Source organism: Emydura macquarii, unplaced genomic scaffold, assembly GCF_026122565.2.
Source record: "Emydura macquarii macquarii isolate MOO-44397 ecotype Brisbane River unplaced genomic scaffold, CSIRO-AGI_Emac_v2 contig_71, whole genome shotgun sequence".
NCBI lineage: Eukaryota > Metazoa > Chordata > Testudines > Chelidae > Emydura > Emydura macquarii.
The window spans coordinates 8437079-8581257 of record NW_027130208.1 but is presented as its reverse complement, the minus strand read 5'-3'; the positions used below and the strand labels follow the sequence as shown (position 1 = coordinate 8581257).

Below are 144179 nucleotides of genomic sequence, written 5' to 3'. Positions count from 1 at the left end.
CATGAGGCACTGAAATTCTGATACCCTTATTCTCATGGCAGAGATGGTAATGAGAACAGGAAATCGCACACCATGAATCCATTGTCTTGACAATGATTTAATGAGAATGGGAAATGGTAAAAGCATAACTAATTTGCCTTCTGATCCTAAAGTTGTCACCTTGTGGATCTGCTCAGATGCCAAAAAATGAGGGATGTTGGACATCAGTGGGAGAGCTCAGGGAAAATCATGAGTAGAATAACATTGTAATGTCTAAAAGTAGAGTGCACCACAGAAATAGACTACAAACATTAGGATTTGTCTCCTAAATTACTAACGACTGGTGCATTAAATAAAGATTGTCAAGTCTTTGCCCAGTTGGGATACTCAGACATAAGGCAAAAGTTGAAACGGCAGGATAAGAAATCAAAAAGCCTTACCACAGACGGAAAAGTGAGAATGATAGCACAAATCAAATACAGAAATTCAAGAGGAGTCCAAGCCACATGTTCACTTCCATATCCAAAGTTCAGGCCTATATCCTGAGGGGAATTGAACTGGTGAGATTGTGTTACTTATGACCAATTTTGAGATTCATATGACTTAGCTGCTTCTTTGTTGCTGTAGCTTTCATAAGCAGTAATTCTTTTGTGGCATTCAGGTGCTATTTTTTTTTAATTAATTCAGGTTTTGCATCCAGACCTAACTGAATTGGTACATTAAAAAGAAATTAATATTATTTTCATTCCTTACTGTTTAGATCAGAGTCATTGGATTAAAATAGTCAGTATGAGGAAAAACAGGCTTCATGCTAAGAACGGTACATCTTACAAAGAAGGGTAGACATTATTCACAATTAAAAACATTATACATTCACTACACTCCAAAGCCCAAACCAACTCAGTCCTCAGGCAGCCCCAGGATTGCCATGGATATGGCAAAAGGTGCCAAGATAACTTAAAACCAAGTTTGCATCAGGCCATTCTATTTTGAGCTGTGTGAAGTGCAGCTTGGATGGAACACAGGATCTGGGACACTATTTGAAAACAGTTTTTTGGCAAGGTCAGTGAGTGCAGATGCATTAATCAGACCCTACTGTATCCTCTTTTGTTCCTAAACACTTTTCAGAAGTTTACAGTCTGGTTTTTTAGGGTTAACAGCAGCTTATATCAACATCAGTAACACCTAAAGACTATCCAGCATGTACTGATGCTTTGGTATAGCTTGTCTGTGGTTGTATTGCTACTATGCAAATTCCTACCTCTCAAACTCAGATGAATAACACCAAATCTTTAGGGGAAAAAGGTCTGGCAAAGTTAGGAATGTCTAAGGGTCCTAGTTTTCATTTTGATTCGTATTTAAAATATTGATTGATAGCGACACAGTCAGTGTCAACAAGATCATCCAGAAAATGAGATCTCCAAAAGGAACAATGCAAACAGTAGATTTATTTATGTATTTGAAAATGGGGAAGGGTCGCATTTTTCATTTTCATTGTCATCCAATCAATGTATTTTATTAATCTCATTCTGCTGACTAGAACAGGCTGCATCTCTTGATGTCATTCAGTAATTTGCAATAAAACAGATCACAAAAGTATTAAAGGATTCTCAGTTAACCATCATGGGTCATTTCTAGTTAAGCATGAGGGATATTTTTCAAACATTATCCTTTTCAATACAAAAAGATGGCAGCGCAAAGTTTATTGATATCCCATCATTTTCAAAGATGAGATGGGACAAGGATTTCCTTAAATGCTGAACTATGGATATAGTAACAATAATATCTGTGATAGGGTACCAAATTGTCTACTTTACAAACAACCTTCAAATACAGTCACACATGAAAATGTGCTTCAGATAAAAGTTATAATTTTTTCCCTCTGAATGCCTTTAATATGGATTACAGAGTACCCTCATTAGTATCAACTACAAATTGACATAGTACATCACTGTGTCTACTTTAAAGAGACACTTAGTTATGTCTCCAAACCAGGGATCGACACAATACATCATGATGGCTCCAGAACTGCTGTCAGTGCTACACGTTATTAATATTTTCAGGTACCTATATTTTCGCCCATATCATGGTTCATTATGGATTGAAGCTAAGGCGCCAAGGTGCAGTTGTGAAGCAAATGGGATTTATTTGATTTGATTTGATTGTACTTTCTGTCTCGCTGGAAAACGAGATAGCGTGGTAGGTGTTCGACTCACCTTTTCCTGTGGGCTCTGAATATTAAGTGACCTCCTTTATCATCTCTTTGTTTTACCCAGGGTAGCAGATCACCCCAACAGAGTATACAGGGAAACTGCCCACCATGGGCACACAACATGCAGGAGCAGGGAAATTCTACTGGGGGTTCCTGTCTACCATGCACTAAAGAAGAGAAGCCTCATCATCTACTACATGGTAGCCACAGTAAAGATTATAGCACACTCTTCACCTGGAGATTTCCTGCAATGGAACTGGGGGAATTTTCCTGCTGCCTCTTACCTTATGATCAGGGGAGTGACTGAGGAAGTCAGTAGCCATAGCAGGCAGTAGCCATAGCAGGCAGCCCTTCAAACACCCTGCTGAAGGGAACGGGGAGATGCCAGACAGTGCACGCTGAAAAGCTGGTAGTGGAAGGATAGAGGAGTGGGCAGTTGACTGGGCCCCCACCTGAGAACAACAAAAATTAAGGAAAGACTCAGAATTCTGCTCCCAATTCCAGTAGCTTATTTCTAATGATGGGGAGAGGTGCACCAATATGAGGGAGGGTTATTTATTAAACATAGGCGCTTTTTTTATAATTGCCTGCTGCAACAACTTAGAAACAGAGGAACTATTCATTAACCCAAAGAAATCCAGTGACCTTTCTAAATAAAACATACCGTGTCCTTTTGTCAAATTATCACCACTATGGATGATGAGCCAGTCTGGATAACTTAAACATTGACCCAAAACTTGCCTAAAAGTTGAAATAAACACAAACTGATCTTTGGGGTTTGAAAACAGGTGGTTGGCATTTTGTTTTGTTTCCATTTCCCTCTGTCTAGGGGTGGGCTGGATTCGTCTTTTTTAGTTTTCCTTTGCTTGACATCCCCTGATCTTTCTCTCCCTCTTCTCAGAGCAGGCAGACTAGTATTGCTTTGCTTTTTAAAAGCTGAGAGGCTGGTCCAAAAGGCTCTCTCTGTGTGTGTGTGTGTGTGTGTGTGTGTGTGTGTGTGTGTGTGAGAGAGTGAAGGGAAGGGAAGGGAGGGTCAAATAAGTGGGCTTTGCGTTTTGACTTGAATGTGACAAGGATAACTTTCTCACTCAGACCATCAGATGGATATCTGCTGCTTTCATCCTGTCTTGGAGTTTTCACCGCCTTGGGTGCTGTAGCTGCCTCTGCTAAAAGGGTGGTGTTGGTTACATCTTCAAAATGTCTTTCTCTACCTTTTAATGGTAATCCCACCTTCCCGACTGATTTTGATCCAGGAGTTCATGTTGTTCAGTCTCTGGGATAGCATGCTTTGCATCAGAGGTGCAGGATATGTATCACTGTGTATCATTTGTGTGTCGCTGGCGTTTATGGAGAAGTCTGACAATCAAGCTGTAAATGTTGAATACGGTCAGGGGGAGAATATACTTTCATAGATCATTTTCCCTTCTTTCCAAACCTCTTAAACAATATGAGTTTGAAAGATCAACTTTAACTCTGATCATACAGCAGTAATACATAGTCAGCGAATTACGGCACCGCATTGACTAGTTGAATATTTAATATCCGTTAAAAAGATGCCTCAGAACAATGCATTGGACTCTCCCATCCTAAGCCAAATTGTCTGATGGAGCAAAGGGGCAAAATCAGTTGACATCAATAGAGTTGAGTCCATTTCCACAGCCACAGAACTGGCCCGACCGATTGGACATTATTTAAAAAAATCTATTTGTATTAGGAAAAAAAGTCTTTACAAGTATGATGGAAAATCCTTTCTAATCCAGTGACATTTTAGGAGATCTACAGTATAACCGAATGGTCTGTTTGCCTTGTTTGCAATCCTGCTGAAGATAAGTGTGAGTTTTGCTTTTTTATTCCTCTACCTACTAGAAGCTCCACATAATTCAATTATAAGTACCTCCAGGAACCTTCTAATTATATGTTAGTAGGTCAGGAATTAAATAGCCATGCTACCCTTTAGTCTGGAATAACAGATTTAAAACACTGGACAGAAAAGTTCATCTGTTCATTAAGAGGCCAAGTGTAATGTAGTTAAGAGCTGCAACCAGCTGTTCTGTTAGAGATCAGAATGTCTGGGGAACAAGCCCCTCCAAAGATGGGAAAGTTAGTGACCTTGCTTGTTACTCATTGGTTAACCAAAGAATGAGAAGCTGGTTAAACAGGTGGGAATTGTTGGTTGTTTTATTTGCTTTATCTCAGAGGGAATTCAAATGAGGAAGTTTGCAAGAGTAGAACAAAAAAGACACCGTCCCCCCCCCAGTAGAGACATCAGAATGATATTTTTTCTTAGAGGTTTCTGCACTGGTCTTAATTAAATCTTCCCCAGGCTTGCGCGGCTTTAAAAAAAAGTTACAAAACAAGAATGTGTCCATCAGGCAGGTTTTTCTAAGCTTTGACAGCTCTAAATGCAGGCAGCTGCAATACAAGCTTCTCCTCAAATCCTTGACAATGACCTTAACCTCAGGGTGAAAGATAATGTAGTTGCTATGCTCATTCTGCACAGAGTGTGTACTGATCAGAGGCTCATAGCAAGATATGTATATTTTTTTCTTATGATATAAGACCATTGTTCGCTGGTAACTCATGTGATACCACAACATTATCTCTATGACAGTTTGATTTTTTTTTATATATATATGAAGAAATGGCATGAATTCAAACAGCCTGGCCCTTCGACATCTAGACAAATGACTTTGTAATGCCTTCTGAGTTAAATCCACCACAGCCACATGTACGCACCATTTTAAAAATTATTTATGCACACAATCGTCTTTAACTTATGCCAGTGATGGGGTGGGCTAACACAGTGTTATGTAGGGGCAGGTTCCTCAGTGGGTATAAATGGTCATCCCCTAACGTCGGTGGAACTGTGACAATTTACACCAGCTGAGGGGTCTGCCCCAGGAAGTGCTATTTAGGGGCACGTAGAGGCTTGCGCTCCTAAAAAACAGACATAATTAGCTGGTAGCAGTGTAATCAAAGCTATTTATAATAATTAATTAATTTTGTTCATTAATTAAATCATTTACAACAACGGCCACTGCCTCTCGCAGAAAAAAACAACAATCCTGCATTAAAGGAACATTATTAAAGTTGCAAGGTTGAGCACTAAAAAATTAGGAAACGTCAGAATTAAGATTGCCTGTTACATCCAGAAGGATACCAACATTCTTTCATACATGGTGTCTCTGAAATCAGCCACCAACCAGGTGTACAATGTCCAAAAAGCAGCGCACCCACACCAGAAAGAGGCCTTAGGAAAATTTTGAACAAGGACACCCTGGCACAACCTCAAGTGAATCTGAAAGAGAAACTGCAGTAATACGCATGGTACCCAATTTCCTTGGAAGGATGGAGAGCTAAATTAAGCCTAATGGGCCTGAGTTTGGGTTCTCAGGGAATCTAGCTCTCCCAAACCAGATACTTAGACCATTAAGGCATCCCTCCAGGTATAGGAAATTCTGGAAATAAAACATGTACCCACTGTCATCAAGGCTCCTCCTGAATTTCTAACCATCTCCCAGGTAGCTTTAATTTCAGTTATATGTTAGGAGAACAGATCTAAACCTTTTCCAACAGGGCATATAAAAAACCCCCAAGTATTATTTAAAACAATTGATCAGGAAATTCTCACTGAGACGCCTCATTTATTTTCCAAGAGCATCCTGAACTATGAATGAGAAGCAGCACAGCCACCACATTGTGTGCTCACACCTCAATTTAACATTAACAGGACTGTAGTTATCAATAAAATATATAGATGTGCATTTAGTCATAGTCTTATAACCTTAACCATAAACAACCACATTTTCAAAGCAGTCTCCAAAACAGGCCTGCAAACGTCAGATCAGACCCATTGGTATGAACTGAACCATGCACTATACACACAGAAACACATCTCAGTATACACAGTTATCCATTTTCATGTACAAATATGAGACAGTTACACGTACAAATCTGTGAATTCACAAATATTGCATGAATAGTTTTGAGGGCTGCTTTGACAATTTGGCCCAAAGAGATCAGATCATGAAATAGCATAGAGTCCATCCAGAGAATGCTTTGAAATGTGTATAACGGAAACCATAAAGACACTTTATGCCTGTTATAAATTCTGTGGTCTCAGCAGGATTACTAACTGTAAAAGTACAGACTCTCTTTGCAACCAGAAGAGCTAAAAGGTTAGTTTGAAGATACAGTCTTAGGCCCTCTTGTCACCCAGACCTACAGACATGAATAATTTTATACATGCAAGTAATCCCTGCTTCCAGGATCAGGGCCTTAGATTCCAAAAAATTCTGTGGAAATCTGCAAGAAGACCCTGTTCTCAGAAATCTCACGTTTTTGCATCCACAGACTTCTACTGTCTCAACCATTACCGTTTCACTCTTATGCACTTTTCCAATTTTGCTAACAAAGTATTATTTGTTGGGTTCTTGGAGTGGTTTTTTTATTGGTGTGTTGAAAAGTCAACTTTCAGCATCCTACCTACATATTTTTCTCCCTACCTTGGATGTGATTCTCACTGGTTCAGTTACAAGATCTTTAGTTCTACAGCAGAGCAGCTGTATCGATGTAAATTATTTGTTCTAATTTTGTTTATCTTTTTCTATTACTTAGACTATAACTGTAGCATTAAAATCGGAAGCAAAATAGAAATCAAAATAAAAAACAATTTTCAACTAGAAAAGTGTATTGAACATGTTAACATAAGAGATTGTCAGGCAAATTCTATAAACTTCTACCAATGAACTTTGAATTACCCTGCCCCTTTCATATTTTCCAGTTAACATACATACATCAGCTCCTGCCATGTAATCAACTGATTGTTACACAAGCATTTTCAAAAGCTATGACAAACTCAGATTTATGAGGTCAAGAAGTTCAGACTTAATCCATTCAATAGCTGCAATTTATTGTCTGATGATAATTGTATACACAAACATTGTAATGATTTAGATGACATAGTGTAAAGATGAAATCCGTTTATTTTAAAAGGGTTTCTAACCTCTAAAATATGTTGCCATGAACACCTTTCTAGGTCCGCTTTTAACAACATGGTTATTATTGTTTTATTGATCAGGATTTTATTACTGATTTGACACTTATATTTCATATTAATCGAAAAAGATGTAATTTTTCTACAGGAATATGACTTTAATTAATTATATCATTATTATGTTTTCAATGCATTCCATTTAAAGAGGTCTAAAAAGAAGTGCTTAATTCATCATACATGTATTATAAGGAATATGTAAACCTCTTTTAAACAGACAGAGAGCATGATCCTTTTGGAGCTGATGGGATATGACATAGGCACTATATTTATAGATCCATGCCTCTATAGTGACCTGATTTTATAGTGCCAACTATTTTGGAATGGGATTGTAAATTAGCAATTTAGAAAGCCTGGATTGCTCACAATATTACCATCAGTTAGTCTTATAACGCTAATTACTGGTCATCCCATAATGCCTTCAATAGATCAAGAAAACAATCTGCAGGCAGGGCAAAGAATGGTGTGTCAGAATAATGCTGCAGTACATATATGACTCCTTCAACTTGCAAGTTCTGCAGATGATTAAATATTGCTGCAAACAGACTTTGGTATAGATGATAGTTGTGTTCATCTACCTTTTCTAAACATAAAGCAATGCTTGTTGTAAACTTTGTACAGATTCTAAAACATTTAGCTGAATGTGAAATTTAAATTGATCTTCAGTTTATTGCCATTGATCTTTTCACTTTTCCAAATGTAACAATGTTCACTGTTGGGAATAGAAACCTGTATGTACATCAGCAGAATTTATACTTTCAGCCAACATAAACTTCACAGGGGGAACTACTGTTCTTGCTATAAAAAAACCAAATGCTCATAAAATGAATTCTTATCGGTATTCTTATCAGCAAATTAAAAAAAGTATGTGTTGGATGAATGGACTATAAGGAGGATAGAAAGCTGGCTAGATCATCGGGCTCAATGGGTAGTGATCAACGGCTCAATATCTAGCTGGCAGCCGGTAACAAGCAGAGTGCCCAGGGGCTGGTGCTGGGGCCAGTTTTATTCAACAACTTCATTAATGATCTGGAGGATGGGGTGGATTGCACCCTCAGCAAGTTTGCAGATGACACTAAAATGGGAGTGGGAGTGGTAGATACACTGGAGGGTAGGCATAAGTTACAGAGTGACCTAGACAAATTAGCGGATTGGGCCAAAAGAAATCTGATGAAGTTCAGCAAGGACAAATGCAGAGTCCTGCACTTAGGATGGAAGAATCCCATGCACTGCTACAGACTGGGGACCGACTGACTAGGCAGCAGTTTGGCAGAAAAGGATCTGAGGGTTATAGTGGACAAGAAGCTGTGTGCCTTTATTGCCAAGATGGCTAATGGCATATTGGGCTTCGTTAGTAGGAGCACTGCCGGCAGATCGAGGGAAGTGATTATTCCCCTCTATTTGGCACTGGTGAGGCCTTATTTGGAGTATTGTGTCCTATTTTGGGCCCCTCACTACAGAAAGGATTTGGACAAATTGGAAAGAGTCTGGCGGAGGCAACAAAAATGATTAGGGGGCTGGAGCACAAGACTTATGAGGAGAGGCTGAGGGAACTAGGCTTGTTTAGTCTGCAGAAGAGAAGAATGAGGGGGGATTTGAAAGCAGCCTTTTACTACCTGAAAGGGGGTTCCAGAGATGATGGAGCTAGGCTGTTTTCAGTGGTGGCAGATAGAAGGACTAGGATCAATGGTCTCAAGTTGCGGTGGGGGAGGTATAGGTTGGATATTAGGAACAACTTTTTCACTAGGAGGGTGGTGAAGCACTGGAATGGGTTACCTAGGGAGGTGGTGGAATCTCCATCCTTAGAGGTTTTTAAGGTGCGACTTGACAAAGCCGTGGCTGGGATGGTTTAGCTGAGGTTGGTCCTGCTTTGAGCAGGGGGTTGGACTAGATGACTTCCACGTTCCCTAATCTTCTATAATTCTATGAAGGATTTTCTTGTCTTATCACAAGCTTTATATTGTGAAATATTATGTTTGTAAACTTGTCACATAAATTCAAATTCCATTAGCAATATCCCTTGCCTACAGTCAATTCAATTGCCTTACTATAGATTTGCACTAGTATTACATGGTAATGATTTTAATCCATATATCTAATTCATGTGTGCAATAAAACGCTAACAGTGCTCCTAAAAACATGCCTTTCAAATTACACCTGCATTTTATAAACACATCACCATAAATAATAACCATGTTCAAAACAGGCAGATAGTTGTATAATGCTAATATTTGTCTTCCCAGTTAAAACACATTAGGTTTACAACATTCAATTGATGTATACACTCAGGCTCTAATCCTGAAAACATTTATGCATATAACATGATTAGAGATAACCACTTGCTTAAGATTTTGCAGGATCATGGCCTGATGGTCCAATTTTGCCTCCCTTATTGATGTGGAGCAGTACCCTACCCACTGATACCATCGAAATCAGTGGTGCTCCATGTGGGCTTTGGAGTCCACTTTCATGGACTAGATTGAAGGATTGGTGTATAAGATACTACTCGGCAGAATGGGGGCCCTAAATGTTTAAAATCACCTGCTTCATGCTGACTGCTTAAATATTGTATGTTTCAACTGGGGAAAAACCGAAACATACAATCCATTATAAAGTATTAAATGAATAGATGAGCTGGTTCTGTGGTAATGATATGCAGATGCTTTGTTGCTTCATTGTTCTTAAGCAATACTCAACTGGCTCACGTTCGTTAGCCTTTAGATTGCTAATAAGCGATAATATACCTATATTTTTGACAATAAAGGATACCTGATCAGTACTGTTTGAAACAGTCAAAATAAGGAAATATTTGGCTTAACAGATGGGATAGCTTGTCCCCATATTGTAATGGAATGGAGGATGAAGGCAAGCACTTTGTTATATTTTAATATCTGCTGAATAAATTCTCAGTCATTCTGCTAGAAAGTCTGTTCTTTTGCTTGGAAAGTTGTCATTTAATGAAATTCTGAGACCCAGTTTGTTTTATAATGTTTCAACGGACACTCAGCTTGCTGAGCAGGCAAGAGAACTATGTGAAATACTCAACATTTTTTATTATTGAAATACACATAGCAGTAGGAAGTCTATGGCAGAGCAACCAGGGCCGTATATCCGTCAACGTCTGGTCATGCACAGCCTGCTCCAACTTATGGAAAGCCATGGCAGCTGATAGCTGCCTTGTAGCTTCTATGCCTTGAACTTTCATTCTGACCAATGAACCATACTTACTCTGTCTCCATCTAGTGGCTGGCCCATATATATTGGTTTATGAGTCTGTTCCTAAGAGGCTAATGGCTAGAGCTTGTTAGAAAAATTCCCAGAAACATTTTGGGCTGGAATTTGCTGATTTGTCAAAATCAAAACGTTTTGTAGAGACAGTTCAATTTCGACAAAGTTCCACTGGCAGCTTCAGGGCAGCCTGCTGTGCAGACAGAGTCAGGAGCCCCAAGGCTTCCAGGGACATGGCTCTAGAACAGCCAGCTTGGTAGACTGTCCTGGAGTCCTGGCTCCCCTCCCGTTACCAAAGAATTCCTGCAGTTTAGGTTTTTTTTTTTTTTCCTGAACTGGAGTGAACCTAACATGTCAAAATCCTGGAAAACGGAATTACATGTCTCTGCCCTGCTCTACTAATGGACTTGGTGCTTTAGCTCGAGCAGTAGAAGCTCATGCTTTTAGATCAAAAGGTCGCAGGTCATTACACACAAGACTGAGGGTCTCTAAAGCACAGGACCCAGTAGAGATCCTGGGACTTTTCTGCAGGTGGAATCAGATGAGGATCTGGTCTCTTCTATACCTGCCTACAGCCAACATTGCCAAAAATCTCTGCCACTACTCTTCTACATGCTACTGTGAAAAGGCAAAACCACAGCTTTTCTAGATGGGGATGGAGTCTGCAAACAGAAATGCAACCAAACCAAACCAAAGACGTTTGGGCTTTTTCAAGAAGAGTATGAAATAGGGAAATACAACCTAAATAGAGCTACTATAAGGTGGGTGCAATACTGGTTGGCAAACCTTTCCCAGAGCGTAATCCTCAGTGGTTCAGTCCAGTTGGAAGGGCATATTGAGTGTGGTCCCACAGGGATCAGTTCTGGGTCCAGTTCTGTTCAATATCTTCATCAATGATTTAGATAATGGCACAGAGAATACACTTCTAAAGTTTGCGGATGATACCAGCCTGGAAGGGGTTGCAAGTGCTTTGGAGGATAGGACTAAAATTCAAAACGATCTGGACAAACTGGAGAAATGGTCTGAAGTAAATAAGATGAAAGTCAAAAAGGACAAATGCAAAGTACTTCACTTAGGAAGGAACAATCAGTTGCACACATACGATATGGGAAATGACTCCTTAGGAAAGAGCACTGCAGAGAGAGACCTGGGGTTCATAGTGGATCACAAGCTAAATATAAGTCAACAGTGTAACATTGTTGCAAGAAAAACAAACATCATTCTGGGATGCATTAGCAAGTGTGTTGTAAGCAAGACACGAGAAGTAATTCTTCCGCTCTGCTCCGCGCTGATTAGGCTTCAACTGGAATATTGTGTTCAGTTTTGGGCACCACATTTCAGAGACGTTGTGGGCAAATTGGAGAAAGTCCAGGGAAGAGCAACAAAAATGATTAAAGGTCTAAAAAACATGCTTTATGAGGGAAGATTGAAAAATCTGGGTTTGTTTAGTCTGGAGAAGAGATGATGGGGGGTGGTGGAGCATGATAACAGTTTTCAGTTTCATAAAAGGTTGTTTCAAGGAGGAGGGAAACTAATTGTTCTCCTTAACCTCTGAGGACAGGACAAGAAGAAATGGGGGGGTTTAGCTTGGACCTTAGGAAAAACTTCCTCACTGTCAAGGTAGTTAAGCACTGGAATAAATTGCCTAGGGAGGTTGTGGAATCTCCATCAATGGAGATTTTTAAAGAGCCGGTTAGACAAATACCAGTCAGGGAAGGTCTAGATAATGCTTGATCCTGTCATAAGTGCAGGGGCCTGGACTAGATGACCTTGCGTGGTCCCTTCCAGTCCTATGATCCTATGAAAATGCTTTAGAATGTGTCTGTGCTGCTGCTGTTTCCTTAACATGGCCTTCTTACAGGGAAAGGGAGAACAGAGTCCAAAAAAAGAGAAACGGATTTCATGGAAATGGACTTGTGCTCTAGTAGGACTAGGAGACAGTACTGTGATTTTTGTTTCCTTGGGTGGGCAATACCAGCCTCTCCCTCCACTTCTCCCAGGAGCATGCATTACCTTCCCAAGCAAAGCACCGCCTGCGTTACATGTTAAGAAGGCCCATCTTCTTAGAGCTCTGCCTCGATCGCTGATGTGCGATTTTCAGAGGGGACAGTTGCAGTGCAATGAGACAATAAACAAGCCAGCTCTTGTTTTAGTTACTGAACTGGTGTTATCAAAAGAAACTCTGACATTAGATTCTAGCTCTTGTTTTCACACCCTCTCTCTATTACACTTTTCTAATAAGAAACCCCAGTAACAGAAATGGACGTATGAGACTGACAAGAAAACATACATATTATCCAGCGCCTCATTCTCCTCTTACTTCCATTGGAGTAGGAGTTACTCCTGATTTGCACCAGTGTGTAAGTAATTGGAGAGTCAGTTCCCACATTTTTAAGTGAACGTTGGGAACTCTGATGTGAGGATCAGCAACCACAAGAGGTTCTGGTTTGTCATCCCGAAACAACCGTACATTGTTCCTTTCAAGGTGCTCAGGTGCCCCAGAGACAAATGCAGATTAAATACCTAGAGACAGCACCCTCTCCCCTGCTCCAAAAAAAGCACAGGACTGTGGCTCACATGCTCCACTAACATAGTACAACATAGAAGGAGTATATCGGCCTGTTTGTTCAAAATCAGTGGCGTACTGTAGGAGCTTGTGACGATGGTGTCCATCGGGTGTGTGAGTGTGTATGTTAAGGATGGGCGCATAACGCAGCAATTGGATGAGATGCAGTTTGGAGCCAGAGATCCAGATGTCTGGACATTCTCAATCTGTCCCCAGCACTTTGTTCCCCCAAGGCACTGGAAGCCTCTATTACTTTTGATGTCTTTTTGACAGCGGTGGAAACGTGGGCCAGGGGCCAACAAAGATCTTCATGGCAGGGGACTGCTCCTATTTTCCCCTCCAGCTTTTCGGTCAAGTGACCATCCATTCAGAAGCTGCCTTGGAGAGATTACCTGATAAAACTGTTGTCTCCTACCCCACATCTGCAAGAGGGCTTTACAAGGAAACAACTCCCACAGGCTATGCGGTCAAAGAGAGCTCAAGAATGACCCTTGCAACAACACACTGATTTCCTGGGGCAAGGGACACTCCCGTCTCCTTCGTGGTATCCTGACTGCTCAGGATCTCTGGCAGAGCTTTATGCTGCTGCCACCAAGGGCCAAGGCCGTCTGTACAGTAGCAGGAAGAAAGCCCTTCCTTCTATTATTGCTACAGTATTAGGGTGTCCCTGCTTCCGGGCACCCCTCGACCCTGAAGGTCCTTTTCTGGATCTGAAGAGGAGGCAGCAGCCTCCCCAGAAAGATAGTTGTCTGGGGAAGTTCCACTTAACAGGGTTCTTTAGACTCCAGGCGGCAAAGGTTGGTCTCAAAGCCAGCAGAGGGGAAATGGGATCCTGGAGTTAGCAGGGAAGGAAATCTTGAGCGGGACTGCAAGAGAGGGATGCTGCATTGTTTAGAGGGTTTAGATTCTCAAATAAGGGCTGATATTTGAGCTAGACAGGAAATCTATTGATATAGATTGAATATAACTGATAACTGTACTACTGCCCTCTGCTGGTACATGGCTAAACTGCTTCTGCCAGCTGCTAGCTGAAGAACTGGAGAGGGTACTTGTTTAGGTGACTAATCAGAGAGTTTCCCATGCCGAGAATCAAGATCTGGCATCCCGTTTTCTCCTGGCGCATAAAGATAGGCACAAATCACAGCAGTTTGGTCCCCTGTTTTAATCTCCTCTTCCAAAGAGTATTGTGTGATGAAGTCAATTTGAACTGTGCTTACCTGGAACGCATGTTAGCAGAAGGGAAAATGCCAATTACTTGCATTTAAAAATAGACCCAGGGAACATGTTCTATTTTTTTCCCCTGCTGATTGCGTGGTGGTTTTATGGCACTTAGTGCTGAGAGGGAAATCAAAACACCATCACTGATTAGGCATGCAATACTTGTTTTTGTTTGGATAGCAATCTAGAAACAGAAAGAGATGCTAGCTGGTGGGGGAAGAGAAAACATGCACACTAGTCTACACTGTATGCAATGCATGCATACCTCGTTTCATACAGCAAGGCTTCTGGAACTGAAATGTTAAACTTAATAAACTTTATCATTCTACTAGGAAAAATGCTGAGAAAAGTCCTTTGCTCTGTAGCCCACAGATCTCTCAATCCCCCTAAAGGTCAGTGTATTTAATGTAAGAAATAACAATGAAATAGAATTCATGAACAATGAATACCAATGAAACAGAATTCACCCCTGCAGCTGATTATGCAACTTGCCACAATGAAGCAGCCTTGGCTTGTTTGAGAAGGAATCCAAATATTAGTTATTCACACTGCCTAAAGAATATTTTACAAACCGCTTCAGAGGGGACTGCATCTGCCGTGCTAGGTACCGACTTTGAAGGAAAGCATGGCAATGAACAAGGAGGATTTAGGAACAGCTGATGATTTATCTCAAACTTTGACTCTCACGAGAAAAGAATTCTTTATGCAGTATTGAACTTTATTCATGTGAAGTATTTAGTGTCTGCCTGAGGGAATGATTGGAACAGGGTACTTGGCTGGTATTAACTGGAGACCCTTTGGGTTCAAGTAGTTCGGATATTAGAAGTGGATGACTCAGAGACAAAAATCTGGATTCCCTTTCATTTTCCTTCAGCACATTCGAATAGTTCAGTTTCATAGTGCAGTAGTAGAGGAATAGAGGGAGACAACTGAGCTTGCTGGTCATCTCCAAGCCTTCATCTGGGTAAGGGGAATTCTAGCAAGGAATTCATAACTGGACGAGAGAGAGAGAGAGACTGATGGGCTTTGCAGCCAGTGTGTTAAGTTAGAAGCTTGTATGAATTATTCTCATGGAGATGAGTCCTCATTTTAATGTTTGAAAACTCTGGAGTTAGTGCAATAAGTAATCAAAGTGTTAACAATCTCTCTGCTTCTCAAGAAAGTGATTTATCACATGTTCCCCCCAAAACCAGCCACCCCAGACCTGAAAGATAACATCGATCATAAGTTGCGTGTCTTCGCTTTCAAAGACCCTGCACGACCTATCAGCGCACATTCATTACTGAAATGTTGACCCAGCCCTGACTAGCCCATGATGCCAGCCTCCATTGCCCTGGTTTAATTTTCAGACGAGCACCTCTGGGCTTTCTCCCATGCTGTCCCCCATGTCTGGGCGGAGTTCCCTGTAAATATCCATAAAGCTACCTCATTATCCTCCCTCAAAACCCGCTTAAAATTCTCCTTGGCTGTGATGCCTCAGTTAGGTTGCTGGTCCACTGATACCACGGTCTGTCATGCTGACCGATACTGTCTCATTATTTCCTTGTACTCCCGTCTCTCTGTCCATGTCCATCTGCTGTTTCGCGTCTCTTGTTTAGATGACTTTGGGGTAGGGACCATCTTTTTGTGCTGTGCTTATATGGTGCCTAGCACAATGGTGTCCTCTCCTTGACCAGAGCTCCTCGACATGATGGTAATAACACAAATAAAATAAGACGAGCCAGTTCTCTTTGTTTCTCAAACCTTGCGTGGGGAGTGAACCTAGAAGCTCTCCACATGCACCGCTCCTCTTGAATCCAGAGGGGAATTATTCTTCAAAGTCAGTGACTGCGCTGGTCAGGCAGGCATAAATCCTGCTCAGGATCTCTCCTGAGACCTCTGCCATGGCCACCCTGAGCATCCAGCGTGATGAAGAGTATAACAGGGAGCAGAGGATGCGTCTCGTTCCTGCTACGGACTAGCTCACTGGGGGAGCCCTAGTTTAAGATGGCTGAAGTGGCATTTTGCAGTCCACTCTGCATAAGAAGCCGTGAGCGGCCATGCTGTCCCAGGAGCAGAACTGTGACTGTGCTCTTGCCTTCCTTGCTCCATGGAGGAAGTAAGTTCTGCCAGCCCTCCTGCTGGCACAGCTCACTTCCCCTGTGCACCAGCTCAGCTGCATGGACGGGACGGAAGCAGGGCTCTTCCCATGTCTGTGAACAGCTTTAAGGTGACTCTTTACACCCCCTCACTTCCCTCTGCAGGATTTTAGCCAGCGTCATGATGTGGCCCTCAAGAACTAATGCAAAAACATCTCCAGTTTTCCCCCCATCTAGACCCCTTGTGACAGACATAACCTGAAAGTCTAGCTCAAGAACTTCTTAGTGAGGCAGCTACCCCTCTCAGCTCACAAACCCTGCAAATCATACCAAAAGAAGGAAAATTTACTCGCAGTTATTTTCCGTTCTGAGTGGTGCGTCCACCATCCCACCAATGGGAGCTCAAAAGACCCCTTGCTCATTTTTTCTACTCTTGAGGCCCACATGACATAACTACTGTCAGACAAGGAGCATTGGGTGGGCTCCAAGCCAGAACTCACGAATGGTAGTCGGAAAAAGAAATCGGTGCAGATCGGAATCTTCAGCCTCCCCTCCTAATGCAGCTGATAGTTGGGGTAGGTGAAACAACTGGGAAAAAAGATTAGTTTCATTTTTGTGCTCCTGTCCTGCTAGCTTCTGTCTGGAACTGGAGGCTGAAAGTGGAGGAAACCTCCCAAGAACACCAGAGTAATTTTATAGACCTGTGAAACTGCCGGCCGTCTTTCTGAACCAAGTTGAACCTCCACAGTGTTGGAGCATTGCACATCACCAGCTAAGCACAATGCATTTACGACTGAATCCTACAAGGTGCTGAGGGGGTCCTGACGGACTCTGGATCCCCTCAAACCCTGCTCAGGAAGACTGGCTTCCCTCTGCTCCTCACAAGATTAGGCCTCTAGCCTGTCCTTGGCAGGCATACCACACACAAAACGATCCCAGAAATCATCTAGACAATAATGCACAATTCACCTAGGGTAACTAGAAATCTTAATTTGCATCATTGTCCTCTCTGTTTAGCAGAATCCCTGAGCAAATTCAGTTGAGCATGTTGGAATATATAGCTTCTCTTATTTTTCTTGTCACAAATTCATATTAGGCAGCTGCTGGTTTCATTAATTTATGTATTTTATTAGAATATCGTATTTACATAAGTTGTTCTAATGGCAATGACATATCAGAAGCCAAATGAAATATTTGTTGGCATGACACAGAAAATTAATTGTTGCCTAGGGTCTAGCACACAGACAATAGCCATTAATATGGCTTGTTTGTAGCAACAATATTGTACCAATTAATTTGGGGCTAAGCTACTCAGCCCTGTTAAGCTACTTAGTTAATGCTTGAGGATGTGAGACTTTGCACTCTACAACACGGGGAAATAACTGGACTTCTTTTACTAATGCATGGCCTGCCATGGATTTTTAAAAACATTTCTTTAATAAACTGAATATGTACGAGTTTTCTTGTCCAATGTTGATTACTGTTGCACCCTTCTTGAACTGGAAACTGAAATTCACATAGCAATACTCCTATATTCCAATGCCTCCTATAGCAACAGCATTCTGGAAAACTATTTCTCTCTCTTACTCCAAGTAAGCCACAGGTCTGTTCTCCAAAAAACTTGACTGAATTAGAGATGGGCTCAAGTCACAGAGTTTAGCTCCAAACACCGATAATGCCAGGATGAGGGCTGGAGTCTGCTCATTATAAAGAGAGGGGCCATTTGCTAACTTTGGATCTAGACATAGTTTTGGATTCCAAACCACACCTCAGTTTGGAGCAGTACATAGCTGGGAATTTGGTTCAGGGCCATCTAAATAAAACATATAGGGTGAAATTCAGCTCTGTGCAGAGAAAACAAGACAAGAGCAGTACTGCACGTAAGTCCTACTTAAGCTCTGTTTTGGAGGGGCTAAGCAGGTCTTAAGTGGCACACAGGCCTTATGCAGGTCCTTGACTAGAGATGAATTTCATCCATCGTATAGTGATCTCCTGACGTCCAACTCCACTGAAGTTCCTTTTGACTCAGTGTACCTGGGATTTAGGAGGTAAGGCTAATGGATCCATGTCTTTACAGATCAACTGTCATGTTGAAATGTGCCCTGCATCAAAATGTGACTTTTTTTTCCGCAAAGCGTGTGCAAATTGCTGTCAACATACCTTGTGGGCATGTGTGGTGGGGAACTGACTTCTCAGTGAAGCGCCTGACCTTAACCCGCCCTTTGCCCTCAAAGTTCAGTGAATGTTTCCCTTTCCCCTGTGCGCACCGAATCAGTGCAGGGATTCTGCAATATTGTGTGAGACTGAACTGGGGTCGATGGGGGTCAACCCTCCAGAAAGCCCCTCTCATTCGGATCCCAGGCATTTTTGTCCACCATGAACCCAGACTTTGTCTAGATTCTGTTGTATGATATACAGAGTTGGCTTGAGGTCTACAGGAGGGCACATATTTTGATGCTACGGAGACCTCCATCTAAATGTGCCTCCCCCACCCCAGCTTTCATCCCTGGTCCAGCAGAGGGAACATTTTGATGGGCTCCACATGCCTGTCAAAATATGCAACCACAGATTATGCTGTTTTAAATTAAGTTGGCAGACAGGCATATTTTTGGCATGAGACCACCAAGAGCGGAAAAGTTCTTATCCCAGTCAGTGGCCTGAGGGAAGGATCCTGGACTGCGTTCCGGATGCTATGGAAAGCACTTTTGACTTTTTCAAACTACTTTTTTATTTCATGAAAATTTGCAAGTCTGGGCCCTGTGAAGTGATTTTTATGTTCTCTCAGAAAGGGTGAAAATGAGCAGAGAGCTTGCACAAGAACTATATACCACGTAGGCCTATTTTAAGCCCTCAAAATACGGTTTAAGCAGCACATAGGTCTTTGCATTGGGTTGGATTTCACCCCACAGTATGAAAAAGACATTTCATTTAGTTTGTGTTGCACGCACACAATTTCCCACATAGCTCTATTTACAGCATACTGTCGTGGCTGAGTGTAACTAGGATATCGAAGGGAAATCTTTAATAAAACATGTAACTTTTGTGTCCATCCAGGAGGAATGCATGGCTAGGAAATATCATATTTACACTATAAAAGGAGACATTTTAAATTTGTCCCAGTTAACTTTAAAGTGAGATGTATTAGAATGCTTATTAATGACAGTAATGAGATGCAGACAAGACAATGCATAAAGCATCATTGAGATATAAATTAAATTCAAATACACAGATACCTTTATGTACTGGATATGAAGGGAAATTATTAAGAGGCAATTTCATAAAAAAAAGACTAATGAGAAACAAAATTCAATACTTTTCCTAGCTTGTATCCATCAGCGTTAGAAACCTGTTTGACCACTGAGTGAGGAACTGTTCCCATTGATATTACTGTGCAAGCTATTAAATTAATTTTATGATTGTTCTCCTAGTAGATATAGTTGCTACAAATAGTTATATGCCCATTATCTTGTGACTATATATTTTAATTTGCTTGATTTGTATGCATAATTTAAAAGTAAAAATGTCTTTTCTTACTTTTAATGTAAGCTAATGTAGATAGAGACAGAAAGTTTGTTTCTCTTCTGAACCAAATCAAGATCACCTTACTCACGATGCTTAAGGTTTTATAGATCAAGATGAAGGCCCTGATCCTTTAACGAGTTTCCCAATTTGCATGACTCAATTTGTGCATTTGAGTAGTCACCACATATGGGAAAAGGTTAAATCACATGCTTGAAATTACACATGTATTTAAGTGCTTTGCTGGATTGTGGCCTAACTTTTACAGTTCTATAGACCCACATCTTCATTAGAGTCAATGGCTAAATCCATGCAACTCTGCAAATGTAGTGTGTACCTCTAAGCAAAATGCAGACTTTAAAATGCTTCTCATGATCAGTGATAACAACAAACTGATTACCATGCTGGGCTTTATAATAGCATTTCACTTTCTTTTTACTTATTAGAATTATAATAAACAGATAAATTACAGACACATGCACAAACAGCTATGTAAGCACGGCTGAAATAGTCTGAAAATCACTTTATCCAAGGAGTGATTGGATCTCAATGGATACTGGAAATTATGTACAGTAAAAGTAATAGCTCATGGCATGACTTATCGTCTTCATGAGAGGCAGGAGGCCAAAGAATAGCGCTTCAGATACCTAGGAATTGTTCATGCTATTACAGTCATACCCAGCAGTGTTATTTATTATGTCTTTAAAATATTAAATGAGTGGAAAGCACAGAAAAAATTGTTTTAAAAATATTGCTTTATTTGGAACAGCATCACACACCCATGTGTGCTTTTTATATAGCTAATGATTAGTGTATTATACCTACAATATTTTTCCTCTGTTTAATTTTATCAATTAATTTTAACTAAATGCAAGCACACGACAGCCTTGATTTCCAGTCAACAGGAACAGAAGCTGCTCAGCACCTCTGAAAATCAACCTGTAATATTATTACTCATATTATGGTAGACCCCCATTGAGATTGAGGTACCATTGTGCTAGGCACTGTACAAAGACTTACAATGGAAGGAGACAGCCGTTGAGCCAAACCACTAACAATCTAAGAAAACGATATATAAAAGGTGAGTAATGGCACAGAGCAGAAATGGCTTGCCCAAGGCAGTAGTAGAGGCAGGCTTTCAGCTGTGGTGAAGGGTCATTGGGGTGCCATCTCTAGTTATACCTATTGGCTTGAAAAAGCACTATACCTACCATTAGAGCCCACACTCACATTGCATAGGAAAGCAGAACTGGGAACAGAACCTAGGTTTTTTGTCTTACAGGGCAGGGTAGGGCAGGGCAGGACCCTAGCAATTGGGCCATGCTCGGTCTTTCTTTTAGGAGGCTAACACCTACAGAGCCTGATTTCCTTGCCAATTACAATGCTATTAAACAGGATTTAATGACACTGAAGTCAACAGAATTACACTGTTGTGAAACTGGGTGTGAGCGCGAACAGAACTAAGGCCCACTGAGTGCAAAACTAGTATGTTTCATGAAACCAGTCACTTCCACTCGACACAGGCCAGCCAAGTGGGCAGAGATTTTGAAATCAGTGGTGTTCAGGGAGTTTTGCGTCTGTTCACTGAAACTCTTATTTCAGATCAATGGCATTTTTCAAATGGCTGTAGAGTTTTCACGGTCTTCAAAACTTGGCTTGTGAGCATGAAAAGTTCTGTGTCACACCACACGCTGTTTATTTCATAGCCTCCCCTTGAGTCAACACAGAATGGAAGCAAAGTTTAGTAAAAGCCTGTCTGGTTTTTATGCTCCTAGGAAGTTAGACTATTTGTTCACCAATGCCTTAGCTTGTCCATTTTATTATGTAACATTGCACTAGTGAAATTATAAGAAAGGGATGGTTTATTGAGCTAAATATTAGGTTGGAAATACACAGGCTCCCTGGTGTGACAGGACTAAATCTCAGCATAGTCAATTAAGCTCTTTTCCCCCAAATTATATAAAGTAAGCTCCAAGCAATTTACTTTGCAGGGGTCTTTCGGCGGAGACCTTACGCCATGTCTACATTACAGCAGCTAGAGGCACAACTGTGGTGCTGCTGTAGCAGTGTAGTGTAGACCCTTTCTACATCAACGAAAAGGGTTATGCCATGAATATAGTTAATCCACTTAACTATAGAGAGGTGTGGGCTAGAATTCTTCCGTCAACCTAGCTGCCTCTACAGTGGGGGTTAGGGCGACCTAACTACATTACAGAGGGTGCACATTTTTTCACAGCCCTGAGTGAGATAGCTAGATCAATCTAATTTTGGGGTGTGGACCAGATCTTAGAAACAACTTGGTACAGATGTCAAAAATCCCCTTGCATTTTCTTTTCTTTTAAGGGCAAAAGTTTGCCCCAGCATCCTGGGTTAAAAAAGTCGCCTCAGCACACTGCTCTGCAGAATGATGTGCACTCACTCTCATCCTGGAGGATGAGCATCCTGTGACTCCTGCATAGCTATGTCTTGGGACACGTGATGATAAGAAGGCCCTGACCCTACACTGAGAATTACGTGGGCACAGAGGTCTGCCTGCATGCACTAAGTTTCCCATTTGGGGTCTTTAAAGGTAAGAGTGTTATTGGTGGGTTGGTTTGTGATTTACACCGAAGCAAAACCAGAACCCAATTTAAAGCTAGCGGTGGCATGGCCAAGAGTAGTAGCAACTTTAACTAACATGAGACATAACTCCAGGGAAGGAAAGTCTGGTGTCCTCATCTTGAATATTAAATGATCAACATGCTTTTAAATACGGATCGGAAAGAAAACACAACTCCCAGAGCATGGCTCACCTTGCTGGGCAGAGGCTGCTAGTACATACAATTCCAACAGGTTTTGTCAAAACCAATATGTAACTCTAGCTGTAATATGGACAGAGAGCTAAGCCCCCTACCTGGTGCCTTTATATAACTGTATAGCGAATAACAAGCAATCTGTTTGCACCTGACATTTTCAGTGCCAGTTGATGTGGGCTACCTGGAGTCAAAAGGTATTTTTAAAATTTTATTTTCTAATTGTTTAATCACAGCAGCTAAGTGAACCCAGGAAGAAAACAGAGCTGCTGAACAACAAAAATTAAATTAGTAACCGCGGCCCCATTGCCAAGGGCAACATACATTCGACAGAGGATATGATCATGACAGATGAATCCTCACTCCCAGCCTAAACCCTCTCTCTACAAAACAAATGCACAGTCTTCGGTATTTTCACCCACATTCCAGTCACCTTCCTTCCACAGCAGCTGCTTGGAGCTTTGTCAGTGAAAGCCAATAGAGGTACAGTTTCCTGTCATTAATATAACGGGGTCGCCTCAACTTTCAGCTGACAGCAGTGGATTTTTATGGCTTCTCATGCCTTTTCTTTCCTGTTCCTCCTTTGTCCTTTTTTTCATTTTTTTTTTTCTGGGAATTTTGCTCTCCTCCTTTCTCTCTGCTGCCCCTCTTACAGTCCCTGGTGCCCACACTTTGATTCCTACACCTTCCACACCCCTTCTCACCTTTGATAAAGTTGAACGCCTACTGCAGGCAGTAATGGCAACGACACAAAGAGAATGCAATCCCACTTGAGTATGTTCACTGTCTTTCACACTGCTCCACACCATGCCACAGTGATGACCATCACAAACACAGAGTTAAGTAACAGCAGGAGGCAACCCCAGCATAAAAAAGCTGGGGGACCTCATGCTTAAATATGAAAAGGTCTGGTGAGAGGCGTGGACCAGACTGTGACTGCAGTTGCAGTTCCTGCACTCCCAGGACAGCGACGTTGGGATATCTGCCCCTGTTGGTGGGGAACAGGCACGGCAAATCAGGCAGGGTACAGCAGGGAGATCAGGGGAGGATTGAGTCTCAAAGGTGCTGTTCTGCCCTCCCACTGGGGTCCTTCACAGCACATATGGCCCTATACTTGCACCTCGGATTTGAAATAAAATGGAGCGAAGATGAGGTGGAAAGATACGAGAAGAGTATTCTAGCTGCGGAGGAGAAGGCTGCTATGTCAAGGGTGCTGAGAGGAAGAGAGGAAGTGAGTGCTAGGTGAGCAAAGGAGTAGAAGAAGGCAGAGAAAGCATCAAGAGCAGATCATGGGCAGAGAGGGTTTAAAAAATAAAAAAGAGGCATTGGCTCCAGCAGTGGTCAGGACCAGCTGCTGTAAAGGAAGGTGCCAAAAAAAAAAAAAAAATCCTGCTGCCAGCAATTATGTTGTCACCTGTCTTGCCCACAGGTTTACATTCCCCTACCCGCCGAGGCTAGCTCACGTCCCAAAGCTGGAGGGTTCACCCCCCATTATCCCTTATGTACGTTAAGAAGCTAAATCAAACCCATCTCTAAAATAGATCTGAGATCTTCCAGTCTGGGAAGCAAAAGACCTGATGTTTTTCCTAAGCCTGGGTCTGTGCACCGTTGTTGCTATGCCACCAGCTTGGCAACAGGTACTTTATTAGAGTTACTGATAGAGGCCCAAACCCTTCTTGCTTAGTCGCAGAAGTAGTGCCAACCGAAGACATGGGCATAAATAAAGTTACTAGGATTGGCACCTTATTAATGATTATTAATGAATGAATTAATGAACCATTAATAGAAGTTTGGATCAAGCTTTTGGCTTTGTAGGATTCTCAGATGCTAATACATGATACCTAGCAGGATGTCCATGTCCGCGCACCCAATGTAGAACACATTTTTTGCTTTCAAATCCTCATTTTATGTAGAGAGAAGCTTTCTCCTTATTTTCCTTTGCCAGATAAACTCCAGGGCTGGGGAGCTTTTGTAACAAGGGGCTAGCAAACAATATAGAGCTTTGGAGTGAAACCATGTTTAGACAGGAGACATGAGTAACAATACTAGGTACGTGTCAGACAATGAAAAGGAGGGATTGCAAACTAATAATGACAGAGCTATTTTGTTATTGAATAACCAGCCTCAAATTTTAGAAACATAAGCTCTCATTTTCTATTGTTCATTTTAATTAGTATTTTCCTTAAATAGCGTCCCTCTTTCCATATGCTCTTTATACACATTCAAAGAAAATATGCAATACATGCGATCTTAGCAGAATGTCGACAAAGTGCGTTGTAAGCAATGAAAGAGTTCTACTGTGTCTGGCTTCGGGAAGGTCCCCACAATGGTTTTCGCTTTTGTAACAGGATATTCTCTCATCAAGAGTTCCTGCTCTGCTTAAAAAAACGGTTCCTGATTTTCACACGCTGGTCTATCACTGCATTCCAAAGTGCACGAAGTTGCGAGAAATATATTGAAATATATTTGTGAAAAAGGGGTAATAAATCAGTTTCAGTAAAAACAAAAAAACCCAGACGTCAGTGGCCTTTGGATCAAACTCTGAACTGGGATCAATGGCAGTTTCTACTTCAAATCTCTGCTGAAATTCACTTCTGTGGTGATGCCTACAAAACATTTGACTAGAGTTTAGAACCTGGTGTGCTGTGACTAATCCTAATTGTCTCACTTTATCCTTGTACTTCCCCTGCATGTCTGTTGTACCTGCCTGTTGTGTCTCAGCATAATTGGTCCCCGGACTGGCAGTTCCCTGTGCACAGGCACAGGAGTGCCCCCATGCAGTGAATTGCAGGAACTTTGGGGTAGGAACCATTTTTTTCATTATGTGTTTACAGTGCTCAATCAGTGACTGGAGACTCAACATGCTACTTCAGCACAAATATTAAATAATAATACATTTCCTCCTTCCCTTTCTTGCTGGGAGTCACACAGCTCCCTGTTTTGTGAGGAAAACAAATTGAAAAGTTTTCCACATACATTCATTTAAATTTGAAAGTAGATTTTGGTTTGATTATGGTTACAAGCCTTATCTGTTCACTATCTAGGAACATCCTAACATGCAGGTTTATTAACACAAATACTCACAAACAGCAAATGATCAACTTAAATATTGGCAAAAAATTGTTAAATCTGTATTGCCAACCACCACCATTTCAAAATCATGAGTCAAACCCCAAGAAATCATGAAATTAAAAAAAAAATGACATGGTGTTTTGGTGCATTTTATGAATTTTGAACTCGCCCTGCCCATTCCCCCCACTGTGTGCAATAATTTATAGTGGGTTGAGCCCTGCAAAGACCATAGCTGCCAAGTTTTGTGCAGCTTCATATATGATTTTTATGCAAATCATTTCTAGATATGAAAATTAGCTCATGACATAATTTGCATACTGACAAATAATTTGCATATGGCCATAAACTTCCGCTTAAGGTCAATATACCGATGGAATGGTTGGAATAGGATATGGAGCAGCACAAAACTTGGCAACTGTGATGGGGGGAGGGTGTTAAAGGTTGTGTGGGGAGGAGAGGGGAAGCCAGGGCAGGTGTGTTTGTGAGGTGTCTGTGTGGAATAAGGGAGTGGGTAAGGCTGCTACAGGGACTGAGTGGGCAGAGGTGACAGGAGTAAGCTGGGGGGGAGGCGGGTTTAGCTAAGGTAACCTGGGTTTGGGGGTGAGTCCAGGGGAGGAAAGATGGAGTAGAAGTCTGAAGAGGGAAGTTGAACTGGAAACAGCAGAATTTGCAGGAGTGTCCACAGAAGAATTTCGGGGGGTGGGGAGGGCGGAGTGAGGACTGGGTGGAAACTGTGGGCAGCGGGGACCTGCTCAAGAGGAGGTGCTCGGTGAATAGAAGAGAGGGTGGGCGGAAGGGCTGGTTGTTCGGTGGAGGAGCCTAGGGCCCCTCATGTTCTGTTTCTGCTGCCAGCACCACTACCATTTGCTCGTTCTTCCAGGGGATTTCAGGATCCAGCAGGGGGAGCAGTGAGACAGAGATCACTTGGGTGCCTGGCTTAGCAGGTGTCACAACAGCCTCTGGAAGTCAAAAGCCACAGGTGCAGGCCATGGCTGCAGCCCAGCTGGACATATGACCTCCAGGCTGGGCTGCGGCAATGTGCGAGGGGTGGCCTGCATGTGTGAATGTTGCATGAGATGCATGACATTTGGAAGGTATGTCAAAGACTGACACGGATGCTTAAGTTTACACACACAGTAGTTTCGCTGACTTTAATGTCTAACGTGCATGTGTCTGTCCGGGAGCAAGGCCTTCATTAATAAATCAGAGCTCAGTGAACAGAAATATTATTATGTGACAAGTAAATCATCAACCTAACAAGAATCATGAATGTTTACAATTTGCACACAACTGCACACAAATTTGCACACAATCTGCATGCCTAAACATTTGTCAGTATTTTTAAATACTGAATATTGACACGTTAACATTTTTCAAACAAGTGTTTTTGGGTCAAAATGTTGGCTTTTTGGAAAAAGAATTTTTTCAGGATAACATTTCAATTTTTAAAAAATATTATATTAAGAAAAATATTAGGCCTATTGATCATTGTCAGCTGTGGTTTGGAGGATATGTTTTCGGTTTTCATTTTGTTAGACCTTTGCATTGCCAAGTTTGACTGGTCAGCTTAGTTCTTGGGTGGATTTTTTTCAAAACTAAAAATTTCAGTTTTGAGTGTTCCAATGATTAATATAAACATTTTCATTTAAATTTTTCTCACATGAAATTCAGGAGAAATGATTACCAAAAATAATGGAACAAAAATGCTTCTGAATTTGCAGAAATCTCCAGGATTAAAAAAAAAAGTCATGATCCTTCAAACACTTACGTATGTGTCCAGTTTTAAACATACAACCAGTCCCAATGAGCTGGCCTTAACGTCTCTAACCCTAAGATAATTAAGTACCATTTTCATCACACAATTGATTAAAATTGCTTGACCCTACTCTTTCTAGAGAGTTATTGAGAGATTGAAAGAGAAGCAGTGTCTGCAAAGTAATGAACAAGTTGCCTTACAAGTTACAATATTCCAAAATAGATAAAAATAATATTTCCCACTCATATTAGTGTCTTGTCCTAGGAACTAAAAGTACTTTACAGGTGGCTGTTATCTGCATTTGGCAGATGGGTAAACCAAGGCACAGGATGTTGATAACTTACCAAATGTCACATGAGAAGTCTCTGGCAAAGCCTGATATAGTAGCCAGGAGTGAAATCCTAGCCCCAGTTTGAAGTCAATGGGAGTTTTGCTATTAACATCAGTGGGACCAAGATTTCACCCCAGGTCTTCAGATTCCCATGCCTTACTTCAACAGCTAGTGAGTGCTGTCATACTGCTTCTCAGCTTCATCATTGCAGGCCTAAAATTGATGAGCCTGTATATCTATGGGTGACACAAAGTAAGACCATGGAAAATACTTCTGTAGAAAAGTACTGAAGAGATAACAAAAATATATTGACAACAAACCAGGTATTGACTGTACCCCGAGATGAAATTGCACAACAAATTAAAGACCCATCCTTGTAACACTCCAAAGAACTTGACCAACAATGTTATCGATTATACTATAAAACAATTAAAAAAACAATGCTCAGACAAGCTTACATTCATTACACAAAGGTAATGACTAACGTAGTTTTCGTGAACTATTCCTAAATCTGTTATACAGAAGACAATGTACAATATTGCCTGCTGTACAAACAAGCATATAATCTTATTGTTTAGTTTAAAACACATTAACTAATAGGATATAACAACTCCATCTTTCACACTGCCAACTTCATAAACAATGCCTAAAGATAGAACAGCCACAAACATCCTCGGAAAGTACTCTTGGTTGGCATTAATTAATTCAGACAACTCCATTGAAGAAAATGCATCTTTTTAACTACCTGCGCAGTAAGGAACATATGCCTCATTAATCTTCAACAACTCATCTTGAAAACAAACTACTGCATTCAGAATAATAAGTCCATGATTGTCATTACAAAGATACCAACCTACTACCCATAGGAATGCAGTCACCCAGAACGCATCCCTTGGAGGCAGATACATTTTTCTTGCTTTAAGAACCAGAGATAATAGAAGGGTGAACACATGCAAATATACTAAATGAGAAGACACTTAATTCTGGAAGTAGATTTACAGGTAGGGAGAAAGAGAGACTTTCAGGTAACTCAGTATTCCTAACTTTTTTATGGTTGCAATTTTCAAATGGACCTAAAGTGGCTGGCCTGCATAGTCTTTATTTAAACACTGCAAGGAGGCATGAAAAAGAACAGAAGGACAGAACAGACCCAGAAAATGTTGTGTAGAAATCTATAATACCCATCTAACGTTGCCGATTTCACAAAAAAGAAACAATCGCCAACACATCCAGAAAGCCAGTTCACTTCTTCTTGACCATAATCAGTGGGCAATGATCTTGATTTGCACTTAAATAAAAGAAATTAGTCACCAAATTGTGAAACTGTAGAAACAAGAATTGCAAGTGAAAAGATCATTCTCACTTACTATGGGCACATTCTTGCAGGTTGAAACCCTACTTCTATGTTTACTGGTCTTGTGGATTGCAAGAGGAGCCTCAAGCTAGTCTTGAAAAGAAAATGCTGTGCAAAATGTGCACTTCAGGGGAGAAGTTGGCATTGGGTCCTTTAACTTATTTATATTGGGTTAGATCTTGAGCTGGAAAGAAGTTTAATGAGTATTATTTTTCAGTTTTATTGTTAATTCATTATTATTATTATTTTATTAGAGGGAAAAATTCAAGCTGCTGAAACCAGCTCTGGAAATTGAATTCCTCTGTTTATCCAGAAAGCATGGACAGTATGTACAATTCAGTAGATGCCGCCCTCATACTGCTTCTGTCATGTTCTGAAGATCTTTCCTCTGTAAAATTAGCAATAGCTGAAGCATCAACTTTGCTGGTCTCTGTGGCTCAAACTCCCAATGTATGCTCTGAAAACACTATTATTCCCTCCTCCTGTCCCTGCTCCAATATTGAATATTTCGGCTGGAGTAGGGCTTATAGTCCCAGATCATCACCTCCCACTGTTCGAGTAGTGAAACAAGAAACGTTACTTTATTTTTAAATTAAATGTAAGTGTAGAAGTTGGCTTGTAATAGAACTGATCAGAAAACAGAGAGAAAACAATTGGAAAATTTTGTTTTTGCTTCACATTTTTGTTTATGCCAAAATTTCCTGGCCCGCTTGACAAGAAACTGGAGTTGGGAGTAAGTTGACAGGCAGTTCATAATGAATTATTTTGTTTCTCTTTGCTACTTCTGACCTTTGCTTTGAAATAAAAATTCAAATACACCCAAAATTTCAACAGGAGATTTTAGTTGGAAATGCCGTATTTGGACTGGTTCCTGGTCACAATCAACCAAAACCTCCAAGTTTTGGTCCCTGGGATGACTACTGAGCTTTTGCAATATGTCAGCCTCATCTAGGTTATTATTTAAACTTTGCATAATATATGTATGTATGTATTTAATATCACAAATCACTACCTGGCTATTATTTGCTAGTAATTTCCTATAGACATCACAGTAGACGAGGATCTTGAAGAGGTATTTGAAGGAGAACAGCTTTATGGCTCAGTTTGGAGAGTGAGTTCCATACATCAGGCAAGAATGCCTGAAGCCTATGGAGGGAGAAGTGGAAACAAGGGTCAATGTGATAAGATATAAGAATGGATAAGGAGGGAGAGACAGAGTTGCAAAGGGATTTGAAGCGGAGGGCAAGAAGCTTGTATATGATACAGTGGAGGAGGAGGAGTCAGTGGAGGGGCTCAAACATGGTGGCTCTCATGATCAGAACAACAGCTAGGAAGATAATCATAGTAATAACATTATAGATGGACCTGAGGATGGAAAGGGGGTTTCAGGAAGGCCAGAGAGGATAAGGCCTCACCAGTCAAGATGGGAAATGATCAAGGCCTGGATGAGAGTTTTAGGAGCAGGGACTGAAAAAAAGGGCTGGATCTTGCCTTGGAGGAAAAAGCAGAAATAGTTCAACACAGCCTATATGTCTGCTGCTAGAGGGAGAGAGAGAAAAGATATTGGGAGGGAAGACAGGGAATTGAGTTGTGACCATATTAAATACTTGTCGGTAAGACATCCAACAAGATGATTTACATGAGACTTAGCTCACTGGTGTAATAGATGTGTAATCTTGCTCTGAACATGAAACATGTATGGAATAAACACCCTTGTTATATATGTAACCTGATTTTCATGGGTTCCCAAAGTGCTGATTGTTCCCAGTTTTGGGTTCTCAGTTAAAAGTGTATTGTTATGGCAGGCATCATCAGTTGGTGTCATTGCACATTGTGTCCCAAGTTATTTTTCTTAGTGTGCGAGCGAGTTTTGATTCTTCAGAAGACATGTTGTGTTGCAGTTAGTTTTGTGTTATGGAAGGTTCTGCGTAGAGGTTCCTCACTCAGCCAGGCTGCCTGGATCTCTGAGAAATACGTGGGCAGCATACGGAGTCCCTGAGGTGGAATGAGAAAGAGGAAGAGAAGAAAAAAGTTCCCTGAGTCACTGTTAATTAGTTAGCCTTTTCTTGGAGAGGCAAAGGGAGAGTTAACAAAATATGGGCCTTTGAGGGCCGCAATGAAGGGGAACATATTTTTGGTGGTGTGGGGAGGACAGAAAGGATCATAGAAGACCACACAGAGAAAGAATAAAAAGAACACAGGGCCTTTCAAAGATAGTAAAAGATGATATTCTGATATAGGGTGGAAGGTGCTAAAGCAAGCACTGATATACAAGGAAACATCAATATATGATGTATTTTTTAAAACTCTCCAATTTTTAAAGACTGTTTTTAAAAACATTTTTTTTAAATCTCTAAAATGTTTTTTTTGCAAAAGAAATGATTATTTCTATTATTTCCCATATCCATATATTATCATATCATTTAGCACAGAATAAAGACCCATCAATTTAATTATACAGCAAAAGACAGGTGGTTGTTGTTTTCTTTGATGGTGATGCACTGTAACAATAAACAGGCCTGTTATTTTGAAATTAGCATATTGGTTATTTCTTTGATGATACAACACCTGTGGTTAGAGTGAATGTTAGACTTAAGGAAATACCTTCTGGAAACATCTCTAGAGAGTTAAGATTTCAAATTTAGAACAACAAAAGCTCCACTCTAATCCCCTGTTATTAGAAGGAATAGCAATTAATTATTAAAAAAGGAACCAAAACATTGCCATCAGTCCTGCTGACAAGGGGTGCTGTTGGTTACACTGGACAGAGACAATTATGCACATATCACAGGGCTACAGACAACTTCTGAATTACAATTACTCCAAGAAACTCACTACGAATATCACACATGAATGTCACTGAAAAACGTTATCAGAATTGGCTTAAATCATATGTTGCACTAGAATTAGAGAGGAAAAGTCAGGCACCAACCTGAAAAATTATACTCATCCAAGCTCTATTTGTGTGTCACACCATTCCATCATCCTGGAAACCATGCAAACAAAAATTCCAGTCCAGCATTGGGCCATGGTACACTAAGTGAGAAAGAATCTGAGCTGATTGGAAGAATTTTTCAGGCTCTTTTGGTTCAAGAAATGCAGATTCTCTTTTCTTGAAGAGATTAATCACTAAAGGAAGTTCACATACTAATTCCATTACAGAATACTCACAGGAAGAATAAGAAAAGGTGCTAAGGAAAAAAGAAAACTGATAAGGAAAGGAGAATATAAATAAACATGAGAAGATTAGTGAGTGGATTAAACCATTATCCTTGGATCCCCACACAGAACTGAGAGGGTGTCTGGATGTAGGACTGTATCTAAGTGCAGTGTACAGCCAACTGCGTCTGGATGCTCCCTATGATAGTTTCAGACTACTTCCAAATGGAGGAAGATCAAGGACTCAAGAGTCGTCAGTAGACATTGTCCGTCAAGGGGACCTGAGAGGAAGTCGTCTGGGCCATGGTTAGCCTTAATCAAACCTTGTATAAAATGAACAAGGAGCAAAGGCGAATCTGAAAATAGAGTAGAAGGGGAGGGAGAAAGAAAAGAGGGGAATGAGATTAGAAAGAACAGGGGGAAAGAACTGTTAGAGAGAGAGAGGAAAAATTAGCTGATTTCTCCTCCCTCAACTAGTTGTCTTTCCCCTTTCCAGCATTTTACAAACATTTGATGATTAAAACTTTTCTCCTCCGCTCCCATTGACAAGAATTGGAAAGTCACATATATAAGGGAAGCAGAGTATTGGAGCAGAGGTTTTGTCAGGAGGACCTCAAATGCCCTTGGAAATTCATGGTTTCGAAGTATCTGCTCCTTCCTCTCCCCAACCAGCTGCTTGTCAAGGCCTGCAGGCCACTCAGAACCTGAGCCAGCAAAGAAGGAATCACTTAAGAACAGCAAGTTACCTATGCAGGGGAGATTGTAGCTACCATCCCGTGCTAAAATATGGTGATATTGACAACTGAAAATTGGAGAGCGATCATGCCAGTCCCAAGTTGGACCATCCATTTAGGTCACTGTTTACTAATATTTTCTGTCTGACTACTTAAATTTGCCATATATCAACCGGGTTGTTATAGTATGCTTCAACATAACAGGCTAGATTCCCAGGGGGTGAAAATTGTTATAACTCTCTCGATTTCAATGGAGCTATGCTCATTTATACCAGTTGAGGATCTGGCCCATTATTATTCACAACTCCCTCCCCCGCACACACACACTATATGTGGCAGCAAGCCCACAAACCCATAGAACTTACATTTCACTCTTTCACCAAATTGTCTAGAATAGCCAACACAAAAAAGACACCAGGAACAGCCTAAAAGTGGACATAGTATTATCTCAACATCACTTAGCATCTCTGCTATAACCTCCGCTTGCCATGGTCCCCTTCTTCCAGAAAAAAAAATCTATAATATGTAATGATTTAGAATTAATATCTTGATTCCCTAGGTCCTTTAATGAATTCAGACACACCTACGGAATCTAACCAAGACATCTGTTCATGAATAGTGAGAATTATTACCAATTCCTCCTGGAGAAGGCAAGATGCCATCTCTTCCCAGAAGCACCTCCCAACTGAGAAATCAGCTGTCTCATAGCTAAAGCTTCCTGTGTCAAGGTTTTTTAGTATTTTACGTCTTGGGGTTGCTTACTAACAAGATCCCCCTCCCTCATTTGTTACATCCCCCTGGAAGGAGGAAGAATAGCCCAGCAAATTTGATTGTCCAACTAAATGTGCACATTACCTTTATCATAGAAACCAGGGACGGCCTCAATTAACAATAATTACTGCTCTGAAGTTTCACAAATCCCTTTTAAATCATTTCTGGGCTTAAACGTTTTACCCCCAACCCTCTCTGTCTGCCAAAAATTTAACATTTTATGAGACAAATCATAACCTACTCCCAAATCTCTGAGATCCAACCCATTTGGAAATATTCTTCCTCATCAAATGTCAAGTTCTCCAAGTCAATGGAAAATAATTGTATAATATATAAGAAATAATATGTAAACATATATGTAGATATGTTTTATATTAAACACACCCACATTCCCACCCACCTCTCAACACATAGCAAAAGATGTCCAGTATGTTCACTGGTTACCATTTTATTTCACCTTCACCCTTCTCAATTCTTCTCTTTCCCCACTCCAAACACCCAGCGAAAATTAATGTCTCTCTACTGTCAGAAATGTAAACCATCAGCAGGCTGTTACATCGAAAAGGTTAAATGAAACTTCTGACAAGACTTGTGTTTAAAATCCATCTTTAGCTTATGACATGTCATCCGCTAGAAGATGTGCAATCAGGAGAGCAGACCTGAAAGTCTGAGAAGTCAGAGAATGTGAAGTTCTGCGAGAGAATTTTTTGGTTTAACAAGTTTTAAAATATATTTTCTATTTTTGGCTTAAAGTGTGACTATGGTCTGAACAGCGACTGTGTAAAAATGGCACCTTCCTACTCAAAAGATCTGCTCCCTGTGCAGATTCAGAGACATTTTTATTACTGTACTCAGAAAAACTACGGAGCAGATCCCCAGCTAGCTTAATCTGTGTATGCAGATTTACACCATTACTTATTATTTTATTTGTGTTAGCATTGAAGAACATCTACTCCTATCAGGGAGGCAGTTTAACACAGCCATGTGGTTGTTAGAACCCATCTTTTAAAAAAAGCAAAGCATTAGAATCATCTTTTCCTCTAAATGTTTTGAAATTTTTTTTACTAGTTCTCCTTTTGGAGCCAGCAGCCAGTCACACACAGAGGCACGTGTGGTTGCAAAAGAGGTAAGAGTCTTAAAAAGACTCATGTAGTCACACATAGTCAGATTCCCTCGGTGCCGTGAACTACCGTATTCTCTCTTTAGGTGCCTACCAGCATTGATGGCTCATATATCAATAGAACTTTTAGCTCAATTCCCTCTGCAGTCTTGACGTGCACGCCTCAGTTGCACCTTATGTGTACCCAGAATACACGTCAGTTGAATCAGGTGTACTGGGGGATAAAGTACAAGGGTGAAATAATCCAGCTTCAGATCTTGGGTGGAGGCCGTCTAACATGCTTGTGTAATCCATTCAGTCTGTCCCCCTCCAGAGAGGCCACAGAGATTATGGAGTGTGCTACCGCTCTGGCAAACAGTGTGTGTCTTTTAGCTCAGGCAATAGAGGCTCATGCTCTCAGAACCAGCCGTCCCAGATTCAGTGTGTACTGCTGATGGCACGCTCAGAGGTGCAGCATTACACTCACAAAATGTGTGTTCCAAACACCGAAAAAGACAGTTCCTGCTCTTAGGAGCTCACCGTTTAAGAGCTGAGACACAATACGCATGATTCCCCAAGGTGCCTTATTATCATCACTTCTCAGATAGAACTAGAATCGCACTCTGTGTTGCACAGAGATTTCAAATTCCCTCACATTCAGGTGTGCCCAAATCCCTTCCAAGTAGCATCTTTCCCTTTGAAGCACATTTTAAGGGTGTCCATATTGCTTGAAATTGTAAACTTATTTTGTTATACGTTTTTCATGCGGTAAAGACTCACTTTGGTCTCCTCCATATCACTTTTGTTTCCCATTAAAAGTATTTGATTAAAATATCTTATCAGGCATATTATTCTCCAGTTTCTGCTTATTGTTACCTGAGAAGGATTGATTAAACCAGCATGATGGCAACTGAACAGTGTTTAAGACTCTGTGTGACCGCAGCTGATTTTTATAAAGGATTTTTCTTTCTCTGGATGCCAGAGGGGTGCAACTTTATTTGGTTCAGTCATTAGTGCCTTTTCCATTAAGGAACTCTAAATCAAGAGACTAGACATGTCCCAGATTAGTTTGGTTAATCAGAAGCGCCAGATAAAATTAACACAATATTGACAGACAGAGAACTTTAGATTGCAGCCCTGCCAGTATTAGGTGATGCAAAGTAATTTTTACAGCTCTGTGGTAACTTGCAGCAAAGTTACAATAATAATACCTTAATAATAATAATACCTTACATTTATACAGCATTTTTTACCCTGAGCTACCCCCAGGTGCTTCAGTGACTATATATATACACCTCGGGGGTGGGCTGGAACAGCCTTTCTGCTTTCATCTCTGTACACCAGCTTTTAGGAGGTGGAGGGAAAAGAAAAGGAGGTTCCCCCTGTAGATTCAGGTGAAGGAGTTAAATAGACAGCAGTCCAATATCCAAGATAGGATTTAGCCAAGACATCACACCCCTTTTCTGGTCAAAATTTCTATATGGTGTTAGATGAGCATAAGTAACCAGGAATATGTTTTTTATACATAAAGATGGAATTGTGTACTCTCTGTAAAGATATTTCCATCTGCAGCAAATTCGTGTGAAGTGGGAATAGTGTCCAAAGGGCTGAATTTCACCACAAAAGCCTGTACTAGAGGTAAGCGTGTGTGTATCTTTTCCATCACGTCACGTCACACAAGGCATTCTCACACTCACACACAAAATTTTGTTCACGCACACACAATCTCCCCTCCCCCGAGGCTGACTCATTCACAGAGGTACTTCTGCTATAGTCTTTGGTAGATTTCAAGTTGGTACATGCCACATGCATTCACGCATGTCTCGACTCATGCAATTCTAAATTATCCATGTGAGTTCACAGATATTTTCATGACCTTCACACTCACACAAGAAATTGGGACTCATGTCATGTGCTTGACTGTAGCATTTATTCATTGACAGAGATAAGGAGATTTCACCTGCTTCCAAGTGCCAAGTACTCACAAAAATATTTGCTTTCTGCATGCAAACACCAGTTTTTGTGGTGTTAGAAGTAGTATTTCCTCATCTGCTCTCTCCCTTCAATCAGAGTCTTTACAGGGCTACTTGGTACTCTGGCTAGAGCACATGCCTGATAGCTGGATGCCTACAGGAGCCTGAAACTCCCTTCTCTGAACTAATATCCACCAACAGTTTAACAAGGTGTCCCCCTCCATTCCTGGTTAGCATCCAGGATGTACCTGTTGCCCCCTACTCCTGCTGGGAAAAATTCTGTCTCCAGAGGTATTTACATGGCCTCATCACCATACTGTCAGAGCCACTGATGCTTCTCTGCGTAAATGAATTCTCAAACTGTCTCAGTCTGAAGCATCCCAGGAACTTTGTGCATCAGATCATGCAAAAATTCAAGCATCAGACCTGGAAGACGGCCGATATTTTCTGGAAGTCTATCCTTGAGGGCACTGTCCTGCACAATGAGGCTAGACAGAGATGGAGACCCAAGGCAAACAGACCTTTCCCCGTGGCTCAATATACTCTATGATTTAAGTTATCTGAAATTGATGCTCTGCAATGTATGACGCTTAGGGTCCATCTCCTGGCTTTTAGGGTCCCTCTCCAACACTAAGCAAGTCGGGGAGCCAATTACAAACACAGGTAACTTTGTGTAACTGGGAGAAATAGTATGGTCCATTTGTAGGGGGTATGACTGGGACTCAGGTGACCTGGGTTCCATTCCTGGCTCTGCTTCTGTTGCAAATTGCTACAGTTTTCCGTGCCTCTGTCTCCCCATATTTAGAAGGTCTTACTGATGTAAATCAACTCTTTGGGCAGGGACTGACTTCTGCTATGCGTTTGCACAGCACCTAGCACAATGGGGTCCTGGTCTTGGTTAGAGTCTCTAGGCACCACAGTAATAAAAACAATTCAATATTAGTCAGTTAAGGAACATCACTTGGATTCTGTCTGCATTACAAATTGTGACCATGCTGCAGCTGGGTTCCCTGGCTCTAGTGTTTTGGATTGTAGACAGGCCCTAGGAAAGGCGACATGCAGCAACTATGTCTCTGACGTTCGAATCGTGTAATAAACCACTTCCTCCCCCATCCACCCCAATTGCTTGTGTAACTCCCTTCTTTTTCTGGGTTACTTGGGAGCAGGCAACACTCGCCGGTGTGCAAGGGCGCCTAAGGTTGCTGACAACAAAGGAGATCCTGAGTATCCCAGTGATGATGTAGGATAGGTGGGAATCCTCGATCCGCCCCTCTGCTGCAGTCCCTTTACTCTTAAAGGAATTTAAAATTGGCGGTGCCTCCACCTGGCTGGCCCCTGCACACGCTCAATAGTGGGCCTTGGGAGCTTCCAGGACTAAGCCTAGGATGCTAATAATAATAATAATCTGTGACCTAGGTCTAACTCAACAATTGCAGTTATGCAAACTAAACATCCAATATACTTAGAGTTAGCACACCTTTACTTAACAAATTACGGAAATGTGGCATAACAGACTGAAATTAAACAGCACTACTATTTTAAATCCACAGGGGCAGTTGAATACATCAATTAATAAATATAGTACACAGCAATAAATGAAACTTGTTCAGCTGGCATTTACACGGCCACTATTTACACCGCCCCCCCCCCCCACCTCCGGAGTGTGTACTCCCCTAGAGTTCAGAGCCCTAACCCCTTGCTTGCGTGGGCGCGCTTGGAGATCTGAAGCAGACAGCGCTCTGTGGGTGCAGTGCACCAGTTCAGCCCAGGTATCAAGCTGGAGGTTTGGAGTTGGCCCAACCAAATGTCAGCAGTCCTGGCCCTGCTTGAAGGGACTCTCTCTCTCTCTCTCTCTCTGCCTCTTCTCAGGCCCAGTCAAAGTCTCTCTGTTGTGCCCCTTCCTTCACACGCCCTGCCCCAAACAACAGAGTGTGTGTGAGGGGGACACTCCCAGCACCTTCAGTGCAGGCCCACCTCAGTCATCTCCAGGCTCAGTCCCTGCCCTGGCTTGGGCAATGCCACCAACCTCCGAAGCTCCCTGCTCGATCAAACTCCAGCAGACTCGCAGCAGCAGCTTTGGGACCCCAGCAGCGGCAGCTAGCAGCTTCCAGCCTCGGCTGCACTCCACCCCTGCACCAAAATGGAGTCCACACATGCTTTTCTCTGGCTCCATGGAAGGGGAAGAGTCTCTCTCCTTTTTCCCCAAGGCATCACGGGAGATGTAGTCTCCCAGGATCTTCCCATCTGTAAACTCCCAATTAAGTTCCAAGGCCCCAGAAGTACAGGGTGTCTACACTTGTTAAACTTTCTTTTAATATTTGGGTTTTAGCCTCTAATGCTGTCTCTGGGAGTCAGGCTCCATAAAGTAGTTTCCTCCGAGTCTCCTTAGTGTCATCCATTCTTAACTGTGGATGTCTCCAGTAATTAAATTTGTTAGTCTTTAAAGTGCTACAGGACTCTCACTGTTTTTTCCAGTAATTTAATAGATACAACTGCAAGGATTATTGTTGTTACTGACCATCACTTGCAAAAGACAGCAAGATGAACCTTCATGCCAAACTGTTCAAGAACAAGTTGTTTAACCTAAGCATTTTGGTCCAAGTTTATCCCTTGTGCAACTCCAATGAAGTAAACGGAGTTGCAGCAAGAAGGAAATTGGCCTTTTATGTTTGCATTGAAGCTGAGAATGACAAACTCAAGCCATCATTTCCCACAGTCAAGGCACATGCAATTAGATAACTTCAACATTACAACTGAGAGACAAGGTGGGTGAGATAATGTCTTTTTTATATCAATAAAGGATATTACCTCACCTACCTTGTCTCTCTAATATTCTGGGACCAATACGGCTACAACACCATTGCATACAATATTGCGGTTGATAGGAGTCTGCTTAAATTTCTGTAGTCATTATATCACGTCAGGTATAATCCCCACGTGGTTTTTATGACAATTAACCCATGAATGGTCAGAACCATAAGAAAGTATCTAACACACCCCACACAAAAATCTCACTCCAGTTAGTGATATGGCCTCACCAATAACAGTGTTTTTATATCTATCACTCAGGAGCTTTGTTCATTTTTGTGTGTCATTAAGAAAACGGTTTGGGGTAGCCACTAGACAGCAGTTGCCTGCTGCTTGTGACACAACACTACAAACGTGTGGGGGCAGCAGATGTAAATGCTTTGTAAGTAATAGGAAGGTCAGCGCTATTTCCACACTTGGCAAGGCCCCCAAGATTAACTCTTAAAGCAAAGTGGTATTGTGCTGAAAGGTAATTTTAAACTGGCACTGATTTGAGGTGCAATTTGAAATTCATGACAGCCTATGTAAATGTACTTGTGACACTGAACAGACACACAGTATAGATGATGTGTGACATCTTAAGAGCATGTAGATTTTTTTTATACAGTATTTTCCTTTTTGATATTGTGGACATATTCTGCTCTCAGGTTACACCCATGAAACTCAGAGTAACTCAGATGATTACAGGGATGTTACTCTGGATTACATCAGTGTAACTGAGTGTACTTTGGCCTCTGATTTTAGCTGTGGATTTTAATAATGTTCCCAATGTAAATGTAACAGAGGAAGGAAGTTTTAAGGGCCAAGGATGCTGATCATTCAGTTTCAGAGTGACTGTTAGACAGCTTCATCTCTTTTACTTATCAGGGGTGGGAAATATGAGAGAGAGAAAGTGGAATGAAAGGAAAAGAGGGGATGGAAACACACAGGAAAAAAGAACAAGAGTGAAGGGACATTAATGCCTGTTTATTTTTCTTATGGCCACTTTCCTAATCCTCTTCCCACTCCATTGTGTAAGATAAGAACTATCAGACACAAAGGGTGACATGATAATAATTTTGCTGCTCCTTTTTCAATGCACATTTTATTCTTTAACTACATCGAACCGTCCAAATATCAAGGGAAAATAGGATAGTCGTCATTAATAAGTTAGGTTCAGATACTGCCATCCTCCTAAAAAAGACAGTGTGCTGACACTTTTAAAAAAAAACCCCAAAGGGGTTAATCTGCAGTTAGTTATAGGAAGAGGCTTTCTCCAGAGTGGGATAAATATGACTAATGTGCATTTACCAGAGAGAGTTAAAAAAAACAAAAGTAGAAAAACATGTATCCTTTTTACACAATAGACCCGCTATTATTTCTACATATTTTAGTATCATTTGCAAATTAGGAAAATTGTGATGCTCATATTTTTTCAATCATTGTTGCAAACAAATTCTACTGTATTGAGACATCATAAACTGTCCCCTTGACTCAGCTATATCATGTTCAGTAGATAAATCGAGTCGGGAGCGTTTCCCCCACTACCACCACCTCCTTTAGCAATGGATATATCTTTTGGATGAATTAGAGCAGTCATTTCATTCAGTAAAAGGCAATGGTTTTCTGTTTGCCCATTATGTATAATTGTTGTCTTTGATCCATACAGACGCTGGCTATGTTTCGTGCTTAATTAAAGCAACATTTCACCACTGTATTTAAATGTATTTAGCTCAGTTTTAACAGCCAGTGCTTTATAACTGGCCTACTGTACATTCGTACTCTGTAATAAACTTGCCCACATGAATACCCACCTTGTCTTTTTTGAACATAGTGCATCATTCAGCAATTCCAGCAGAGGGCAGTCAAGCAAGAATAATCACTTCTGCTTGCGTTTAGGAACTATGATGTTGTTTCCCGATATTTTTCAAATCAAATGAATGTCCTAATGCTCTTTTTTTTTTTTTTTTTTTTTGACAAATGTATCTTTGGCAGGCCAGCTCACTACACACTCAGCTTACTATCTAAATCTGAATAGGAATCACCGTATTTCCAAGATAACAGAAAACACGTTCCTAAAACACTTCTATGTTAAGAACCAGAATCACACTCAGTGTTAACAACTGATGTTTGTATAACCTTCCTGTCTTCTTTATTCCCCAGTAGAATTCAAATAAAATGTCGAAACAAACTGGCCCTTCTGGCAGTTATTTCCAGATTTCAAAAAGATCTCACAGCAAAACTTTTGCAACCAGAAAGGAATTACCAATTCAATATGCTTTCTCGTGTCTGAATTTAAGTCCCCAATCCTGCAAACACGACTGTAGAGGAGTATCTTTACTCATGTGAATTGTCCTAATAGTGTTACTCACATGTGTAAGTGTCTGCAGGGATTGGGTCCCAAATAATTTTTAAAAATGCAAATAAAAGTGGATTTCAAAAAATGCAAAAAAAAGTGGATTTTTAAAAAACTATATTTTACCCATCAGTATGGGAAATGTGTATAATATTGTATAATATTTAGTTGATCTGCTATTTTAATTTTCTCTTGGGGCAGACTGATTTTGGCTAATTCAACCAATTTAGCCAAAAAGCAGAAAATTATGGTGATAAGACTGGAAGGGTCTCTTTACTGAAGCTAATGTGAATTTTAAGATTATGTGGGATAGATGCTACACTGGACATTCTGTAATAGCTCCCCACCTTCCAATCTACTTTACATTAAACAGATGTTTGTCGACATGGGTTTCTTTGTAGGAAACATTTAAGGGGCCTGATTTTTATAAAATGTTGAGCATCCACCCTCTGAATATCAGGCCTCTTTTGGAATGTCTCAACGAGCAACCAAAATCCTTAGTTACCTTTGAAAATCATGACCAACATGATTTCTACAAGCCGTGTGCTTGACTATATCTTCACCATGATTTACAATTGTTCACAAATACAACAGACCAGGTGAGGGCAGCTGGACTGTCAGTTTTGTGAGTGGTGGCAGAACATTTTTTCATATCTCTAAGGTCATGGATGCGATTCTGATCTCTCACCAGCTGACTTTGATGGAATTTACATCAGAGGTCAGAATCAGACCTGTGATGGCATCCTCATATTTAACTTTATACAGTCTGGCCCCTGCCCACCCATTCTCACGGGATTTCCACCAGTTCTGTCTTAATTTCACTGGAACGCAGGTATTGAATTTGTTCACAGCTCCCAAAGGGAATGATTTTTTTTTTTTTTTTTTTGGTGTCTGGGTTTATGGCTATCTTAGACTTTAGCAAACTGCTTTCTCCTTGAGGAAGGAGTAGCTCTTTTACACTACCAAGCAAGTTTCCCGGCTCCAAGTGAATTCTGCTTCATGGCACAAATAAGTGCCTCCTTGTTACTGCAGGAAAACCTAAGCTTAAATTCTGCTTTAGAGATCACACTTTGTAGAATAACTACATCTAATGACAGAGTTAGAAAGCTATTCTAAACCATGGGGGGACTCCCTCTAAGCCAAGCATCTTCTCTGGTGGTGAGATCCACCAACTTTATACTTTGAAGGGGACATAAGGCCCATGGTTTTGATTCTGGCCCATCCCCTCTATATTAGTTTTTTATAGAAATGTGTATACAACATACAAAAATACTGTACAAAGCATGTTTTTATAGCAGTGGTAATTATCAGTCCAAGGCTGGTTTTAAAATCCTGCTCCTGAAGTACTTGGAACATTAAACAATTATTTATGAACACGTGAAACATTAGCTGTTCCACTTGAAACCATTGGCAGGACTTTAATAACTGGCCCCGCAAACCTGTGGAAGTAACACCAAGGACTCTCCCTCTTTTGTTTTATTTTTTAAACTGCCATGGCTGTGCCTCAAAATTGAAAGGTTTCTAGCTATGATTAAAAGAAAACCCCAGCACCTGCCTGTGCGTGTTTTTCTTTTGGACCATCTGCTGGGGCTTTCTATTCACTTCTTGACTGTTCCGCTGGCCTTGGCTTTCCCCGTGGACTGCAAAACTTTTTGATAAACCAACTCTTTCTAAACTGAGCTGCTCTAGGAGGAAGCTCAGCTGAGGTTTATTATGATCTCCCCCGACCCTGGAAGCACGCAGAGAGACTACAGTCTAACTAGAAGAGACACACAGAGGGTTTGCACATCAAGGCTGGCTAATTGACACCAGGTTGCAAATGGATTTCCTAATCAGGACTGCAAATTCACTTTTTTCATACAATGTTAAATGCCTAAAAAAAGGGATTCACTGAAGCCAGTATGCTGAATGGGGATCCACCTCAGCTAACCAGTCAGAAATGACCAAGAAAGGGCTGCGGCTTAGGCCCCAAGCCTCCAAGAGAGGTAGGGCTTAACTCTGGGCTGGAGAGAATATCGATTTCAGGAGTCACAGCTGAGAGTCCTCTCCGGCAATCAAGTGCTTAAGCCTGGTCCGCTGAATCTCAAGAGGCAGAGGCAATCTCCTTCTTCCCCATAGCCCAGCAGTTAGAGCAATCACCCAGGATGGAGGACACCCAGCTTCAAATCCTTCTTCTGCCTGATTCAAAGCAGGAACCTGAAAAGCCAGGTTTCTGACTTCCCAGATTGCGCTCTCATTGGCCCAGTGACCATTTAAATATGTCAAACAAAGTGGAACAGCTTCAACAGGAGAGACTGAGAGAGACCCACCTCCTGAATAGAACCTCCCATACTGCAGGGGTTGGGGCACTCATCTAGGACGTGGGACAGCAGGTTCAGGTCCATGCTCTGAATGAAGCTGAGTGGGGATTTGACCCAAGTTTGCTCATCTCCTAGCTGAGTGCTTTAACCACTGGGCTATTTGACATAAGGGGAGCAGGAACACCATTATCACCACTATGGCTGTGTTTTGTGCAGGGCCCACTCCAGTGGGTGGCTTTGAGCAAGAGATGGGCGGGAGAATGCTTAGTCCGTGAATCCTACTGGGGGTTAGGTGCCGACCTGCTTGACGTTATTACGACTCGGGCAGCTTTGTACATGCCCGCCTGGCAGAAAATTAAGTGCCCAGAGAACTTTTGCCAGTGGAAAAGTAGTTGTCTAGGGAGTGTAGGTATCTACAGGGCAGGCAGCAGTGGTTTGGTGAATGCCAGTGGCAGCTAGATGTTGGTGCCTAAAGTGGCAGTTAAGTGCCAATATCCTGCTTGTGAATGTAGCCCTAAGTGACTTGCTTAAGGTCACATAAGTCGGTGGCAGAACTAGAAACTGAACCCAGATCTCCTGAATCCCAGTCCAGTGCCTTAACTACAAAACCTATTCCTTCTCTCCTCATTAGTTTCTATTAAAAAAATGTATTTATGGGACTGAAGGAAGATATATATAGTGTATATATAGTAGTAGCCAGTTGGTCATGTAGAAAGGATGCTGGTAAGGACCGATGGCTTTAATAAAGGGGGATTAGTACTGCAGGGGAAATGAGCTGCATTCGAATGTAAGAGTAGCCAATAAAGCTGGTTGGGAATCTTTCTCAACGCAGTGTTTTTCTTCAGAAAAGGCTCATTTGTCAAAACCGAAACTTTTCGTGGAAAAAGGTCTGTTTCAGTGAATTGCCCATTTTGAAAGAATTTTGGGCAAAAATTCTCAGTTGTCAAAAACATCCTATTGTTCTGTTGTTCCTCTTGGAACAACTTTTCATTTAGAAATGTAAGTTAATTGATAGTAAGAAATAAGTAAATAAAGAAGGAGATCAGAATCAAACGAAAATGTTTTAAAATTACTGAAAGAAAATGTTTCGATTGACCTGATCCATGGCTTTCTTTTTTCTTTTTTCTTTTCCAATTCACAGAATTTTTTGAGATTATGACTTTTGGGACAGGAAAATATTTCAATATCTTAAAAATTCTCCTGGGATGGGAAAACCATTTCTTACCTCTCTTATAGGCACTTTCCGGGGAGAAGGATATTTTGTTGTTTATGTCAGAAATGCTCTGATTATGGAGGAAAGACAGCCAAGCAACAGGCGCTTGGGGAGAGAATACTAATAAGGAATCAAGACCAGTGAAAGGTAATGTTCATCCAGGTTTGTAAAGAAAAGCAGACAGGATGGTGTTTAAAAAATTAGACAGAAAAAGCACTGAGAGTCTGAAAGACATGAATGCTTGAGAAAATGCACACTAGAGGAATCTGTGAGTAAACAGGCCTGAGAGAATGTACACATAGAATTTCACAATATTCAAATCATGCATCTTTGTGTTCTTAAAACAATTAGAAAGATTCCAAGATTTACGCATAGGGAAAGATCAAACACTCAGGGCTGCTATTTGTTCAGACAATGGCCTTGCTCTTGCAGGCTCACTCGCACAAATGGACCTCTGTGCCTGCGCCGAACTCCGTGGAAATCTGACCACTCATTTCAATGGGAACAAAGTGAAGCCAATTGTAAAAGCTTTTGAAAATCCCACCCTAAAAGTCCCATTAAAGAACCTGATAAGGCCTGCTGTTGTTTGAGACTTATACAAAGGTACACACATTAATTATCATGTACCCTGCAGCCTGTTTTAAGATGGCTGTTAACTTCGAAGAGTTACAATGGCAAAACAGTGTAACACATTTTATTATATTCAGTGATATTGCTAAGAGCAAGAGGGAAGGACACATTTGAAATTGGCCCGCAGTCATTTATATACCTCCTGCCACCATGCTAGCCATTTTTACTTGCAATAACCATGCATCAGTGGCCTTGTTGCATTACCTTATAACTCCTTTTCTCTTTTATGGTCCTTTGTGGACACATTTTAACCTGCTTAAATCTCTACATACCTACAAGGAAAAATCTGTAACAGATACACATGAGTACTTTGCACTGTAATAAATATATCAGAGACACACAAAAGTCATCACAGCCCTCAAACACAGCTTCCCTAGCTCCTTCTACAAAGACCCATGTGGCTTGTTGGAAATTCATTAGGCAGACTGAGAAAGCTTCTGGATCCAAAGCTTGTCCTTTATCCGGATTGTTACTCAGACTCTGATGACCTTATTCAAAGGATTGTCCCTCCCTTCATATGGCTCTTTTGGTGTTATGCTGGTTATTTCCTAAGGAGATGTAAAACCCACTTTGCTCCTTTGAAAATGTGAGCAAGCTTAATTTTCTCACTGCAACTCTGGAGACGAACCCTTGTTTTTAGAAAGCTGCCAACAACTGAGTTAAGCGCGTATTTGAGACTTTACCAAATGAACAAATGTGTCTCCCCAAAAGATTGTCCATTCGTCTAGCACTTGCACTGCTCGCAAAGCTACCCTCAAGCAGCTTTATCAGCAGAATGAAGGGCGCTAAGGCCACTGTGAAATTTAAGAACATAAGAATGGCCATAAGTCAGACCGATGGTGCCTCTAGCCCAGTATCCTGTCTTCTGACAGTGGCCAATGCCAGCTGCTTAGAGGGAATTAATAGGCTAGGTAATCATCAAGTAATCCATCCCCCATCGCCCATTCCCAGCCTCTGGCAAACAGCAATCCCTGCCTATCCTGGTTAATAGCCATTGATGGACCTATCCTCCATGAACTTATCTAGTTCTTTTTTGAATCCCATTATTGTCTTGGCTTTCACAACATCCTCTGGCAAGGAGTTCTACAGGTTGACTGTGCATTGTGTGAAGAAATACTTCTTTTTGTCTGTTTTACACCTGCTGCCTATTAATTTAATTTGATGACCCCTACTTTTTTGTATTATGAGGAGTAAACAACACTTCCTTTCTTACTTTCTCTACACCACTCATGATTTTATAGACCTCTGTCATGTCCCCCCTTAATCGTCTCTTTTCCATGCTGAAAAATCCCACTCTTATTTTTCCCTCTCCTCATATGGAAGCTTTTCCATACCCCCGAATCATTTTAGTTGCCCTTTTCTGAACCTTTTCCAATTCCTGTATATCTCTTTTTTCCCAATTCCTTTTTTGAAATGGGGAGACCAGATCTGAATCCAGTATTCAAGATTGGGTGTACCATGGGTTTATAAAGAGGCATATGATATTTTCTGTGTTATTATCTATCCCTTTCCTAATGATTCCCGACATCCTGTTAGCGTTTTTGACTGCCGCCGTGCATTGAGTGGGTATTCTCAGAGAACTATCCACGACTACTTAGTTGACACTCGTTGACAACAGACTGACAGAGGTCACATTGGCAAAGTGGGTCGTCGTGCAGACCCCACGTGTAGAGGTTGGCCGCACATATTCCTTGACCAGTTCGGAACCTTTTCAGCAGAGTCCAAAGGTGACGTAACAGGCAAATTCCGGCGGTCGAATGGATGGACTACTGACAAGGAAGTCATTCCAAATGTCTGTAGCCAACCGCTCACTGCACCATAGGGCTGCCGCTGACAGATTCTGAGCTGGCAGTTGAGACCACAATGGATGCCTCGATGTAAGTTGTGATCTGGGGTGACTGAAAACACCTGTGTACAGTGGGATACCTGGATTAGCCCATAGCTTTTCCACCAGTCTGGCTGTAGAATCTCAGCAACAAATGTGTGGAGGGGCTATGTTGCTCAAAACAGGTAGCAATGGGATAGGATTGGGGTGCTGGGTGCCTGTGATGATATACATGGTCAGGTTAAATTCAGTGTTGACCAATTTAGAATGAGGCTCACAGGGGCACCCCTCCATCAATGGACCACCACCTTGTTGTGGTTGGAGGGCTTGTGTGTCTCGATGACCCCTAGAGCTATGCTGGTTGGAGCTTTGTGCTCCTGGTAGGGTCTCCCATGCCAGACAGGTCGAAGGGTAGAGACACAGTATTCTGCTGAGGAATAGCACAGCACCAGCTATACAAAGACACCGAAGAGTTGTCCCTGAATCATGATTGTAGATGACAGATATCACAAGTCTCATGCCATTCACAACACCTGCACTGGTAAGCAAAATAGACTGTGAGGGTGTTGAGTGGTTCTGGTGGCCTGTGATATACAGGAGGTCAGACTAGATGATCCGGTGGTCCTGTCTGGCCTTAAATTCTGTCACTGTCTTAGGCTCTGATCCTCCAATCAGATCCCTGCAGGCAGACCCTTGCATCCATGCCAGTCCAGTGAAGGCAATGGGGATCCACATGTGTGGAAGGAGCTGCCTAAATGTATCTGGCTGTAGGATTAAGGCAATTGGTGCCAGTAGTTCCTTGTGGTCTGCTGGTTTAGCATATCCTTAAGAGCACACTTCAAGGCCTATCTATTGTTTTGGACTTTCCCCAAGCGGATGGGTTCGAAGTTGCGTGAGGGACTGTAGGGGAAATAATGATTTGTGTGGATATTATTTATTATTTGTATTACAATAATGGCAAAGGGCTCCAATCATTGTTAAAAGCTCAGTTGCGTGCTAGGCACTGTACAAACACTTATTACACAGACGGTCCCTACCTGAAAGAGCTTACAATATAGAAAAGAAGGTACAACAGAAGATGGAAAATAGGTGGATGAAATACACTTGTAGGGTAAAGAGGTGGAGGAATATTTAACAAAGTAATTCCAGATTATTTTAGGATAATGAATTGTAGTCATTGCTCACCTCCTGCCCATTCACTGATCCTACTGTTATTTTGTATGGTTTTTTAGTAAAGAAAAGAGTAAAACACCTAGATTATTTTCTAGGTGCCTTGGAGAAATCAAAATATCTACAATGTGTGGAGTAGTTCAACTTCCAGTTATGACGTGTGTATCTGAGAGCCTTGGAGTCTGAGTAAAGGTTAAAAAATCATAAATAATATTATTCCTGCAACTTTTGCAAAAAAATCTTTGAAAGATGAATTTAGCAATATGCGGCTTTTGCTGGTGTTACATTAAACAGCAGGATTTCCATATGGCGTAAATCTGCTGGATTGTATTGAAAATGGGGACTTTGTTCCAAATTTCTATGCCATTCTGTCAATATGTCAGGCACTACCCACAAGCCTTTGCTACAAATGAAGAGTACAGAATGTGCCAAGTAAAATAATCTTGAGTTTGCCTTCCAAAGGGAAAACACTGGTAGCGAGGTTCGAAATTTCCTAGCCCCGAACTCCTTGAAACATAGGGATTTGCAGCAAGTTCTTTTATCGACAAAGGGTTAAATGAAAATGTGTCATTTTCATACTAATAATGTGTTCTATATTGAAATTTGTTCTTCACATCTTTTCTTTTTAGTCTAAGTGTTGGTGTGTATCAGTGATATGAGGATAAGTTTGCTAGGGCAATTACCCATTATTGTTGAGTAGCTGAGTAGTCCCTTGAGCAAACTCATGCATAATTTGTTTGTGCATAAGATACAGCAGAGCTGAGCCTGCAATATCTTACATCCCCCAGCTTATGGGAAAATGTAAGTTTTTTCTCACTATTATACATTTCTTCTCCTATTGTTTGAACTCAGACCATTCTTCTTGCCCCCTTGAGTCTGCACCCCATCATGGAGCAGGATTTTCCTAACAAGCAGGTGAAGGTCAAAAATACATTATATAGCGGGGCGGGGAGGAATGAATTTCTCCAACAAAATACATCACAATAATTATGTCCAAAAGCATCAATAGAGCCCTTAAAAGGAATCCTATTCTAATTTATTCATGGTGTCTCAGCCTATCTGCATATCCTTGTTATCTAAGGAAAACACTGTTGTCTGCAAAGTTGAGGTTACCTTTCTCAACACAGGTGTGGAATGGTCTTGGATTAGATAGGATTGGTTTCATATATAATCACTATGTAAAATAATTACTAGCTTTTTTTTTTAAACTCTGACCTTCTGCTTTTTGACATTGCTACCCGCCCCTTACAACTCTCACACTCTTATCTAAAACTCAGCACTTGCCCTTTTTCTCCGATAGCATTCCTTTCCTCACATTCTGTAGCAGTGGTTTCTTTCTGCAGCCATAAATTCTTCTATAGATTCACCCTGAAGAAGGCCCCATGATTTAAACATTGCTTTATAAGGCCCTAATACTGCACAGACTTGTAGGCATGCTTAACTTAAATGACTGCTTCTTGGAGCAGCTAGTCCTGGAATCCACAAGAGGAGAGGCAATTCTTGATTTAGTCCTAAATGGATCACAGGATCTGGTCCAAGAGGTGAAGATAGCTGAACCACTTGGTAATAATGACCATAACATAATAAAATTTAACATCCCTGTGGGGGGCGGAGGAACACCAAATCAGGCTGCCACAGTAGCCTTGAATGTCAGAAAAGGGAACTACACAAATAGGAGGAAATTAGTTAAACAGAAATTAAAAGGTACAGTGCCAGAAGTGAAATCCTTGCAAGCTGTATGGAAACTTTTAAAAGACATCATAATAGAGGCTCAATTTAAATATATACTCCAAATTAAAAAACATAGTAAGAGGACCAAAAAAGCGTCACCGTCACTAAACAACAAAGTAAAAGAAGCAGTTAGAGGCAAAAATGCATCATTTAAAAAGGGGAAGTTAAATCCTATTGAGGAAAATAGAAATGAACAAACTCTGGCAAGAGAAGTGTAAAAATATAATTAGGAAGACCAAAAAAGAATTTGAAGAACAGATAGCCAAAGACTCAAAAAGTAACAGCAAATTTTTTTTTGAAGTACAACAGAAGCAGAAAGCCTGCTAAACAACCAGTGGGGCCACTAGACAACGGAGATGCTAATGGAGCACTCAAGGAAGAAAAGGCTATTGTAGAGAAAAACAAGGTTACTTACCAGTAACTGATGTTCTTCAAGATGTGTTGCTCATGTCCATTCCACTATAGGTATGTGCACACCTCCGTGCACGGTTCCCAGAACTTTTTCCCCTTAGCAGACCCCATAGGGCTGGCTCTAGTGCCCCCTGGAGTCCTGCGCGCATGCTGCGGTATATGAGGCACTACCAGCCCTACGCCCCCTCAGTCCCTTCTTTCTGCCAATTCCGGCAGCAGGGACGGGGGGGTGGGTGTGGAACGGACATGAGCAACACATCTCGAAGAACATCAGTTACTGGTAAGTAACCTTGTTTTCTTCTTCTAGTGCTTGCTCATGTCCGTTCCACTATAGGTGACTATACCTTGGAGGTGGGTAGGAATTACCAGTGAACTGCCCTCAGCACGGCTCTGCCGAATCCCGCATCCTCTCTCGCCTGCTGGAGGATGGCGTAGTGAGACGTGAAGGTATGCACCGACGACCAGGTGGCAGCTTTGCAGATGTCCTGAAGGGGCACTCTCTCCAGGAAGGCTGTAGACGAGGCTTGAGCTCTGCTTGAGTGCGCTGTGATGGTTCCTGGAAGCGGCACCGTTGCCTGCTCATAACAGAACTTGATGCATGATGTAATCCATGAGGAGATACACTGGGTGGAGACAGGTGAGCCTTTCATCTGGTCTGCCACTGCAACGAAGAGCTGCGTCGATTTCCGGAACGGCTTTGTGCGCTTGATGTAGAAGGCCAGGGCTCATCTCACGTCCAGCGAATGACATCTCCTTTCCTCCCCCGAACCATGCGGTTTGGGAAAAAACACGGGGAGAAAAATATCCTGGTTACAATGAAATTGGGAAACCACCTTGGGCAGGAAGGCTGGGTGCAGCCTCAACTGCATCTTATCCTTATAGAATACTGTATAAGGGGGCTCCAAGGTCAAGGCTCTAATGTCGGAGACCCTCCTGGCTGAGGTAATGGCCACCAGGAAGGCTACCTTCCATGAAAGCATGAGCAGAGGGCATGAAGCCATGGGTTCAAAGGGGGGCCCCGTGAGTCTCGAGAAGACCGGGTTGAGATCCCAGGGAGGCACCAGATTGTGGAGCTGTGGATAGAGCCTCTCCACCCCCTTGAGGAACCTGACCGACATGGGATGGGAGAACAGGGATCTCCCCTCTAGCGGCTGATGGAAGGCCAAAATGGCCGCCAAGTAAACCTTCAACGAGGCCAGCGCCAGACCCTGGAGCTTTAGCGGGAGCAGGTACTCCAGGATCGCCTGCAGAGGCAAGAGGCTGGGCGGAATGCCCCGGGACTCCGCCCAAGAGGGAAACCATTTCCATTTAGCCTGACACACGACCTGTGTAGAAGGTTTCCTGCTGCCCAGCAGGACTTGTTGGACCTGCACTGAGCAGGCTCTCTCTTCCTCCTTCAGCCACAGAGTCTCCAGGCTGTGAGGTTCAGGGAGTCCAGGTCCGGGTGCAACAGGCGACCATGGTCCTGGGAGAGAAGGTCATGCCGCCTAGGGAGCTCCATGGGCGGGGTGATCGAGAGGTCCAACAGCATGCTTAACCAGTGCTGTCTCGGCTAGGCCGGAGCGATGAGTATGATGTCCGCCCTGTCCCTCTTTATTTTCAGTAGGACCTTGGGCAGGAGCAGAATGGGCAGTAACGCGTACATGAGAGTCCCCGTCCAGTTGATAAGGAACGTGTCGGAAATCGACCCCGTCTTGCGATCCCCGGAGCGAGCAGAACCTTGGGCATTTCGCGTTCCAGGCCGACGTGAATAGGTCCAATTGGGGAACACCCCACTTTTGGAAGATCGTAGTCACTACCTCCGGGTGCAGCAACCAGTTGTGGCGGGGTAGAAATGACCTGCTGAGGCAATATGCCTCATCGTTCCTCACTCCTGGGAGGTGAGAGGCAGTCAAGTGGAAGTCATTCCTCACGGCAAAGTCCCACAGACCATCAGCTTGGAGATGCAGGCACTGGAGAAGACTTGATGGGCCATGGCTGGTGCATCTCCGCACTCAACCCTGCCCATATCGATGGTGCAGGGGAGTGTCCATGCTCTGCGCACTGTCTCTTCTTCTTCAGCACTGGGGATGTTGCACGGTGCCGAGTCGGGGCCAATGCCGGCGGTGCACTCTGCACTGAGGTGACGCTCGGTGCCGAGTGGAGTGGGATGGCTCAGACACCGGGCAGAGTGCTGCCTCCATAAGCAGGGCTTTTAACTGGATCTCTCGGTCCTTCAGAGTACGCGATTTAAAAGCAGTTTCCTTCTACATAAAGAAAGGAAATGCAATAAAAAATCTCTAACGCTAAACTGAACAACTAACTGCTAACTACCTACCTATCAACAAGTGCACTGGGCAATGCATACCAACAGTGGCATATATATACACATGGAGAAGTCCTTGAAGGAGAACCAAGTCGTTATACAATATGAGGAGACAATTTGGTTACAGTTCGTATTAAAGGGTTGATCTTGCACCATTGAAGTCAATGGAAGTTTTACTGCTGATGACAATGGGAGCTGGGTTAGGCCCTTAGAGCTTGTTAGACACATGCTAGGAACATACTCATTTAAAATACCGTATACCAGTATTTCTTTGCTAGTTGTCGTCACTAGAATATAAGAAAGCATTTGAGCATATACTTAGAAGGACGGATACCGTTAGTCTACCAGATATTTATAGAATAGAGGTTATTGTGCATTGCAAAAAGATAAGACTATTTAAAAACACAGTAAAACTGAGATATAATTGTTATTCCTTGACTCAAAATCCTTTACAGTCATTTATATTAACATTAAAGCTTTAACACCAGATTTCTGTAACCACAAGAGGTAAAAGGAGCAATGATCCCAGACACTTGCAACAAGCAACTACTATTGGACAAAATAGAATTTTGGACAAGGTGGAAGTGTTTGGGTAATGATGGGTGAGCCTATTTTGCTCCCTTATTCCTGAGAAAATCACAGGCTAAATCATATAATGGGCACATCTGAACATGGAAAACGCCTCTGCTAAAAATATCTTGTGTAAACTCATAGGTGGGTGTAAATGCAAATTAACATCTGGATTTTTCAGCCACTAGGTCTGAAAAAAATAGAAGGAGTTAGTGTTCAACTGGCCAATTTTGTTTCTGTTTTTGGTTTGTTTGTTTTTTAAAGCAAAGAACTCATAAAAACACACAGGACATTTGAGATTCACTTGGAAAATATGGCTTGATCAATCAGCCCAGCAAAAGGAGTAGTATTCACTCTTTGGAAGTTAATTAGACACTAAGAGTGCTGCTCTGGAAAACTCTGAGAATGGATTGTGTAAATCATCAATATGCTTTAACTCTGAATTTCCATCAATTATTAAAGATTTCTAGGCAAGCTAAGATGATATTCTTGGATGCATACCTAAAAATTGTCCACCTATTAAAAAAATAAGCATTATGAGATAGGTTAGACGGCCCATTGAGTGCCTTTAAAGATCTGAACCATATCCCACTGATGTCAATGGAAAAATTCCCATAGTCTTCAATGGGGTTTAGAGCAGATCCAAAAAGAAAAAAGGAAGGGGAGAGAGCGGAATGAAGGGAAAGGAAACATTCTGCAGGAATTGGTTTGTTTGTTTGTTTGCGGGAGATTGGGAAGGCAAGAGTGAAGTGTTTTCCACGTTCGATTTTTATATTAAAAACGTAGGTCTTGTGTAGCCTGCTTTTTCCTGATTCTTTGGGCAAGTGAAGAACTGAATGGATTCTGACACAAGACATGCCATAAAATGAGACCTGCTTGAGAACCTGACCCAATCAATGTCCATGAATGTCAATGAATAGGAATCTTTCCATTGACTTCAACGTTTTTCAGATTGGGTCCAAAATAATAGAGGAAGCTATTTAGTCAGAATGTTTAAAACCCTTTGGCTTTGGGCTGATTGTTTTAACACCTGTGTAATTCCAATTCCCCAATAAACAATAGGGAGAAGAGCTGGGGGTTTTTTGTTTATGTTTTTGGTTTTTTGGGTTTTTTTTTAAATTCAACATTTCCCGCCCAGAGAAAAAGACTGAGAAAAGTTCCACAACCCATGAGACTTCAAAAGAGTGTTATAGCAAAACCAGGCAACACCAAATTACACATTCCAACTTTTCTAAGGTAAATTACAAGCAGACCGCCCCCCCCCCGACAGACCTTGTCTATTATAAAAAGGGGCGAGGGAGGCTAAAACCCCTTTTTGTTTCCTTTGCAGGCCACCTTTTAACCTAGTCCATGGGGTGACCTTCTTTGGTTTTAAATAACTCTTAAGCTTGTTCTTTTGGTAGAACAAAAGAAGACCATAAAGATCAGCTGTCTAAATGTTTGAAGGAAAAGGGAGAAAATGACAGACTATGGATTTGTATACAAACCTTTAGATGTGATGAAATGTACCTAAATAAAGCTTCTCAATTTTCTATTATTCCAAGCAAGATATTGCAATATCTTGGACACTCAAGACTTTGAGATGTTTATTCATTTTCTTTCTTTACTGCTTTTGTCCCCTGAGAAACCTAACAATTGAAATATAGCAACAGTGTATTTATCAGGTAAAACAAGCACTTAACAGAATTGCAACATTCCAGCTTCCCACATTCTCAGAGAGAAAAAGCAATAGACAATGAATCAACAAGTTGCTGATACTGATTTTATGCCTTAGAATACTGGGATGCAAGAAAAATTATTTGCTTTTAAAAGGAAATTTAACTATATCAGAATAAAAATGGTAAATCCAAGTTTTTCTTTCAAACTACACTCCTGAAGGGGCTCTATGCCCAGAGCTACAAACCTTCATGTTCTCCCACTTTGATAGTATTTGAAAATAAGGTCAATATTGAGAAGATCTATCTAAGAAAATAACTAGTTAAATTGAGAGTCTCAAGTGTTCCCAAATATGAAGGGTATCCTGAAGCCCATGTGTAGCACCTATACGTTATCTTTCCACCTCTTATTAGGGCTGTGCAAATTGGAATGGCACTGTACAGGATCAGGGCCAGAATGGACATGGTGCTGACAGGAAATTAACCAGACAGTCCACTTCCTGCCTCTTTTGGGTGTGTATTAACTCTTTCTGTGCTTTAATGGTGCACCTCTACAACAATCTCTAATGTATTTTTATATCTAGTCTTCTGCCCCTTAGAGATTTAATTTACAGTGATTTACACACAATTACACTCATGCCAACTTGCTAGTATGTAACTTATATCTTCCACCTCACATATGATTTTTGATCCGTGAAGTGCTATATAAGCATATTGTATAGTCTGTCACAACACAAAGTAATTGCAAAGCCTCTGCAGTAGATTTCATGAGATTTACTCTAAAATCTTGAACAACTGATAGCTTGTTCTTTTAAATTCCATAATTTACCAGCGCTTGATCAATACAGATTTGTCCTGTTTTCTATACCGGAGACCGTTTTCTGCACATTTAGACAATTGGAATTTTTTTACTACAATAACATTAAGAAAAGAAAGTAGATGGCTCATTTATTTGATAGCACTGAAGGAACCAAAAATTTGCTACATTTGATCCATTCTGTGAAATTACTAATTCCAGCCAAGTGCTGGGAGAGAGTTGTTTTCAAATGGGACTAGTCATGGTAGTAAATTTAAGTGCGTACAATATAGAGGCCATAAGATGTAAACTTAAACTAAGTGCATATTTTCAGACTGCAGAGCTGACTGGAGTTTTCCTCTGTTGTTGAGTTTGTTAGTATATGGACTCACAATAATTGACTGCGTGGTGGAGTAGAATGTTATTATTTAGGCCCCAGTCTTGCCATGAAGCTTGCCTGCATGGAGCTTATTTAAGGATCGGAGCCTAAGAATGCCTGAGTGCCAGTGAAAATTAAATGAATGAGATCTTTGGGAAGGTGAAATTGCTTGGTGAGGGCTAACCTGGGAGTCTGATTAAGTCTGATAACAGGGGTACAGTAAACACTAGCTCCCTTACCAGGTTCCCACAATGTGCTCAGTTCAATGTAAGCTTTAGTAGAACACATGCAAAATACAATCATCTTGAAGCTTCATTTACTCTTCAGTGAAATCAGATTTGACCACGTGGCAGCAAAGGTTAAACAAGAACCACAACAGCCTGGAATCACACAGTGGGTAAGAGAAAGAGGCTGGAAATAACTAGTGTGTAGAAGGTAAAGGAGAATAAAAGTGAACTTGCTGGTAATATGCTGAATGTCATCAAGGCCAAGAATAATGATAATAATTTCTGGGAAGCAGGCTGGGTAGATACTTTGCTATGCAAAATTAAGGAACCTGCGAACCTGTAACTCTCCCACTGACATTCAATGGGAGCAGAGTTGAGCTAATTGAACTCAGATATGAAGTGACTTTATTTTATTTTTTTGGTTTAAAAAAGCTCACTGTGCTGGGTTGTAATAGTTTGCATTAATAACTCCATATATATTTTTGGCTATATGGACATCAAAGCTGACTCTGTCTATATGTTAATGGGCCCAAGCCTACTCCCTTTGAAGTCAACGGGTGTTTTGCTATTGACTTCAATTGAGTAAAATTGGACTCAGAATATTATATATTTATACGTTGTTAGATACTTACTTTTTAATATTCTTGCTCTGCAGAGTTCTAAGTAAGTAAACATGACTTCTACCAGAATCAGCTAAGAAAAGGAGAGGATTGTAAATTTCCCTGTATTAGACAAAATGAAGCAGTGTTAACCTACAGCAGAGAATCTTATGAATATAAGGTTAAAGAACACAGTGGCTCTCAGAAATGAATTTTTTGTTTATTGTCTAAAATTTCCATTGCTGTATTTTGCCTTTGTTCTATCCCTTCAACTGTAAGGAAGATACACATAGGACAGATTTAGGGTCAGTGAAAGTGAAGGCAGTTTTCAGATGCGGGATTAAGAGTATGTCTTCACTGCAGAGTTCACTTGAGTTTATACAGCTGGATTTCTCCATTCAAGCGAGGCTAGCTCAAGTGAGAGCATCCACACTGCAAAGGATAACTCAGGCATATTCTATTTACTGCATCCTCACATGCTGAACAAAGTGAGGAGTTGGGCCTTCTGGGGGGGGTATCCCTTGCCTTTTAGCACTTCATGGGTGTGAGATGCTCTTTGAAATCTTTCAGAGGGTACTGCAGGAAAAGTTTTCTGTCTTATTTGGCGACAGCGGTGAAGTGGTGTTCTCATTACAGTACACCACTTCTGATTTTGTGTTTGCAGCCTGCACTCTGGTGTGATGGCATGGATCTCACTCAGAATGATGAGCCGTACCAATGTTGGCATTAATGGAATTCTCATTTTGGGAACAGGAGGCAGATGGAGGGCAGGAAATGCAGAGGAGGTCCTTCTGGCAGTGACTTCTGGCTCTCAGAAGGCGGCAATATGCTTTATCTAGGGCAGTAATACTCGGACCTCAGTGGTTCAGGAGCCAAATTAATGATCAACATTACTCAAAAAAGCCACAGTAGTGTGAATTCATTATTTCAGTCACTATTCATATATATTAGCCTCGCAGCAAAACGACTGACCAAATATTATTATTTTGTCAACTGTTATTGGTTAATAACATAATAAAAGCATTCTGATTGGTCAATAACTTTGACTGGTTAATAATTAAATCACACAATATTTTAATATCACATGCTTCAAAGAGCCACAGGAGACACATTAAAGAGCCACTAGAAGATTCCGAGCCTCAGTCTGAGTATCACTGTCACACAGGCGACATTAAGACATCACGGGAGTGGAGACAGCCCAGACAGACTTTCATAGATGAGAAATCTCCCTGTGCTGATTGGCGGTTTTGAATCAGACTGCAAGCACAGACCGGTGCGACTACATTGTCATGCAGACCTGAGATGAGCAACAGTTGGCTCAGAATTTTTGTATGAGGAAGGCTGTGTGAGGGGCTTATCCTGGCCCTTCAGCACTGGGATACACAGATGAGACAGCACATCCTAGTCCAGAAGTGAGTGCTTGTTGCCATCTGACAGCTGACCCCCCCAGACTGCTACTGGTCAATGGCTAATCAGTTTGGCATGAGAAAGCCAATTGTCAGTGGTGTGAGGTTGGAGGTTTGCAAGGGGGCTATAGCTTTTGTTCACCAATGCCTGATTAATATTGGAAATGTCTCTGAAATCTTAGTGGTTTTCGAGCAAATGGACTTTCTGAATTGTGCTAGCACCACTGGTGGCCTACGTGTGCCCATTATCTGCCATTCCCAAGGTGCACGTGATTATGTAAACTCATATATATAGTATATATATATATAACCTATATATATATAGATATAGACTCATAGACTTTAAGGTCAGAAGGGACCAGTATGATCATCTAGTCCCATCTGCACAACGCAGGCCACAGAATCTCACCCACCCGCTCCTGTAATAGACCCCGTAACCTATGACTGACTTATTGAAGTCCTCAAATCATGGTTTAAAGACTTCAACGTACAGAGAATCCACCAGCAAGTGACCCGTGACCCGTGCTACAGAGGAAGTCTCATCATGTGGTGATAACACTCTTTCCATTCCTCTAGTCTCCCTGGAGGATGTTAAACTTAAGCTAGGGTGGATGTACACAATGCCAGGAGGAGGAAGCTGGACAGGGAGGTGCTCTGAAACTGTGGGGCCTATTTCCGCTCCTCCCTGAAGTCACGTCTCTGGGCAGAATTCCTCTGAGCCATGACCACTGGCTCCCTGGATGCCTCTGAGGAGCAGTGGGCACTGTCTGGGTCTTCTCTGCTTGGTATCCCCCCTCAGGATCCCTGATTTTAATCCTCTGATTCACTTCTGTCCCTGTTTATCATTTGCTACCCCACATATTTACTTGAGACCTGTGTCCGCTATCTCGCCCCTTTAAGATGGGGGAGGGGCTTTTAGATCTCCAGAGCCTTGATAGGTGCCCTTCCAACAATGAGTCATCACTCAGGCATGTGGCTACAACTCAGCGGCACTGGCTTACCCTTCCCACTCACCCTCCAGGCATGTGACAGCAGCCTGTCCCTGAGCAGAGCGTGGGTCATGTTACTAATTATTATGAAATAGAAGTGACCTATTCCAGCACAGCCTCCACAAGGGAGCCACTCTGGTCGATTTCCCCTTGTAGACGTGCCCTTAAATTGACTTTATGCTACAGAACTACAAGAGCCATGAACTCAGGGGACCTGATTTGTAAAGGGGCAGAGCACTAGTCAATGGACCTGCACCTTGACAGCCAGATCTCTCTCCAGTACAAAATTCCAGGAGGTGTCTTTAAAGAGGTTCAGTTCACCACAATTCGTAGGCCAGGCTGCCTTTTTGTGACCCATCCCAGCCACCCCTTGCCTGAGCCCCGTTCCAGTGTTGTCCTTGCCCAACCTAGATATTGTGCCAGTCTTGTCTCTGACTCCATGGCTTTGATCTTTGACCTGTATCTGGACTGTGGTTACAATACTGACTTGGCTTGTCCCTGGACTCTGATCAGCCAGCTTCGATCCCTGGCTTGCACCTGGACTATGGCTATGCCATTGATTCTGGCTTGACTATGGACTCTGATCTCAGTTCTGACCCCGGCCTGTCTCTGAATCTCAGTTCTAACACTTCCTCATCCAGCATCCTCCTCCTGGTATGGTGGATGGCCACCTTGGCCAGTGCCAAGAGGAGGTTGACAAAGAAGTCTCATGACTTTGTGGGACCACAGATGGGGCATTTGTGGATCAGGAGGTGCGGGGGGAGAAGTGCAGCCAGAATGTAAGGAAAAGGAGCTGGAAAAAGGGCTGCAGCCTGGCGCACTGACGGCAAATGTGCACCAGGGTGTCCCTCAAGCTGCAGAAGGGGCAAGTATCTGGGGGCGGGAGAGGATGAATCACGCCACGTAGGCACCTGTGCTCACGGCTCCGGGAAGGAGCCACCAAATAATATTCCTGGTGTTGGAGGTGAAGCTGAGCGAGCAGTCCTGGTCTGGCTGCAGGTTTGCCTCCCAGCAACTGTGCTTCTTTCAATCTCAAGTGCAGCTACAAGTGCATAAAAGGTCCCCACTCTGGCATGCAACATCTCCCACTACAATAAGAGAGATTGGGCCCATACTGGCAGCGAGAGCCCCTGAATGTTGTCATATCTCACCTAACCATAACAACAATGGCATGTTGCTTCCTTACCCCGCTGAAACGATACTGGTTCCTCTGCTACCTCCTCTTAGGTCAATTCCTCCCATGTCTGTTCCTCCATCTCCTCCCCCAAACCAGTCCTGTGAGTCCTAGGTGAGGTCCGACTGGCTGTGCCAAGAAACGGCGAGTATCTGCTCAGCCTCAGCTGAGACCACTGTGCCCAGTACCACCTCCTCTTCCAATTCCTCGGCGCTCAGTGACCCATGCCCCTTGAGGTGATATGAACGTACAAGGGCTCCTGGCTTGGGATGCTGCTGAGTGTTTAGTTCAGCTCCTCATAGAACAGGCAGGCTTGTCGTTCTTTGCCCTCAGGACAGGTTCTTTGCGGATTTCATCTTCTCCTGGCGCTGAGGTCCAGTCTAGTGGATCTCTTCCTCAGGTAGCTTCACAGAGGTAGCATCATAAGACTTTTGATTTCTCGTGTTAAACTCAACATGGCAGATTTGGTGGCCACAGGTGCACCAGAACTTCAGTGTCAGTCTGAGTCTTGCTAGCTACATGATGGGAGGACGTTCTCCTAGATGCCATTTGATCTGACAAGTGCAATACAATTGCTATAAAAATGCTACAGGTATAGCGAGCCACAGGCCAAAGCAGGCTTTTTAGACCGGCTGGAGGTAATTTCTGGTCCCGAACTAGGGAGTAGGGAGCTAGACACTACAAAGGCTTCAGGGGGAGTTTAAGGAAGGCATTGCGGGATTATCAGCACACAAATGGACTCTAGTTGCATCTACTCAGTTTGAGCATTAGCGACACTCCAGCTTCAACCTAGACCCACTGACAGTTCAACCAGCTCAAATGTAAAACATCACCACATTCAAACTAGAGGTTTTTATACATGAATGAGAGGCAGGTGAGAAGCAACACTCAAGTTATAACGTCTAATAAACCATATGTACCATTTAAACAAAGTCTCAGAACCAAGGAGAGAGGCAAAAACACTTACAAATATACTGAGTATATTGATAATATAGCATAGTGTTCAAGGGGTGCAAACTGATACGGTGTGAGAGAGAGAGAGAGACTTTGTAGTGTGGAGCCAGCAACCTTGTAATAGGAGTTCTAACATCTCCTTTGTTTGCAATTGACCTTTGAAATTTGTGAGAGAGAGAACTTGGGCCAGAGAAATGCCTCTCTTTGTTCCCTTAGTTGCCATGCAGGTTTGACAGAGAGATAAACTTTGGAGAATTTTCTGTCACTTTCATGCTCAGCAAAATATTGGCCGCAGGTCAAAATAACAACTCATCATGAACCCTGAAATGAGCTGGCCCCATGCCTTCCTCAATGCATAAGCAGCACACACTGCGCTGGGGAGCAAAGAGTCTTTCTGGAAGTGGGGCGAATAGGGAGTCAGACCAGGCCCTCAACTTGGACCCAGCATATGGGAGGGGTCCTATGGAAAAAACTACAAGTGCTCATATAATTTAAAGACTGTAGTATAAATCATACACACCAGGGAACAGAAAGAAGGTTGCCTGGGCAACCTAATTTTGGCATTGCATACTTTTGAGTGCTTGACTTTGCGATCTAAATGTTATTTTAGCACAAGCGGGGTTTTTTTGTTTTGTTTTATATAATATAGTCTATAACAGAGAAAAAACAAGGGGAAAGAGTCGCTATTTACAAGTAGCTATAAATGACACTTTTTCAAAGGAAGAAAACAGTTCTTTGTGTAATTTGGAGTTAGGCATGCGGACACTGGTCATCCCTCTTTGTGAACACACACACACACACACACACATTCATAAGAATGACCGTGGGCTGACACAGCCCTCAATGTAAGTTAGAGCACTGACAGGGATGCTCCAATTTCAACCAAGTATAATGGCTCCCTGGAACCAGTAGAATGCATCATATTCTGGCTCCAGCCCTTCCTGGCCCTGATACATCTGCTCCCTGCCCCTGGAACACCTCTTATAGCAGGGGGACCAGAAGTGGCCTGTACCATGGGAGTTTTAAGCTGGGACCATGAGGCAGAGTTGAATCTCCTTTATGTCACTGAGACATTCTGAGGACTGTTGATGTGGTCCATTCTCTAACTATAGGAAGTCAAAGACCTAGAGTTGCTAAGAAATATAGTCTGCATCATTTTCATCTTTGGTGCTTGCTTTTTCCATACAGCTCTTTTGTTGAGATTTGTTTTTTGCAGAGACTTTGGGCAATTGCAGTTCATATTCATGGAAGAAATCCTTTCCCAAAATCACCATAAAACCTAAACCTGAGCCACTTTTCAGAAACTAACAAAGATATAAATGTTGGTACTATTTCCACCTCTGCCATGCATTTTTTCTGTCATACAGCTGGGTTGGTTTTTTTTTTTTTTTTTTTTTTTGACAGAGGCTGATAGTTATGTAAAGTTATTTTGTTTTGTATTAATTGTATTTTTATGTCTCGTGCTTGTTTTTGAAGTATGCAGCATCATACGCTGAGTCAGAAAATTCTGGTCTTTCATCTACACTCCAGAAAATGAACTGAACTTTTTTTCTGAAATTCTATAGCATCTGAAAATAAATGGTTCTAGTTTAAAGCCACAGATCCCCACACAGGTCTTGTGTTTTCCATTCATTTGGATTGTGTTGGTATTCTGTTCCAATTAGTGTCTGTTAGTGCTTGAAAGCTTTATCTTATCTGCAGATAACATCAAAGATGAGAGCTTCCAGTTTTAAATTTGGTTTGTAGTTATTTTAAATATACAAAGGCATCATTTGTGAATAGCTGATCAAATGTTAGAATAAATGCTTATTCTGGGATCCAAACGGACCAGAAAACTATTTTCCTTTTTGAAGTTCAGTTTCATTTAAACACTGGGCTTGATTTTCAGACGTGCTGAATTCCCACCGCTCCTGTTGACTTCCGCTGCAGTTGTAGGCACTTGGTACCTCTGAAATCAAGCTCTGTTTCTTTAAGGATGACTGGTAGGAAGTAGTTTACATAAAAGTGCAAGAAGGTCAGGGGATAGGGAAAATGCTTGGGTCTGGTTTTCTTCTCATTTGAAATCATAGTGCTTTCACTGGAATTAAGACATAGGGTATGTCTTCAATTCAGAATTCAGTTATCTACACTTGAGTTAATTCCTCTTGAGTTAGGCTGCTCAAGTGCGAGCAGCCACTCTGCAAAATAACACTCAAACTTCACAGAGTGATTGGATTAGCATCACAGACAGCTGCGTCCCCACTGCAACTGCTAACTTGAACAACAGCCACGTTCCAGCTTCAACCCATCCCCCTAGACCGGCCAGCTAGCTTGGGTTTAAAGTGCCATCTAACTCGAGCTGGAAATTTTTGCAGGTGGACAAAAGTTGAGTTGGGGCAACACTGATCTTCCACCTCTAGCTAACCTTGCCGTCAAGAGAAGCCTGTGGAGGATAACTAGCCAGGAGGAAGGTGGCTGGAAAATGTGGCTGAAATAGACCAAGTTAGGAGAGAGGAATAATGAGGTGGCCAGATATCAGAGAGATCAAGAAAGAAGAACAAACACATGATTGGGAAGCAATGTTTGCTAGTGGCCAGGGCTCTGAACTGTACGTCAGGATATCTAAATTCTATTCCTATCTTGGCCACTGAGCTGCAACTCGCTTCACCTTCCTAAGCCGCTGTTTTCCCGCCTACCTTTTGTTTGTCATCTATGTAGGTTGCACGCTGGTTGGGACAGGGAGCTCTCTCTTACTGTGTGTAATGACAATACCCAGCAGAACTGGGCCTTGATCTCAGTTGTTCTCTCTAGGCTCTACTGTGATTCAGATGATAAACGATAAAGGAGAAAAGGACTTGGCAGCAAAGAAAACAAGACTTGGCACATGAAAAAACGCACTGATCTCCTAATTGCTTAGTTTGCATCAAGCTGGGGTATGAATCTACCATGTACTAGCCTACTGCACACTAACTGTCCATGTGGAGCCTACTGACATGCACTGACAGTTCCCTGGTGCACTGTTATCGACCCCACCTTCAAATGGGTGCAGATCAAAGGGCACTATGGAATTGTTAGGGCATGTCACCCGGACACTCAGTGCATGGAAGGTGAATGTGGGGTAGATTTACATCCCAGCTTGCTTGTAAATTAAACGTTCATGGGGACAAGCCATTGGTATTTTCCTTTTTAATTTGACAGTGGGAATAAGGAAGCATTTGGAGTATAATTACTCCTATGGTTCCTCAATGTCATTAGTAAGCTCTGGCTAAACTTCTACGGCAACCCCCCCCTACAAACTTCTATTCCCCATTTCCCCCTCTCTAAACACAGTGCCACACATATCACCAGACTGCTGTGGCAGAGAGTTACAAGGTGAAACAACGCTCCACAGCTCGCAGTGCGGTACATAGACTTTCTGTAAAACTCTGCTGTACAGAAGATTGTGTCTCATCAGCTTTCTGAAGTTCTGCAAAGTCCTTATTGTCTTTGTACTAATCAGAACCATCGCAGCATACAGAATATTTGTTTGATATCTCCAATTTGAGGTGGGCCAGATAAACAAGCTGTTTTGCATTTGAAACCTGCACAAGACTAGATGGCGTGGTTGAAAAGATCATACATGGTACACAAAGTCACCAGAATAATTTGGCTGTACATTTTTATATTCCCCAAATTAAATAATCTACCTACAGAAGTGTGATCAAGAAGAGATTCCTGAACTACAACAGGGCCCAGCACAATATATGCACACTATTTTTGGAAATGATCGCCCCCCTGTGGAAAGAAAGGAGCACCGGGGTGGTCTCATCATGAAGCTTCTCATGCAATTTTACTATTGCATGGGATTTTCCAAAGCTACAGAGCACCACTTGCCAGCACCCGTTGAGCTGGCTGCATTTTGTCAATATAATGCAAAAGAGAAATATAACTGCTTGACCAAATGCTGTACTATGGAAATTTCATGTGGCTGTTGATGCAGCTGTCGACATTTACATGACCTCTCCCGGAAAGGAAACCACGAGGGATATATTTCATATATTCAGATAAAAGTCACTTAAGCCACAGAAATATAACGTTGACTTCTGTGCCATTTGTATATATACCTAAGGACTCTCTTAGATAGATCTTCATTCCTTACTTAGATTCAGAGAGTGAACATGATCCTGGACTCTGGACTAAGCTTGTGAAGAAATCCTGAGTTTGGAGATTTGCTAGGACTAGGATTGAGACTTGATTTTTTTTCTCTGGACTTTATAGATATTACAATCTATTAAAGGATCCTTTTCTATGAAGTCCTTCAATGCATTCCTAGTTGAATAGACCAGAAGAATAAACTCTTTTATACTCCAAAATTCCAACAAGCATTTGATGCAGTACATTTATCTGGCAACAGATTGATATCACATCTATTTTGGCATGATGATGATTATTTTTTTATCCTCCATATAAATGCCCTATTTCACAATCTGGAAGAAAAGGAACAAGTGATGGCCCATAGCCATTTAATAGCTATAAAATAAAACCTATAAAATAAAAATGAAATGAATTATCAACCCATAAACTAAAGTTCGGATGCTTAAAATGGGCCATGGCTTTAAAAATTCAATTACCGTTTTAATAGAAACAAGTTTACTCAATATATGAACTACGTTCTTGCATAATGTTATTTTTTTTCTCCTCTGCAAAGCCTGACACTGCTAAGAATGCATGACAGCCTGGCCTTTCCTCTAACTATTTTAAGATTGATTAGGAAATAGAAATATTGATGCATTTATCCAAAATAATTAAATGATGCCAAAAATAGCACACAGGAACATATCTCAGTTGAAAACTAGAGTTGACCAAGCTAATAAAAGCTTTCAGTTAATGTTCTTGGATAGAAAACATACCAGGACCATTCATTGAAAGTCAGCAATGGAGACCACTTTGACCAGGAAATTCCTTTGATCTTCTTCTGAACCAGTTTGCTGGGTCCTTCCTTTGTTTCCATAACAGAAGGTTTCTGTCCTGCATATATTGCTCTATTATTTTGAAAGGGCTGCTATAGCACATCTTTATTTAGAAGAGCAGAGGAGAATCTTTTCTTTCTTCTGTTATAGAGTACATGCCACAATGTCTTTAATCTTTTTTTGACTAACAAAATCCTTACATATTTTGGGGGAGACATTTACCAGTGGAATGTTGCTGGCTGGCATCAAAATGTATTTTTGTGGATTCCAGAAGATAACTCCTCCTGGGAACACTTCTGAGTGTGGTAGTTTTGGGGTTTGTTTTGGCCTAGGGACTTTAAGAAAATCCCTGTAAAAAACAAAGCCTGAATGGATACATCTAAATTGGTCTATTTCTAATATGTTTTAAATCAACCAATATCTTCATTTGACACGGTACTTCCTGATAGAATACTCACACTGGCCCAGATTTTACAATCAGATCTGTGTAGGCAGACCGGTGCGAGTCCAATTGACTTAAGTGGAAGTCTACACAGGCACAGGAGTCTGCCTGCGACAATGTGGATCCTCTTTTCCCCACCCACAGCCACATGTATAACCACATGAAAAAGATACATGTGTGTTGAAGCGGGAAACCAGGGGTGAAAACACATAACTCCTGAAGGTCCACCCAGGAGGAGAGCATCAAAATATTAAAACATTGGTGTGAACATACCCCTTTATATCTCCTTGCTACCCAACCAGTGGTTGCAGTTATTCCCAAGTTACTCTATTTAAAATATGTTTTTTAAACTTATGCAAGTCTAATCCTTGCATTGTGCTGATGTATAACAAGCAGCTAACATGCATTTCACGATTAGCCAAGGATGGTAGAAGACGCTCAGTCATGTTGGCACAGGAGACTTAAAAAGAGAAGGAAACAATATTTTTTTCACTATGAGAAAGAATGACATGTGATGGGAGAGTAGAGGAAGATATTGTCATAACAAAGGGAATGTGTTATTATTTATTGGCCACACTTAAGCACTGGGATCTTGGATTACAGTATCTAGTTACAAATACTGTTTGAAATTTTGTAAATATTGCAAAAAGGTAAGACAAATGGATAACTTGGAATTTATTCCACAATTAATAGTTTCAAAATTCAGCCCTGGAAATGAGTGGCATTTTCTTTCTTGCCGCATATTACACATCTTTTTTGGAAACACAGTCTTGTGAGCTTCTGGGCACCCTCAAATCCCACGAGCATTGGGTTTGAACCTGCTTCCTGTAATGTCAATGGGAGTTTTGCCAATGACTCTGATATGAGCATTATACAGCCCATTAATGAAGGCACTCAGCACCTCACAAGATCAGGCCAGAGAGAAACGATAGCTCTGAACCGGTGAGGCACTGACTATAAGCTTTTTGGGACAAGGACTGTCCCTGACTGAGGTCCCTACCCATTACTGCAATGCACTTAATGATGACAAGTAAATCTAACTTAATCCAGGCCTGCTCTCTTTGGCACCCTTGAGTACAATGGCCCACTAAACTCACAGGGAGTTTGAAAGAGCACAGGATTAGGGTATTTCTTTCCTAAAGGGGCACTTCTGGGCTAGTCTGCACATCCATTATTATTTTAACTTTCATTTAGGCAAAACATTCTGACACATTTATCTGATTTGTCGCTATTAATTTCCTGGCTCTCCGCACTCCCCGCCCCCCCCCCCTTTTATAGATGCACTGAATGATGAAGTGCAGCACTAACCTGTTTCAAAACACATCTTGATTTGTAAAGATGACATTTTCATACAACTCTCGTTGTGCTGGGATGTTGTCCCCCGCTCCTCCCCACGATACACACACACACACACACACACACACACTCCTCAGGTTTGACAGTGCATCGGGGGGCAGACCAAAAAAACCAACCCAGCAGTAAGTTGGCATCAAGACAAATCTAGCACCACACGTCAGGGAGGAAGAGAGCGCACTGCTCATCCTTTCAGTTTTGTCAGTGTAAGGGAATGCTGGACATCAACAGACAACAAAGGAGGCTGCAGGAAGAACTGCTGAACTGTTTCCAAACCCCACTACTTTTCCCTCTTCTGATTGGAATTTACAGGTAAAAAGATTAAAATGCTTTAGTTAAGTGGACTCAGTGAATAAAAAGCAGTTAGAAGAAGACTGGAAAGCCTAATCTTATTCTTAGCAAACAATGGAAGTAAACTACAGCGTACGGTCTAATATTTACTATATATAGGATACCCTCAAGTACTATAACTTTGCATACTTTGGGTTGGATGATCCTCATTAAAGTAAATAAATTGCTGAAAGTGGTAGTAAAGATTTTTTGGTTACACTTTGCTAAATTTCCCTTTATAAATACTTTATTGTTATTTATTTAATTATAGCTCATGTTGATAGCATACTTTATAACAATTTGGAACTGCATTAAATAGGCAGACTGGATATTTTTAGCCGTAGTGTCTGCTATGTGTTATAATGTGCTTGTATTACCACCATGTGAAGAATTTATTATTAATGCAGTTCATAATAGAATTTATAATAATGTTACTGAAGACTGCATTTACAATCAGCAATCATTTAATATTGATAAAGCATTTAGAAACACTATATTAGTTTATTGTGTGAGAGATTATACAGTATTGGATCAGAAAAAAAAAAATGTATTCACAGTTCATTACGTGATATCAGCAATCTAAGAAGAGAATACACTTTTTGTTTGGAACCTTGGTTTAAAGAGGAACTTTTGACATCCCAGAATTCTTTTCTCCCAAATAGATGTCAGACGACGAGACAGACAAGGTAAAAATCAGAGCAACTGAAAGCTTTGAAAATGACAAGCAAAATATTCCTTGGTTGAATGAAGGTAGGTTGCACTGTTATTTATTAAATGTCTATTTATAGTCAGCTATATTTATTTTGGTTTATTAAAACTTATTGCAGCAGAAAGACAAAAGAATATGGATGAAACTCCCATTAACTTCAATAGGGCCAGGATTTCACCCTATGAGTCCTCTTGCTGGAATTCTACAGTACATGCAAATGATTTTGTTTAGTATTCCAGATGGTCGAAGTTGTCAGAATTTAGAGCTACTTGGTGGTTTGATTTCTTTATATTAATGGTCTTGTAGTCATCGGGGAAGCTTTTTTATTTATTATTATTGTTATTATGGTTGTTCTTATTACTATTATAAATCTGCTACAGTCACAAAGGATTATGGACCAAACCCCAGGCCTCTTTCCAAGGTTTTCCTAAGTCAAACTGCGAGTGAAATTAATCAAAGTTTGTATGGGTTACCCAGAGTTGGGTAAAAATGAAGTAAGTACCTTGGAATTTGGCCCTATATTATCTATGTTAGGGGAAAGCAATATTATAATCTACTTCCCATATCCATCTCTTGGCACCGTTTTCTTTTCATGTATCTGGAAGATGACCAGATGATAAGAAAAGTGAAGAGAGGTACCACAGTAAGACATTGAGAAACTTTTCTTTCTGTAGGAAAGAAATTGCTAAGAATTGTTAAAAGCATTCACGTTTTATCAAGCATAATATTGGTTTAAAAGCATTTAAGAGGAAAAATACATATAGGATTATGTTATTTCCTTCATAATTGCACATATCTATAATCATAAAGATGGAACGTTCTTAAATATTTTACAGTCTAAAAATTGATCTTCCAGGTTAATGCATAAAAAATTACAAGACATGAACAAACACAAAGAGTATCTTTGACTCAGTGAAGTCATGGTATGATATTTCACAATACTTTGCCTCACATATTATATATAGCGTATATATGATAACTGTATGCACCAAGAGAGTAGAAATTCTGAAGGCAAAACGTTACAAGATTTATGAAATTCATTTATCACATATCCCATGTTCAAGTGTGTGTTATAGCTTGTATTATATAAAATTGCTCTTTAATTCTAACAATTTTTATGAGGGGTAAAAAGAAGTGATCTGATATTTTGAAATATTAGATGCATAGATTTGCAAGAGAGAAGAGCTCATTTATATTAATGATTATATTATAATCTATAAAATGCATTTTATTATATTTATTTTATTCCCACTGCATGTTAACTGAGAGGTAAGGTCTATCCATTGGGAGTACTTGACTGCAATAAAAGAGAACAAGGTCTGAGTTTTGTCTTGTCTCTCATTCCCTGTGTTGACAGGATTATTGTAGAGATGGCACTTCTAAAGAATGAAAATCATAGCACCGGACACAACTGATTAGGCAACATAGATGCTGTTTTTGGTTGTACAGTGACAATGTAATCCCTTCGGCACACAAATCCAACGTCAGGGGGAACTCTGTGCATGCAAGATTTGCAGGATGAGAGTCACATAGGGCAATAGTTCTGATAGAGGCAAAAAAAGGTTTCTGATGCAACTAGACAATATTGCATTAGTCCTTGTAACATCAAAACCATAACTGAACGAGACCAAATCTACTCAGTATAACACACAGTTTGACATGATACAAAAGGTGCATCATTATCTCCATTTTATTTGTGAGGAAATTAAGGCACAGGGAAGTTAAGGGACTAGTTTAACATCATACAAAGAGTCCGGACGGTGGGAGTGGGGATCTTAGCTGTCCTGAACCTAGTCATATCCATTTATTGGCACTGTCTCAAACAGCAGACAGCTTTATTGTAGCTCTTAGATCTGCCGGTCATCAACTTCATTATAGTTTGATGTCTTTCATCAACAACATTTATCAGGCTAACATGATATGCTTTTTGAAGCTATTAGAAATTAGGCTGATGAACGTGTTGAAGGAATATACTTAGACTTCCTTTTAAAGCATTTGACTTGGTTGGTACCACACAACAATTTGATTAAAAAACTACAATGATATAAAATTAACATGGCACACGGTAAATGGATTAAAAACTAGCTAACTAAAAGATCTCCAATTGCAAATGGGGAATCATCAAGAAGTGAGTATGTTTCTAGTCAGGTCCCACATAGAATGGTTCTTGGCCCTAGGCTATTTAACATTTGTATCAATGACCTGGAAGAAAACAAAGTCATCATTGATAAAGTTTTCAGATGACACAAAAATTGGGGGAGTGGTAAATAACGAAGAGGAGAGGTCAAAAAGATACAGCACCATCTGGATCGCTTGGTAAGCTGAATACAAGCAAACAATATGCATTTAATATGGCAAAATGTAAATGTATCCATCTAGGAACAAAGAATATAGGTCATATTTACAAAATGAGGGATTCTATCCTGGGAAGACTTACTCTGAAAAAGGTTTGGGTATCATGATGGATAGTCAGCTGAGTATGAGCTCCCATTGCAACGCTGTGGCCAAAAGGGCTAATGTGATGTTTGGATGCATAAACAGGGAAATCTCAAATTGCAGTAGAGAGGTTATTTTACTTCTGTATTTGGAACTGTTATGACCACTGTTGGAATACTGTATTCCATTCTGTGGTCCACAATTCAAGAAGGATATTGATAAATTAGAGAGGGTTCGGAGAAGAGCCATGAGAATGATTAAAGGATTAGAAAACATGCCTTATAATGATAGACTCAAGGAGCTCTATCTTCTTATCTTAACAAAGGTTAAAAGGTAATTGATTACAGTCTATAAGTACCTATATGGGAAATAAATAATTGATAATGGACTCTTTAAGCTAGCAGAGAAAATTATAACAAGATCCAATGGCTGGAAGTTGAAGCTAGACAAATTTAGACTGGAAATAATACCTACATTTTTAACAGTGAGGGTAATTAACCATTGGACCAATTTACCAAGGGTCGTGGTAGATTCTGCATTACTGGCAACTTTAAAATCAAGATTGGATCTTTTTCTAAAAGATATACTCTAGGAATTATTTTGGGGAAGTTCTGTGTTATATAGCTCAACTGGATGATTACCATGGTCCCTTCTGGCCTTGGAATCTATTCATCTGGTTCAATATGTAGCTTCTTCATTCTCTTGAGGAGTGTGTCTCAGGGATTCCTGACTGATGAAATGATAGGAAGATCCGGGGTCCTATGTTTCTGTGGCACTAATAACATTTTTCTCGTGTTATCTTAGGAATCAGTCTCTTCTAGAGGCTAAGCGCCAAATTCTTCCCACTGATGACAATTTATTCTGGAGTGTAACTGAGAGAATTGGGCCCTGAAATTTTTTCACAGTGGCTGAGTTAATAAATGGCTGTGATGTTTCATGGAAGAGAAGGACATTTTCCTTTAAAAGTGCATATGAAATTTTATTTTTTCTGTTATTTCCATTAATTTTATATGTTTTATTAAAGGTTTTTACATATTTTGTTGTGCATTCCATCATTTTAAATATTTGTGTATTGCTTCAGATTTTCAAACTAGGGGTAAACCAAACACTCTGCAGCAGTAGCTCGACTTTTGTGTTTAAACAGTTTAAAAATAACATAGCTTTCAGCCATCCCAATGAACGGTGAGTTTTCTTCAGGCAGAGTAAAAAGCTGTATGTTCTTTTAGCATTCAGTTTTAAAGACAAGTTATTTTTATTCATGGTTTTGTATTGATTATTTTTTCCTTCTAAAAAAACAATCACGAACCACATAGTAGCAGAAATATGCACAAGAAATATGGTATAGAATTTGGTTTTATATAGTATCTGTCATACTTTAGGGTTCCCAAAGTGCTTTATAAAGTAATAACTTATGTAGTGTAGTGCAGTGGCTCTGTATGCAAATGAGATACCCATTATGTGCTCATCGGCCTTGAATATTAGAACCTATTTAATTGACAGAGGAAAGGTTGACCTGAATATCAGTTTTATTTAATCTCTACCCTTTTGGAAGGGATATTTAACTTCCACCTTGTCAGCCACTAGCTGAAAAGACCTTGGTGTTAAATTACCTCCGAAGAATGGCACTTCTAACAGGAATTTTTAAACTATGCTTTATAACGTCAGCATTGGGTAAGAGTCAAAGCCCTATACTGAGCGTGAAACTTCGGGCCACAAAAACTAGACAGCCACCAAATGGACTGTAATGGCATTATAAAAATGTATTATGTTCATTTGACAAACACAGTCAGTAGACCAACAGAGCTTTGTTCACCAGTGATAACTTTGACTGTATCAATATATTTTAACCCTTTCCCTCATGATTTGTTGGTTGCTCATCTTGTAAGCCTCCCTTCAATGCACGGACTGTCTCTTCTGATGTCTGTTCAGCATCTAGCATGTTGTGGGCACTATCATAATTCAAATAAATAAAATAATTATAGAGAATTAAACTAGCAAATGAGTGGCTCTGTCTTGCTAGCCTGTTAAAGGATCCTAACACATTTATATACCTCTTGGGAGGCTCACCACTTTTTCAGTCAAACTTGTAGACCTGGAACTGGATTGCAGTATGAGAGACTCCACAGGGTTAGAGCTATGATAACGAAAAATATCAGTGACAAGCCTACACTGAGATACCATGAAGTGAAGTATTTGGAACTGATATTTTTTTGCTATCTTATATTATTCCAGGTGGTCATAATTTGGTACAGTCTCATAATGGGCATGGAAATTCTTGACATTATAGGCTGTGGGGTAGCTCCTTGTGTTTGACCAAGCTCCGGGACCTGAGTGGAGTGTTGGGAAAAGGTGGTTCTAAGCCATCTTTTAGCTTCCCAGAGCTGGATGACACCAATTTGGCCCTCCAGAATATCTTAGAACAGCCTAAGGGCTACTGTAAGTTAAGTCAGCCGTAATGGCCTCATTCCACCAGCGAGGTATCACTCCAGCCACAGCTCTTCTGGCCAGCAGCCCATCCCCCGTATATCCCCTTCACGGCAGAGCTGGAAGTGGATGTTCTACAGTTTGTTTGGTACGTAGGCTTTAAGCCACGATTACCGTCTCTCCTGTTAGGGTTGTTTGTGTTCCCAATGCAGGGCCAAACAGCTGGCATGGGATGCCAAGGATCTGGCCCCAGATAGTCCCACAAGTGAGCTGTTCTGATTGCTTTCCCCATCTCCTTAGGCTGACAATGGGTCTCAGAACAGGCATAATTGGAATGACTCCCTCCTCTTCTGTTCTTGCCTCCCTCATTCCAACGTGATTGGGACCAGGGATGTAAAAGGTTTACCATTTAAACGGTCATCGTCTGTTTAAAACACATTTAAACAGCTGATGACTGTTTAAACTGGGGGAGGGGGGCTGGCTCCCTGCTAGCGAGAGCAGCTGGGCAGGTCTTGCTGGTGGGGAAGCGCAGAGCCCAGCATGGGCTCCCCGCAAGCAAGGGAGGTGTGGAACCCGGTGGCGGGGGAGGGGCAAGCCGCAGCTGGGCAGCTCTTGCTCGTGGGAATACACAGAGCCCAGTGCAGGGGGGGCGGGGGGAGGTGAGCTGCAACTGGGCTCAGCTCAGCTCCCCACGAGTGAAAGCTGCCCAGCTACCATTGTAGCAGGCAGCTCTCCCTTGGCAGTGAAGAGCCGAGTCCAGTACGGCTTGCCCTTCCCCCAGCGTTTAACTGTTCTATTATTAGAATGTTTAAACGGATTCTTAATTAAACCAGGTTTTACGTCCCTAATTGGGACTGCAGAGATTGGTCAATGCACCCAGAAACAAATCGGATTCCCTGCAGACAGTGTCCTATTGAAGGTAATGGGTCCATCTGTGTGGATCTGATGGCAGGATCAGGGCCTTATGTGTATAAAATATTGGTAATTGCAAAACTTTTCAAAATTCAAGGATTTTTGCATTTCACTCTATACTCAAAAATGGGCCCATTTGCGAGGAAAATTTTGCTAAAGTACACAGTTTTATGAAGCAAACACTGGCTCATTTTCTATTTAAACAGGCCTGATAATAAGGAGAAATGGACCTATTTCCTATGCACAAACATATTTCACTCTGAAAACATGTGTTTGTACTATTGTAAAACTGGAGGCCTGTGAAATTGCACAAGATGAAATAGTGAAAACATTTAAGTAAAATCTCAACTTCAGTGACCATTACTGTGTAGGATCTTTTTCCTACTTCTCTCTAAAAAAATACAATGGGCTAAGTTTTCTGCTAGCATAAATGGATACATCTCCCCTAATTTAAGTGGAGTTTTGCCCAGTTACATCAACACAGAGTTTGGATCAATATCGCCATCATTTCATCTGTTTTATTAGTGTACTAAATATGAAGGCAGATATGAAGACTGATACATTAATGAGTAAAAAGACACTGATGTAACTTGCAGGCAGTGTTAAAGAAATGTCCTTTGAGCAGTCTTAACCCATGGTTCCCACCGGTTTCACACACGAGCCAGAGGTGCAACCACCAGAACATCACACCCCAGGTAAGAAACAACACAGAGGGCTATTGAACACTCATTAGGTGTTTAAAATGGATCAATACAATATTAGAGCAGCACAGAGATGCTTCTGTAAATGAGATGCATGGGGAAGATGCTCACTTACATCAGTGAAGTGGTCTAGTGTTACGATAGTATTGATCAGAGCCTCAGCTAGGATAAAGGGAAGTCAACAGACCTCTTCCAGTTGACATCAGCTGAAGACGTGGTTCAAAGTTCCAACTGGAAAGAGGTCCTCAGAGTTCTTTACAAACACTAAACTTAGTCTCACAACTTGAGTTAATTGTATCCCTATGGGGAAACTAAGGCAGCGAGAGGTTGTGAGACTTGTCTAAAGTAGTAAAGAGTGAAACTGACCTTTGTGTCAGGGCCAGCACAGGTCTATGCATCACTTATGTGCCTGTTGTAAGGGCTATAGTGGGACACATGGGACATAAGAGGTGTGTAGGCCTCCTGCTGGCCTGGGGGTCGGTTTCATGCAAAGTGATTAGAGCAAGGACCATATCCCAGGAACACTAGAACAACGTTCTTTGTGTAAAATTCACATTTTGTTTCGTGAAATTTTCACACAAAGCTCTACGGTTTCAATCTGCTCTGGGCATCCCCCTCCAAATATAAATTGTGTGAAAAGTTAACAAACTGGCTTCCACGCGCCTCCACCAAAAGTGTGAAAAAAAATTCCAGTCTCCAGACTTTCCCCCAAAATAGCCCCTTTCCACTCTACAATTCTTATATACTAGTAACGTTTTGGCAAAAATTAGTTCCCCCGCTTGCAAACAGTGTGTACACCTTCAATCCACTGCTCTATCCAATAGATCTTCACCCTAGAGTGAAATTTAGCCCTGTGCAGTGGGTCAGAACAGTGTCAGCACCAGTGTAAGTGGGGTTTACATGGTAGATAAAGACTTTTGCACAGGAGTACATTTAACCCCCCTAATGAATGCAGTTCATATTAAAAGTGAATCTTGCTCATATTATGGACCTGACTGGAGTGATGATATTGACACCAAGTAGTACCTCACTCCACAAGTAGTCCCATGGGGTGCGGTTCTGTGTGGCATCTCTTAATATCATAGCACAGATTTATCAGCCTGGAGCAGGGCTAGGATGGTTTCTGGGCTGCTCCTGGAGGTGTAAGCAATCCTCACCATAACTTAGAGGGCCTAAAGCGTAAGTCTACACTGCGAACTGAGTCCACTGACTTCTGATTCTTTAAAAGAGTCCAAACCTATTTAATTCACCTCCTGATGGGAGGATAAATTACACGGCAAATTAAGTGTGATTGTGGTGTGGGTAGGCAAACCCATAGTAGCTATAATCTAGCTAACAGTGGTAACTATATTAATCAAGAGGTAGTGACATGAACTTCACTGCAGATAGCAATCTAAGTGCACCCCCAGTGGGTTTATACTGGATCACTACGTCTCCTCTACTGTTGTTACCTGTGCTAGCTAGATTAAAGCTAGCACCAGTATGCCTACCCACACTACAATCACACCTTAGTTTGAAGTGTAGACATAACCTAAATTCAGGAGCTTAATTAAACAGAATAGGACTCAAAGATTCAGAAATCAGTGGACACAATTCTGCTCAAACACCCATAAACTGGCTTCCCAAATTAAGCTGAAGGCAGGGATTTAGTCTAGAAGGCCTTTCACTTCTCAGTTTTCAGTTTGAATTATAGTAATGTATTTGGTGAGTTTTAGAAAAGACTGCTGGTGAAGTAGGATCTTTCAGGCCTATTCATACGGTAACAAATAAAATACCAAAATGCTTACCCAATGAATGCTGTACTCTGAGCTGATTCTTTCCAACTAAGAAAGACAAGAAAATGAATACATGTAAATACTGATGATACTGATCCCAGAGGGTTGGAATTCCTGGAAGATGCCATGTCAGCTTCAGAACTATGACCAAATGAATTAATTAAGACAACCCTTCCTTCAAGTTGTAAAACAGTAGATTTAAAGACTCAACTCCAATGAAATTGGAGTATATGAAATGTAGAATGATTCCAGCTTGCTGCTACTGATGGCAGTTTTATAAACTGTGCAGTCCCTGATCTCTGCACTGTGAGATTCCTTGGAAATGAAAAAAAAAAAAAAAAAAGTGTGACCAAAGTCATAGAGTAGGATCTGAACAAGAAGGCAGACTTTTCTCCAGCAATAGGAAGATATTTAAAAGTACACTTCCACTCAGAAAGTTAACTGTAAAATGGTCCCGTATCTGTTAAGTCTCATTGGCTTTCAATTCAAGTTCAGTTGCCAGGGAAAGCTAGTTTTTTGAGCAAGCATTTTGGTAAACAAGCTGAGATCTGAAAATAGGCTATGTTCTTTCTGTCTCATGCATCAATAAAGATTCTGCAGGCCAAATGCTGCTCTCAGCTGTGCCTGTGCAACTTTATTGTCTTTAAAGTTTGCCCTTGGTTGCTCAAGTATATCCAGGGGCAGAATTATGCGCTATAGCTACAATTTAGTTGACAATTTTCTTGGTGATGTGAAAGCCAGAATAGACTCCAACCTACATTTCCTTAGTCATCTTGGGTGTCAACAATTAAAAACTGCAGAATTTGGCTCAGAGATATTCAAAGTGCGCTTACAAGCCGCTGGACCAAGGTTTAACTGAAGCAGACACAAATTTCACTGAAGCAGTGGAGTTGTTCTTGCTTACAGCAGATCTAAATTTGCCCCAGTACGTTTAAAGTAGCCATTGATAACCATCTATAATTCTGTACGTTGCAGACAGAGAGACAGCCAGGCATTCAGCAGGCAGCAAGAGCCAAACATTCCATGCACAGATTGTCTCAATAGAAGCATTTTTACCATTTCACCTTGTTTAAGGATCTATTAGATGTGAAAGAGGTGTGTTGAACTCCAGTGGAAGCTAGAAAGATATACATATGTGAATAGGCACAATAATGATGTTGTGTTATAAAAAACATTCACTACCAATAAATGCGGTGCATATTTCAGAAGACTCATAATAGAATTGTTAAAGACCTTGAACATAAATCCTCTCTCTAACAAGAATTTGTTGGTGTTTGACTCTGGTACATCTATCATTTCCAGTAAGCTGTTTGCTCTTCTTCTAAAGTAAAGAGAAGCATAGTTACTTTCCTTAGCCAATGGAAACATTTTTGAAGGCTCAAAAAACAAATAATAATTGACACCAGTTGTACTCTGGGGGTAACTGTACTGACTTCAGTGGGTAGCTTTTGAAGGCTTAATGAAGACATATATATTAAGTGTGTATCTGAAGGCTTACTACTGTGAAAAAGCAGTCACTGCACTCCTGTTAGTCAGAGTTGTCACCGTCTCGCTGAGGTTTTCCTGGAATTCATTTTGAAATCTTTTTTCTTACTTAAGTTATCACCCATCAGAAACAATCTGCTGTATAGGCCAGATTCTCAGCCGCACCCAGCATGAAGGAGAGTTTTAAATAAGTTGGCGGCAACTCTGTTTGATTCTCATGCCAGCAATATGCCAATTACAGCATAGGTTAGAGCAAACTGGGACCTACTCTAAACTCCTCTACCCAATGATGGTCCCCATTTCATGAATTTAGAGACATCAGTCCTTCTGCAAACAAACAGGTTTCAGATGGATACATTCCAAAGTAACCTATGCAATGTTTCAAATGGAAGTACACTTTCATCCATTGGCGGGAAGTAATTTCAGTGCTACACCTGTACATTTTTACCATTTGGGATTTTTTTCCATAGTTCAAAAGTTTCTTTTTGCACAGCTACGATTTTCGGAGACCTGTTTTCAGCTTCTCCAGGGTGAGAACTGATATGCAGAATTGGGCAGTGCCAGTCACTCTGAGGAGTGCCCCACCCTGACAATTACAGAAACAAGACGTGATTGAATTCCCAAAACTGAAAACAAATTGGAGCAGAGGCACTGATCAGCTTTTATGGAGGTTCAAAAGTCTCCCATTTTTCTTTTAATAAAGTGAGGGCTTATTCACAACAGGTGGAATTCATCCCTGCACAAAGGATCAACATAAGACCTATGCATGAATTAAAAACTAATTAAGTGGTGGGTGAGCTTTGGCTGGCCCTCTACACAAGGTGATTTTCATCCTATTTAAGGCAGCCTCTTCAGGTTTCCTTGATTTAGAGAGGGCTCACCTCTGGTTTCTGGGTTTAATCCCACTGAAGACATTCAAACAACGCACAAAATTAGCTAAATGAAAATGCAGACAGATTGTTTATTATTGTTTTAATGAACCCAGGGCTGCTGTATCTAAGAAAGTAATGTTTTATATTCCTTATCCACACATTCTTTAATATACACACTCCAGAAACCTCTGTGTGAACATGTTGACAAGCCCCAGAGATAGAAAAATAGATGAACGCTTTTCTGTTGAGCTCCTCCAGCCAAATAAAAAGGTTTCAGTGCTGATGATGCATCTTTGAACTGATTACTAACACAAATCTTTGCTGAAATATGCCCATAAGCAATTTGAAAGGAAAGGAAATATTGTTCCATCATTTACAGAAGATGCAGGTGCCAAGTCCTCCAAACTTTTTAGAGATTAAATAGATGTGATGTGAACACAATTTAGCAGTATCACTGCATCTATAATGAAAAGGTAAATATGTACTCTGCTTCAATATGATCATGTAAGTAGGGTCTAGAGAGTAAAATAATACAGGGCATATTAATCTCTTCCCATTGAAGCAAACCAATCAGGAATAAAATTTAAGGCGAGAAAGGGCCTATCTATTTGGTAATTTATAGAAGGCAATTTTCTAAATAAAAAATAATGGCTCAAACAACACACAGAAATGTAGTTACAGAGGAAAATCAAAAACAAAATAGCTTTATGCAGATGGAAAACAGACAATGTGTGTGGGCAAAAAAGAGATCACATAACCTACAGGAACCCGCAGACATTTGGATGCCAAAACCAAAGTTTGAATCTGCAAATCTCCTTCCTGTCCCCGCAGCATATGCAAAAGAAGTAAATTATATTACACACAATCACTGCTTTAGCTGCATGCATATTTCTCAATTAATTGCTATTCAGTCTTTAAAACCAACAAGTGGGTTTTAAAAAAATGAATTTTCAGTGCAACGTGGGGAAGATTTTGGACCTGCATGCTTTCGTTTAATTTAAAACAGATTATCCCTTTGGTCCAAACCAGAATAATTTGACTTCCAACCTTTGATTATTCAGATACAGAACCCCACCTCCTTATTTTGCAAACTAAAAAAATGCTCAATGAGGCTTTCCAAGCCAAATGCAAAATCACGCTGGTATTTCCCATCTCTGTTTTTTCTAGTGTTATTCCAGTGGGTGAACTTTACCTGTGTGTGCTGAAAGCCAGCAAAATGGCAATGCATCAATTAACTTCCACTTAAGCCTCATGAAGGCCCCATGCATGGAAGTGAATTTCAGTAGCATAGGGCTTAAATACAAAACTGATAGGTGTTACATATAAACCTAAGACACATTCTCATGTTATTCCAATTATGCAAAGGCAAGCCTGCTTCATCTTACATACACTTATTAGCTGCTTTTCCTGAGACCACCTTTAGCCTTCCACATTGTAAGATTACACTCATTGTGCATACCCACTGAATGCCAACTTGTACAATTTACACTATTTTATTATTAACAGGCCAATCAACCTTGAATGGTCCCAAAGAATAATGCTTATATTTTGAGAATTCTTCTATAACACCATAATTAAAAGAATTGTATCTGATTTTAGGAGTGGTGTATTGCTAACCAATATCATAGTATCTGAGCATCTTCAGTGTTAAACAAATTAGCAATAGTGAAGTCCTTAGTGGACTTCAGGGAGTCTGTTGCTTTCTATTTCAGGTTATAGAAAGATCTGCTTGGGGTAGGGATGTTTTCTAAGTGGCTCCTGTGAGTTGGTGGTGATTGAAATGTCAATCTCTTTATGGTGATAAAGATTTATCAGATAGGAATGTTTTGCATGTAGCATTTCCTAAAGAAGTTCAGACTCTGGATTTGTCTAAAGCGGCTCTTTGCATGCAGCTTTTTGCGGCTCTTTGAGACTCTAAGTGAAATTGATGCATCAGCGTGAATTTTGGGGGGAGGGTAAGAGAGGTGTGGCTCTTTGTGATATCTACATCTATTTTTTGACTCTTCATCTCTGACTGGTTGGCCACCCCTGAAGCTGGATCCCTTCAAATGAGAATGCTTTGTCCCTGGCTCACATGCACTTTGCCCTGAGCAATGTGAGCTGCGGTCACCCAGAGGAGACTTTATGCACAAAAAAGATATAACGTAAGCATCAGTTCAAGCTTCACATTGCTCCAGCCCTGGACCCACCAGTAGTCATGAAAGGATAGTACAATCTCCATGCCTTAAAATGTTTTCATGTAAAATAAATAAAATCTAAAACTAAGCAGCGGTTTTACAGTATGACACAGCAGTATTACTTGCATTAGGCCAATTTACCACTTACGATAGCAGTAATAGCACTAAAAGCCAATAAAAACGGTCTGTTCGTTCAGAGATTGGCTTTTATGGCTTATTCTAAATATTATCAAGTGAATCAAAAGCTGTCATTATAGTGTCTAAAAAGCCTTCGTCGCTTGTAAGCAAACAGTGTGACTTTGACAAATAATCATTAATATCCCTGTGTGAGGCCAGGGCAAAAAAAGAAAGAAAAAGGAAAAGCCAGTATTTCACCATACATAACTCATTAAGGTAATTTCAGTTAGATTTTAAATAAGACAGTTTTATACATAAAATGCCATTATTTGCCCAGGTTTTTAACTGTTTATAGTTTTCAGGCAACCAAAAACACTTAGCTAGTGCACGAATGAGACGTTTACCTAGATGTAGCAATATATCTTCAGCAGCTCTGGAAAATGCTTACAGCTCGACTGTGCTTTTAGGCCCAACCCTGAGCAAGGGGTAGCACACAACCGCAGGAGGCATTTTGCCTCACAAGCACTACACTGAGGTACAACTCTTCCCCCTGGTCGCTTCTTGCTCCCGGAGGAAAAGTGTGTTACTGCAACTCTTGAAAGAGTGTGGTTTATTTTCCTCCCTCACACCTGGCCAGTTGAGCTGCCCTGCAAGAAGAGAGAGAAGAGTCAAGTATTTGATAACTACCAAGCACTCTCCATCTGCTTTCTGCCAAGCTGCTTGTAGAAAGGAATATCCTGAGAGCAGGGCTGAGCAAGGGGAGGGGAGATTTACTCTCCGACACTGCCCTATGCAGCTGAATTAGACAAGCTGTTACATATTCGATTGAAATTCCACCATGCCCGGCCTCAGCCATCTACATTTGTCATTCTAGCCTTTGAAGCCCTGACCACACTGCGGCTTAGAGTGCAGTACTCATCTTGAAAACACACATCACAAACAAGTCTAAGTTCTGTGCTTGCAAATAACTGTAGTTAGCACAACTGCAGTGACTCTACCACAGCTTCTCTAACCACTTTCAACAAGGGAAACGGGCCATACTACTGTACTTCTACAGACCACCGCAAAGTGGGACCATCGCATAGTTTCTTAACCCGGTTGTATCACTGTGTAACCAGGTGAGGTGGGCACCTATTAAACCCAACGAAATGTGGAGATTTTACTCAAATGACAGCTTGCCTAGTGGATTTATGTGCATCGTCTTGTTTTCACAGATGGCAGCAAACGTCCTGCCTCCCACATGTAAAATGGATGAGCTTTAAGGACACAGGAATTGCTGTGCTCCTGCTGACTCTTTGTCCTAAAGAATTGTGCTGGGACTGCTGCTCGCCCTGAGCTGGGGAGCAGGGGGATGGCTCCTGACATCAGCTAGGGGACGCTCTGCCTGGGCTACTAGCCCTAGCAGGATACTTAGGCCTGACTGCTCCTTACCCCTCACTTAAGGGCTCTAGCTTTTCTGCTGCTGCTCCTAGTGACACCTGGCAGGGCCCTAGGGTCAGGGAGAAATGGTTGCACCATGTCACTGTAGCCATAGCTCCACTCTATGGTTAAAGCCTTCGGCTGGGAGGACATAGAGTCTAAAGTTCTTGAGGACTCTAATCACAGAGACCCTGCCTAGAGGCACAGCCTAGAGTGTCTCCTGAGCTGTAGCGTTTGGAGGGAAAGATGTCGTTTTCTTCCCAGTATCCCTTTTTGTGGATTTGTGCCTCCTGCGTTCAAACAACTCCAAGAAACCCAAAGTGGAACTCAGCTGACACCATGTTTCACCTCATTTTATTTCGGGGTCAGAGAGGGAGGGAACAGGTTCAGGAAGTGGGACAGACTCCTCATAGGGAGATGGAGCGGAGGGGAGGAGCTAAAAGAGAGGTCACTGATTCATAAATAACAATTAGGTGTCTGATCCTTTTTAGTGCTTTCTGAGTTCATGCAAATATCTCAGAGTGCCTCGTAGCCATTTTTTCACATTATAAACTGTGCCCACAGCCTGAACACCTGCTGGTCTATGCCCAGGAACAAGCTGGCCAGCAGAGGTGCAGTAATGCAGGACTGAGGAGTATCGGCTGCCTATTGAAGAGGGTAATACCAATGGCGCCTATCTGTCACTTTCAACAGCACTCTCCAATAGCGATTCATCGCCCCTTCCCCACTCTCAAAAATTCCTACCAAGTTACGATGTAAGAGAAGAGTCCAATCCCTAGAACCACCACTGCTGCATTGCAGGCACGCAAAGTCCAAAGGGCAGTGGAAAGCCAGAATTTTTGTTTCTGTGGCAGGAAAGACAGTCAGCACAAGAGATTCAGCTATCTGTTGTACAAGACAAGGCAGTGGGCCATGGTGACCAGATGCAGATGTGTTGAGAGAGGCACTGCAGAAGAACCACATGAATACGGAGTATGATTTTAAGCAGAGTTTTATGACTGAGGCCCCGATTCAGCAAGATACTTAATTCAGTGGGATTTGTGTGTTTAAAATTAGGCACAGGCTCAAGTATTTTGCTGAATCTGGGCCTAACAGAATAGGAAGATGTGGCATTAGTCCGGCCAGTAGGCTGTGATAGAGGCCATGGCCCAGCTGTAATGTTACTTGGGGTGACCAGATGTCCCAATTTTATAGGACAATCCTGATAATCGGGGCTTTGTCTTATATAGGCGCCTATTGTCCCTTAGCCTCTGTCCCAATTTTTCACACTTGCAATCTGGTCACCCTACCCCCCCTCTGATTTTCTAATGGGGATAGGTACGAATCTATGTCCTCCCCCACTCCACTTAGTAGATCACCTGCATAAATCCATTGTGGCTTTGCCCAGCAGCCCAGGACTTGGCCCTAATGTAATACATTTTTTCCATTTTTCCTCTTTAATGAGACACATTGATATTTTTGCCTACGTGTATTTTGCTTAGTTAATGGGAACTTTTTCAAATACTGTGTGATAATGGACTGTGGGATATGGGATTATACATTCATTATTCTCAAGAGCACTGTGTAGACCGGACCATTAAGACATGAGCAAAGCTGCAGATCTGGGGCTTGAATTCTAGCAAATAAGGCCTTCCAAGCTCACTGCTATGTTCCCATTAGGCTTGGTTTGACTTCCCTTTAAAACTTTGTGCTGACTGAGTTCCGATTGCTCCAGCCAAATGTGTTACAAAGAGGTTAGATCACTGAGCACTCTGTTCCGGGTCAGTCAGATCAAATCAAGGTGAAGCCGTGGTCATTAGCTTAAAAAATAAAAAAGCACTAGAAGTGACTGGACATCTGGTGAATCAGTTTAATAGATAAACTGTTAATGGGGTTCTGCAGAGCTAGGCAAGTTTACTAATCAGGATGGAGTTCTACTCCTACAAGAAGAGCACTTACTGGTTTATGTCTGCTGCTTTCAACTATACCTTTATCTTCCTTCCCTTCCACTGTAGATTTGTCTCAGGGGGTTTTTTTTGTTTTATTTTTCCTGGTTTTTTACAAAAATGAAAGGCAATTTTACACAAGTAAAAGACTGCCATTTTACCATGAAAAAAGCTGCTTTACACCCTGAGGGAAAAATGGGGGGGTGGGGGAGAATCATGGTTTTATCCTTTGCAATAATTCACTTTATCTACACCAAAAAGAGAGAGAAGTTTTGCTAATGGAAATAGACACATTTAAGCTTCAATCAAATTCATGAGTAATTGTGAAAAAGAAAACCTCAGGTTGTCCCCGTGAATACTCAGTGAGAGGGGACACCTAATCATTTTGCCTGGTTCTACTGACTGAGCAATTTACAGTTCTGCATGGAGAACTTAAAATAATGGGCTTTTCCACTAAGACAGGTGAAAAGGCATTAATAATGCTTTACACCACACCTTCCACTTGAGGATCCCAATGCACTTTGCTGCCTTCAACAAGCTAAGCCTCACAACACCTGTGTGAAGAAGGTTTGGCCTGAACCAAATCTTTGGAAACTTGAGTGAAGGTCTGCTCCAACTCTGAACTTTGTGGCTGGATCCGATTTCTATCATGGACCAAACCAAACCCTAGAGCTGAACCTTCTCGAACTTTGGGGAAGTTCAGCTAAAAACTTTGCCCCGCCCATCCCCCTATCTTATAGGTTGAGAGACTGAAGGCCGGAAATGCAAACACTGAAAAGTGGACACTGATCTCGTTTACCTCGTTTTTAGAATGCTCAGCTTACACCTGATTTTCAGGGATGTTGTGCATGGCAACTCTCATTAACTTCATTTGGGGCTGTAGATGCTCAGCATTTCTGACAGTCAGGCCCTATGTGTTTCAAGTTAGTCAACCAAAACCTTGTGCCACCCAAAATCACTGGCTCTGGCAAAACTGCCACTGGCTGTAACAGGACTGTCAGTCCTGCATTATTAGAATCTAGGTTTCTGGCTTCTCAGTCCCGTACTGTAATAGTCACTAGGCCACACCTCCAACTCTCTTAGAGAAAGAGGCAGTAGCACCTTTCAATTGGCCTTGAATACCCTACTTCATGCAGTTCCTGTTCAGTCAGGACTCCCATTGACTTCAGTGGGCTTTGGACTAGACCCTTAGTGCTTTCAGGAAGGAAAGTGTGGTTATTTTAACCCGAACTGGATGAAAATGCAGCCCTCTCTGGGTAGGAGATGTATACAGATTAGGAAAGGTCCATTTCTAATGTCCGCAGTAGCTACACATTCTCCTCTTTGCTAATACCTCTCAGTGTTTGTTTCTATTATTTAATTCTTAAATCTTTTGATATGCAGATTGCAGGAAAGACATGATATAAAATAAGAGCCTAATCCTGCAAGGAGCTTCGCACCCATGCTTTGAATGTAGGAAAACTGAGGGCACTCAACATCAGGCAGGAAGGATTGTTTGTAGAAAGGACATTTGCCCTGCACACAGATTTGCCCTATTAAACATACTTAACCTGCTGATTTTCAGTTTCAGCATCTCTATACATCATCGATCCATAATGCTGTGCTGTAATAACAGTGTTTGCTCTGCAACTAAGACTGTCTTAGCTGTTGCTTTGGAGGAAGGCCATCTTCATCCTCAAGAGAGTGTAAGCTTTCCCGTATCCAATGTCAACTAGTCTTATTAGCATGACTCTTTTAGCTGCTTATTCCCATTAATTTGTAATAATATACAAACCCATTCAAATAAATAATTGCACAGACTGAATAAAAAAGCAATTTATACTGTTTTTTAACCAGAGACAATTTTCACAAATAGTTCTTTTAAGTAGTCTTAATAGTATCTCTTTAACATTGCCATTGCAATTCACCAGAGTTCAAGAGCACAGCAGCTTTACATCTGCTAAAAAAATGGAATTGACACTGATATTACATCGTGGTTATTTTAAATAATCGCTCTTCATAATTCCAACCTACATGTCTCAAGTTGAAAATAAAGGACTTGATCCTGCTCCCATCAAAATCAATGGCAAAATTCCCATTGACTTCAAGGGGACAGGATCTAGCCCTAAATGCGGGGCCTACATTGACCTTACAGTTTCTATTTGGATTTGACAGCATTCACTTATGTAGTAAAGAAGAATTTCCTTCACTGAAAGAATTACTGGGTGAAATTCTATGGCTTGTGTTGTGCCATGACAGACGATCAAGTGGTCTGTTCTGGCCTTACAAATCTATGAAGCTAGATAGATGAGTGAATTTCAAGGGAATAATAATCTTATTTTATCCTATTTAATTTTACAGGATATAGTAAATTGTATAAAAAAATAGTGTTTTGTAGCTGTATTTTCTTTTGATTTTTAGTGGAATTATGTGATTTTGCTGGCTGACGATTTTATCGGGATTTTGTTTTAAGATGAGTATAATTTGAAATTTCACAAATTTGCTTTCACTCAGTAAAATTTCAGGAGTGTCACTGAAATTAAGCAAATATTTACCTGCAAAAATAAAAACTAAACTAAAAAGGGCATTACAGGTGCTGAAATGAAAGATAAAGTGATTCATGAGAATTGTTGGTACGCCATGAATGCACAGTCATCATAGACTGTATCTTATTGTAGAGTGTACAGGAGGCCAGTATTATTGCCCAAAGATAATGAAATAAGTTTCCACCATTTTCAGCATAAATCACACACAGGGGGGACTAGCCAGGAGAGGTAAAGCCCTTTCTTTGAGTAGGGAATAAAGTGGAAAAATAACTTGAGGAAACCCAATGGATGATGATAACAATTTTCAAGACTATTTGAGATTGGAGAATCATTGTCTTGTGGTTAAGGCATTGGCCTAGGGTACAGATGAGCAAAGTTCAGTTCCTGGCTCTGGCACTGACTTCCTGTGTGAGCTTCCACAAATGATTTGATCTCTCTCTGTGCTGTAGTTCCGATGTTTAAAAACCTCATACTTCCAGAGTTGATTTAGGTTGTAAACTCTTTGGGATTGCCTCCATCTATGTGATGTACAGCACCTGGCATGATGGAGTTCCAGTCATGAGGTCTCTCGTCGCTGTTGTTAATACTGCTAGTGCCTGGTCAGTGTTTTACTAGAAAACCAAACCAAGCAGTTGATTGCTGGAGGAATTTATGTGCCGTAATACTGGGCATGTTAGATGGTTTTTGGTTGCCAGATGCTGAGCACCCTAGAAAACTGTCTTCTTAGAGTTTCTGTAATAACTAAAGTAATTTCAGTCTCTTATTTTATTATCACAGGCAGTACTTAATATAAATAAAACAGCTACCAGCTTAGCAACTTTGTGCCAAATTCAGATCTTACTTACATCAATGTGAAACTGGAGTAACTCCCTTTGTGTCTTGATGAGTTACTCTGGCTTTACGTGGATGTGAGAACACAGAATTTAGCCCTTTAATATTTTAAAATAAATAAGTAAATCCAGGAACGGGTGGGCTTCACTTTACTTCAACCTCCCTTCTGCCTCCTCCATGCCCCCAGAAAGAAACTCAATGTTATTTACTAGATTAAGGTTTTTTTTCTCTTTACACAGCAAGACACCTGCTCTACTGCTTATTTAGGAAAAGGAAAAATTTAGCTTGGCTGGTAGGACAATGAGTTAAGAGAAAAGATGATTAGACAATGGAATGAATTGCCTAAGGAAGTGATCACAGCAATGTCACTTAGAGGTGTTTAAGAAGAGGTTAGAGAAAACACTTAAGGTATTAGCCTACAGGAAAATTTCATTCAGTGTAAGGAGTTAAGCGAGTTGACCCATGAGGTCTTCTCCAACTCCATCCTCTGTGATTCTTGTTGGCATTGTTCGTTCTTTGGATTCAAAATACAGGCTCACCCAGTTCACGCCTATAGAACTAAGTCAACATGATGTCTAGTAGAAGTCAGACTAGGGGCTGATGCTGAGGCAGACACAGTGAATCTGATTAGTGATGCGCCCCTTAAATAAACAGAAGCTACTACTATAAATGGCCTTTTTGAACAATTTGCCTCTTTAGTACTTCACAGTCACATGTGTTATACTTAGAAAAATAAACAGCAGGATCACATTCAGGGGAGGCAAGGCAATACACCACGTTTATTGCGAATACTAAAATTCTCTACAACAAAAACAATTTGAAATGCATTTCTTTTAATACATTCACACACACACAAAGTTCTACAGAGATGGAGTATAGTTACCAACCTCAGTTACTCGTGTTAGTCCACTGGCCAGGTGGCTAAGGCACGAGGGAGGAAGCAGGGGTCTGCCCGTGCGCACTGATGCTTCTGGAGGATGATTGTAGAACCAAACCCAAAGTCCTCATCTTTTCATCCCTTTTTATAGGGGTAAGCTCTTATGCCACTCTATGGGTTCTGCTTCGTCATGCTGCATCTGCATCCGGGTGTGATTACCAATCACCCATATTTTGCAAGTGTGACCATTGTCGTTATCTATTACAGTTCATCTTGTTTTCGTCCTTCAAGGTGGACTCCAGAGTTATCAGGGTGGGCATTCTTCGGCCAGCTGGGTCGTAAAAGTTGTTATCTTCACTCCCTTAAACATTCGAGGCTGGCGCTTTTCTTTGTCACTCCCTAGTCTCACGCACACACATCACTCACTCATCCATTCACACACTAGTCTCTTAACAGTGGACTGAAACTTGTAACTGAAAGTCTCAGATGTCCTTCAGACACAATAACATCTTTTCTCATCGAAAACATTTTCTACTGTTACAAAAGTAAATTCGTGTAACAATGGATCTTTCTGTTTCAGGACATTTGTTCATGTTACTTTAAACAGCGATTTTAGAACACATGTACTTCAGCAACAGGTTCACAATCAGGACCTTTGGGAACTTTACAAACAGGAAAATCAAGGACCAGATGATGGTTTCAAATGAAGTTATCAATAGTTAGCAGATCTCTGTCACATAAGCCGGAAGGCCAGGTCAAAATGCAAAGCCTCAGAAAAACTGCGGTAGTGGCTTGTCACGTACCAAAAGGGTAAGGGTATTTTAATATCAATAATAGAATCAATACAATAGAATCGAACTTGAGCCTACACATGCACAGCGTGCTAATAAGAGAAAAGGGTGGCATAACTGATGGGGAGGGTGGATTACCCGCCATAAATCCTTATCATTCTGAACATAGGAGAATTAGCCATTGCTTCCTGCACCTCACCGGTGGGAGGAGAAACAAAACAAGTGTTTTAAATGATCTGAAAGAAAAATTTGTCCATCCTTGGCCCAAATTCTCCATTCAGTCTGGCTATTTTGGGGACTCTTTAAGTCATCTTACATGAGGATTCCCCCTTTAAGGCGTTGTATTCTATGCCATCTTTACTCCTGGCTCCCAGCTAGGGAATAAAGTGGGTGGCCCTGGTGTTCCTATACACCAGCAATCTCCAACTCTCAGAGTGCCCCCTTGGTGACCTGGGCAGCCAGGTATAAATTAGAAAGATGAACCCTAGGTTTGGAGGAGCATAAAGGTAGCTTAAAGTTCATTTTTGTCCCACTGAGCACAACTTGCTCTCCCATTTTGGATGCACAACAAATGCAAGATCGGGCCTCACATCTGTAGGAAACAAAAACATGGAAAAAAGTAAACTGGTATGAAATTAAATTAAATCAACCTCTTATGTACACTCTCAAGGGCCTCAGCAAATGTACCCAGTAAAGCTGTGAGTTTAAAGGCAGTTTTAAAATGAATGAGGGGAACATTGTGGAAAATGCTCACTTATCGAAGATGTATATTGCTGTTACTGACAACTGTGTTAAGAAAAATAGCATGCACTTAAAACATCTACTTTTTTCTTACTTGCTGATTTTTTGGAGAGAGATGATTTTTTAAGAGACTATCTATTAAGAGAGAAATGACTTAAGATATGATTTTAAGAGTCTGGTTTTCCTCTCACATATATCCCTGTAATTCAGGAGTAAATCCATTGAAATCAATGGGGTGAGATTGCTGTGAAACCAGTTTAAATGTAACCAGAATCAAACCACAAGACATTTATGGATCAAATAAATCATTCTTGTTCTGTGAGATGATGACATCAATGGAGAACTAGTCAATCAGCATGCAGGGCCTGATTCTCTTCTTGCTTACTTACAGAGTAGATCACGAATAACTGTATGGAGATCAGTGGAGTCACACTGGTGTAAAATCAATGAAATGAAAGGAGAATCAATCTTATAGGGCCAGATCCTAAGCAGGTGTAAATGGGTTCACCTCTACTGAAGTCAATAGGAGCTTTAAAAAGAGTAAATTGTGCGCAGCTGCTCCCTGACTGCAGCCCAACAACCCTCACAAACTTGCGCTGCATCCACCAGCTGCATGGCATTTCTATAGAAGGGTTTTCACAGGCGGTGGGGAGGCGGAGAGTATGTCACTTCCCTTTCTGTTGATTTCAGGGCCATTCATTGTTCCATCACTCCCATTTCACAGCAGAGGACAGCATTTGACCTAAAGTAATTTTAGTGTGAAGCCTATTTTTTCTATGAGCACGCCTCTCATGATATTAACATTGATTTAACCCTCAAGCACTGTGAGTTCCTCAGTATTGGAGTCATTTTACACTATATTTGTTAACATCATATATACTAGAATCTGTGTTGTATGTTGATATACATAAATCATCCTGTATATTGTACCCATTTCTGAGAAAAAGGGCACTTTGCCATTATATGTGTATCTGCAAGACATCTCTTTTAATATCTGTGCCCTGTGGGATCCATGCAAACAATAGACATTATATTTCTTCAGAAATTAAATTAGATTAATAATATTTAAAGTAACTTACAAATAACAACTAACCTCCGCGATGAAGGTCAAAAGAGAAAGGACATATTAACAATTGAGAATCTCCCCTCCCCTTTAAAATTTTTAAGACCTCATACCTTTTAATAATCAGGAAAATATTCTTTTCAGTAGTAGCATTTGCAGAAATTGGTAGGATCATTTTGCTAATTCTAATCCTCTTTTAATGAAATAATTTGTTTAAAAGGTTGTAAAAAAGCATGGAGGCTGAATGCCAATAGAAACATATTGCCGATACAATAAATTGTTAATGTATTTTCTAAATGAATGATTTAAAATAGCTATTAAAGTAAAGAGAATGAGCTTATGTTTCTAGTAATGACTTCCCTTCTTCAAAAAGAAATTTGTAAATCCCTGATTGCAATTTCACATCCCAAAAGGACCAACAATCCTAGACCGGTGCTTATTGCCTTTATGTTTAATAGTACTATACTTGATTTTATGTCATGGTTTCAAATACTTAGGTGTATAGTAGTGTATACTTTTTTATTTTAAATCAAATCCTGTTATTCTGTCTGACACTCAAAAAAAAAAAATGCTCTCACCCAGTGAGGTCTATTTTTGTACAGATACATACATACACACACACATACTCAATATAAGTACAATTTTATTCATAAGAGTGCATAATGATTCAGGCTGTGATTGTTAATAAAAATGCATTTCTAACCATCAAATTTGAGTCTATTATTCTAAGTTAATTGCATTTGCCCTAAAGAGACTTGCAACTGGCTGTCAGCCTATTTGTGTCAGTTTCATTTTATTCATCAGTCAATCTTGTCTTCCCTTTTTTTCATCCCATATATTGATCAAATAGATTTGTTAGCATGCCTCTGCAGCTTTAAAAAAAGTTTGTTATCGATCAGTTTTATTTGATTACTATATTAGTTTGCATGTTATCTTAATTGATATTTCAATAGCAAATGAATGCCCTTTTGATGGTCCCACAAGATTTTCATTACTATAATAAGTAACTAACTTATGGCTGTAATGAAGGTAGTGAGAAAAAATACAAACATAAATCCTCTTTTTAAATGGACGATGTTAATCTGCAACAGTGCCACTTTTGAGCATTTTATATGACAGGAAGAGAAATAAGTATGGCGTGAAACTTAATTTTTATAAACATCAGAGCTATGTCAATATGCACTATGCTGCCTGTAAAACAGATTAACAAAACACACACATTTGGTAATATAAATTAAGATGAAATCACATCTGGAACAGAGTGCTTTAAGGACAGTGGGGAAAATGAAACAAGATTATCTAATGCACAACACCCTGAAAAAAAAAAAGATCGGAGAAGCTATAAGTGAAACATGAGGGGCGGGGTGGAACAGTGTGTTGCGTGGGTCATGTTGCTTGTTGGGGAGACAAAAATAGAATCTTGTGAACAGGTAATTACTAGAGCAAAAGGAAAGTGGCTAAAGGGTGGCCCTTTCTTCTTCAGTTAATAAGGATATGATCCAGCTCCTATTGAAGTCAATGGGAGTTTTGCAGTAAGTATTATAGAAAAAATCTGAGTTGAAATCTTGACCCCTAATGAAGTTAATGGGAGTTTTGCCATTGACTTAAATGGAGCCAGGGTTTTACCCCAGTTCTTTTGCAAGGCTGAAGTGGTGCAGACAGTGTCCCATAATGAAAACCAGAGACCCAGGGGTTGCACAGTCAGCGCCCTATTGACAAGATTTTCCAAACATCAGCTCCCACATTCAGATCCAGATTGTTCAGAAGGGCTCAGTTGTCATTTCAGATCAAACTAACTGGCCAATTTTCAAAAATGTGGTGCATGATGATCTGGTTTAAAAAAAAAGTTACATTTTTCATGAACATTTTAGCAAAAAATGTGTTTTTATTGACATTTTTTGGAATTCTTTGGGCCAGCTCTATAGCTAGTTTAAAAAATCAGTTCAATTATTCCTGAAAATGTGTGAAAAACTTGTGTCTGGTTTTCATAGAGAAATGGCAAATTAGCAATTTTTCAACCAACTCTTTTGCTGAGGTCGTAAGATAATTTGGCCCTAAGTATCACACTTACCGTGGGAGCAAATCTGGACTACTTGTGGGTGGTGAGCACTTGAAAAATCAGGCTCAGATCTCTTTTGGAAAGCTGTCTAGTTTCTTTATATTTCTTCTCTTCAGTAGTCTTTTGTGGGAATCCTTTCATAACATTTCAGACTTTTCACTCAATCCTTTCTCAAAGTGACAACGGGGATTTTAAAACTCAATTTGCTTTAAAACAAAAATCAGCTCTGCTGGAATACTAGGGCAGTTCACAACATTTTTGAGATTCTGAACTGTGTAGTATTGCACAGTATTTCAGGCAAAAGTGTTACAACCAACCAGAACCAAATATAAACAGGAACAGATGAGAAACATACAATCTCAACATCTTGGGACAACAAAGAAATAGGGAAATGATTGCTACATAAAAGACATTTCAAAGACCTCCCAGAAAAGCAGGCATAAAAATCCCCAATAAAAAGGCTCAGAAAGAAAACTGTCACACCCCGTAAGCCTCAGCAGACTTTAACAAGATGTTCACATGAGCCAGAGATTGTCTCCTTCAGCAGAAGACAAAAGGCACAGAAAACAATACTGTCTAGCGTAGGATTAGGAGGCAAGAGATAGATAAAAAGGATTCCTTAACCTTACAATTAGAAACCCCAACTCTCCAGCCAAGAGAATAATCAGAAACATGCTGAAAAACCTTTGTCACAATAACTGTTGTACCTTTCTTTACTCTTTGAAAACTGATATTTATATATACACATTGCATCCCCTGAGAAATGCTTTGATGACCACTCGATTACAAGCAATTCCTGCTACCAAACCGCAATCCAGAACATATGGCAATAACATTTTGTTTCCCATAGTTCATATTTCCATCGCCATCCACCAGCCTAAAATTAGATTACCAAAGCTCATACCAACTTTCCAAATAGGAGATTCCAGTAAATGTACTGCTAAAAGCAAAATTAAATATAATGCACTATGCCTCTGTGAGACAATTGGCTTATCGTGGCCCAACCCAGAGACAAATACAGTTCCCTCATGCCAAATGTACTAAATTAAATAGATTTTTTCTGGTTAAAATGGAAACAACTTAGCTAATATACTGGGCACATTGCATTTTATTGGCATTACTAATGCTCTGAAGCAAGAAGGGGAGTACTGGCAAGTGTAGAAATGAGACAGAACAAAAACAGGAAACTTGCAGGCTGGAAAGACACTTGTGAGCTTGTCAAGCTTGTCCTAGCTATTGGAACTAACTAGTGGCCATAAACCGAATAGCTACAGAGATTTAATTACGTGAAACATAATTCACCATGGACTAAACTTTCTGGAACTGAGCAAATCAACTAAGACTTTACAATGTAGTAACAATTTTACTTACATGGTGTCTCCAAAAAAAATCACTTTGTAGACAGGAATTGCCGTCGTTCACAGAAGATAAATTGGGACACACGGGAATGGAATGAATAGCCCATAGTTCGTTTAACCTCAGAGGAATTGTCAGAGTTGAAGTCATCATAATTCTGCATTGTAATTTTAAGGAAAACTCACAGTCGCCAGTTGGAGAGGGACTTTGCTACGTAATCGTTTGCAAGAAGCACTCCCGTTTGCACCATCTTCAAGTCGCTGAGAAGGAAAGGGGAAGCCACCTCGTCATGCTCATTCCTTACTTGCTGCACATTGGTGGCCCCTCTCCCCAGGTCCCGGTGAGCCCAGTTTCCCCAGAGTATTGGAGGTGGTGTCCTGGGCAAATATCATTTAATTCCACCTATCTATTACGCCACCTTGAAAGGTTCAACTGTGAAAGATATTTCTCTGGACTACCTGTCTTAAGTTTTGGTACGGGGTTGTAGTGTGGGGGTTAAACACATCTGCAAAGCTCTTTGTTTTCCACTGGTGGGTTAAATGATCTCTCTGTAGGTAAAGTGCTTTGGGACCATTCAGGGTGAAAGTTACTATAGATCTAGCCTAAACAGTGCAATTGAGCAGATTCTGATCAATGGGAATTCTGCACATACAGTATACCAGTGGTGCAAGAGAGGACTCTATCTCTTCAGTTAAAATAGTAGGGCTTTAGGGTGCATACATCAGTTTTCCAAAACACTGATATCCAGGCCATAAAATCCACAAAATCCACAAAATCCACAAAAATCCACAAAATCCAGCCTCACAATTTTATGAGTTATAAATATAAATGAGTTATACATGAGTTTTATACTTATAGATTTAATGCTTTGTGTTTAATTCTTGTTTTTCAGACTTGGCCAGTCCTATCTTACAGCCTCTTGGAGATTCAGGTAAGCTTCCCCACCTGTCTGAGCTTTCCCTTTCCGTGGAGAATATTAAATGATGTTACAATAATTATAACCTTTTATGTAGCACTGTCATGCAGAATAAAGAGTTTAATTATATATAATTTACTGGTCTACATATCGTTTGGCTTTATTTATTGATCTGTCATCTGATTCAAATTTCAGCCGATCTCTAGAATGTGTGTGTCTATTTATTAGAACCAGCGACAGTTTAAGATGTGTAAAATGACATATCCAACTCAGAGGCGAATGTATGTAGGCCACCTTATCGTGTATTTATGTCGGTTGTTTGCAATATTGTTGTAGTTGAGTTGGTCCGAGGATATGAGCGCGACAAGGTGAGTAAGGTAATATCTTTTATTAAACCAACAGAAGTTGGTCCAGTAAAAGATATTATCTCACCCACACTACCTTAGCTGGGCACTTGGCTCGGATGCCTAGGTTAAACACTCTTTCTCTTGTGAACATTGCAATAGCACCTTTTGATAAACAGCCTCGAAGGTCAGAATGTGAGCTGCATAAAACTAGCATGTTTTGGTTTGCAGAATTTTGAACTGCCCAAACAAAGTGGTTTACTTTGGTTTGGTGCAAAGTTGAAAACTCTGGGCAAATATCACTGGCTGCCTAATGAATCTTGCTGTTTTTTGCTGAAAATGTAACTACCTCTTATCCCAAAAGATTTTTCCTCCTCTCTACCTTTATCTGCTGTAGTGGGAAGGATGGCAAAGACTTCCCCTCCCACCTGGCCATTTCTTGCTGCTTTAGGGGACACTCTACCCCTTTAATCCAATGCAAAGCTCCTTGAAGGGAGTGAGAAGTCTGCCTGCTAATCCCCTCCCCATTCAGCAACAGCAGGACTGGGAAATGTTCGGCCAATCCCTCTATTTCTGTAATAGCCTCAGACAGAGCTGGCTACTGAGGCCTTTAAGATTTCTGCCGTGTCTTTCTCCACCCCACTCTTGACCTGACCTTCTGGGTGTATCTGAATTAGACTGGGAGCGTATAAGATTGTGCACCATGCCCATTTTGGGATGTTGTAATAATAATAAACTGCTTGCAGCAAGGACTACATCATTTAAAACGTTTGTAAAGCACCGGGCACACTTCTGGCACTCAGTAAACAAAACATAATAGTCATCATTTGAACTGGGCTCAGAACGTTCTGGTCTTGCATTGAACTGAGCTGAATACATTAGCTCTATGCTGCATTTTTTTATTGTCTTCCCCCCCCCCAACTGATTGAGCTTTCTTTGATCAGAAACTAATTAGCAGGAAGCTCATTGAGGGTTAGCTAGGCAAGGTCAAGGCAACATTAATCTGTGCTGCTAAACCAAGATGAGGCAAATCATTCAGTGTAACTAAGAAGTCATTCAGAATGTACTTTTGGCATTTTTCCCCCCTCTTTTGTTCTGTCAGTCTGAAGAGAACAGCTCGTGTGATGTAATTTAGAATAGAGCTTTTTTAAAGCTTTCACTCAGGAAAAGCTTCTGGAGCTCTGGGGGTATAGCTTAGCTCAGAGAAATAGAAAGAAAGCAAGTTTGCATTGACAGCTTGATCCCAGAGAGAGGTGGCTGCCTGCTTGTCTAACAGGTCCTCTGGGTCTGGATGAGGCAGAGACAGAGGAGCAGTCATATTAAGTAAACGTGTGCTGCCAATGTTAAAGGAACAATTACCATTATTCTGCATAGTTCACTGTTTGCTTCTGCTATTTCCTTCAATAAAACCTCTTTTCACTTGCCAATTGGAGCTTGTCATGTAACAATATTTCTCATGCACAATACACATACTGAAATGCCCTTGTGTTTTTAATACATTTATAGTTGTTAACAATAGCGGTATAGTGACAGAAAAAACGTGCTTGCTTTGAATACAGAATAGATTCAAAGAGGAATAAACCAAGGGCCCTGTTCTGAAAGGATGAACGCCACGCTTAGGGCTGGATTTTTGCCTGATTTTGATGTAAAAGTGGTGGCACCTCTTTCACTTAGTTGATGTTTAAATATTCATCTCCAAGGCCCAGGCTGTGACTTTCTTACTCCCACTGGGGAGGAATTACTCATACGGTCTTCGGTGATGACTTTAGTGGGTCTACTCATGTGATTCATTGGTTCATGGACTGGATTATCGCTTTCGCACACAGTCTTCTAATACACCCAGTAAAATGGTGAACAAGTCCTAAGGGAGACACAGGAAAAGTGGCATCAGCATAAGTGAACAATGAACAACAGAGGCTGGGAAGCACTTTAACAAACTTGAGCGTGGCTGATTCTGTTGTGTGTTACATGCCCCTCAGCAGTGGCTTGTCCATACAGGATGTTAGTCATCAACACTGACCAGCTAATGGCCACCAAAGTGGTTGTAGTTTATGCTTTTAGCCATGGTGGTCTTGAGTTCAATCCCCAATGATGACAGTAGTCATTACATAAACTCTTATATGTACTAGCCAAGTTAGCCATGTGTGCCTTTATTTACATGATCAAGCCCTTAATTTGCACAAACGGTAGTTATAGATGAGATTTGCAAAAGTGTCTCAGGGGAGTTAGGCACCTAAATTCCACTAAATGTCATGAGATTTTGGGAACCTTATGTTCTCTTAAGTTCTTTTCAAAGCCTATACAGCTAACAAATCAAGCCAATAGTACTTTTGGTGCTATTACTATTTTAGTTCAAGGACAGGAACAGAGGCAGCAAAAGGTGTTATGGTAGAGGAAGAATTGCTCTTATTTCAGTGGTAACCTCCTTATGCCTGCAACTGTCTTTTTGTGTGTGTGTGTGTGTTTTTGTAGCACCAAACACACTCTTGGCACTTAAATATATGTATGCATCCACATGGAGGAACTACAGTTGGAGAAAGCCTCCAAGGTAGTAATCAAACAAACTTTTATCCAATACCAGGGGATTCATGGCTCCCTATTTCACTCTTTTATCCTGAATACATTTTTTATCTGTAATGAAATCCCCCTTAAATTTGAATTCTTCTGTCCCTTTTACGCTCGTCTTGAACAGTGATAAAATGGAGGTCTTTAAGCACACACCCTTACACTGTAATATAATATTTGAACCGCATTAGCCAGAAGCTTGTTTAACCAGAGCTCTTGGCAAAGTGTTAAAAAGCTTTCATTGGTCAGTGCAGACACAATGGACTATGCAATAAAGCATTTATTATTTTATTAATATTAATTTATGTATTCTTATTATTTATAGATGAGTATTAAATGGATTTTGAATGTCCCAATGATAGAACTTTTGCTTGTAAGGGCACCCTAGCATACAGGAGAGTTTTGGAAAAAGTTTGATAAGATAGTTCCCTCCTGGTCTGTTGTATCCATAAAAAATTGTTAAGCCCTTAGATAACAAGAACTAAAAACGAATGAGAACATCAGCTGGAGAGGACCCTGGCAAAAGTTGTTTTCGAGCCTGCTCCATAACCCACTGAAATTAATGGAAGTCTTTCCACTGCCTTCAGTGGGCTTTGTTCAGGTACTACTGTCATACACTTCAGTATTCAAAATAATGTAATTTCCCCCACCCATCTCCCAAATATAGTACGTGTTCAAGTAGAGTATGCAGCTGAGAATGAAAAAAACAAGAGTAGCGGTTAGGACTGGCCAGTGCACAAGAAACAAGACACCACAGAATCTTCATTCATCTCTAGGAGCAAATGTAAACCAAAGCTTTTTAGTTAGTAAGAGATTTGGATTTTTTTTTCTTTTAAATCACTTATTTTTTCAATCTACAGCTTGGAAGCGCAATGGCTAAATTATTTTGAGAAAACGGATTCTCCTGTGAGTTCCAGCTCAATTTTTGCCCATGCAAAAGGTCTGGATACTTTGTCATTCAGAAAGTGAACCATCGCAAAAACAAGGGACACAAAAACAAAAGCTGGGCTAACTTTCTTCTGGAAAATTCACAAATTCTGTCTGTCCTCTGATCCATGCAGGTGTTTCAGTTTTTCAGTGGACAGCACGGTGCAAAAATTATGACTTTTGTAAACATTTCCCTCCTAAATAGTCTGCATAGTCTTCCTCCACCTTTTCTCATTTTTTAAAATATTATAGAAGACTAAAGAGCACAAACAATTTAAATCAATCTCAAAACTGTTAGCAATTATTTTTGAGAAATCTTGGAGGGTGGGTGAGGTCCTGGAGGACTGGAGAAAGGCAAATGCAGAACCTATCTTTAAAAAGGGGAAGAAAAAGGACCCAGGGAATTATAGATGAGCCAGCCTAACTTTGATACCTGGAAAAATACTGAAACAAATTATTCAACAATCAGTTTGTAAGCACCTAAAGGATGATACGGTGATAAACAATAGTCACCATGGATCTGTCAAGAACAAAACTAACCTAATTTTCTTCTTTGACAGGATACTGGCCTTATGGATGGTGGGGGGGGAAGCAGTAGATGTAATATTTCTTAAGTTTAGTAAGGCTTTTGACACAGTCACACATGACAGTCTCATAAATAAACTAGGGAAATGTGGTCTAGATTAAATTACTATAAAGGTGGGTGCACAACTGGTTGAAAGACGTACTCAAACAGTGGTTACCAATGGCTCGCTGTCAAACTGGGAAGGCATATCTAGTGGGGTCCAACCCCTAGGGATCAATCCTGGATTTGGCACTATTTAATATTTTCACTTGGATAATGGAGTAGAGAATATGCTTATAAAATGTACAGTTGACACCAAGTCGGGAGGGATTGTAAGCACTTTTGAGGACGGGACTAAAATTCAAAACTACCTTGACAAATCAGAGGATACTTACTAACCATTTTCATATAAGGAATAAAGAGGACCGTGATCAATTGTTCTCCATGTCCACTGAAGGTAGGGCAAGAAGTAATGGGCTTAATCTGAAGCTATGGAGATTTAGGTTGGATATTAGGAAAAAAATGCCAAGTATAAGGGTATCTAAGATATGGAACAGGCTTCCAAGGGAGGTTGTGGAGTCCTCATGATTGGAGGTTTTTAACAACAGGTTGGACAAACACCTGTGCAGGATGGTCTATATTAACTGGATCTTGCTGCAGCATGGGGGGGCTTGGCCTTGATGACATCTTGAGAGCCCTTCCAACCCTACGTTTCTATGATTTTGTGTATGTCAGGGAGACCTTCCCTTAGTAACAGTGTCAATGTATTAATAAAAACAATGTCCATTTTTGGCTCCTTTATTCTGGTCAGAAAGTTTATTTTGGAAACTTGGTCATATTGGCCGATCATCTAACTTGACTGATGGGGTGGAGCAATGAACTCTGAGAGGAAGGCAGGAAGAATGAATTAACGTAGCAATGCCGCAGAAGCAAGGGCTATAATTTCAAGGGATTTTTTTTTTTAATTTAAAAACAAGCTGAGCAGTACTGATAGAAAGATGCATCATACTCCTAAGCTTCCCAATCTGCCGTGAAGAATGCTGTGACTGTGACATTTCCAATTATTCTTTAACTGTAATAATAATAAAGGGCTCACTGGTGACTTTGCCACACGCCTCGTGTGTGGGACAGCGCATAGCTGCACTACCGCAGGAGTAGCCATAGAAGCATATCGTGACTTGGAATCTACCTCTTGGTTTTCTCCGCTCCAAAAAGATGACCTACCTGGCCTCAGTCCTATATTCGTGCAGTAGATGTCCCCTGGCATACTGCTGGAGCTTTGCTGTCTGGTGGATTTATGCAGCTGAGCTTGCCAGCCCACTTATGTGCAGGAGCAATGGTTCGGACTATTCTTCTTCCCACCAGCATATGCTGCTGCCCACAATATGGGTAGCCAGGGCACGGGACTGAGGATGGCCTCATGCCCCCTTTTTCTCCCCTGCGCTGGTGCCCAGGACAGTCCACAACCTGCCCCATTCATAAGAATAAATACAAATACAAAACCTCAGTTCTCTGTTCGGAAGAGGAAGGATGGTGTTGTGGTTTCAGGCAGAGGTTCAGGTTGATACTTCTTTGATCTGAACTGGTTCAGAAAGCTCAGAAAAGCACAGTTAAAAACCAATAACCACAACTAATAACAGGACAGCGTCTTTACCAAAGCCGTATGGGCCTGCCGCACAGAACAGAGCAGCTAGACCACTTAGGAGATCCAAGATGGAGCATAACTTCAGGCTTAGAAACTGAGACATACCTTCTAGGAGTCGCCTAGAGGGGGACTATCACCTTCTCAAGTGCAGACAGAGTCATGGCTTGATGCCAGCGTGTCTTGACCACAGACAGGAGGGAATTAATTAAAAAGAGGGGGGAGGGGAGGAAATGATTCCCTACCGCAAAGGTGAAATGCCACAAAGACCTGCTGCTCTCTGGACCAGCCCCAAATTAGAATTATTTGTTTATTATGTAAAGTAAAAGAAACGTAGATGTTGCTTAATAGACAAATTGGAGAACAAGATACCTACCCAAAAGACCAAGCAATATAGTATGAACTATTATTATTAGTGTGCGCTGTGGTAACACCTGGAGCCCCAGTCATGGACCAGGACTTCATTGTGCTAGGTCCTGTACAAACACAGAATAGAAAGATAGTCTCTGCCCCAAAGAGCTTATCTGCTTCTCAAGACTTAGCAAATAGAAAAGTTGCCACCAAATGAACCAAAGACAATTCAAAATAAAAATATAGGGGATGAGAGAGTGTCTTCAGGTGGCCAGATTTAGTGTCATGAGGAAGAGTTTATCATCAGAAACCCCAGGCCACCACCACAACCACCAAAATGTATAATGCAACGCAAAAAGAAATCTGGTAGGAATTAGAGATGGGCCTGAACCAGAATTCCAGACTAGAACCTCCTGTAGAGGTTCTGATCCAGAACAAAACTCTGTGACTGAGGCCCAGCTCTGCTATGAAGTACATGGGTTTGCATAATTTTGGAATCAAAGGACCAAATTTTCAAACATGATCGCCACTGATGTACTTTCAACCTGCGCCCTCCAAATTTGAATTATTTGAATCATTGAATTATTGTCTGCATCAGCCGTTTTCTTGACTGCACAGTTTGGGCCAGAGCGCCACAAGAATTCAACATGAAATATGCTGAGTTTTTATGGACACCTGGTCACTTATTTTGTTGCCTGTACGCTTTGAAAATCTGACCTGAACTGTGAGTGCTGAATGCTTCAAAATGTGGCCCTCTGAGTACACACGTGCATGTTTACAGGTGCACCCACTGCAAATGCATCTGAATATTTTGCCCAGATCTTTATTCTGAGGATAAATTACACCTAAGAACTGAAGGGTATAAAATAGGTAATGTAATAGGGTTTTTGAATTAACACATCCAAAAATATTCTATAAAATGCTTGGTCTACCTTCTTTCAAGGTCCATTACAACTATATAGTTATCTTTTGTATAACAAAACAAAATAGAAATACACTGTTCCTTCCAAGCAGTGTTTCTAAGCATCTTTAAATGCAGCTATTTTTTCAGGCTGCACAGCCTTACTTTTTATAGTTAAAAGTAATTTTAAAGCAAAAAAGAACATAAACAATATACACTGACTCTTGACACTCCATTGCTTTCTTAAACTAGAATAATAAAAATTTGCAAATGAACAAAAGAGTGGGAGGAAGATATCTAATTTACAATGTTTTTGAGATAAAGAACACTATAAAAAAAGATCAATGTGAATAATAAAGCATTGTTAACTGAGTCATGACATTTCTATTCTCAGTGAAGATTTGAACAGCAGAACTCTGCAAATGAGCACCTTATGCCATTTTCAAAGTGGGAGGAAGACGTATAATTATAATTTTTAAAGTGAAGAGAATTAAAAAAAAAAAAAACCTGTGAAAAAGTTTATTGAAAAACATATCGACATATCAATATGACATAAATTACTTTAATTTTATTGAACTTATTTAATTTTATTGAGGGAGAAAAACTCTTTCTTTTCCTTTTTTAAGACTGGCTACAGAATATGTTCCTTGAAAAGAATTTGCTTTCTGAAAAAACTCTTTTGCTAAGATGAAACAGCACTGAATGTCAGCACTACCATATATTTATTCTGTAACTCTTCCAACAGCTGAGATCTATAAAAGAAACATATTTTCAAAACAGTTTTAACCTCCATTGTCTTGATCACTTGCATTAACGTTTTTCATGTCACCAACTGAAATCCCTTAAAGGAACTTTTTATTCAGTCAAAATTAACAAATCCATTTTTTAAAAACAGCCGCTGAAGAGTGAAAAAGACATAAGGTTGCGTATTTTATTTGACATATATTTTCAGCTGTCTCTCTCGTTTGTGGGATGAGAGCAACGTTTTATACTGATGTTATCGACTCTGGGGAGGAGGGTGATTTTGAGAGTGAGGAAAACAAAGTCTGCTCCCGGCTGCATGCGTGCCTTAAATTAAGAATAAAAATACAGTGTTGATCAGATCATTCTGATGGAACCTTTTACTGTCTTGGCATTCGTGAAGCTGGGGGCCAGCTGTAAAATCATAGTTTGAACTTAACTTTACACTTGGATATATGCACATGGCTCCAATTTACTTCAGAGGGGGTTGCACACATGACCAGAATTTGACCCTCACCTCGTCCATCCTTAAGCCCTCACAGAGCCAGAGTAAACAGGCCATGTGCAGGCAATTTAATGGAGGTCGGGACATAGGCCAAAAGTTCCGAAGTGACTAGTGATTTCGGGTGTCCAGCTTGAGACATCTCAGAGAATGGGTGCGCAGCCCTTTCTGAAAATCAGACCCCTTCGATGTCTCATTTTGGACCCCCAAAATCACAAATCGCTTTGAAAATCATGGCCCAGGTCCCTAACGCCATTAAATTGCCAACACAAGAGTAGGGTGCAGGGAAGCCCCTTTGAGGACACTAGTTCCAATCTCTGGCCTGTCTTGGGAGCCTGGGAGGTTGGAGCTCTGCAAAACCCCTATTAATTGGCTCCTGGCCACTGGATCTGTATATGCTTCCATGCCAGCATAGGCAGCGCTGCTGTGGAGTACAGTGCAGAAGCCCTCTCTTGTATCACAGGTCTGACTGTGATTGTGTGCAGGCATGGCATGGTGTGCCAACTGGTGAATTTCACTATTTAGACCAGATTCTGCCACCTTCACTCGTCTAAATTTGTACTTTATTCTGCGACTAGTTCCATGGACTTCAATGCGGACTGCTCCAGAGGAGAGGCACCACTCGCTGTAAGGATGGCAGTATAACTATTCATATAGTGTGAATGGTCATGAAGGTATATAACCAGGCTTCATGATCCTCCACTCCAGGGAGTCTCACTAATACTAATCATGCAGCCATGTCAAGATCAGATTTAGAAGTGATGAGAAGGTGGGGTCAATTAGACCCCTTTACACTCACCTTAACCCCCTTCTCCTTCATATTGACGGGCTGGCTGGTGTAAGTAGGTCTCCGGGAATCTGAGGCAGTGCAAGGAGTCTAAATGTGCATGAGGGGGCGCTACCTCAGCCTAGGTTCCAAATCACTTCTGAATCTGTGCCTTTGATTTTGACATGACAAATTAACATGTAGCTATAAAGCTACCAGGTGAGAGGAGAAAGAGAGCTGTTTGAAGATAGAAGAGGAACAGAGAGAATAAAGACAGAAGAAAGGTCTCTGAAGGGCAGATCATGTGAGGGATATGGTGGGGTACAGTAAGAGGAGAGAAAGAGAAAAAAAAAAGGTGAGCAAGAAGAAGAGAGAAAAGAGAGACAGGGACAGCCTCTGAGCAAACATAGGGCCTGCTCCCCCAAAGACTTTGACATCACATCACACTGCACAAAGTTAAGCACATGCATAATAAGTCTTTGCAAGATAAGAGGGGGAAAGGATATATTATAAACAGCTATCTATGTGACCCACGGTGCACAAGTATCTTCATGAAACTAGGTGTGAAGTCTTTGGTGCTAACCCTGTGGACTTTCCTTTTTATTTTCCACCTATATCCATCTATCCCTCACACGCTTTTTGCATTCTGTATTTGCCTTTTCCTCCTCTTTCTGTGCCCAACTGTTCTCTCTCTTCCTGAACCTGGGTTGGTGATGGGAAGTAAATTAAACCAGTTATTGAACAGATTTCAGTATTTAAAAAAAAAAAATCCAAACCTCAATTTCATTCATCACATTAAAATTCATAATAAATAAAAAAATGTTGAAGGTGGAAAAATGTTGGGGGGTTGCTGTTTTTCTTATTTCAAAACCAGTTAAAGTTATAGACATACATTGGCTTCATTTATTTTTTATAATATATGGCATAACTAATAAAAAATATGAATGAAACTGGATGGGATGTGGTCAATCAACACATTCCTTTCAGACAAAATGTTTGGCCAGCCCTGTAATAGACTTATAATGAGTCTATAGAAGGCTTCACGGTCTATCGGGTCACTAATTCATGACTTAAGAATTTGTGTGTTGGGGTCAAAAATTCACGGTTGATAAAATCCCCCCTCCAGAGACCACACTATTAGATTTGCCCTTCTACTGCAACAGCAAAAACAGTAAATCCAAAGCTTCTGTAAATTACTAATCCATCATCATAAACCAGAAGAAAGGAGCTCGCACAATTTCATGAGAAGCTCAACATGTATTTATAGCTTTGTTTACATCTTGCAAAAATAAGAAGTTTCTAAATCCCTTGTATCCTTAAGTCTGAGTCCAGTAAAATATGGTGGTCATGAGACAGCGAAAATGGCCATGAACATGCTGTTCCTTAACAGATGGGTTTAAATCAGCTGTAGCGTGCTGTCTCACAGTCTCTTGTCTTTTTTGAAAGTCATCAGAACAGTTCTATTAAAGCTTGTTCCCTCAACTGGTATTCACAATGGCAATCAGTAAACAGGGAGTGATCTTGGGCAAGATCTGGAATTTCAGAGTTCTTAACGCACCGGAGAACTGTGAGATTTAAAGGGCCATAAGACCAGGCCCACCTCACCCAAGGTTTTGTTGCTGGGGAACAATGCTAGCCAGTCCTTAGACAGCACTGGGGACGAGGATGCCCATCTAGCACAGAGGTGGAGCAGCTGACCATGTATTGAATGACCCCTGGAAGACATCAAGCTAATGAGCCTTCTCCCCTAGTCCCCCAGATGACCTGCCACAGCAGGTAAGATGTAGAGGCAGTGGGCTTGGAGGCAGAATTTGCAGGACTTCCCCCATCTCCCCTGAAAGGCTTCTTTGCTGAACATTTCAGAACCTCAAGTGGAGTTCACCTATGTTTGGTACTGGGGCTGGAGGATGGTTAGATTCTTGGTAAGACTCCATAGCCTACCTGGATTCTCATTGCAATCCTGCTGACCCCCTTCCTTTCCCAGCCTCCAAATTTCCTCTATCTCCCTAAGGCAGTGGCTTGCCTGCTCCTTACAGTCCTCTGTCCCCACACTCATTTTGAATTCTTTTCCTTGTGATTTTGGCATTGATTTTGCTTCCTTTCCAAACAAGAAAAGCAGAAAAAGAGGATAACAAAACAGCACACACTTTCCTTGTAAAAATGCCCCCAACAACCACACTCGCTTCCTCCCACCCTGACATGAAAACCTTTAGAATAAACTATTAGTATTAAGCAACTTGACTGAGTCAGGCGCTGAACCACATTTTATTATGGCGTCTCTCTGTGTTATGTTGCTTCTTTTTCGACCAAGACAGCCGCACAAGTTCCCTCCCTCTCCCAGCTCTTCCTATTGTAATTCTGAACACCGCTGACCATACAGGTAAGATTCAGATCTGGAAAAGATGTGACACTGAGCAAAATTACTTCCTAAATTTCCACCTCCCACTTTCGTCACAACACAAACCGTATGCGTCAGGCTGGTGGGAAAACAGACCAAACTGAAGTCAGTTAAAAGAGCTAGAAAGTTTCACATTTTCACATGGCAACACAAGACTTGGGTTTTGGTTTTACTTTTGCTCTGAATCTTTTCAGGCCAGGTGATCTCAGTTCAAACTGAAAATACAAGAGTTCTCTTTCCTTCAGCTCCAATATACCTACTTCATCAAAGGATTGAATGGATATGGCACATAGCTATTACAGTGATGGGTGCATGATAAATTAGACAGACAGACAGAGTGACAGAGGTATATGAAATAATGAATGGGATAAAGAAGATCAGCCAGGCATTCCCTTTTTTAACCTTTCCTCCTGATACAAGAACACGGTGATTCGCGATAAAATTAAAAAGCATTTAAAATTGATGGAAAGTTTTTCACATAACACATAATTAACTAGTGGAATTCTTTGCCACATGGTATTAAGACAAAGATCTTAGCTGGATTCTAAAAAGAATTGGATGTTCATATGGCTAGTAAGAATAACATAAGCTTTAATATTAAAAATGTATGATATATCTCAGCCATCGTGCTTCAGGACATAGGCCAACCACTAACTTCCTGGGCTTAGGAAGAGCGCCCCATAAGGATGCTATTGCAAAATTGTCCATTGCGGGAGGTTGGTAACACCTTCCTCTGAAGTTTCTGGTAAAGTCTATGGCTGCATAGCCTGATCTGAGGAAGTATATGAGTAGACAGAGATTTCTTAATTGGGGTGTATTTCTCCCCCACCCTTTGATTTGTTTCAGTGGTTAGTTCATTGAAGTCAATTTGACTACTAAAAACACAGGCTTATATGGGTATATGATAGCTATGCTACGCACATGGGTATTAGAAGGTGGTAATGAAGGCTGACCTGCTGCCCATTTCTAATCGTAATTTAATGTTTTACATTCACATTTCAAATTGATAATAAATATCAACTGTACATAATATATTTTAAAGCTTATTTGGCTTCATTTATTTTTCCCAGCTCTAAACCTATTACTGACCTTTACAGTATTAAAAAAATGCTAACCGCTTTTTTATGCTGGTCTAGCATAATCTTTATTTCTTTAGACACTTTGTGCAAACATTAAATTGATAAAAGACATAATGCAGATAAACCCACAGCTGAACTTAAGGTAATGACATAAAAATGAAATGGAGACCTATAACCGAACACTGCATTCTCCCCTATTGTACTGTTTTCTGGAAGCAAGGATCCTGCCTCTCATAGCAAGTTGCTTGATATGGTGATTGCACCAAGACTCAGTCTAGCAGTAGAAGACAAATATAACATGACTTAGGGGGAGATTTTCAAACTAAGAGTCTGACACCAAGAATATACTGTATTTTCAAAGATGTAATATTCTTCAAAGAACAGAGGAGTCCTTGAATGACATCTTTTGTTACTCTTTTGTTTGACGGTGTTGTACTGAGAAATTCAGGTTGCATCTATGCCTTTATATTTCTAGTTTTGATTTCTCTTCAACAGCACTTCAAGGATAAAACTTGACTTGAAGCATGAATACGAGCAGTCTGTGGATACAATAAATGTTAGACTGGCATTTAGTGATTATTTCCATCTGATTTTTCAGTCTAGTTCCATTGAATGCTTAAATGTATTGTGAGGGCGATTGCATTGTTATATAACAGGGCAAACTGAGCACTTGACATATTTGTTTAGCTATTAAAAGCAAACTCCTGCTCAGATTTTATGGGCAAATTTTCAAAGGGTGCAGCTTTCAACCTGGCCTCTAATTTTTCAGATAAACACTGTTTTGTGGTCACCAACTAATGCTGGTGCAAATGATAGAAATCAAAATTCTAACTGGGCTCAGTCTTGCAAGCAGATCTGCATAGAATGAACTCTTGGGTCTGCACACATGGATCTGTTTGCAGGATTGGGGTCTGAGTGACCGTTGAGAGTGAATGTCTTTTGCACCCTCAAATCGGATAGTTGTCTATATTCCATCCCTTGTGCCTGCAATTGGTCAAGCCCATCAACGGATGAGGAAACATTTGCGGTATCTGATGAAAATCTTTCAAGTGAGAATTGTTTTAGAAGATGCCACAGAATCAAATGAAACAAGATGTACTTTGATGTAAGAGATACGTGTTCAACTGTAGCTGGGTGTAGTCGGGTGTTGGCTGTCCCTGCCCCTCTGGCTTGGAGGGAGGCCACACTGCCTCATTATGTCACCATCTGGTGAGAAGGGAGAAATTAGCCAAATAGGTCGTTGAGGGAGCTCCGGCCTTCAGGCAGGGCAGAGCAGCTATGCAGCTTATAGCCCCGACCCTCAGCCGGGACAGAGTGAATGCACTGTCTATAGCTCCTGGTCCTCAGGCAGGGCAGGGCAAATACATAGGTTGTAGGCTCTGGGCCCATAGGCAGGGACAGAGCCAAGCAGCGGTTTATAGCCCAGGCCCCAAGCAGGGTAGGGCAGGTGATCAGTCTATACCCCCGCCCTCAGGCAAAGTCTGGCAATGGAGCAGTCTATAGCCCCCGTCCTCAGGCAGGGTCAGACAAGGGAGCAGTCTAAAGCCCAGTGTCTTGGCTAAAGTAGATGACAGGCAAACGTAGGACTCTTGGGCTATGGTGGGGTGCTGCCACCCCAGGAGTGGCGTGGCAGGGGGCAAAGGGCCCACCTGACTCCACCGCATGCCAGCCCAGGGCCCTAACAGTGGGGAAAACAACCATAATGTGCTGATGGGGACGCAGGCCCAACACAGCTGAATATTGCAGTCAGCTGCCCCTGAGCTACTTCCTACCCTCTGTTAGGGGCGTACCTGGGTTCACGGGGCATCCTCGGTTACCCCAGGGTAGGCGGCTAGTGGCAGTCCCAGCAGTTCCCCTGAAGGCACAGGCTCCCCAGTGGGCTGGGCATCTCAGGGCTCATTGGCAAAGGCAGTAGCCTGGGTCCATGGAGCATCCTCAGTTAACCTGGGGTAGGCGGTCAGAGGCAGTCCTGGTAGTTCCCCTGCAAGACCCGGTTCCCTGGTGGGCAGGGGGTCTCTGGGCTCATCTGCAAAGGCAATGGCCTGGCGCGAGTTAGAGGTGTCTGTCTCCCTCACTATCTCAGCCCCAACTGAGCTGGAGGCCCTGACTTTTATACTTCCTGTTCCGCCCACTCACTTCCAGTGGGAGGGGTGAGGTTGGTCTGGCTCCGCCTACTTGGGTAGGGGCAATGGCGCCTTCCCCTCTGGCTCAGAGGGAGGCCACACAACCTCACTACAGTGGGTCTATTATCAGCCATTCAAAAATATAATTTAAAGATGTGTATATATATACGCACGCACGCGCGCGCGTATATACCTACATCCACATCTTCATGTCTATATCTATATTTATATCTACACCTAGACACACACACACACACACACACACACACACGTTTACGTTTGAACAAGATGTATATGGTGGTAAACCAACCTGCTTCTTGAAATCAGATCAGTTTAAACAAAATATGACCTGAGGGAAAAAAAAAGATCATTTATCCTAAGTTCGAGTGAAATCAGTGGGAGTCTTCTCTTTAACTTCCTTGGAAGCACAATCAGGCTGTTGGTGTAGCGATTTCTACATTCGCCTCTAACATTTTCACTTTCCTGAACATGTTCCAGCACTTCAGAACATTTCTGTAACCCACAGAAAGCTAAATTCTGCCCTCACTTGTGCAACTCCAGTTTAAGTCAACACACTGGACACCACAGAGTTCACAAAACTTACAACTAATATTGAGGTGCATGTCTTTTATTTGTTTTGTCAGATAACTATGGTGTGGATTATGCAATAAAACCCATATCAGAGAGAAGTTTACCAATACACTAGACGTAAATTGCTTTCTCCAGAAATCTGATACTTCTATTTGTGCATCCTTTTTTATTTTTTAACCTATCCTACTTGGAGATAACACATAGCACAGTATCACCAAATAAAAATGGCAGAGAATTTTGTGATTCGTCCCTCATCTATGTAAAGTGGAAAATGCCAGTTAGTGCACCTGTAAATACACCCCAAGATTGTCAATTTTACTGCATTCTGGACTGACCAAGCTGGGGAATGAGTCAATATATGTTAAATTTTATGCAACCGATGAGAAAGAGATAGTTACCATCAGGAAGGGGGGGAAAAACAGATATATTATTAAACTAACAAAATCCCACTTCCCATAATGGCAGCCTTCATTGACCACTTGTTAAATTTTCAAACACACTCCCTCCTGGTGCTGCCCCACATGCTTTGGGAGGAGCTCCCCATCAACACCTGCGAAGCTATCTCAGTGTCCTTCCTCAGATCCCTCCTTAAAGCTTTCTTTTGCCGTGATGCCTTCAAAAAAAAATCGACACCAGCTAGGCAGCTGGTGTGCTGAGACCACTGCCTATTATGCTGATCAGTACTGCCGCATTGTTTCCTTGTGCTCCTCTGTCAGTCTGTATTCACCTGTTGTGTCTTGTTATGCTTGAATTGTAAAGCCCTTTGGAGCAGAGGCCGTCTTTTTGTCTGGAGTGTGTGCTTAGCATGATGGAATGGGGTGCACAGCATGAAAGAGCGGAATGGGGCTTACCACAGAGTCATGAGGGAGAATAGATGATCCTCGTATCTCAGGAGGGGGACAATGAGGGGAACACAGAATCCCTGGTGGCACGGAGATTGGGGGAACATAGTATGGGGAAAGGGGGACACAGAGCCCATAGCATAGGGGCGCACAGCCCCTGCCATGGAGGGAAATGGGAATGGGGTGCACACATAGCAGCTGGTATGGTAGGGGAGAATAGATGAGCTTTGTATCTCAGGAGGGGGGCAGGGAGGGGAACACAGAACCCCTGACAGATAGGGGGAGTTGGAGAGAGTTCCTGAAATGGAAAAGGACGGGAGAGTGGCACACAGGAAAGTTGATGGCGTGATGAAAGGATGCAAGGAGCTACAGAAGCTATGGAGCGTGCATCCCCTAATAATAATATAAATGGTTTTCCCAACAATAGCTCTGCTCCCTTAGAAGCCTGTGTGGCTACAGGAGGGATTTTCACTCCAGCGTTCCTTCACATTGAACCATGTCTTCTTTAAAAAAAAAGAACTCTTAAAAATGGCTCAAAGTTAAAAAGTAAAATGTAGAGCCCTGTACTTCAACTTTATATTCTCCCCATGTTCTTATACTTCACTAACCTCCACCAACTTTTTTGTCTCTACGAATTACTTCGTGTGAAGGGAATTTAAATTACATGCAGTCTGACTGTGTGATAATTTAAACTGATTGTTAATTAATTCTGTAAGTAAATAGCTACTGCAATCTTGATAATAATCAAGGTTTCTCTAGCTATCAACCTTTGTTCTTTAGTATACAGTACGGAGCAAAAGTATCTGGGAAAAAAATGATATGCAGCATCTCTTTCCAGTCCTTGTAGTAGAAGGCAGCCCAGCTTCTTGAAAATCCTGACTGCTCTTCTTAGAATTAAATGTTTGCAAAACTGAGCTGTTTGTAAAGATTGATTTTCTGTATTAAGCTTAAGGGGAAGCATATCATGAGATTTAGGTTAGATAAAATGTAAGGCTCTGTCTGATGTGAGGTGCCAGTGTTAATCAACGGGAGATAAGAGTTGATGAGGTTTCATCGTCCCAGTACCAGTGAGACTGGCTATTAGTTATATTTCCTGGCCTCTTGATCACTTTGAAGAACGATTAGAAAGTAGATATCAAGAGCAAGTTTACTAGTTCCCGAGAAGTTCCTCAAGATTAGACTGAGTTCAAAATTCTCTTAAACCACATGCTAATTGGTCCTTAAAATTCAGATCTATTTGTAAAGTCGTGATTTTCCCCCTGGTTTTTAAGCTGCATCTCTCACATCACTACAGCATATGAATCAACCCATCTTCCAGTCACCATAACTAGGACATCCAAGGCCAACAGCACAACTGCAAATAAAGTCCTGAAACGTGGCATGAAGGTTCTCATCAGAGACCCTCTGGCTCTCTTTGCAACAAAGTTATGAGCCACGGCAAAAGAACAACCCATGCTGGCCCATCTGTACACAGGTACCACCTACAGATAGCCAGCTGCCAGTCTAAGGAAAATAGTGATGTAGTTGAAAAATATAATAAGGTAACCCTTTTGCCTCCTACTCCACTACCAGGAATTGTAATAGCAGCAGCTAGCATGCAACTCCAGTACGAGTCCGTTTGAATAAAAGTCTCTGCTGTATAGCCTAGTTTGATCATGCCCCATTGAAGTCAATGGTAGTTTTTCCACTGAATTCTCTGGGTGTAGGAGAATACTTTAAACCAGTCGTCTGCAAACTTTTAGGTCGTGCCTGCCCTTACTTCTGTCCGCACCGTCCCGCCTCTCCCAGCTGGGGCTAGGAGCGGGGCCACGGTTGGGCCCGGGGGACTGCGGCTGGGAGTGGGGCTGCAGTGGCCAGGGGCCAAGTTGGGAACAGTGGCCGGGGGTTGAGGCTGTGGCCGCAGCTGGGCTGCGGTGACCAGGGGCTGAGCGCCAGGGCCACAACTGGGCGTGGAGGCCGTGGCTGGGTGCTGGCATCCAGGGCCAAGGAGGGGGGCTGGGAGCTGAGGCTGGAGTAGTTGTGGTGGGGGGATGGGACTGGAACATGGTGGCTGGCCTGGGCCCTGCCGTGCTCCCCCAATGTTCCTCCATGCCCCCCTAGGGAGGAACACCCCACAAATTGAAGGCCTCTGCCTTAAACTGTAAGCCTCCAAACCCTTACTTTATGAATAAACTTTACTTGGGCAAATAGTCTTATTGTAGTCATTGGGACAACTATGATGAGTAAGGCCAACCCTGGAGAGTAAGGGCTTATATGATTGGGCCCGGAGATTGGGAAATTCTGAAAATGTCATTCCTTTGGTGCATTGGCTTAGTACTAAATGTAGACCTTTTAATTCCTTCCCCCAGATAACCAGCTTACCAGTGGCACACATAAAGACAAGAAACCTCTGAAAGGTGTTCTGAGTTCAGTACCGGAATTCAGCATTACAGACGCTCCGTCAAAGGACACCAAAAATGAGAAGAAATTGTCAGACTCCAGCACATCATCATTATCTTCCCTTGAGAAATGCAGGACACAATTCACCTACATCGAAAAGGATGCGTCAGTTCATCAGAGAGACAGTGATGGTACGTTTGGTGAAGCAGATTCAGCTCTCTAAATAATATCTGTTTAAAGAGCGCCATATTTAATTAGAAACACACGCTCAAACATTGGAGAGGAAGCGCAAGAATCTAAACTAGGCAATCAGCGAGATTAGGCCCTAGGGACAGTTTACTCTAGAGGTGGGCATCTAAGCGAGATGGTTTTAAAGCGGCCATGATATGCGGGTTCTTATTGCTGGGCCACAATAATTTATGATCAGTGGAGGTCTGTCTGTCCCTGTGCATGCATCTTAGAAAACAGTCTTTGCGTGAGGATACTCAGCAGACGTTGGAGGAACAGAATCCTTTTCCCCAGGCAGCTGGACGGCATTGTCGTCGCTGCTGCTGCTGCAGCAGCGCCTATGAGCCCAGAACACCCCTTATGCACAGTGGCTTGCCTGCTGGATCTATATAGTTGTGGGACCATTACCCACAGTCCTACCCTTCCTCCAATCCTACCTCTCTGTGAGTCTGCTGAAAAGGCTCAGAGCAGATCACAATGAAGAAGCTTTTTCGTATTCCACCCCTATTTATGCAGAATCCAGCATCCTGCTTGTTCTGCTTTTAAGCCCTGATTTGACAAGGTACTTAAACCTTTGTCTAACTTTAAGCATGGTAGTAGGACCACTGACTTCAATGTGCTTAAAGCTAGGCATGGGCTATTGAACCTAGATGAAGCTTTGCTAGATAACATGACCCCATACATGCAGAATAGTATAGCTGATATCAGTCTGTCACCTGACTGGGGTTTTTAAAACTTATTTTCTGCCAACTTGAAAGCCAAATGCAGTAAAAGGATGTTAAAATATAGAACTTGCATGGCTTTTGACTACTTTGCGAGTGCACCTGTAACCCAAAGAAATGTTTGCACTTTCTAAAAGGAAATGTTCTTGGCTCCTAGTCCAAAATTTGCAGGTGGCTATTATTTGGAGTTGTTTTTCTGTTACGTAAACAAACATCTTTCTCTCTCTTTCATTATTAGACAAGTCATTAATGCGCCAAACACAATAATTCGTTTTCATAAGGATTTCGTACAGAATTTCACTATCCATAATGTATCCATGCACCAAAGCAGAGTACCCTTGTTCTGCAGACTTAATACAGACTACATCTTGTGTAAATCAGCATAACTACACTGAAGTCAATGAAGTTATGCTGATTTACAGCAGCGGGGGATCTAGCCCTAAATATTCTCATAGATATGATACACCCTAATGAAATATCTATGATGCTCTTGTTCCGTAGACTGAAGTTCCTTATGTGGGCATTTTATAATAAAGCAGTGGAATGGATTGTATTCAATATAGCTGAAACATGTCATCTATATCATGTTAATGATCCTTGAATTAAGAACTACTAAGTACAGATCAACACAATAAACCACAATGCTTGAAAGGAACCGTTATGATATACTGTATCACTGATCCTGTAATAACTGTAGTGCTTCATATACTTCTAGTGATATCAGAGTGCATTCAATCTTCTTTAAGAAGGTGAAGTAATTATTCCATTAAGGAACTGATCCAGCAGTTCCAACACAAATGGGTGTTTTACCTGGGTAGTGATTACAGGATTGGTCTCATAAATTGTTACTGATACACATGTGATGTAAATAACAGATTTCACACAGTTCAAAAAAAAATGATAAGCAAAGGAAGTTTAACAAAAACAATCTGTGCTCAATTAATAATGCTAAGAACTGGATTCAAGCCAAGAAAACCGAGGAAACTCAGATTAGTGTTTGTCAACGAACACTTCATTCAATCTATTCTGACTAGTTATTGTAGCTGATTATTAGGCACACATATGGACACATCTTATTCTCTGATACAGCCATAGAAAAACCCTAAAGCCAGTAAGCCCCACTGAAGCCAGCAGTGTCACCTGGCTATAACCGAGAGAAGAATTCGGCTCACTTTGCAGAAACTGCTCTAGGAGGTTCTGATCCAGAATTGACTGATATTAATGGAGAAGACTCCCATGACTTCAGTGAACTTGGGTCAGGCCCATATGAGACGCAGCAGTATGAATTAAGGACGAATTGACATCCACAAGCCACCAAGAACAAGAAAATGTAGAGCAAAGGCAGACCTGGAACACTATTAAAAATAGTTCTTTTGTGGTAATTAATCTAATAATGTAGAGATTGAGAGCTGAGGTCATTGTTCTCACAGGGATAAATGCAATAATGCTTTTCACAAACAGCAGGGAAAACAGAAGAGAAAACAGGAGATTGCATCTTCTTTTATGCAGTTTGTGGCTAATTTATTTTCAAATATATAAATGAATGCATAGGAATAGATGCTTAATTGCTAATATCTATTATTTATATACATTACTACACTTAAAACAGAACAAAAAAGCCTCACACACGCAGATTTTGCAAGATGTGTTACATCCATTAGCACAGTTCATGGTGTGTGCTCTGATGGGAATTTAAAAGCATCTGTATTGCACATCACAGACTTTCTGCTGAAACATTACTTTATTATTAAAGTCTTGCGCTTTTCGTGTGGTCCCTTTCCTGGGTAGAGCTTTAAGAAATACATCTATTCTCTCAAGATTATGTGAACACCACCAAAGTTAATAAATCCAGGAAAATCTGTGTTATTAGAAAACAGATTTTTTATTTTTTTATTTTTTTTTAGAAAAAGCTGAAAAGATCCATAATTACTGTATAATTTTGAATTTGATATATCTTATTGAGGTGCAAGGGGGAAATTTCATAAATATAAGATATCTAAAAAGAATAGTCTTAATTACACCATGGACTACTGGATAAAATGATTACATTTTCTACACTGTAAATTTCATACAATTAAATGCAGCAGTGTCACCTTATAAAATGTTTCAATTTTCTAATTATTTCAGTTCATTAACTCAGAAAAAAAATATAAGCATGAATTTACTAAGTATCACCAAAATCTAGTCAGTCTCATTCTACAGAACTGACTGGGAAGTTAGTTGTGCTTGTCTGAACTTAAATAGATCTTGACATATTTAAATAAGTATTAAAATTGATAACATTGCCGATGATATGCTACTTACAGAAAGAATTTCAATCGCATGCTATTTATTCTTACTACCTGCTGTAGGAGCTTTTTGGGGTTTTTTTTTTTTTTTTTTTTTAAATAAAGTTGAAGGATTTTTTTTGTTTTTTAATCAAGGAAGCTTTTAAAAAAATTCTTCTGGAAACTTTCTGGCTGTGAACTTCTCAGTTAACTTCATTGGTCATGTTGCATTATGTTACACGATATATATCATGCCACAACAGAACGAATGCAGCTGAATAAGGTATCTGACAGTTTGTCATACTAGAGCATGAAATGTGATAATGTCCCATGTTTTTTCCCCCTGAAAGTACTCATGAAAACAATCTCAATTCTTAATATTGAAAAATATTTTCCTTAAAAAAATGAACTAAAATTTAGTTGAAAAGATTTCAACTTCAACCCTACCCCTGCTCCAAACCTATTGACTTTGATGGGGCCTCCCACTGGAGCTGGAACTTGTGGTATGAAAACAGAGAATTGTCCTGACTCGTTGAAGACAATGGGAATTCAGATAATTAATTGTGTTGATCCTTCAAGAAAAAAAAAGACAAAGACCTTTGTTGAGAGGCATTACAAGGTGCAGTCAAGTGAGGCTCCTGCCTTGATATCAGCACAAGGGTAATTTAGGAACAACTACTAACAGAGAAAGAAACACAAAAGCTGAACAAGCAAGGGAAAAGCTCACGTTATGGCTTCTGAAATAAGTGAACGCACGGGAAGTGCAAATCATTGGCTCAATCCACCACTTTTCAAACTGCATCTCCACCAATTTCCAAACAGTTCCGATTTGCCGCTGAGCCCCTTATCTTGCTTCAACACTCCCGAACGGGAGCTGAGCTGTTTGGAAAATCTGGCTCCGATGATGGGTCCCGAGCCCGTTTGAAAATCCAACCCTGGGTGAGCACATTAAGGCAGCCTTATGGGGCATGTTATACATACTGTGAGTATGAAATGTTTGCCAAAGTACCTGCGACATTACAGGACAATTACGCTAGTCATGAGCTAGTCTTTCTGGGGCTGACGCTTGCCGAGATGTCAGAGTTACTTGGTGCTTAATTTGTGCCAGGGCTGAGCCCCGGCACTTCTAGGCTTGTCAGTTCAGAGTCCCCGCACCTCTGGTCTTGTTGCGTCAGTTATGAACGTAAAAAAATTGCTTGAGCCCTGACGCCTCTTTCATTACAAATGAAGCACTGAAGTTACTGCTGGAAAGAAAACGACTTCTATTTAAAATGTACATTTCCTCGTTGATACTCTTTTTCCACATTTTTCTCCCTTTTAAAAATTAACAAGCATGTGAATTAGGAGGTGAAAAGCCCATTTAAGAGAGAGGGTGAATTGTGAGTGCGGGGACCCTAGGCAAAGCATAAGATGCCAAGCTGCACTGCGTTCACTCTACTCTGTACAGTTCTTTTTCTGCCCCCTTGTCAGTTCGTGTTGCAAACTTGCATTCCCTACGCTTCGCTGGAAGTTGAAAATAGACAAATTCAGACTGAAAAGCAAGAATAATTTTTTAACGGTGAGAGTAATTAACCACTGGAACAATTTACCCAGGGTTGTACTGGAGTCTGCGTCACTGACAATTGTTAAATCAAAATGGGAAGTTTTTCTAAAAGAGCTGCTAAAGAAATTATTTTGGGGAAGGTCTTTGGCCTGTGTTATAGAGGAGGTCAGGTTAGATGATCACAATGGTCCCTTCTGGTCTTGGAATCTGTGAATCTATTGAATCAGACTCCTTATAAAAATCAAACGAGAAGCATGTGATTAATCTGTGCTGTTTTATTCCTTTCCATGAGTGAGCTCTGCTCTGACTCATAAATTCATTTAAATCCTCATCCACATGCCATGTCTAATTCTGGGATTCAGATATACAGCATCATATACATCCTACCTGACCTTCTCCATATGAACAACTAATAACTAAGCTTTTAGCAAACTTTAAAGGCCTGATCCAACACTCACTGAAGTCAATGGGCTTTCTTTCTGTTGCCTTTAGTAAGCATTATATTAGGCCCTAAAGTGCTTTGATGGGCTGACAGCCCAGAAAAGTATTATTTAAACGCCAAGGGCCTAATCCTGATATCTTTACATGCAGGCAAAATTCCCACTGGAAGTTTTGCCTGCACAAGGGGTGTAAGATTGGGTCTGAGGATTTCTACATTGAATTTCAAATTCCTATCTGAAAAATTAAAATCTTCTATCCTGTAGGCTACTGCAGATGCTGTGTTTGAGGGGAATTACTGGCATCACACTAGAGATATGCTTATACTTTTTTATAATAAGGTACTACAGTGCAGAAATTCACTCCTATGCAGAGGGCCAGCCCAGGGTGTCAGAACTATTTAAATCCCTCTGACCCCTCTGGGCAAAGGTGAGTTTCACTCATTCAAAACATGATGTTTTTTTTCCTATCCAAATAAAAAAAACACAGAACATCATTTTATTTAATATGTTTTTCTGATGTAATTTTTCCAAATTATATTTTAAGCTTATCTTGTAGTCTGCAGGCATCTCTGAGTTCTGTGTCTCGTTTAAATGTAGTCACATCAGTGTAAATTTGGATTACTACAGCAGTGATTCAAGCCCTCTCGCTTTCCTGTATCTCACTCTTTTTCTTTTTTTCTTAGATGAATGTGCATCACTTATCCTGGCCTGCTTGTTCTGCCAGTTTTGGGACTTTCTTATAATGCTGCCTAATACTTGTGAAAATTGGTTGACAAATATGTGCTGTCCATCCCATAGATATCATCAGACCGCCAGTGAAAACCATTCCAACAATGACTGCAATTGTGACTGTGATATTGATTGCAGTATTTTTGAATCCTGTCACGAGACCAGTGAATGTCTGGAACTCGCCTTGGAGATTTCCGAAGTCTGTTATCGCTAATAGAAAACAATTGACAAAATTCCAACAAACTGTCTGAATGGAAATTGACACAGTAAAAAGGATACATGATTTTTTTAAATTAATAATTGGAGTGTTTGATAACCAGGCCTGCGTGTATTCTGTGATGTCTCCTTGGAAGTACTGTATAGCATTACCAAAGAAAATTCTGTTTGTATGATTTCACAAACCACTGAAGCCAATAAAGAAAGAAAACCTGTTTCCTACCTTGCAACAGATGAAAACAAAATTCCTAAATACCAGGTGTGCTAATTGCTTTGCCCAGGGTCAGTCTCATGCTTTTATAAATCTCTCTATTGTATTCAACGTGGAATTCCCCCATCCACAAACACAGGACAAATTAGGATATTCTTTTAGTAATGATATATATTAACTCATCTTCCTAATGGATTCATACATAAACATGTGTTACACTTTGTTGGGTATTATTAATAATGTATGCTATAATATCATTTTATAATTAAAAATGTATTTATACAATCTCTTAAAATATACTTATATGCTCAGTTTAGGTAGAAAAGAAAATTAAGTGAATTTGAAACCATGCTAGTTGTAATTACAATAAAGGTCTCTAAAATCTCCAGTGAATTTCGAAGAGGGTGCATTTTAACAGGGTACTGCAATTCAACAGTGTATTAATGTGTGCGCCTATCATTATGTAATATCAGGTTATGCCTATTTTCATTAGTTATAGGAAAGAGCTCCTTAATTCAAATTAGCATTAATAGAAATTGAATGCACACTTCAAGAGGAGAGTCTCCCTAAGGATAGCCAGTAACGCTTTTGCACAATTTTTGCTTGTGTGATTTCTTTTTGTAAAGAGCAGACTATTGGAAGCTATAATCGGGTTAGAAAACAGACATTTCCGTGAGTGCACAAAAGATTAAAATGACAGTATCCAACTTGGAGGCACTTACTACGATCTGTAACACTTTCTGTATTTTTCTTTTCAGATAACCAATCTGATTAATAAAAATGAACTGCATATTGTACATCACACGCGGGACAACAAAAGTATGGAAGGGGTGGGAAATCTGCATATTAAGCAAAAAAGGAAAATACAAAAAGTTACTCGTTCATGTGGAAGGTTAACATACTGAAGCTGGCCCGCTCTGTGGCAGTATTTACCTTCTATCTGGACTAAAAGATTTCAGGCAAGCCCACTGATGTCAGTGAAGAAGAAATATAATGCTTATAGGGTCCAAAACAGGAATCCTTCTGGAAAGTGTACACGATCAGATTCTCAGCTGGCATAAATCAACATAGCTCCATTGAAAGCCGGGCAGTTATAATGGAGGGAATGTCTGCACTACCATGGGGTGTGATTGCAGTTGAAGTAGACATACTCTACCTAGCTTCAAACTAGCTAGCTCAGATCCCAGAGCAGTGGAGCTCTGTTAGCACACACTTTGGCACAGGCTAGCCCCACAAATAATTACCCAGCGTTCCACTCCAATAAAAGCTAACTCCGCTGTGTCTACTCAAGATGCAATCACACCTCCTGGTTATACAGACACAACCTGTCTGTACAATAGAGACACGCCCTGATTTATACCAGATGAGCATCAATCCTGAAACATACAAGATATCAAAAGAGATACAACAACTACTCATGTGTATCCCTTCTCTAAAAATAGGCAGTGTAGTAAAAACGTTCGGTTGTAATACTCGCCTTATAAATATTTTTAAGGCCATTTAGTCTCCTTTGCAAATTCAAAACCTTTTTATTATAATAAAAAATAGATTGCATTTGGGAAAAGGAGCCTAAAACTCAACTATACCTGAGCAGTTCAACTGTATCTGATTTCTGTGCCTCTTGCGGTTGAGCTGGGGGTGGAGTGAAATAGGTCTGTTTGCATTTTGTTATTTTAGGTTCCATACAATGTCAAGCTTTTCTGAACTTTAGCCAGTTTAAGGATTAAAATGGGTGTTTCCAAATTGTTTCGCCTGTGCCAGATGTCCTACAGTGGAGTACATTTTCAGGGTGGAGAACTGGACACAGAGGGCTGCATCCTTCAAACCCTTACTCACATTAGTAGTCTTTTCCTTATTCATGCAAATAGTTTCATTGATTTCTATGTGCATATGTGAATGGATGAGGAGGGCTCTTTATGACTCTGATACTGCAATGCATTGGACCTCTGCACCAGGACGACCTCTGCACCATTGGCCTCAGTGGGATTCATCATGGGCACAAAGGTCTGTCCACATGTAACACCTAGCAAGTTAAGGATCTATTTGAGTAAGGCTTTGTAGAATTGTGCACAAATTCCCATTACCTTTCAAAACCAGCTTTTCTTCATATTGGAATCCATAGGTCCTCAATCTGAGTGTCATAACCATCTGTGGGGGGGGGGGGGGAAAAGTGGGGGGCAGGGGGCACAGAGAAATGGCAAAAACAGGACCAGGAAAGTCACAACTACAACGATGGCTAGATGGGGCAGGTCTCCCAACATTTTTTTCTGCTGTAACATGGGTCCACCACGTGGAAAAGGTTGAGAACCACTCCAGCAATCAATGATGGTCTTTTACATAGCACAGCAGTCTCTCCTCACCTAACGGATACAGTGACATACTATTTGCTTTCTTGTTTTTTAATCCAGATGAATATTTTTGTGACCTACAGCATGAACTACGAATCCCTAGAAAATGTTCTTCATTCTTATGTTAACTTAATAACCAATAGGACTAACAGCTCACGATGCCTTTGTCTTCCCTCATCAAATTGTTAATTGTAAAATGCAGCATGCTGCATGTTCATGACACAGAGGAACTATTAGCACATTGAGATCAGACAGCAGAGCAGGTGGGCTAGAATATTTTTTTCCTGTGAAATATTCCAGAAATTAGCTTTTTCTATTTAGAGATCCATCTTATTCCCACACATACCTGACTTTCATAAGTCAGACAAAAACCATTCATCAGATTCAGACTTAGACAGACATTGCACAAGACCTGCTAAGCAAAGACATTAGAAGCAATTCAGAACTGTATTTTTGTTTATCTTCGAGAAAGGCCTACTCACCCAAGTGGGAAGCATTTGGGTGGCATCACTGGTCCATGCTGTCAGAATCAGCTGCGCTGCCAAAGTGAATGTCAGCTCTGCAGTGTGTGAAACCTCAATTCTTTAAGACAACGGATAAAATATCACCATTTTGTAATTGGGAACGTCTCCCTGATACTCTGCCTTTCTTCGGCACCTTTATTTTTAATCCATAAAACACTGACAGATTGGATGGAGGAGAGAGCCAATCACAAAGAGCCACTTGTTCCCCTTCTACAGTCCACTGCAAACTCTCGGAGAGTCTCCTCATGAAGATTCCTCCGCATCCCCCACTCCAGGAGGAGATGCCCTTGCATCTCACAGAAGGCTCATAGGGCAAAGCAAGGATCAGGTTGTAATCTCTTTCAAAGCAGAGATTGTCATTTACTATATGTTAATACCGCATCTAGCATAGTGGGGCCCTGACATGATTGGCCTCTAAGTCCTGCTGCAATATACATGTTAAATAATAAAACAAACAACAACAACAATGGAAATCCAGCCTTTGCACTGAAACTAAGTTTTTTTCCCAGAGACCGTGGGCCTGGCGTCTGCTTTTCCTGATCTGAATCCCTCAAGATGTGCAGGAGGGGAACCAAGATCAGTGTCTCCAACCTCAGCCCATGACAATGGCCAGGTATAGAAAGGAGTGCATTAGCCCCCCTTCATTATCTTCCAGCTTCCTGGGATTTTACCTTCTGACACAATCTTAGCTCAACCGGGATGACCAATGTCTTTCAAGTTGTAAGCGATGGCATGACTCTGATTATGATCCTTGGGCACTGCTGTAAAATAAATAATTTACTATGAATTATTATTATATCATTCCTTTGGCTTTTTAAAAAGAAAAGGTTGCTACTGAGAAACTGCACATTATTTTAATATACAGCATATAATAGTACAGCATGACAAGTACAGGCAAAATAACGAGCCCCATATAACGACCAGGATTTTCTAAATGTTGCACGAGTTAGAATCATTGGCTTCTGATCTGTGTTCCGTGGCCTGTGTAAAATGAGTTGGTGGACCTAGGCCAATTCCTAATGGACTTATGCCTACATCATAAGTGCCACCAATATAATAGGCACCTTTAGCAATGATGCCAAGGATTAAGTGTATACAGAGCCCTTTCTGTTCCTTAAGGTAGCTCCTCTATGCCCTGGGTCAAGGCACAATGTGAAAAGCAATGCATGTGCTGCATCAGCTCTCTTAATAAAGGGCTTTGTTCTCCAGAAATATCAGCTGGTGTCTGATGTCCACTTTAAAATAAGGATAATAATAATTCCTAAATCCAGGAATTAGTCCCCTCTAAAGTCAATGGGGCTGCTTGGGGGTAAATGGGGACATCATTTAGGATTTATGTAGCAGTGTTCATCTGTACATCTAGATCTTAAAAAGCTTGAGCATCCATTATTATCCCAATTTTACAGATAGGGAAACTGAGGCACGGATGTCATGTAATTTGCACAGACACCAGGCCTGGAAATAGAACCCAGTTCTCTTGACTTCCTATCCAGTTCACTGCCCAGTGGATCACGTGGCCTCCTTATAAAACTAAAAGAAAAATAAAAAAAGACGTTGCACTGACATTCTGGGGAAGTCATGCCAGAACAGAATGTGTTAAATGGCAAAATAATATTGAACAGCTAAGCTTCTGTCTTAGACAATCTTGCAACTGAAATATAGTTATGTTCATCCCCAGACAGCATTATACTAAAATGAACATGGCACAAAAAGAAAAAGAATCATATGAGTGCACAAGAAAATGATCATCAACGTCATTAAAACGTATACACAGCGTCTATTGCCAGCTTTGCCATGTTTTTCTAAGAAATAAAAATAACAGCCGAGAAGAGAGAGAAGATATTATTAGATCAACTGTATAAAAAGCATGAATGGCTTCTATTAGCACAGGACGGTTGGGAAAGGACAAGATTTAAATCTAATATAAATATGATAAAATTATACAGCTAAAGTGACATGCCCTTTTTAGAAAAGACGGAGCAGAGTGAAAGGAGTAGGAAGACAGACGAGATTTTAGTTTCATAGTGTTAAAATGTATGTTTCATCTTGTACAGTATTTATAACTCTGGCTTAAACATCCCGTTAATGTTTCTATTTTATACTGTACCTGCTGTATGTACGTACGTACGCGCACACACACACACACACACACACACACACACACAAAATGGCATAGTTGGCTGGAGAACCACAATTCCAGTTTGTGACTATTTTCAAGGTTTTGAATTTTGTTTTCTTTCGCACTGGAATGACTTTCTGAAGTTTCCACAAAATGGAATTGTGTCAAAATATCTGTTTTTTCAGCTTTAAAAGGTCAGGTTCTCTTTCTTCAGGTCTCTCCCTTTCTCTGGAAGTGACTGGAGAGTCCACCCTGAATGTCAGGAAACTTCCTATCAGAAACGTCAGCAAAATCAATATGCCTCTGCAAAATATTTCAGCTTTGCCAAAACACCACATTTTGACAAAAAAAATTGGCAGAAATGTTTTGCCCAGCTCTACTAATTAGATACACTCAAACACATTTAGATAGATAGACAGATAGATATATAGATAGATAGATATGTAACCGATAGTTGTTAGTTGCCAGTAATAGAAATGGCAAGTGATCTATTATTTTCCTTGTAGCAGCACTGCTGAATTCCCTGGTTGGTATAACCTCCACCCTTTTCTGCTACACCGTAGGCAAATGTGCAATGCTAAGTGCTGGAGAAGAATTTTCAAAGCCACATCTTATTCTGCAGATATGTACTATTCATTAACCCCTGTAGTTTCCAGTTTTGTCTCTCACTGTCGTATTTTATGAACTGCTCAATCATTTCCTAGTTTACATCTAGGACTGTTTTTTAAAAGTTTTCTAAATATTGAATTACAATGGAGTTTAAAACCAGGAACACAGAGAGACACACATCAATATTCACTTTTATAAAGATATAATAACCAACAATTAATCCATTCCAAACCCTCACTTTTACTAAAAAATTCGGAGTTTTGTATAGTCTATAACCCATATAATGGCTTAATCATTATATGGGAGGGAAAACTGGAAAAATCCAGTTGGAAAGCACAAGGTATATTTTTAGCTACATTAAGCCAACTGTATGCAGCTCTGCACACTTGTGTAATTCCAACATAAAAAATAATCCATAATATTCCAGGGGAACAAATCCAATTCTTAGTCATATAAATTTTCATACAAGTCCATCAAAACTCATTCCAAAAATGTCTCAGTCTCTTTGAGAGCTAGAGTTGGAACAAAAGACCGAGTCCTTTAAAATGTCTTTAGCGCTTCCAGAGATGTTAAATCTAATTGCCCATAGCATAGCACCGATCCACAAAGGTTTAAGTCATGGAAAATGTATTTTACCTTTATAAAAAGTTATACTACACAAAGTTTATCATGGCACAGTAAAGTCAAATCTAACTTCTTACACATTGCAGGCGGAAAGAAATTAACCTTTGATGCTTCACCTTGATCGCCTAGCCGGGCCAGAAAAATGTATTTTCTTACTACAGAGCTACAGATTTTTCCTTTTGAGTGGGTCAGTCCAGCAAGCAATGATTGGAGACCACGGCACCCCTAAAGGTTATGCACCAGGAAACTGCTGAGATCAAGAAAAGCCAAGATCCGTGTCATTTGATAATAATGATAGAGCCGCTTCCTAAGGTTGTTAATTATTTCTAGTGCAGTAGCACCCGGAGGCTCCAACTAAAATCAGGGCTCCACTGTGCTAGACACTGTACATTCACCTTGGAAGAGACTGTCCTGGCCCTGAAGAGCTTAATGTCTAATGGACAAATGGAGTATTATTATTCTCAGTTTACAGATGGAAATCTGAGACAGAGATTGAGAACTCCACTTTCAGTTTCTTGCCCAAAATTAGAGAGGAATCTGGGATGACCCAGGAACTGTGGCCTGCGTTGTGCGGGAGGTCAGACTAGATGATCATAATGGTCCCCTCTGAACTTAAAGTCTATGAACTGAGCCCGAAGCTCCTGAGTCCCAGCCGAGGCCCTTAACTGCAAGATCCCCCCACCGTGGCCCCAAATCGGAGGAGACCTGCCCCCGCTGCAGCCCCCAGACTGAAGGAATTCTCAGCATCCCACCACAGCGGGCAGGGCTGGAGGTGGGATTCAGGGACCATGTTCACTGTAGCCCAAAGCTTGCTATTGAGAAGGGCATCCCAGCAAGGGTCTACTGTAGCTGAGCACAACATTTACAGCTGACTGTGCTGCTGTATATTTCAGATTGATGTTAAGTTTATTTTTTAGGTTGAACTAGATCGCCCTGCATCTGTATCTTGGGCTCTCCTCACAAATTACCTTGTGAAAGCAAGGTGATGCAGCCAAAAACTTTCGACTTAATTTGCATTTTGGAAAACAATTAATAGACCAATAATTTCTTGGAATTCTTCCCCTCCCACAACCAAAACTGTTCTAGTTCCATCAAGCGTCAAAGGATCATACCCCCCTCTTATGGAACTGGAGAGTTTCCCCCCTATAAAGCAGAGTTTAAAGGCCAGCTGCACTCCTGTGGGTGCTGTTACAGTCTGTAGCCTCGCTTGCCAGACACCAGGATCTATATAGGTTCACAAAGACTGTAAAACATTTGGTGCAGAACGGAAAAAAATAAAAAAATAAAAAAGGTGGCAGGGAAATGCCTGAGAGCTCTGCCAGACATTTTGTGCTTATTTGCACCCAGGCCAAATAATTTGCAAACTCTTTCAGGGGGCACCAGAACATTACTCTGCATATACCCTGGGTCCAAAGTCAAAGTGTATTCCCAGATGGCTAGCTATCACCTCCTCCAGTGTCAGCTGCCCTCTCCCTAAGACTTGGTTAATTCTGGGTTATTTGCCCAGAACTTGGGTGGATTGAAGTTCAGTTAAAGTTTTAATCTCTCTGGCAATCTAAGAAACAGGGATGCCAGAGTTCTAATCCTGGCTCTGACACCCAATCCATCTGCAGCCTAGGATGAGTCACTTAACAGCTCTGCCTCAGTTTCCCCATCTGGCAAATAGCATGAATACCTACCTTGCCAAACTGTCCTGAGGATTAATTAAAAGGACATTGTCAATTTAAAAAAAAATCATCACACTTCTCTCTGAAATATTCATCTCTCCTGTTGTTACGTGTAACAGCGACAGGGGCTGTAACTTGAAAGCAGGTAGCAGGGATTAAAAATGTCTGATGTTTTAGTTGCTTTCTCTGTGCTTTGGGAGCACTTTTGTGAAGGGTCAGTGTTGCTGTTTTGATGCTGGTTATTGGCCCTTCCTATATCTCGCAGTGGTGTGATGACATCACCTTTATACACGGGTCTGGAGGGAGTTCCACATGCAAGTTCTTTCCCAAGCCTAGCAAGTGGCTTCGTACCAGCTACAGTTGTAGACCGGCTGCTTTTTCTCACTTTGGCCCTAGAACAGTGTCTTTTCCTGGGACCCCTGTACAGAGCTGAAGAACAACGGAAGTCAGGTCAGAGGAAGCACAAATGACGGCTTGGCGAAAACACTTCTTTGCTCTCCAGACAAGCAGAGGGCTGATGAGAAACTAAGACCAGTAGGCCTAGAGGAGACCTTCCTGCCTCTCCAGATCTCTGCACAGCGGTAGGGAGCATCTGCAGCCTGGAGCATGGCAACCAGGGGAGCCCCTGTCTTTACATGCAAAGTTGGCTGGAAGGAGTGAGTTTTAAAGAGATTCAAAGGAGGCAAGCGAGCCTGCTTGGTGCAGGGGGAGAGGGAGGAAGCTTCAGGCACTGATGGCAGCATGATAAAAAGACTGGTGTCACAACGGGGAGAAGACGACTAGGGAAGTGATGCACAGAGCACATAAGAAAGAGAAGGTAACAAGCCAAGATCCAGTCAGGGGCAGAGCTGTGTAGAAAGGTGAGAGCAAGCAGCTTGAACGTGGAAGAAACAAGAGGCTGAAGGTATGGATGGTCACCTTTGCTGTGATCACAGCTATTATCAATGGTCTAAACAAATATGTCTTGCTCTGACATGGAAGATTTTGTAGGGGAAAGGGAACATTTTAACTCAGCAGCTCTTTGACCGCCATTCTCCTTTTTTTCACTTGTACATATGTGTTTTATTTGCCGTTTTCCTTTTCTCTGTTCTTGGCAATACAGTTTCTTTTTCTCTGTTCAGCTCTTCCTTTTCTCTTCCTTTTCTCTGTTCTTGGCAATACACATTGAAGTAGCGTGTGCTTTTGTGAGAGCAGCCCTTTGTATTGCAAGGAGAGGTGCTGAGTTGCTGCTGTGAGTTGAGACAAAGAATATTTGAAACTGAAGAAAAATTATTTATCTCACTTGAGCACCCAAACTTTGCTAGGTGCCATACAGACATCTAGAAAGACCGAGGTCCTGTCTGAAGCGTCACTGAAATCAGTGAACTATGCTGATTTCCACCACTCAACGACCTGGCCCTTTGCGCTTACCCACGCGCTGGGAAAGTTGGCGACTGCCTTGGCTCCAGACGCAAGTTAGAACAACCTCCAGACTCCACTAACGTATGCCACCTTGTGAAAGCACCGTAGGCATGAAGCACTGTGCTGAGGTGAGAGGAACATTGACCAATAAGTATGTCCCCTTCCTCCTACCCAAAAGAGAGACTTGGCAAAAGTCACAGGGGCCAAGTTCTATGATTTAGGCCAGTGGAGTCTCAAAGCAGGAGGAGTAACCAGTGCAGCTCACTCCCACCGTAAACCATCCCTCAACTTCTGCCTGTGCAACAGGGGTGCTAATGGAGTAGCACAGGCAGAAACAAGAGCAGAATTTGCCCCAGTCGTGTGATCTGGGCTTGTGAGTGGACTGAATTTTGTCAAAACCTGTTGACAGGCCTTTGCTCCCCCTCCTATTTTGAACCTTCTTATGTACAACACTTAAGTCTCAGATTTGTCAAAACATGATAGGTGCTGCCAGAGGATTAGGAACTCATTTTAAGTCTCTTTACAAAGCCATTTTAAGGAAAGAAACAACATGTCAGTGCTATGCCAACAACTGACTGTACCAGCAAGGAGGGGCTTGATGTTTTTTTCTATCCTACAGTGACTGTTATAATAAAAGACAGCAGCACATTAGTGGAAAATTTATGCTAGTATTTCAACAATGGAAAACATGAGGGTTACTGTGTTCTCATTCTCCAGGAGACAGGCAGCCAAGGCACATCATGTAACAATATTTCCAGGAATGAAGTTACAGCTCAAGGAATGCTGATTTGCTGGTGCATTAAGACCATTCCAGGATGCAGGACCAACCCTAGCTTTATTTGCCCTCTCAGATGGCGGATTTCGTAAGGGAACCTCCCATCCCAGGCTGTTTAGGAGAAACTACTTTCCTGGTCCCAGAGCATGGTGAGAAAAAGTGAACCACCAACCTGCCTTGAGCCAGCCGACCTGCCTTGAAAGGCTCAAGGTCTTTCATGGCCCCATCCTAAATGTAGCGTCCTTGGTGGCATCATAACCAAAGCCATCTGTGCCAGGAATCATAACTACAAGCTGATTGAATTTGCTAATGATACATTCTCTAGAAACCCTTGGGTTACTGAACCCAGAGTTTTGTGCCCACAATTAAATTACAAACAAAAAGTGCATTTGGGTAACATTTGACACGGAGATGTCAAAGAAACTGGTTTACAGGCAAAATCAGTACATAAAGGCCCACTCCTTCCAAAGCCAAAGGGAGATTTTACTACTGCTATTGATAAGAACAGGATTGGGTCCCTATCCGTGGCATTGGAGTGCAGCAAGATTACGGTTAACGTTTCGTAGCACATTTGTATTAAAAAAAAAAACCCAACACACACCCAGGGTCGGATATAACCAAAATAAGAGAAAATTCTATTAAAAAGTGAGTGAGAACGGCCATGTCATCCCAAAGCAGAGACGGGACTAGCTCCTTCCCCGTCCTCCATGTACAGATTGCTCTGGACTGCATAGAAAAGTGCGGACTGGGGGGTCAGCTGCCTTCAAGGCACCATCTCCCCATTCCTTGATGTTCCAGAGAACCGTATCAAGGGCTGGGGAGCCATGCACAGGAAGGTGCACAAGGATGCACGGCCTCCGTTTCGAACAAGCTCCTTGAGTCAGGGACCATGTCTTCCTCAGTGTTTGCAGAGGATGTAGGGCAATCAAGATTGGGGTCTCCGCTCACTGTATAAAAGGTTAAATAATAATTATTCCTCCATGACCCTTCACCCCAAAAAACCAGTGGGGAATTTACAAGGGCTCTACTGACTGTCCACTTCCACAGGGAGACCCTTGGTACAGAGAGAACCCCCTAATTCCCTATACAAGAGGCCTCAGGGGGCAACTGCTGGCAGGACAAGTCTGTAAACTGTGGGGTACCTGCAAAGTCTGGCAGCATAGAGTTCCAGGGTCTCCAAGCAACAACTTGGTGCCTCCATGAATCTCCCAAGATTCTGCCCAGATCTTGGGGCACGTGTGTATTCCAGGCGCTAAACCCTCTACCCGGTTCCATGTTGGGCAGAAGGGGGGCAGACTCCATGAGTCTCAATCCTCTGCTAATGCTTATGCAGGTAGAGGAAGGGTCCAGCCAAGAGTGGGTAAAACAGATAAAAATGCCAGGGGGGAACTAACTGATTCTGGCAGCTGTACGCTATCGTTGCTGGTGTTGCGACACTGTATGGGGAAGCTAATGTGAACAAAGGAATAAACATTTCCGAAAGGCCCATAGCCACCCACACACCAAAGTGAGTCTGCGTGTGTTTGTGCTCATACGTTTGCACACGCTTCGAGCCCAGTCCTCCACGGAGGTCAACGTTAGTTTCAGATGTACAAATGATGCAGTACCATGCTCCCAGTTCCTCCCAGTGATATAATGAATGGGGAAGAGGACAGAAAAAGGGCAGAGAATTACTAGGTGAATTAAACCTTGAATTGAACTCAACCCATTAAGTGCAACAGGACAACTGTTGTGAGTAAGGAGAACAAGATTTGGCTGCTTGTTTCACTTATTGCTGACAGCTCTCTGATCTATAGAAAGGGAATGCTAACACTAAGGGTGTGAGTAGAGATGGCTCCTATAAAAAGCCCCCAATAAAAAGAAAAGAGTACTTATTTACAAACAAGCCAGATGCTTCAGTGAATGTTTTCCTCGTCTAGAGAAGTCTGATCCAAAGGCCATTGACTTCAATGGGCTTTGAATCAGGACCTCACAGAACAGGAGTATATAAACAGTGGGACCTGGCAGTTGTACTCATTTAATAGAATGGACTAGGTGCGTCCATGGAGTTAAAAATAAAGCTTTGACAGGCTAGGTTTATGGGTTGTTTTTTTTAAACTTCCCTAGTTGCAGGTGGGACTATAAAACCTCTCTCGCATGAGTCAGAGAGCCAGACTTGGCAACGCTGAGCCTGCCACTTTAAAAACAGAGCACTAATTAAATAAAGTAACAGCAAGGAGAATAAAATAGCTTTTTTTCCAATAACTAATCCAGCCTGACGTGAATATAAAAATATTTTACCTGGACCCCATTCATATACAAATAAAGTAAAAAACATGCCTGCAAAAATCCACTTGGCAAAAGTCTAACCCAAACTGCCCTAGCATAAAGTGCAGTATTATTTTTTAAATAGAGTCTAGATAGATTCAATCACTTAGAGCTAAATCCTCTTTCTCTGAGGGAAGGTCAAATGAATAGACTTTTAACACAAAGAAATCCTCAGTGTATTTTAATATAATTTAAGTTACGAAAGCACATGTCCCCAGTGGAGATATATTTTTTGAAAGAAATGAAATGTCAATACCTCTCCTCCACCTATATTTCTACACTTGTTTGCTTTCTCCACTAGCTCTCCTGTGCCTTTCAATGTACTAAAAGGGCCTGTAAAAGTCCAGGAAATATGTATTGTGAATAGTTTATGCTTATTACAGCCAGTGAAATACATACTGGTTCAACTTTTTAGTCTCAGATACATTGGGAGTGAATTTAGGGTTACTTCACTGCAAGTCTGTTTTGTATCAACATAACCAATTGTCCGTTGTAGGAAGACCGTACCAAACACACAATACCCCCCTATTCCTCACACTATATGCAGGTAAGAGAAACTTAAGATGCATCTGAATCAGCATCGCCTTCTGTCCTTACTGGTTTTGACAATCAGACTAATGCACTGTATACATTGAAATAGAACATGTTTTTCTATATAATTAATGGATCTTTGATTCAGGAATAAAAAATGACGGAAGAGGTATTTTCATGCACATCAGACTCCCAGAAAGACACATATTCCGTTTCTTTCTTTCTTTCTTTTCTAAGGTTAAATCCATTTGATTATCAAAACTAACTAACTAGTTCATTTTTCAAATGGGAAGTTAAAAAAAAAGAAAGAAGTACTTCTGCACAAAATATGTCCATCCTCATTAGATCAATTTTCTCAATTAAATTCAAGATTCTGTGTCCAAAAGGCATAAATCTGGGTATCGATTTAGTCATAAAATAATGAAACTCCCAGAAGTCTCCTAAAACCATTTTACTTGGATGAGCATATAAGCTTTTAAAATATCAAGTTGTTCCAGTATTTAATACACATAACTGCTTTCAGAGGTCTAAAGCAGTAAGGCATATCTCCCCACTCCATTTGAAGTACCACAGCTACAACCAATGCCTCACTACTATTTTTCAAGCTTTGGATTGTATTTTATTCAGTGTGAGCATATTTTCTGAACATGAAACTATATACCCTGGAGCCAGAATCAATAACCTATCGAATCAAAGCTCTATAAAGTAACAACAGGCTCCTGGTGTTGTGCGCCCATAAAATGCATTTCAGTCTAACTACACTTCCAAAATATTTTAAATCTTAATTTATTGCCCTGTTCTAACAAGATGACTGGATAGTCAATGTGTACCTCCAAAAAAACCTTTTTTTAGGACATGAATTTTCTTCCCTTCTTAACAAAGCAAAGAACTAAAATCAATCACGCTACATTTTTTATTCAGGGCCCAATTCTACAGTCCTTATTCACACTGAGTAGTACCTGATTATGTAAGTAGTTCGACTAATTTCAACGGGGCTGCTTATACAGGGTGAAATAGATCACTGTGAAGAGAGTAAGCCCTAGTCCTGTGTACCACTTATACCCCACATAGCCTATTTTTGAGGCTTTAAATTGGATTTGATAGTCAATATGTCTGGTAAATGGACATAGGATTTAATGGCACATAATGTCTCTGTACAGGCCATCTGTACAGGAGTTAATTTCACCCATTGTAAGGATGGTGGAATCAGACCCATGATGAATATCACAATTTTACCTGATTTTACTTAGAAATCCCATCTGCATTCCAGTCACGGCTTGACAAAAAATAATCTCACAGAGTTAAATACAGCATTTCATGAGTGTTCAGAAATTTTCTTTTCTAGCGCGAAGAAAAATATACATAGAGATGTGTTACTATGAAAGGTAACCTATTTTGCTAAATCAGCATATATACTGTATAAATATTTTTTTCTTCAGACTACAGAGTTTAACAAACAAACCTGTCTTGCATAATACATCACGTCCTCTTTTGATAGCTGGGAAGAGCACTCTAAATTCAGTGCTTTTGCAACATTTTTGATGTGCTGATACGTGCTCCAAGATCCTTCAAAGGCTATTTTCTCACATGCCTTTAACAATAGAGGGCTTGATTTATCACTGCACAACTCCAGCTTCACAGTGGTGTAGCTCCAAGAGTTACGCTGATGTAAAACTGGATTAACAGACCCTCTATTTGTACATGTAAGTGAGAAAATAGCTTTTGAAGGAACATGAAGCAAATATCACTATCAAGTTTCAGTGGAGTTATACCCACATAAAACTGCGGCATTGTAGTGGTGAATCAGGCACAGAATAAGATTACTAATGAGCATTCAGAAACATAGGGGCTTTAATTTATGAGAGATTCATATAAACTCTTTAAACTAGGATGTTAGAACCATCAAGTAGAGAATGTACGGTACATGCAGTAAGCCAAATTCTGCAGTCCGTTACACGGACTTAAATCCAAAGTGAGACCAAAGGCTTCAACCAAAGCTAATATGCTTATTTTTGTTCTGACATATCCCTCCGCCTTCCATTTCACTCCCATAAATAAAGCAAGGGTCTCTATTAGTCTTTTTCAGACAGCAGCCACATCTCCTCTCTGTACTAAGCACCACAGAACCGAGGAGACAGACCACCTTTTCTTGCTTGATTTGTCATGTGTTTCCCGATAAATTAGTACTTTGAATATGTTGATTTCCAAGCACCAACACTATTGTATGTTCATGATCCTGTTCTCCTGGCTGAATAGTTTCAGTGACTCTTATTAACTCTTAATGTGATTCTTCAAAACCCAAATATAATGACAGTATTAACAGCACCTAAAATGTGCTTCTTCCACCATGAATTCCATATCTGTAGCTATAAAGGATAATGCCCAGTTTTGAAAAACTGAATAGCTGCAGAGTGGGAATGCAGCCTTTTCTTACTTCCTTAGTCATATCTCTTGTTTTGGGTGGTGCTTTTTGGTTACCAGAAAGATAGTCAGCCAAATGTGTCGGAAAGTCTATTTCTAGCAGAGTGGACCAGAACTTTGCGTGACAGACTGTAACGTCTGATTTTGTGCTGCACCACCTGGCCTGTAGTTTCCTTGGCCTCAAATCAGAGTCCTGATTATGAATGTTTAAGCTTGACACTATCATTTATCAAGCGTCTTGTGGTTAAAAGGATGCAAGCTGCATAGAAGAGAAAAGGAGACATTGATGCAGAAGCGTCCATAGAAAGCATTGCTCTTGAGCTGTCTACAGACTCCAAGATTAAGTGTAAAATCTGACAGGAAGAATATGTATTAAAATGTGTGTTGACAGAATGATTTAACTAATATTTTAAAGGCAAAACATCAACTGCATTTCCATATCATTTATCATCTTGGTGAACAGGGTACTAACAAAGCAGGCTATCTCCTTCTGTCATCTTCTCCTTATTCTCTACTTCCTTTTACAGATAGGTCTGTTTTATACAACATAAGTTTGAGCTATAGAACCAGATTCCCAGCCAGTGTAAATCAGTGTAGCCCCATTAATGTCACTGGGGCATTGATACCAATGGAGCTACATTGACGTACAACAGCAGACGCTCTTGATCATAGTTGTTATGCAAGCTCCTGTCGATACAAACAAAAAACATCTCAGGAAACAAAGATCAGTGACACAAACGTGTAAAAAGAATCTGTCAGCACTCCACTGAGGAGAATAGCTTGCTATACAGCTTTCAGTGGGGGTGTTTCCATCCTCTCATGAGGATAAAAGCATCCTGACTAACGTAAGCCCGCTGGCCACCTCCCATGCTAGAAGAGTCTGTAAAAGAATCATTTGCCAGACGACACTCAGTTCTCATTCTCTTTTTTCCTCCATCTCAGATTCTTCAGTCTCTCTACTCTCCTAAGGCCGGGTCCTCATCTGGTGTAAACTGGCAACCCTTTATTGAAGTCAATAGAGCTATGCTGATTTATGCCAGTTGTGGATCTGACCCCGCCACCCCCTCCACCTCATCCCACCCCAGTGTCTGAAGGAGGCAAGTATCTCAATGAAAGCAAACTAAGTGCAATTCAGCACAGATTGGTAGGAACTGAAACTTGTTGGCTGGATTGCATCCTCACCATCTGCTGAAGCTACATGCCCACAGTCTCAGGCTCCCATAGGATCCATTACTGCTCTTCCACTCTCAGGTGACACAGTATCTCTTCATATTTCTGGCCCTACAAATGTTAGGTTACAGTACTCTGAGACCATCTCCTTAGGGCTAGGCTTGAAATCCACCTGGAAATTCCAGCTGGAGCCCATCACGCCTGCCTACTTCAAACTGCTGAAAGCAGACAATGTCTGAGTTCAAGGTCCTGCACTGGCTTCCAGGTACAAACCAAGGTAACACACAGCCTGGGAAGCATTGATCTGAGAGATCATCGTTGACCCTTCTGGGGCAGTTAAGACTGGCTGAGATGTTTTCTTTCCTGGGGATGGATCTACCCCGGGCTGAGGGGAGAACTTTCACATTAGCGAGCTCACCCTTTGGAGGTTCAACTAGGCCTAACAGAGGCAAGCTCCAGCATGATCTGGTTTTTTTATTCATGTAGTTCGTTTAGTTTAGCATCGAGTTGACTGGTTTTGCTGTTTGTTTGTTTCTGGTTATGCTTTGAGTCACATTTTCTTCCTAACAGTTGGGCAGCCAGCCTTCAGAGGAATCCTGCCATTGTCACGATAAAGGGCACTATGGGGTGAATAAAATAAATAGGCAACTACACCAGGAATAGGTGAGGGATATGAAGATGTGAAATCAGCTCTGAGAGGTGGCACATCTAAGCATGTCGCAGTATTAGACCATCCATATTGCTAAGAGTTGAAACATCAATTGTAGAGATGATGGTAATAGGAGGTACCTAGAATAATAACCAGAATAGCATTGACCACTCCAGTTTAGAGGTGAATGCTAGGAAGGCCTCTAGGTGATATAGATATATCTGGAGGTAGCTACTGAGCTGAAATTGTTCAATCCATATAAAAATGTTAGCACTTAGTTTTGTGAATGGAATGATACTTTTACTGCATGCTCCATTAGCCCTTCATATTAGCAACTTCTTAGCAACTCTGTTTCTTAAAATAGGGAGTTACTGTGCAAGCTTTTATCTTATATAATCCTTTCAAAAAAGAACACTCAGACACCTTTGGGGAGTTTAACATCAAACCTTCAGCCAGAGACCTGTCGTTATCAAAGAAACTAGCAGCTCTATCTAGGGTTTATCTCCTTTAGAGGAATTCCAGATTGCCTGTTTTTTATAGACTACCTCCATAACAACCTCCTACTGTATTTAAATTTTTGTAATTTTCTACCCCTAATGCAATCTTCACATCTAAACGCACACAGAGTATTTTACATTGATCAGTTTAATACCATAGTTACGTCTTTCTTTAAATGCCTGTTATTCAACAGCTTATTAATACTGAATTGTTTTTTGGAACAGAAGATATTTAAATGTAGTCAATTTGTGATGATTCCCTATATTTTTTCAGCCAGGAAAAACGTCATTAATGGCACAAAAGGTTGCATTTAAAAAATCTGTTTACCTGTTTAACATCATATATATTATCATTATGGGAGAACTAAAGCAATTACACGTCTTTTCTTTTTACAAATGTTTGATTTTTGGGCAATAACAAGTATTGCTCCTTTGAAAAAAACAATTTATTGTTAGTGGTTAAACAGTGCGGACATATAAAAACGGTAAATGCACTCCCCTCACCCTCACAGAACACTGTAAGTCTTTGAAGTACAATCCACTAAGATAAGGAGGTGTGCTGGTATTGCCAAGGTGTTCCTATGCATTGACAAATGAAGGGAGGGCAGAAAGAGACAATGGGTTATAACCTGGTTGCTGCAGCTATTATGACAAAACTCTTAATGTTGAGTTACATTTGGTCTGCAGCTGGCACTTCCTCGAGAAAAATACTAGCGCACAAATTTAACTTTAAGCACATGAATGTTCCCACTGAATTAAGTTAAGCATGCTTCTTAAGTGCTTTGCTGAATGAAGGCCTTGGTCCCACTGTGTTCGGGAAGTCGGGAGGTACTTATTTTGGGTAACGGTGACAGACTGTGGTGCATCACAGAGAGAGAGAGATGAAGGTTGATGGAGAAAGATGATCGGTCAATGCAGGATTTTAAAATGGCGTACACAGTGCCGCACTGTCTGGAGTGGCTCGCGACTGTGAGTGTCAACCTCAGGCCAGATTGTCCAGGGCACAAACCCCAAATTGGTTGTGTATTCTGTAACTAGATTTTTACCAATCAAATATGAACTTCTCAAGCACTATCACAGCCTTAACATGGAGTCACAGACAGTCCCCTTTGGTACTCCAGTCTATCTCATCACCTAAACAAGCTTGCTTCTTCTGATAAACGATTCCTTGTACCACAAATCACAACAATATTCAGGTTACTTCCAGTCCCAAAGGACCAGTCATAGAATCATAGAAGATGAGGGTTGGAAGGGACCTCAGGAGGTCACCTAGTCCAACCCCCTGCTCAAAGCAGGACCAACCCCAACTAAATCAGCCCAGCCAGGGCTTTGTCAAGCTGCCCCTTAAAAACCTCTGAAGATGGAGATTCCACCACCTCCCCAGGTAACCCATTCCAGTGCTTCACCGCTCCCCTAGTGAAAAAGTGTTTCCTAATATCCAACCTAGATCTCCCCCAGTGCAACTTGAGACCATTGCTCCTAGGTCTGTCATCTGCCACCACTGAGAACAGCCTAGCTCCATCCTCCCTGGAACCCCCTTTGAGGTAGTTAAAGGCTGTTATCAAATCCCCCCTCATTCTTCTCTTCTGCAGACCTAACAAGCCTAGTTCCCTCAGCCTCTCCTCATAAGTCTTGTGCTCCAGCCCCCTAATCATTTTAGTTGTCCTCCACTGGACTCTCTCCAATTTTTCCACATCCTTTCTGTAGTGGGGGGCCCAAAACTGGACACAATACTTCAAATGTGGCCTCACCAGTGCTGAAAAGAGAGGAATAATCACCTTCTTCGAGCTCCTGTCAATGCTTCTACTAATGCAGCCCAGTATGCCGTTAGCCTTCTTGGCAATAAGTGCACACTGTTGACTCATAACCAGCTTCTTGTCCAGTGTAATCCTCAGGTCCTTTTCTGCAGAACTGTTGCCTCGCCAGTCGGTCCCAAGTTTGTAGAAGTGCATGAGATTCTTCCTTCCTAAGTGCAGGATTCTGCACTTGTCCTTGTTGAACCTCATCAGATTTCTTTTGGCCCAATCCTCTAATTTGTCTAGGTCACTCTGTATCCTTTCCCTGCCCTCCAGGGTATCTACCACTCCCCTCCCCCCCGCCCCAATCTTCACACTTCTCTCTTCACACTGCCTTCCCTATGTACAGTTACTATTTCTTCTCCTCAACATGCTGTGCAAAAGGATGTGAGTATACATAGCCTTCTCTTTCCCAATGTAGTGTTACTTAACAACAGAAAAACTTCAGGAAGGCACAAGCCTTCTTTCATTTACTTAACAAGCATGGTTTCTGGGAGCTAAACCAGATATGAGCAGTAGTGCATACATAGGTCTATGCAAGGCAACTCAGCTCCCAGAAAAGTGAATATGTGTTCTCCATTTACAGTATATAATGACAAGAGAGGAAACGAAAGGGAGAGAGCGCAGGCTGTCTCAGCTACCGCGCAAGCCAATTTGACTATTGCAAAGCTAATTAAATATGTCTGCTTTGTATAAAATATATCATCTCCAGATCACAGCATACTTTTAAATTCTTCATCTTATTAAAAGCTTGCATTAATGCTTTTCCAGCATAAATTTTTAAACAGTGGACAGGTACTATTTGAGAAGCCTGACACTAGGAATGACCTAGATTAGGCTGACAGTGCCAAAAGATGCATCACCCAAGGCTGTTTTAAGGAGGAGAAAGATGAGGAATACATTCTCCATTATTACCTGATGTGCTGGTGTTATCTTCAGAAACCTGATCTGACTTTGCCTCCTTCTCTTTGGTACAGTAGGTGGCTATACCAGGGGGAGGAATGATTGGCTGTGCTTGCCACATCTTATTCCCTGGATTATAATCAGCTGTAGTGGGAGTTAATGGAGCAGTGGATGATGGTTTAAACCTTTTGACAAGTCCTCCTATAGACTACAAAATTACAGCAGAAGTTGGGTAATTCCGCACTCATAGGTGTGTGCACTGGGTGCAGCGTAAGAGAGCAGTCTGTGTTGCTCAAAAACACGGCAATATGAAATGCATCACCTAGGGTCTGTTTCTCAGTTGTTCTTTCCCTGTGCTTGGGCCTGGAATACATTGAGGAACAAAGGTGGATCGAAGGTGACTTCAATCTAGCACCATTCAAATGCCTGCTCAGTCTTCACTGTAAATTAGAGCAGCCTTAGGTATGCTTTAACTTTCGCACTGCTTCCTACGGGTCCAGAAAAACAGAGAATAATGCACTGCATTCGAATTGTCACCCTTCTCCCTATGTGCAGGAGCAGTGCCAGCATAGAACCCTTCATGCCAGCTGGGGTGGGAGGACCTGCACAGAGTGTATTCTCCAGGGGTCATTTCCATACCCTTTACATGGCCGGAGTACTGTGTAAAGGAGTGTCCGTGTAACGGCAGAGCGCTGATCGGAGCTCTCTTCACGGTATCCTTCTTCCAAAAGGAACCAGCAATCAGGTTTATAAAAATCTCACACTGTCACACCACTTCTAATGCAGAAAACAGGAAGATTATTGCCTCACAGCGGTACTATTTCCAACGTGCATTACTGAATATTCAAAGAATGTGAAAATCGCTTTAAGGATCTAAGAAAGGAGAAATTCCAAACTTTAACAGGAACTCCTCCAGTGACTTTAGCACAACACATGCCTTGACATGTAAAGTGTCTTGGTATCAGACACTTGATTGACATCGTGATGGCTCCTTCAAGGCACAGATGATGTCTGTGCAACTGTATGATGGTCTTCTCTTGACATTGTAACAGCTCCTTCAGATCTCTTTTAAAATCCTCCCATTGATATCCCAAGGGCAATTGTATTGACAGGGTAACGCTCCTGTTACAGTGTGAATGTAGGAGATATTCTCCTTTTAGGGGAGGCGATGGAAAAGGCTAGCATTGCCAACATCGCGTAGCAGCCCCCGGATAAAGAATTCAATATGTGG

General features: G+C 41.1%; 1 protein-coding gene across 1 annotated transcript; it reads left to right on the top strand.

Annotated features, from left to right (window-relative positions):
* The first annotated feature begins 70086 nt into the window (after positions 1 to 70086).
* On the top strand, positions 70087 to 122394 carry MDFIC2 (MyoD family inhibitor domain containing 2). Its single transcript, XM_067540203.1, has 4 exons — positions 70087 to 70174; positions 97512 to 97550; positions 116221 to 116442; positions 122135 to 122394. Exons 1-4 carry the CDS (start codon positions 70087 to 70089, stop codon positions 122392 to 122394), a joined length of 609 nt encoding a protein of 202 aa, XP_067396304.1.
* The last annotated feature ends 21785 nt before the right edge of the window (positions 122395 to 144179 follow it).

What these genes read in the sequence shown, in the direction of transcription:
- MDFIC2 (XM_067540203.1), top strand. Translation starts at nt 70,087, where the DNA reads ATGTCAGACGACGAGACAGACAAGGTAAAAATCAGAGCAACTGAAAGC. An exon ending in ACAGCCTCTTGGAGATTCAG is followed by an intron (nt 97,551 to 116,220) that starts GTAAGCTTCCCC and finishes TCCTTCCCCCAG; the next exon opens with ATAACCAGCTTACCAGTGGC. An exon ending in TCATCAGAGAGACAGTGATG is followed by an intron (nt 116,443 to 122,134) that starts GTACGTTTGGTG and finishes TTTTTTTCTTAG; the next exon opens with ATGAATGTGCATCACTTATC.